Below are 142,674 nucleotides of genomic sequence, written 5' to 3' on the forward strand. Positions count from 1 at the left end.
CTCCGGCCAGGGACTATGGAAGCCCTCGAGTCCACTCGCTGGCGTGGGCTGAACACTCCGCCAGGGTCCCGCGGCTTAGCCCGGGGTGACAATGCACCGCGTCTGCCTACACACCGAGTCTGCCGGCATGTCACCACGAATCGTGTCCGCCTTGAGCACCACGTGGTTTTGCCAATGGTCGCTGGAAAGCCACGTGCACAGCGGCCCTGCCGCCCACTCGGTGGGCGGGACCCGCTGGCGCCGGTGAGTGGCTCAGTGTGGCGCTGCCGTCTCACCCGCAGCAGGAGGCACAGGGCGACGGGGCTGCCACCAGGGCACTTCTGGTTTTGGTTCAGCTCCTCTCCGGAGCTGGTGAGAAGAAACAGGAGCGAGAATGAGGCGTCCCCACTTGTGCCGGGGTGACCCTTTCTGCGAAAGCTGGGTGACCCCGGGCAAACGCCAGCACCATTCACTCCTCTGTGAACCAGGTGACCATGCCGTCGCCATCCCCGCAGTCAGTCCCGGGCTCAGTCACTCGGCCTGGGGCGATGGCTGTGTCCTCCGTCCTCAGGCCCGGGCGGCAGGCAAGGAGCAGGGACTGCACGAACCATGGGCGCAGAGCAAGGGGCGGAGACCTGGGTTTGAATTCGGACTCTTCCTAGATGGCCATCATCCCCCTGAGGCGCCATCTAGTTTTTACTTTTTAAAGATTTTTTTTTTTAAAACAAGAAGTGACAAAGAGGGAATGACAGATCTGCCTTTCACTGGTTTATCCCCAAACAGCTGGGGTTGGTCCAGGCTGGAGACAGGAGCCTGGCACTCCATCCAGGTCTCTGCCATGGACGCAGGAACCCAAGTCCTTGGGCCATCTGCCACCTCCCACGGTGCACGTCAGCAGGGAGCTGTACGCGAAGCGGCACAGCAGGACTCGAACGAGGGCTCCAACGTGGGATTCTGGCATCCCAGGCAGCACCGAACCCCGCTGGGCCACGCCATGCAGGTTCATGCTATATGTTAATGCGACTCTCTAAGTGAAAATCTTTGGTTCTTTCGTCATAGGAGCCACACTTCAAGTGCTCAGTGGCCATGTGTGGCCAGAGGCTCCCGTGCCGGCCCACACACGACAGCACACTTGCATCAGGGCAGGCATCCTAGGACAGCGTGGCGGCCCGGCCCAGGCAGCGGTCAGTGCGCGGCGCGCTCGTGCTACCCCTCCCAGGCTGCGCGAGCCCCTCCTCACTTGACCTAAGGTGCACTTGTCCTTGCAACCGGTGCAGCTGCTGGGACTATAGGCCAGCGACTGCCTCCCTCCCCGTGTGGGCAAGCAGCCGACTCCCTGGACCTCGCACTCTGCATGGGCGTGGCTCAAGCCCCCCCCCCCCCCCCCCCCCCAGCGCTGCAGCCAGGACTGCACGGGCCTGAAACACGGGGCCATCACAGACACACGAGCACGGCGGGCCGGGGAGAGCTGCACGCGGCCTCAGCATAGCCGGCTCCAGTTCCGCTGCTCGCCAACGGGGGAACCTTGTGTAGAGAAGACAGAGGTCTTGTGTGGTCTGATTCTTCACTGCACAGGGCGTAAATTTCCACGTCGCTGGAAGATCAAAAGGAATCGTGTGTGCAAAAGCATCCGCGAGCTGAGGCGCGGACTGAGGTCCCCCATGAGGGCGGCCCCGGGCGGTCAAGCGTTTGCCACCTCTTTCTCTGCACTGCCCCTGCCTAGGAGCCCTTCTCCAACCAGGCAAGGCTCGCTCCTCCTAGAGGCCACTGTTGGGCACAGAAACGGGGTCACCACACGGGTGACACAACCTGTTCCGCTGAGGCCCCGTGGCGCAGGCGCCCGGGCGGCGTCACATGGACAGCACGCGGGAAGCCCTGCCCTGGTGCTGCAGGATCTGCAGAGCCGGCTCTCCTGTGCGCCAGACACATGATGCCTCCTGGACTCACTGTCCAGCTGAACACCAGAGGCATGCAGTGGGGTCTCTGCGCTGGGCAGGGCCATCCTGGAGCCGCAGTCCGCTCACACCATGAGCAGCATCGTGGCAAAGAGCATTCGCCACGCGCCAGGCGCTGGAGGAGAACCTCCCGTGCCTACCTTTTCATCTTTGCCATCCCCCTAAGAGTTCTACCGTCCCCAAGGTGAAGCAAAGGCAACATGCCTGAAGTGACACACCCGATAAAGGACAGGGCAGTGACCCCAACCCAGACCTGAACCATCCCGGAGCTGGCTCTGCACGAGGCCTTTTGCTGCCGTCTTGTGATCCTCCTCTCCAAGCAAATCTGCGGCTGTGGAAAACATTCCTGCTCTAGGAGCCCGGGGTCAAGGTGGAGCCCGGGAAGGCGAGGAGCGGAGACGCCTCCCAGAGCTGCCGAGGTGAGGGGCCCACCCTTGCACAGGAGCCCAGGCGGGACCTGCATCCCAAGGACAGCCCTGACTTGTGCCCCACGTGGCCTCCTGCTACTAGCGGAGCAGGGCAGGGGGCGTGACTTGCCACCGGTGACTCCTCCAGCGGCTCAGTTTTAGGCTAGGGTGGTCGTCTCAGGCAGGATGGGTGCGAGGGAGCAGGAGAGAAAACAGGTACAGACAAGGTTGTGTGAGGAACGGAAACACGTGGGAGTGACCTTTTTCTGGCCAGTGAGGTACTCAGAAGTGCTCTATGACAGCCTGGTGTTTGAACGGTTCTGGGTTCAAGTCCCAGCTGTGCTGCTCACTGGCTACGCAGTGGTTCTGGTAGTGATGTCCACACCACAGGGTAACAGAGCCAGCAGTAGGGCCCGGGTTGCCCTGATCTTAGGAAAGCAGAATTACATAAAGGTACTAGTGTCCACGTCGTGGAAGCTCTTAATAACAGCAATTATTGTGAGACTAATTTTCTCAACAAAGATTTATCTATTTGAAAGGTGGAGAGAGAGAGAGAGAGAGAGAACGAGAGCGTGAGCGAGCAAGCAAGCCGGGAGCCAGGAGCTTCTTCCAGGTCTCCCATGTGGGTGCAGAGGCCCGAGCACTTGGGCCGTCCTCCACTGCTTTCCCAGGTGCATTACCAGGGAGCTGGATTGGAAGTGGAGCAGCCGGGACTTGAACTGGTACTCAAACAGGATGCTGGCGTCGCAGGCAGGGGTTTAACTTCCTGTGCCACAATGCTGCCTCCTATGAAACTATTTCTAAAATTTATTAATCCTCCCCCTCAAAGAAAACCAACAAAAAACTGCACAGCATTTGCAGGTCCCATGAGCTGCTGGCCCCCGTCCAGCCCGGCACGCGTTTTCGGCACCTGCTCCTCATCTACAGCCAGCGCCCTACGAACCTCAGCCAGGCAGCGCTTCAGGCTGATCGGCCCCAGCCTCCTGTAGCCTAGGGAGCGGGCACATCCCAGGACTCCAGGGACCCAGGTCACTCAGCGTGCAGACCCCCGAGGCGCCAGCCAATGTGCACGCGTGTGCATGTCCGAGTGAGGATACTGCACAGGTTTTGCCCTCGAAGGGGTTGTGGGATAATGAGGGGGAGCTAAGTCACCCTGTGACAATCCAACAATCCACGGGCTCTTCCTTGCCATCTCCCACCCCCACTCGTTCACACACAGCGGCCCTTGCTCTAGGCCCCGTGTGGAGCACACGGACTTCACCCTGAAACGGAGCGAAGGTGTTCGGCCTCAGGCCAGCCCCATGGGCCCTCTTGCCCACCCCTGCCCATTTTTATCAGAGCCTCCTGACGGCAGGGCTGTGAAGTCTCCCCTGGAGGGGACTGTGGGTCCCTGGACTGACCTTGTCCTGATGTGTTTGATCAGCTGCTTCTGGCCTACGCTGGGGGACCCGGGGCAAGAGGAGGCGGCAGGAGTGCTGTTTGATCAGAGAAGCTGGGGAGCTGCAGGGCCGCCAGCCGCTCTCAGCCCTGTGCTAATCTCTTCTCAGAGGACAAAGAAAGGAGGATGCTCTGGTAGACCGGCCCAGGGTAACCTGGGGACAGCCTCCCTGCCACACGCCGGCCTTCACAAGCAGGGGTGTGCCCCGCGTGGGCCAGACTCAGCCTCTGCGCGCCCAGCACAGAGCCCCCTACTCGGAAACCAAACTGGCAGGGGCAGTCCCTGTCCTCCAGCTGTTTAGGATGCAACGCGAGATAAAGCAAGGTGCAACACGCCCCGGCCGTCCAGGGTAGGACACGGGCTGGGAATCTCAGAATGCAGATTCCCAGATGGGGGGAGCTGGACGAGCTCGTCCTCGACCGCGGAGCTCACCGAAGCCAGGCCGAGCGCCGCCCCTCTGCCTAGAGGCGGGCGGAGGAGGACACGGCAGGGTGGTGACTCCGAGGGGAGCGAGGACCCACAGCTGCGGGGCAGGAAGCAGCTCCCCTCTTCCCCACAACACCTGAGTCTGAGATCCGAGTCGTCCTCTGCTTGCGCGAGCAGGCCATGTCCAGGGCACGCCCACACCGCGGCACAGGACACCCTCCTAGCGCCTGCGTGCAGACTTGCAGGCGTTAGTAACAACATTTGAGTCGATTCACCAAAACCAGGCTTTGAATTCACACCACAATTCTGTAAGTGCAATGATTTCCCCTTTACAGCTGGGAGCTGGGAAGGAGCGTGGAGCGGCGAGCACCTTGCCAAGGTCATGGTTATTCAGGGCACAGCTGGGGAGGGCCAGGCCAGACACCACCGCTGCCCACACCTACTCCCGGGAAAGAGGGCTTAGCAAATGAGACTCATGTGACAGGGGAGCGTTTCAGTCCCCAGGCCACGTGGTCACGGTCGGAAGGCACCCAACAGCCCCGAGACCAGGCCCTGCAGCCCGAGCACCTGACACCGCCAGGCCAGAGAGAAAACAGGTCTGTGCACAAAGTGTGATTTTCTTCAAGAATGCATTTTATTTATACACACGAGTACATGTTGAACATCGATAATGGTTTGCAATGCAATGTATACAGCGGCACGTGGGGGGTTGTCTATGCAGCCCCGGGAAGGGCTCCTGTCAGTAATGTGGTCCCCAGGGGGCACCCAGCTTCTGTCTCCCTCGCACGCCCAGCTGCAGGTGCCCCGAGTTTTGGAGTTTCCACTGTGCCTCTGGTCTAAGTCCTACCACCTCCAATGTTTCCATGGCAACAAAACAATTAATAACTCGTCCCCAAAACTCCCTCTAGCCCTAAATCTGTTTTACTTCCCCCTTCCTGGGACACTGGGCCAAGCAGGCCAGGGCTGGGGCTGCTCAGCTCCTCCTCTGGTTATGCCAACTGAAGCCCCCACCACTCCTGAAGCAGCCACTCAGGTCCCACCCAATTCTGCGGCCCCCACTCCCCAGAACACCGCTCAGTCCTTGGAGCTGCCTGCCCGGCTCCCGCTCCTCAGCACAGGAGACCTGTGAAGGCACAGCCCCAGCCCGTCCACTGTGCTGGCCGCCAGGCAGCAGCGCGGGCTCGGAGGACCTCCCAGGACGCCCTCACCGCTCCTGATTCTGCGGTCCACCTGAGCCTGCGGGCAGAGGACAGACTTCGTGTCCCCAGGCACCGCCCACCTCTCAGCCCCTCACCACCAGCGCTCGCCCGGGGGACGAGGCTGGGGCGCCTCCGGAGGCAGTGCAAAGCGGAACGCCCCACACAGCCCGCCCCACTGCGGTCCTCTGGTTCCTGGCCCGGCTCAGGGACCAGGTCAGTAAGGGCCTCACATTCCTGCGGGGCCCCTGTGCTTGAGCCACCTGTTCGCACGTCACCGTGAGGACAGCTCCTGCTGCGCAGCTGACTCACTGCTCCCACAGCAGGGCTCCAGCTACGACGCTGACCACCGTTCCCTCCTCACAGTGGATCCCGGGCTCTGGGAGCCACGAAGGCTGGAGGCCGACGGAACCAATCCACGGGTCCCAAAACGTCGGCAGACTTCTCCACAGCCCTGCAATGCCTCAGCTGGGCTGCACGGGCAGCGCCTCCGGAATGAGGCAATCAGAAGGTCTCTTGGGCAGAAGCGCAAGAAATGAATAAAACGGCCAAGCAGAGTGGAACAAGCGCAATGGAACCCATGCCTGGGCTTCTCCAGGGGGCGACTGTGAACTCAGCCGGCAGAGGCAGAGGCAGGGGCGCAGTGGGGCCAGTAGCTGATTCAGGCGGGCCCTCCCTGCACTCCGACCAGACCCGCACTGGGCCCCGCCCCGCACTGAGGGCCCCTGAGGTCTCAGCAAGTCCCGCCTCTCCACTGGCCCCGCCCCGCAAGCTGCCACTCCGGGGAGTCAGGGCCCGGCCCCGCCGTGGATCTCCAGCAGAGCCCTCCGTCCAGCAGCCCTTCAGCCAAGGTCACTGTCCCCTGCAGGCCCTCGGCAGCTGACTTTCTGCTTCCGTTCGTTTTCTGGCTGGAGTCTGAGCCACACTCGCGCCGTGCTGTGCGAGGAGCTGCAGCCTTGTGCGCTGGGCTTGGTGCCAAGGCCTGGACGCATGTGCTCCCCCTGCCTTTCAGCGGGCTTTACCTGCTGCCACTTGCCATGTGAGGGCTTCCGGTGGCTCCCAGGGCTAAGCCCTAAGGAGACGGGCAGCCCTAGTCGCAGCAGCAAGGTCTTTGCAGGGAGGCAAAGTCTTAAAGGCTTGAGCACCATCTTCTGGTCAGTCCCTGGCTTCTGAGGCCGACTCTCTTTAACACTTCACTTACTTCAGAATCGGGAGATTCTGAACTGATAGCCCAAGCGATTTGCCTATCAACACAGGGACAGGCCAGAGGCCAGCGGCTGCCTGGGGAGCGCTGGCTGAGCCCTCTGCGGAAGCTCTGTGGGGGCCAGCTGCCTGTGCACACGGTGGTCAGCGGGAAGGCTCTGCGGCCTGCCCTGGCACAGCGCAGCCCCGCCCACACTGAGCCCTGCCACGAGCCGGGCCTGTCTCTGCCAGTCTCAGGCTCCAGGGCTGGTGGCCAGATCAGAACACCCCTCCCGGGAGTCCAGCCACACTGTGTGGCAGGGAGGCCTGCCTGGTGTAAACACGCCTGCACATTGCAACCTTTGGCTTCGAGGAAAGAAGAAGGCTAGTGATTCTCTCTAAACGGGGAACCATCCATCCAATTGCACTTCGTAATGGCTTCCACGAACCATTAATTATCAGATTATATCTTAGGAACTAAAGATAAGAAAGCTTCATGAAATTCCGACTCCAAAGGCTCGGTGCCCTGTGGCAGCGGCGGCCCGCAGCCAGCACTAACCGCTCCTCACGGCAGGACGCACGGCCTGTGAGGACGCACGGCCTGCAAGGCAGGCGGAGGTGTCGGCCTCTGAGTGCAGGAAGAGGATGAGGCTGAGCATGCAGGGGAGACTGCGGGCGCCGCCTTCAGGAAGGGACACCACGATGGAAATACTGGAAAGGTGGGGACTGTCTCCGGCCCCAGATGGTCTCCATTACAGCCAGGCGGCAGGAACACCCCAAGGGCTCTGTCTGGAAGAGCTGTCCCTCCTGCCAGGGAAAGACCTCCCTGTACCACCACGCTGGGCACAGCTTCTGGGTGCAGGGGAAGCCCGACCCAGGTGGGGGGCAGGGGCACGTGAGCTCAAAGCCGGGGCCCAGGATGGGCTGGCTGGAGGCACTGGCAGCATTTCTAACTGCCATTCTGCCACCAAGCACTGCCGGCACACGGCACGCCCCACTGCTCGTGCCCTGGGTTTTGGAAGCTGTCCTTGGCAGGGGATCTGGCGGTGTCTCAGAGGCCAAAGGCACAGGCTGCCTGCTGTGGCAGATGGTGGTGTCAGACGTGTGGGCTCCACGGGAACAACGATGCTCCGCGTGCTTTCCAAGGGAGCCGCTCTGGTTGGCCGTAGGCTCAGGACAGCCGGGGACGCGGGGCAGATGGCAGCTACCGGGCTGTCTCTGGTGCACACGCAGGAGCCCCTCCCCTGGACGACAGCCACTCACTTGGCTTCTCCACAGATCAGGGTCACGGTGCCGTCCAGCAAGTCCTCCACAGTCACGGCCACGAGCTCAGAGCTGGTCTGAGGTGTCTGAGACTCCGGCAGCGTCACAAACACCTGCGACCCGGCCAGCTGGGCCTCCTCCAGCGTGATCACCTGCTCTGCCGAAGCCGCGGGCTCTGCGGTCTGGATCACCTGAAAGGGAAGGCCGGGAGGCTGCTCTGGCAGTGGCCGTGGCTAGCGCCCCAGAATGTACACGGTCCCATCCCAGGCTGTAATGATGATATTTATGTCTTCACCTGAGGAGAGCAATTACACATGCCTAATGGGAAGAGGCAAGCCCAACACACCAGCGATGCAAAAGAGAAGGCAGGCACACCATTTAAATAACTGCGCACGAAATTGCTGTAATTTTGCTCAGTACGCCGTCGCAGGGCGCCGGGACGCTATGATTACACGCCAGTGAACACAGGCTCCGTTTCTCGCCCTGGGTTTCCCTGTCTCGAGGATTCACTGCAGCCCCAAGTGCCGTGTGAGAGGAATGCTACTGAGGGTGGCTGGTCTCATGCTCGAAGCACGGACACGAGTGGCTACCAGAGGCCTTGGCTTGCCAAGGGTGGCGCCTCCGGGCCTCTGCTCGGCCGAGGCTGTCCGTGGAAGCCAGCAGACGGAGGGCCTGAGAAGGCAGAGAATGTGGACAAACTCTAGCCTCTGACCTGTGCACCCCAGAACAACGAGATGCGGTGAGGTTTACGAGGCAGGTGCCCCCGGAGGGCACGGTGAGGACAACTGCGCTGCTCCTCTGTGAACCGGAGCGGAGGGAGCAAGGGTGATGTCCAACTGATAATTCACCAGGAGGGGAGTTCGCGGACTGTTTTTTTGTTTTTATTTTTAAAGGAACGAAGCCTCCTCCCTTCCTTTTTCTCAGAGGGCATCTTACAAAAAAACAAAGCGGAATGGTGCTGGCTGATGAGCAGCCTGCAGCGCTGCCCCCCTGGCCACATCTCTGCCCCTCCAAGGGCCTGTGAGGACAGGGCTGAAAGCGACTGACCCAGGGCACTGGACAGTGGGACGGCCAGACTCAGACCTCCCTCAGTTTCCGGTTCCTCTCTAACCCACTGCAACCCACAGAACCCAGCCCGCTTCCTTTCCGCCCTGTCTTTGGAGTTGGGAAGAGTAAACGAGGACCTGGGGGCAGAGAGAGGCTGGATTACACGGGCTGCGGAGGCAGGTTTTTCATCAAGAAGAGGTGGGTTATTTTTGCCCAGGTAGAGGGGGCAGCCCAGGGGTGACAATGTGTGCTGTGTCCAGCGCAGGGGAGCTGCCCAAGGGTCTGTGCTGCAGGTGGTCCCTGACCAGCACAGGCTTGACCGCCCTTCCCCACGACTTCCTGCGACCCTCCCCACGACCACCCCCGACTGTCCCCTGCCGTGTTCCTCAGGAGGTGGGAAGGCTGTGGACGGTGAGAAAAAACCTCTACAAGTTCTCCCTGGTGGGGCAATCTCTCAAGGGACCCTGAAAGAGCCCCAGAGTCAGCCTGGGGGCTGACAGCGCTCCCGCCAGAGAAGCCCCGGGGCCCACGCCAGCTTTCTGTGCAGTTGAGGGCCTTACTCACCTGTACCACCTGGGAGGCAGCTGCCTGGGTTTCGGCGCCCATCACCTTTGGGTGCTCAGACTCCAAGTGACCGTCGCGCTGGGCCTGGGAGGTGAAGAGCTCCCCGCACAGCTCACAGGGGAAGGTGCTCTCCGACTGCTTGAAGTGCTCGGTGGTGACGTGGTGCTGCAGCGCCCCGGGGAAGCGGAAAGTCGCCGAGCAGTACAAGCACCTGAATGGCTGGGACCCTGCAGGGGGAGACGGAAGGGCAGGTCGCGGATGGGATCCTTGGAGAAACAGGAACGGGGAGAGGCGAGACGAAGGCGCAGAGACTGAGGCTACGCAGCAGACCCCGGCTTTGCGGCTCTGAAGCTTGGAATCCTGGAAGGGCCGACGCAGGGGAGCGGCCCCGGCACGGCGTTTCGTTAGCACTGGTCAGGCCGCACCCTCCGAGGCCCGGCACGGCTCCCACTGCCGACGGCGATGCCGACGGTGCTCTGCTTCACCACACCTGACAAGCACACTCCAGCGTCTCTGCAACAGGTGCCTCGCGAGTGCTCTGGGCAAGGTGGCACCTGGCGCAACTCTCAACGGCCGCGCATGCCTGAACGCCGGAGCGGCAGACTGCGACCTGCAGGACAGGCGTCCACGGCCTGGGGCAGGCCTTTACCTCAGGGGACACGATGCTTTCGGAGGGAGGAGGTAAGCGATGAAGGCTCAGTTCATTGCCAAAGCAGGAATCCAAAGCCGATTCGTTCGACCTCTCATTCAAGAGACTAAAACCAGCGGCCTTCAGCCCTCACCAAATCTGCTCCCCGCGCTCCACCACCGGCAGTCAGAACTGCACCCACTCTGAGGAGCTGGTTTCTTTCCATAATCAATTTATTTCTTACGTTTTCCTTTAAAAAATTATTTTTATTTATTTGAAAGGCAGAGTTACAGAGGCCTTCCATCTGCTGGTTCACTCCCCAATTGGCCACAACGGCTAGAGCTGCATCAATCCAAAGCCAACAGCCAGGAGCTTCTTCCGAGTCTCCCACACGGGTGCAGGGGCCTAAGCATCTGGGCCATCTTCCACTGCTTTCCCAGGCCATAGCAGAGAGCTGGATCGGAAGCGGAGCAACCGGGACTAGAACTGGAGCCCATATGGGATGCCGGCACTGCAGACAGTGGCTTAACCCGCTGCACCACAGCGCGGGCCCCACGTTTTCCTTTTTATGTGCACACACGAGTAAGTGACATGATAAAAATCTATGTCAAGGGGCTCGTGCTGTGGTGCACCAGGTTAAGCCACTGTCTGCAGGGCCAGCATTCCATATGGGTGCTGGTTCAAGTCCTGGCTGCTCCACTTCTGACCCAGATCGCTGCTAATGCTCCTGGTAAAGCCAGAGGAAGATGGCCCACGTGCTTGGATCCTTGCACCCTTGTGGGAGACCAAGATGAAGCTCGTGGCTCCTGGCTTTGGTCTGGCCCAGCCCCGGTGGTTGCAGCCATTTGGGGATTGAACCAGTGGATGGAAGACCTCTCTCTCTCTGCCTTTGCTTCTCCTTCTCTGTAATGCCACCTTCCAAATAAACAAATAAATAAATACATCTGGAAAAAGAAATCAATATTAAATTAGTCCAAAACATTTAGATAACCTACATGTGCTAAGTGATAAGAAAACATAATTTAATTGACAGCAGTTGTGTTTTCTTCACGGTTCATTAAAAATGTGCACCTGGCCCTGTAGATCCGATGAAATAGGCAATGACAATGACATTCACGGACGAGCTCGGGTTTTCCTGTTACCTTATGAGGTGGGTATTAAAACCGTCCCCATTTTCTAGATGAGAAAACGAAGCATAGAAGTCAGGGGAGTGCCGCAGCCCGGGCCGCACAGCTGTGGGTAGTGGTGGTGATGCGACTCCCGCCCAGGCAGTCTAGTTCAGGAATATGGGAAAGGGGAACCAACCTGAATGCTGGCACTTGACGTGAACCTGCAGCAAAGCTGGCGTGGGGAAGAGCTCCTTACACTGGTCACATTCGTGGAACTTCATATCTGGGAGGTGGAGAAAGAGAAAGAAGTGATGGCAAAGAACAGAGGACGGCTCCGAAGGCTGGGGGTACAGGGCTGTATCCCTAGGGGAGACGCGTGCAGACAGAGCCTGGGGACAGCACTGGGCCTGCCCCGGACTGCCTGGACGTGAAGAGGGTTGTGAGGGGGACACGAGAACACACACCGGGAGTGTTCGGCTAGTGCCTGGCATGTAGGACACACTGAGAGCTTGGGATTATCCCCAGACTCACCTGCCAGGTAGGGATGAATAACGCTATCCTGAAGAGGAGCAAGCAGGTTCGGAAAAGCGAGTCCCTTGCCAAGGCCGAGCACCTAGACCCAGCCGGGCCGGACCGCTGCCAAGCCGACCCCCTTCCCGCGTGCAGGGGCTAGAGGAGCTCCCATGCGCGAGGTTTCCAGGGCTGCCTCCGTCAGCCCCAGCCCAGCACACCGGACCGCGCGAGGGCAGGGCTTCCAGAGAGCCCAGGACGCTACGCTACCTGGCCCTGCGCACTCGGTCGGTGGCACCACACCTCACCTGCGTGCTCTGCTTTGATGTGCTTCTTGTGCTCGATGGTGTTGGGAAAGGCTTTGTCACAGGAGCTGCACTGCAGGGACGAGAACTTGGAAGACCGGTGGTTCTGAGCGGCAAACACGTCAGGGTGGTGGGTCCGATTGTGGTACCACAGACCAGATAATTGCTGCAAGAGATTTGGCAAATGTTAGGTCTTAGAAAAGTTCCAGCAACCTGGAGAGCTCCCCTGGTCCTTGTGAGAGAGAAACGTTCTGAGGTGAGCTCACGCAACTAGAGTCGCACTCTCTTACCCAACATACTGAGTGCCCACGCTTGTGAAAACAAGGCAACCACCCGATCTCAAGAGGCCACCGCAGCGGCCTGGTCCTTCATTAAGCCTCACACCTGGCAGCAAGTCCACAAGGCAAGTGTCAGGGTCCTGCCAGTAGGCGGAAGCTGGGGCACTGTCTGATTAAATGATTCCCCAAGGTCACACGATCAGCGAGCAGCTCCAGGGTTAAACCCTGGCCTTCCAGGGGACACCTGTGTTCTTCACCACTGGGCTGCAGCTCTGACCGGGAGTGCGGCAGGGCAACCTGCAGAAGGAGCACGAGAGGGAGGGCCTCCCTTCCCAGGCTCCCGTGCAGCCCTGGAACAGCCGGCCCACACCCGCCCGGGTCTGATCCAGCTCTGAACAGCCGCCGCGCAGCACGAGGCGTGGCCCAGAGTTAGCGGCCGTTTCTGCTGAGCTGGAGTGAGCAGCAGTCTTATCTGCAGGCAGGTCTCACAGGTGCCAGCAGCGACCGCTCCTCTCTCTCTGACCGTTTCTGGGAGACGTGCTTCCTTTTTAGCCCTCTGGGGGTACTTCAAGAAGTTAGTAGGAAACTAAATGAAAAGATAAGTTTATTTTTCTGCCAAAAAAAAAAAATTGAGGAGGCTGGTGTTGGGGCACAGCAGGTTAAGCTGCAGCTCTGGGTCGAGTCTTGGCTTTTAGCTTTGACCCAGCTCACTGCTAATGCATTTGGAAAAGCAGCAGCAGATGGCCCTAGTGCTTAGGGCCCCCTTGCTATCCACGTGGGAGAACTTGAAGGCATTCTAGGTTCCTGGCTTCAGCCTGGCCCAGGCCTGGCTGTTTTGGCCATTTGGAAGAGCTGTCTGTCACTCTGCCTTCCAAATAAATAGAACAAAATCTTTAAGAAGCTTATGAAAATGTGCATTATGAAAAACTATGCGTGAATTTCAAAATTTCTTTGCACCATAATAAACTTTTTTCCCCAAGGTTTTTTTTTTTTTTTTTTTTTGAAGTATCCTTGTATATGGTTTCCTGTTAATAAGATACCAAATTCCAAGGTAAAAATGTAGACCCCTTCTCAGGAGTTTAAGAAAAAAACCAACCAACCAACCAAACAGAAGTGGTGCTAAACCCAAGGTAATTTCAGGAATCATCCTCTCCTGTACCATGACACAGGGGCCAGCACGTTCTGTGGAATGTGAGATAAACAGCACTCAGTTGACGACAAGGCTGAAACTCAGACCAAGGGGCGTGGAACGCTGTGCTGCTGTGACAGCCCCCACCCTGGCCTCACCTGGCCTCGATCTCCTCTAGACCCTCATGGAACCGGGGGCAGGGGTTGGGGGAGAGCTGCCAGTGGCCCCGGCGGTCACCTGGTAGGCCTTGTTGCAAATGCCACAGCTGAAGGGCTTCCCCCCGACGTGGGTCACCATGTGCCGCTCCAGCATGGAGGGTGCACTGAAGATCTTGCCGCACGTGGGGCAGGGGTGGTACTCCTTGGAGTGCACCTCGTGGATGTGCTTCCGGTGGTCCTGCAGCGTGGGGAAGCTCATCCGGCATTTCTTGCAGTCATAGGGGTCTTCTATGTCTGGTTCCGCGAGGGACATCCATGCAGGGAAGAGGCAGAAGGAAAAAGAACACCACAGATGGCAGTCAGTGCCATGCGACTGCTTTGCCTGGCAACAGGCCTGAGACTGCTTAGATGGCGCCCGGGACCACTGGCTCCCAGGACGAGAAGTCGGTGCAGCACAGTTCGACTCCCCCACCTTCATCCCGGGAGCTGGGCTTCCTCTAAGCACGGATAGGTCACCCCTGTTGCAGTGGGCACTGTTTTTCACCCACCGCCCAGAGCATCACTGTGCCCTTGGTCTGCAGAGTCTGACCAGAGAAACCTCTCCTTGCTCAAGTTAGGCTCCACCATCGAATCGTTTGCACAGATACGGTTTAATGAGTGGTTTGTGACAGGCGTTGTCTAAGTGCTCTGTCACATTACCGCACTGAATCCTTCCAAGGACCCTCTGGCTAGGGTCCATTCTCATCCCTACTTCACAGATTAGGAACCCGGGGTTTGGAGAGGCAAGCGAGTACCTTGCCCAAGGGCACAACTCGGAAATGACTGAACTTGGCAACAGTCCTGGCTTCGCCCTGCAAGTCCCTGCTCTGTGCCACAGCTCACCGGGACCAGCAAGTCCTCAGGGAGCCCTCCCAGAGAGACCTGGCCCAGCGAAAGAACACATTTGCCACCCTCATGACAACCAACTTCAGCCTTTGTTTTGTTTTGTTAAGCAACAGAAACAGAAAGCTAGATGTCCTACTAATAAAACCCTCCATCTACAAGGGCTCAGCCTATGGAGCCAGTCTTGCATATGCGCAGAGTAATTCCGCAATCCTGACACGAACCTCTGGTGTCGTGAGCTAGCTGCCCTGTGGATGCGAGCTCCTGGAATCTGTTTACACTGCTGTTCTCTTTTCAAGGACTTATTTATCTATTTGAAAGGCAGAGGGACAGAGAGGGTGAGACACAGAGAGATCTTCCATTCACTGGTTCCATTCACTGCCCACAGCCGCCAGGGTTAGGCCAAGCCCAAGACTCCCTTCAGGTCCCTCCTATGGGTGGCAGGAACCCAAGGACTTGAGTCCGCGCCCCCCCAGGCAGCCGAGCAGGGAGCTGCATCAGAAGCGCAGGGTACCCAGGACGGGAACAGGCGCTGCTGCATGGGATGCCGACCCCAGCACACGGCGCGGGCCCCTACACTGCCTGTTAAGACTCTGATACAGGTTTCACAAGCAGCGATCTGTCCTGAGGAATGGTGGGGGACCGGGGGGGGGGGCTAGATGCCGGGTCTGCTGCTGCTGATAGATTCTGGGCACAGCCAAGTACTCTGGGCCCTTCTCCATTCTGAAAATGAGAAAATGAGTAGTGTCTTCCCCTCTCCTGACCCCACATAGTGGAAGCAGACGTCATTTACAGAGGCTGGAAGACATCAGAATGGCAGTGCTGGATCTCAGTCATCGCAAGTTTACTGTGCCTGGATTTTCTAGGTAGGCTTGCAACCTCCCTGGGGAATAGGGGCCGCACTTTATGTTCCCCCGCAGTGTCTAGCACCCAGCCACGTGCGGGGCACACAGAAGCTGCAGCCAAGTCCCCGCTGGCTGGCTGGTGACGGACTTGGACGGTTCACATAAGCACACGCTGTGAGACGCTGTATCTGCCAACAGCTAGAAAGTGGTGTGTGGGAAGCGGGGTGAGAGACGGGTGTGCGAAACACACAAACGGCACCCGACGGGGCTGCTCTTGTCATCAATAGGCCTGGTGTTTGGTGAGCATTTTCTGTCAGGCAGGGAACTCCATGTTCCACGTAAACTATCTCGTTTAATTCTTACAGCCATCCAAGGGGACAGCACTATTATTTGCTTCGGCTTACAGAAGGACTCTAAGAGGCTTATAAAGGAAAAGTTGTTTAAGGTCTCCAGGAAGTTAAGTAGCAGGGTCAAGATTCAAGCCCACGCCTGTGTGATTTCAGTCTGAGTTCCTAGCACCCTGCTGGGCTGTGCTGATTACACTCGGCTACAGAGAACGCCGCGTGGCCAGACACACAGCGCCCCCACAACGTCCTGAGCGTGAAATAGGAATCACAGAGCTTCTTTTTCCTCCCTGTGTGCTGTGTTTTGAATGAGAGTGTGTTCTTGTCTGTGTGAGTTCTAGCAGGAGGAGTGGAGGATAGGAGCAGGTCACACTATGAGCAAATTCACAAGGGAACACTGGGCAAGCGACCACCTGCGATGGTGGACGCGCCTTGCAGAGTGCCTGGGATTCTTCCGCACGGCAACGGGATGAGCCCAGGACGGAAGCGGGCGGGGGTGGGGAGGACACGGCAGTGTGGCGACTACCAGAGGCATTCCCGTGTCTGCAAGCCCCGCAGCTACAAAGGCAAGAAAGCCTTCACACGTGACTTGTCAGTCAAGGAGGCCCAAGAGGAAGACAAGGAGACCCGCTGCACAGAGCGCGATGCGTGGCGCACGGCGCTGAGGCAGAACAAGCCTCCTCAAAAACAGGATGAGGGACTCTGGGTTCTGCAGGGAAACACGGGAGGGGAAGGACTGAAAGGGACCCGGTGCTGGTGGTGACACCTCCGTCCCAGCTGCCGCTGAGCGCCCGCCAACGCACGATCTCGGGACATACTGTGGAAGGTGTGCAGGTGGATGGAGAGGCCATTGGCTTGCCGGAAGCCCTTGCCACAGTCCCTGCAGACATAGGGCTTGTCCCCGGTGTGCGTCCTCACGTGGCGGGACAGCTCAATGGACTGGGCGAACACGGCATCACAGTACTGGCAGGCGTACATCTTCCCTGCAAATACAAATGAGCGGTTAGAGCAGCATGCACCATTCCCGGCACTCCTACAGAAAAGCAGATTCTACGCCACGCCTCCTGGGAGGGGCCCTGAAACACCAGGTGGTCTGCAGCACACTGGATGAGCAGGCTGAGCTGTCGCACACTCCTCAGACACAGTTCTCACCACACAGGAGGACCCGTCTGGTTCTCAGGCCACTCCTCTCCCAGCCAAGAGATATCCTATGTTCAGAAACGCATGGGCTTGGATTCCCTTGACACACATACAGTGCAGCACCACAGCTGCACACACAGCTAAGGTGTGGATTCCGAGAAGAATGAAAGCTTCCTTCCAGCGACTGCCTGTGCAGTGTCACTCCATTTCTCACGCACGCGATGAGACTGTAACCCAGGCACCCAGTGAGTCTGGAGAAGAGCATCGCAAACAGCGCTGGGTCGAAGGGCGCCCCACTAAGGGTCCCCTTCTCCTGGAGCAGTCAGCCTCATTTTATTTTCGACCTACTAAGCACAGAGATAGGACTGTGTAGAAAAAAGGGGCTCTTGAGTGAAGAGCTGCAATTACTGAAAAGTCTGGGGCTCAGTCCGTGACCTTCCGGGTGGCATCATTTTCTGGGTGTGCTCATCTCACAGCCCCACTGGCCATCCACAACGACAGCTCCCACATTTCCCGACTCCAAACACACATATCCAATCCCTACTGCTTTACTGCTGTATGTGAGGGCTGGCAAGTCTCCCAGATTCATTATATCCCAAACATATTTCCTGATGCCGTATCCCCACCCTCCTATAAGCCTCCCCCCCTCCCCCCAGTTTCTCCCACCTCAGTAAACAGCAGCGTCATACACGTAGTTGCTTATGCCCCAAACTCCAAAGCCATCCTTAATTCCCACCTTCCCTGCGCATCTATTTCCGGAGTCCCGTCACTTCTACTTTCCCAGAGATCCTAAACTTCAATGTCTGGAAACTTCTCCTCACTGGACTTATGCAACAGCCTCTCATCTCCCTGCTGAGCCCATCCTCTTGCCCTAGCCTAACAGTTTACTGTCAGCCAGATTCAACCTGTGAGGAGGTAAATCACATCCCATCAGGACTGTGCTTAGGTTTTCCTATGGCTTCCCATGGAAGACAAAATACTGGCCCCCAAATGATCCCTGAAATCCATGACACACAGCCAAGGCCTTCATGGCGGGGACTGAGCTAGGCGCTCGTGAAGCAGCTGTAGCAGTGATGGGGCCTGCAGCCACGGCATGCAGGCAACCTCTAGAAGACAGAAAGGCAAGGAACCAATCTCTCTTCCGGCGTCCAGGAGGAACACAGCTTTGCTGACACTTTGATTTCAGCCTTGCAAGACCTCCAGAACAGCCAGAGACTGCACTTGCTACAGCAGCAGCAGTAACGGACACGCTTCACAGAAAAACCAAAGGTCCTCACACCTGGGCTTGCTGGGCCCTTCGGGGACCTGGCTCTGGTGATCTCTCTGGCCTAACTTCCACCACTCTGCCTCCCTGCCTCTGCTCTAGCTCCTCCTAGTTTTCCATGGCCTCTCAAGCAAGGCCAGCTCATTTCCTGCAAGGAGAGGGCTCTGCACTCATGATGTGCTTCTAGGTCTTCCCCTGGCTACCCCTCTCACCCCACTTGGGTTTCTGTTCCAAAGCCAGCCCTCTGAGGCCCCCAGAGAGTGCCAGCGCCTCCACCCTGCATCCCACTGGCTTACCCTGCTCTGTGTTCCCCCGCAGCAATGACTCCAGCTGAATTTATATCACACAGCTGTTTGTTTATGGCCAGTCTCATCCCCTGTGAGAGTATCTACATCAGCCCCATGCCTGCAACAGTGCTCAGGAAATGCACTCAGATGCAAGTATTTATCAAGGCCTACTATTACCAAATGTCATTCTAAGTTCACCCAACACAGCAGCAGGGAAAAAGAAAACTAATAGGCCTCCCTTCACAAAGCTTGCCTTTTAGTAGGGGAAGACTGGACCTGAAATAAATGGATACTATGTCACATGATAAGTACTATGGCAAAAATTTAATGCAAGGAAAGGGGCTGGGTGCCGAGATTCCCCTAGGGGTCGAGGAAGGCACGGACGGCGTGAATGCGGACTTGGAGGCAAGGAAGGAAGCACGCACGCAGGCGGCTGCAGGGAGCTGTCCCAGAGAGGGACTGGCAGGAGCAGAGGTCCTGGAGCCAGTGCCTGGCAGGTCTGAGGCCTCGCAAGGAGGTGCAAACGGGCAGCAGAGTGTGGGAACAGCGGTCAGCCCAAGAGAAGCGAGGAGGGAATCGAGGGACAATCAGGGAGGGCCTGGCAGGCAGCTGTAGGGGTTGTGACTTCCACACGGAGATGAGAAGCCAGGCAGGGTTCTGAGCAGAGGCAGCGGGTACTTTTTCAAGTCCTGAGCAAAGGAGACCGGTGAGAAGGCTGCTGTGTCCATCCCTGGACGACAGCACTGTCCCTTATGCTTCCACGCACCGCACCGCCCTTCCTCCAGCTGCACCAGAAATGCCCACTCCACTCTGCCCTGCTGCCCGGGCACCAATCCCATCACCACCTGCCCGTGACTGTCTCAGTACTCCCTGCCCGCTGAGACGCCAGCTGTGAGAGCAGATTCCAGCTGAGGGGCTCAGTACCTGGCATCACCTGATCCACAGCAGGAGCTCAATCAAGGTCTGTCCCATGCTCAAGTTCATCTCAAAGCTCCTAGAATTCCTGGCTGTATGTGAACCCTAGAACAGTAACACGGTAATACCAGGGGAGCCAGTCTTTGTTCAGAAACTCTCACAGTAAGCATTTCACACGCCTGTGCACACACGTGTTCCTAGTTGTCTGTGTGTCTGGAGGCTCAGTTCTGGTTTTGTTTTTAGCCCGATTCCAAATGGGTGCTCGGGCAGCTCAGGAGAGCCGCTCCAGGAGCAGCGAGGGGCTCGCCCACGCCTCACCTTCTGAGTGTTTCTTCTTGGTGTGGTAGGCCAGGGCAGAGGCTTGGGTGAAGGTCATGAGGCAGTGTTTGCACATGAACGGGCGGTCCCCGGTGTGAAGGCGCAGGTGGTTCTTCAGGGTAGAATTGGCGGCAAACTTGGCGCCACACTCCTCGCACGAGAAAGGTTTCTCATCAAAGTGCTCCGTCAGCTTGTGGTACTGCATGCCTGGGGTGAGGGGAGGGGGAGGGTTGGGCCAGGGACCAGAAAACACACAGGAATCCACGTCACGGGGCCAGCATGGGGACGCCCAATTCTGTCACAGGCCAGGCCGCAGAAGGAAGCAAACATGAACCTGGGGGCCAGGCCGTGCCAGCTCCTCCCTCACATAGCCACGCTGCTGGTCTGCCTACCACCCAGCCTCCCTCCTAGTGAGATCAGGCAGACAGCGATGCTGGGCTTATCGTCCCCCACCCTGCTGTCCCTCTTAAACAGGACCTAGCCACCCGGAAAGAGGGAAACAAACCTCGTAAATTTCACTACGCTTATCCAACATCTGGGACGTGGCAAATAGTTCTGATGTACAGCCCGTGGTTTCTGTGACTCGTTTATCATGAAGGGACAAGTACATGGAAATGTGCAGGCCAGGCACTGAACAGCTGGTTACAAGCATGACTAATAACAGCCACCAGTTACTGCGGGCTAATCCTACTCTGAGTGCTGTACTGGTGTTCTACTCTAACTCCTGAGAAAGGAAGTGGTGTCAGGGTAGCCGCTTAACAGGCAGGGCGACCGAAGCGCAGGGCTGCTCCCACGGCCATGCTGTCGTGCCGACACTGCCCTGCCGCCAGACGAGCTGGGCGCCTGTGTCTGTGGGGCCCCTCCGTGTTCCTCACTGCACACATTGGAGGCAAGGCCTGGAACCCAAGTACGACATCCAGAGGATGTCAGCCCCGACTGTACCTGACGCGTGGGCGAACTCCCTCCCACAGAGGTCACAGGTCACCGGGAGCCTTTTCTTCTTCTTCTTGGGGACCTCAGCCTCGCCGCTGGCACCATGGACCTCGAGCTGGTGCCGCTCCAGGTCCTTCTTGGACTCCCTGGTCTCGCTGCACTCCTTGCACTGCACCTGCTTGCTCCTGGCCGCCCGGCAGCGCTTCTCATGCACCTTCAGGCGGCAGTAGAAGTGGAAGCTTTTGTCGCAGGCCTTACACACGAAGCTCTTCTTGGCAGCGTCCGGGGAGGCAGAGGTGTCTTTCCCCGCAGGTTCTGGCGAGGAGCCAGCCTCTCCCTGACCGTTCTGTCCCCCAGACCGCCGGGCGTCTGCTGCTGGCTCCGCCGCCCCTGCATCTTCTTTGTTGCTGGCTTCCAGGTGAACTTTGTTGCTCACCTCCCACGCTCCCTTCTCTCCGTCTTCCTTAGTAAGGAAACCTACACAGGAGAGAGATGTTGTGGCTCTGGAAATCTGTTTCTATTTTCCTCTAGAACTTTGCTAATACACTCTTAGAGGACACTGGGGACTGCAGAGTGCATCACTGTCACCTGTACTTTTCCAGTAAACACAAACAGCATCATCTTTCACCTGTGTCTCCGGCGGCTGGGACTGGGAGCACGTGAAACACCAAGTGACTTAAGGCAGTGAGGAGCCCTTACGTGAACCACTGCCTCTTTCCTCATTAAAGAGACAAACAGCCCGGGACCTCACAGGCCCCCAGCCCCACTCTGTTCCTTACCCAGCGACGCTAACTCCTGCATGACGGGCTGCAGGCCTGGAGAAGATTTATGGACAGTGCACAGGAGGTGACATATTTCAGTGACGGAGACTGACTTGTCCGTGGCTCTGCTCAGCACCGTTTTCAGGGAGGCTTCAGGGCTGGCTGTCTCAGAGGAAACACTCAGAGTCTAGACGAACACCAAAGACAAAGTGCTGGGTTAATATCAGCAGATTTCTCCATGGTTTTCAACTTAGGAAAAAAAAAAAAAGCACTAATAGCAGGAAAGCAGGAAGGCACCACTAAATCTCTAAGGAGTTTATATTTCTTATGATAAATGTAGTAGAGAACCTGCTTTCACAAAAAACACCAGGGAAAGTAGCAAACCACAAATGGAGCACAGACCCAGACCAACGCGCGAGCACCTGCAGACACAAGCAGGGGAGCGTGGAGGTGTCCATGAAACACTTCTCAGAGACAGCGCTCCTCAGGGCTCTGCCGGAGCTCAATATGAAACCGGGGAAAATTATGGAACTGGGGTGCTTCCATTTTGAAGCTCAGGATAATTTGTTTTAAAAGATTTATTTATTTATTTGAAAGTCAGAATTACATAGAGAGAGGAGAGGCAGAGAGAGAAGTCTTCCATCTGCTGGTTCACTCCCCAATTGCGCACAACGGCCAGAGCTGCGATGATCCAAAGCCAGGAGCCAGGAGTTTTTCCGGGTCTCCCACACAGGTGCAGGGGCCCAAGGACTTGGGCCATCTTCTACTGCTTTCCCAGGCCACAGCAGAGAGCTGGATCGGATGTGGAGCAGCCAGGTCTCGAACCACCGCTTATATGGGATGCCGGTACTTCAGGCCAGGGTGTTAACCCACTGCACCACAGCACCGGCCCCAGGATAATTTTTCATAATAGACAATTGTCTTCATGTGTGGAAGTGATTCTGTACAATCACTAACTTCAAAATTTTAGATATGTAGAGGGACCTCTCCCCTTTTAAAAAATTTATTGACTGATTGATTAGAAAGGCAGAGTTAGAGAGAAGGAAAGATGATTAGAAAGGCAGAGTTAGAGAGAGGGAAAGAAAGAGAGTGAGAGTGAGAGTGAGAGTGAGAGAGAGACAGAGAAGTATCTTCCATTTGCTGGTTTACTCCCCAAATGGACAAGCAGCCAGAACTGGGCCAGGCTGAAGCTAGGAGCCAGAATTTCATCTGGGTATCCCACGTGGGTACAGACGCCCAAGTACTTGAGCCATCCTCTGCTGCTTTCCCAGGTGCATTAGCAGGGAGCTGGATCAGAAATAGAGCAGTCAGGCTATGAACCAGTGCCATATAGGATGCCAGTACCACAGGTGGTAGCTTAACCTGCTGTGCCATAGCACTGGCCCCAAATACGGACATTATTTTCTTTCATAATGAAACAGTGTTTCAAAGAAGGTTCAAATAGGGGCTTTAAAGAGAGCAAGAATATAATTTCAAAGCCATCCTCTTTCAGAAAGTTAGAGCTATCAGCAAATTCAGTACACTGAGAAAACAAAGCTAGTCCACCCACAGATGGCCAAATGGAATTTTCATTTTGGAAGATACTTTATTTCTGCTCTTTTCAAGTCTGTCTAAATAAACCCAATGTCCCCAAAGGCAGCCATGAAACTAATTAGTGAGGTTAAAACCCCTCAGCCGAGAAGCTCCATCTTCGACGTGTGTGGCATGGGGGAGTCTCGCAGATGACTCTTTCGTCTGATGTCCCGAAGAAACACAAGCCATCTTTGTCAGCTTCAAGAGTCAGACCAAGGTGTGGCTAGGCAAAGAGTCAGAAACCAGCCTTCGGCACTCCCATGCCTGCCTGGGCCAGAAGGGCACCACAGGCGAACTCGCAGTGTAATTCTGTGTTCCTTGGTTCTTCTTCTCTCCTTGAGATGCATGTGATCCTGGTCTGGACATCCCTGGATTCCCCTCCAGCCCCACCTGGCTTTTCTGGTGCTGGCCACATTGTGAGAAGCCTTACAGAAAATGAGTTGGCATTATTTGCTACCCCATATGGGAAAAAGCTTTGTTCTGTGTTTATCTTGGCTCTTTTTAGGAGCCAGAATAGAAGGTGTAATACGATCAATTTCATTTCCCCTTATCTGAGAGAAGACGCTGCTTACAACACGCTGGAGAACACTGTCCTTGTGTACCTTGAGTTTACCTAGGTTTAGACGAACGAAACGAGTCCAGATTTGAGGCACATGGCCCTGGATGAGTCCTGGCTTCAGGTGCAGGCACCGTGACACAGTGGGCTCAGCGGAAGCTTGAACCTACACAGGAGTGCCGGAGACAGCCCTGCCTCCTCCGCTCCCTGCTATGCGCCTGTGGCATAGGTGATGCCCCAAGTACTGGGTCCCTGCACCCGAAGGGAGAGCTCCCGGCTCCAGGTTTTGGCCTTGCCCAGGCCTGCCTCTCTCAGGCATTTGGGAATCAAACCAGCAGACGGAAGATTTCTGTGTCTCCCATTTCATCACCCTGCCTTTCAAATAAATAAATAAATCTTTCTGGGGGACAAAAAGTCCCAGCTTCATCTCTTACCTGCTGGAGCATGCTAGACATGTGAATTACCCTCCTGGAGCCCAGGCTCCCTCGGCTCTTAGATTTGGTAGGTCTAAAGGAGTCAGGCGGTTCTGACACCGGCTGAGCACGAGGCTGAGCACAGAGCCGGGGCTGTGCAAGCACGGTCCCCAAGCAAGCAGGAACGAAGGCAGCCCCAGACACCCACTTGGCCAGCACCCTGGACCGTGACCTGCTTGTCCCCCCTCACACCTCGTTCACAGCCTCCGCCAGGCGCTGCTGCTCCAGGGTGAGGGACTTGAGCTCCAGCCTTTGCTGGATGGCCTCTCTGATCAATCCGCTGTGCCTCACGACTGCTTCTAAGGCAGCACTTTCTGGAGCGGTCACTGCAAGAAAGGGGATTGAGGGATCGTTAAGAGCTCAGCTCCTTCCCTCAGCTCTTCATAAGGAGAACACACTTCACCTGCCTCCCATATAGCAAGGCAATCAGAATACAATAGCGAATGTAAGTTTAGAGTTTACAACGGCTTTTTTGTTCCTTTAAATTTACAAACTACGGTGAGCTGGAACAAAACTGCCAGTCCCTGAATCAGGGCCGAGATGTGGACAACGACCGCGGGGGAGCAGGCGGATGATAATCTCTGGTGGAGGCAACACCACGCAGAGGTCAGGTAACTCACCTGCCCGGAAGAAGGCGTCTGCACCAGGCTCCCTTCGTACTTGTTCCATGAGCAGGTTCAACGGGCAGGACTTGGTTTCCTGAGCCACCAGCAGCAACTGCCAAATGGCTGTCGCAGAGAGGGTCTGCTTTTCTAGAACTGCTGACGTCAGGGAGCTGAATCCCCCTGAACCACGGTCACGTTTCACAAGCTCCTCCATGACCTTCAAGATGCAGCACACACGCACATGAGAGACGCAGTCACACCCGGCCCGCTGCAGGGCTGCCAGCCTGGAGACTGGCCGGCAGTGCAGGTGTTCTGGTGGTGGGGGAGGGCAGTTTCCAACTTCTTTCACCTCCCTCAACCTGAGACCTCCCATGCAGGACGGAGGTCTCCATTCCTGCTTCTCAGTGCCTCTCCTCATCACCACAGGCAAGACAACCACCCTAGTTGCTACCCTACCTTAGAAACTGAGTTAATTTCTATGATTCCTTCTCTACTCAGTATTTCTCAACACAGCTGTGCATGTACATTTATGGGAACAGAAGCATAAGGGTGAAAAGTTTATGGAAGATGGAATTAGAAGATGTTTGTTTTGGTGCAAAGTTTGAAATCCATGCAGTTTCAGGAAACGAACTGTCTGAAGCCCCCGTGTGTACGGACACACACACACATACATTCTTGTTTATTTTTGTTGTTTCCCTCTCATTCCACTTTACATCCCCTCTCCCCAGCCCCGCTCACCTCTCTTTCTCCAGGGGCTAAACCCCTCACATGTGAGATCATCTTTAGTAACATCTGGTTGTCTGTGAAAATCTCAGAGAGGTTTTCCTGATACCGTCTCAACAGCTCTGTCCCATAATCATCAGGGCTCGACTGGCCTGTGAAGATGTGACCAAAACAACGCGTGATGCGACAAAGCCTCCTCAGTGTCTCCTACAGAAGACTCCGGGATGTTACCGACGAGAGAGGAAGAGAAACCTGCCCGCGAGCTGTCTCCTCTGCAGAGCTGAGCCCAACTCCCAGCTGAGGCCTCACACAGCTGGAGCCAGATGCCTCTGCTCTAACTTAATCATAAAACCACTAACACTCTGAAAGTTGGTGCCTGGTGGGAGAAGCTGGGAACTGCCCACAGCGGGGTAGTTAGAAGGCTGCGTTACTGAGATCAGATGGGCGGATTCAAGGAGTGTCACTCACACGGGTGCGGCCCGAGGGAAAGCACCCGTGTGGCACTCCAAAATACAGCAGGCAGAGACGGGGCGTGAGGCTGACCCAAGTTCTGCTCAACGTCCTTGGAGCCAGTCTGGTAGGGATTCCCATTTAAGAGGTCATGTTTATTTCAAAGTGAAGAAAAGCCAAGTTTCCCTTAGGTTTGTAGATATTTTTTTTTTTTTTTGACAGGCAGAGTGGACAGTGAGAGAGAGAGACAGAGAGAAAGGTCTTCCTTTGCCGTTGGTTCACCCTCCAATGGCCGCCGCGGCCAGCGCGCTGCGGCCGGCGCACCGCGCTGATCCGATGGCAGGAGCCAGGAGCCAGGTGCTTTTCCTGGTCTCCCATGGGGTGCAGGGCCCAAGCACCTGGGCCATCCTCCACTGCACTCCCTGGCCACAGCAGAGGGCTGGCCTGGAAGAGGGGCAACCGGGACAGAATCCGGCGCCCCGACCGGGACTAGAACCCGGTGTGCCGGCGCCGCTAGGCGGAGGATTAGCCTAGTGAGCCGCGGCGCCGGCCCGGTTTGTAGATATTTAAAAAATTTTTTCACCTCTTTGTCCCAGCAACTCTACTAGAAACCAAATCTTAAGAAATTATCTGAAGGCATAAACAAAACAAACCACATACAATGACAACTGGAATTGCATATGTCTGTGGTGATGACCAGGATACTAACAGCTAACGCTCATCTCAGTGCCCACTCTGTGCCAGGCACTGGGCCAAATGTTTCCCAAGAACTATCTCATAGCAGGCACATATAGGATGAGTGCGATAGGCACCAACTTATCCCCATTTCACAGAGAAAATGAGGTCCAGAAAGGTTAAGTCACTTGCTCAGGGTCACACAGCTATAAAATGAACCCATATTTTGCATACACATTCTTATGTGTGTCTGCATACACATCCTTATGATGGGAAGTAAACAACTGCCAGAAAAACAGAATTGTATTATTTAATGAGGGAAATCCTAAGAGTAAAAATATGGTAGAATTTCAATACTATAGAAATAATGCAATAGATCAAACATGTCAAAATGTTGATACTGACATACTTTAATAGGATTTAGGTCATTTGCTTCTTTACTTCTTGAGTTATTCCAATTTGAACGAGTGTAAGTTAGAAGAAAGTTCTTTCCCTTCCCGAATAGCCTTCTCCTGAAATCCACCTCGGTCCTAACTGTTCTAGGGTAGGACAGAATGGCTCAACCGGCAGTCTATCTAAGGGATGGGATGTGGGTTCCTTTCCCCCAGCTGAATGGACACAGACAGAAGTCAGTTCTGGGACTGCTGCAACCAGGCAGCTGTCAAGTGGGTATGGGGCAACCAAGCTTTTGAGTCTCTGCTGCTCACATCTGTCTACCCGGCTCCTCCAAACGCTCAGCCTGTGAGACTGCTCCTTTGCCTTTCACAGGTGATCCTGGAAGATCCTGGGGAAGCTGTATGTTAGTCAACAGAACCAGAGAAGCACCATGAGGGAGAAAAGTCATCCTCAATTTCAGCTCTTAATTTTGGCAATATTGAGAATTGCTGATTTTGATAGCTAGCTTCTGTTTTGCAATGACATTTCTGAATATTATCTTATCTCCCCCAGCACGGAGCCAAAAGGGTGCTGTGAGCCATAATTTTCTGCAGCAGTAGTTCCAGCCCAGAGAGTCAACAATTAACGAGTACCTGTGGCACTGGGCAGAGCAGCTAACCTCTGCAAATTCTCCAGCAGAAGGCCCAAGTTTGGGAACGTCATCCTCACGGCCTGGAGGAGTTTTACCACGCTCTCAGCAGTCAGGGTCTTCTCTTCAGACATTCTGTGCAACAAATTTTCTATCGTCTCCTTGGGTGTTCCGCCCTCACAGCAATTCAGAATCACCTGCAGTGGCAAGCAATCATCCAGACACCAGTGATGGCAATTGGAAATGTATCTGACACTCCACTGGAAACCCCAGCAAGCTGGCATTATGGGACACTCTGTCTCCACCATCCTCCCCCCATGGCCTATAGCATTATTTTTTTCCAGTCTCTTCCTTATTCCATTTCAACAACAATCGAAAAAATTCTCCAAATCGCACTACGGAAACCTTTCTCAATGGCAGATCAGTGCAGATGCTTTTTTACTTGCTTGCGTTTTGTGGAAATATTCTTACACGCAGCCTGCAGGACCCTGCAGGGAGCTTTACATCCAACCTGGTTCTTCAGAAGAAACAGAGACTGGCAATTAATTAATATACTTACAACGCTTTTCAGTCTCTGCTCAGTAAAGTTCAAGATACTGGTGTAGGGCCGGCGCCGTGGCTCAATAGGCTAATCCTCCGCCTTGCGGTGCCGGCACACGGGGTTCTAGTCCCGGTTGCCCCTCTTCCAGGCCAGCTCTCTGCTGTGGCCAGGGAGTGCAGTGGAGGATGGCCCAAGTGCTTGGGCCCTGCACCCGCATGGGAGACCAGCAAAAGCACCTGGCTCCTGCCATCAGATCAGCGTGGTGCGCCAGACGCAGCGCGCCGGCCGCGGCGGCCATTGGAGGGTGAACCAACGGCAAAAGGAAGACCTCTCTCTCTGTCTCTCTCTCACTGTCCACCTCTCACTGTCCACTCTGCCTGTCAAAAAATCTAAAACAAAACAAAACAAAACAAAAAAAAACAAAAAAGATACTGGTGTAGGTTATAATCACAGCAATTCTATTATTTTATTTCCTTTTACCGTATCAGAGTGGTAATTTGAATTCCCAGATAATCTGCGTACTGCATTAACAGACGGCCTTTCTGGATTATTTTCCTTGTGAGCTGTTTATTGCCCACTCCTTGCGTTCTCAATGGCCACATGCATCAGTCTTAATTCAACAATGCTACCCCCTGCTCTCCTCTGGTATGCAAGGGGATTTTCTCAGTCCAAAGGGCATAGGGCTCTAGCAAAAGGTAAAAAATAACACATACACACACACACACAAACCCACGAGATATTTCACAGATGTTTTCCTATTATAAGAGGACTATTTCTTATCAGACTACAATGGGCTATGTATGGCTTGGCTCTCTCTAACTCTCATGGATTCGATAAAGCAGGGGACTATTTTCATACTTATACTCCACAGATCCAAAGCAACTGAACTATGAGCTTGCCCTTGGGATGTGAGCTCTCAGGAGAACAAGTCAAGCCAATCAGTCATGGCAGCATGCTAGAGGCTGCCATTATCAAATTAACTCTCACTATAAGATAATGCATTTACCTCTTAAAACTAAATTGGTTTTCCATACATACGCGTGTGCACACACACAATATATCTAGTTGTTATATTCCTTGTCAGTACAGAAAATCATGCTCTTTAAGGTCTAAATATACAGTAGATTAACTAAATGAATCATAATTTAACAGCTTATATCTAAAAATTATACCAATTTCAGTGCGAAATCTTAGTTCCTAAGCCATAACCTGATATACATGAGGCAGCCAGTAAGCATTTATGGGCCTTACAGTCAGATCCAGTTGAAACCCTAGTTCTATTATTTATTGTTTGTGTGACCTTGGGCAAGTTATTTAATTCTTTGAGCCTTACTTTCCTCATTTGCAAAAGAAGTAGCAATACCAACTCTTGCACAGCTGTTATGGGGGTTCCGTAACACGAAGCTGCTGTGGCACAGGCTAGAGCAACGCCATGGACATGTGTGATCTTCAAGAGGTAACAGCAGCGTTGATACCACTGGGAGTCGAAACGCAGGGGTTAAGAAGCTGTGCTCTGATGAGAAGCCCAGGTCCCTGCTGAACTCGGGTGAGTTCCTTAACCTCCCTACGCTTCTGTCTCCTCATATTTCAGGTGAAAATAAAATCCATGACTTAATGTGCATGGGAAGCAGCAGAAGATGGACCAAGTACTTGGGTCCCTGCCACCCACAAGGGAGACCTGGATGGAGTTCCTGGCTCCTGGCTTCAAACTAGCCCTTCTCAGATTTGCAGCCATTTGGAGAGTGAATCAGTAGATGAAGATACTTCTCTCTCTCTCTCTGAAACTTTGCTTTCCAAATAAATAAATAAATTCTAAGAAAAAAAATAATAACAACAAAAGGTCCTCAATAGGGGCTGGCATTTGGCACGGAATGAAGTTACCTGAATTGAGTTCAAGGTGCCTGCTTTGGCCAGGCCTAGTCCCTGGCTTACGTAGGCACTTGGGGAGTGAAGCCGAAGATGGAAGATTTCTTTCAGGTAAAATTAAAAGAAATACGAATTTTTAAATGTCCTCAATATATTGCTTGGCACACAGTCAGCAATAAACAGAAACTATAGTAATTCCTATTTTTTTTATGTCTGTTTCCAGTCCTGACATAAAAACATTTCTATTTACTGTTTCTTACAAAAAGAAACCAAAGCATTTAAGGATAAGAGACAGGGCACCCATAAGCAGCATAATTTCATCATGGAATTAAGTTCTAGAAAGCCCAGTTATACTTTCAGATGATGTAAAGTACTCTGGCTATTCAATCAACATTCACCTCTACACTCCCATTTTATCAGTTTGCTTCAATTTTCACGAGAAGGAATAGCTTAATGAAGATCTGGTGGAACCCCAATCTTAAGAAGTGTTTTTGTGATTTATAACTAAATCAAGTTCTTCTCTTTCAGCTTTTTGTGTCAAGTAAACTGAAAGTGACAGAGAAAATGACAGTGTGGTCTCTCTCGCTCAGACAACAAGGCTAAGTTTGGGCTCTATCTATGAATGCCATTTCACCAAGATAATGAAACAGTTCAAAGGACACATTCAATCTAGCTAATAAGGAAAGGGTTTGAATGAGTAATTGAATGAACTCACTAAACAGGGAATCAGGTACCACGACAGCTATAAGCAACTTACATAAACTGAGTGCCTGAAAGGGCAATCTGAAGCAAAGGAGAAAAGAGGAGTGCAATCTCTTCTCTGTATCATTTTTCTCTAAGACATTCAAATAACATAGAGAGTTCAAAACATAATTTGAAAAACAGTTTTGAGATTAAATGTTTCCATTTACACACACACACACACGCAATAGAAGATCAGAGAAAAATAAAATCTGGGATCCAGTCCTATGAATCCAGCACTCAGCTATATTAGTGTTTTCTCAACTTCTTCGCTGCTAAATATTTAAGTCACCCCCCTCCCCAGTTTTAAGAATTGATGCCACAACAGTCCTCTATCCCTATTCTTCCCTTCCAGATATAAAAATATTTTTAGCACAAAGTTGAAATCAATAGCACCAACAACTACAGTTATCTAGTTGCACTGTGCAGTCCCGCCAGCAGTTTTATGAGGATTTCAGATGCTAGCTGGGGGGAGAGCAAATCGGTCCAACCTTCCTGAAGGGCAGTCTGGCAGCAGGCACCCAGCAGCGGGAAATGTTATCCTCTCTTTCCAAAATGCTACTTCTGGGAAATTATTCTAAGGAACTAAGTTGAGAAGCTTGCACACAAAGATATGTTTGCAATGATGTTTTGTGGAGTACCAAGTATAATGGCAAAGAAATTAAAAAACAAAAGCCCAACGATAAGGAATTAGTGAATTACGGTATACCCATTAGAATATGACACAGCTACAAAAATCCACATTGTACATATTGAAATAGAAACGTACTAACATACTAAATTCAAAACCCAGTTAGGAAGCCCTGTGTTCTGTATAAACTCGTCCCAAGATGACTCAAACAAGGAAGAGTGGGGACACTCGCTCCAAATGGTGGCAGTGATTATCTCTGAGTAGTGAAATTTGAATTTTTCTTATTTGCTTGTTTCCCAATTTTCTACATAGGGTCATTTCTGTAAAGAGGAAGCGTGTCATCATAATGACAAATGTGCCTCACACTTTAACTCTTGTGTGCCTGTTTATAACAAAACTTCCCCGAGTGTGAGCAGGAGAATCGCGTACTGGTCTGCCTGCATCCAGCGAAGTGTTAACCACTGCTGCAACGTGCACAGCTCTCGAGGCTGCTGCAAGGGACACGAAGGGTCTGGATTCCGAGGTATTGACTATATACCAGGCACAAAATACCAAGGTCAAAAGTGCTATGTGCGGCAGACCTGGTGTTCACTTGTTTATTTTTTGAAGTGCTGTATGAGTGAGGAAGGGGGAGGAGCTACTTGACAGTTACCCTTTTCTCAGTGCAGGGCAGGAATCCCTCCTTGGCTGTTTCCAGGAACTCCATAATGGGCCTCAGCTGTGTCACACACTGTATCAGGCCCTCTTTGTGTTCTAGTAATAGGACAGACAAGGTCTTTCCCTGCTCCGTGCTCCCTGGGGGAGAAAGAATTAGAGACACACAAGAGAAGCTAGTCAATTTGAAGAAAATGACAGCATGGTTTGTCAAGAGATCTAACAGAATAGTAAAGTGATTCTCAGCCTATTCTGAGCACCTGAATGCAGAATTGCTTTTAGAGAGGAAAACACTTTATTATTCTGTTTAAACTCTATGAAAGGAAAAATGTTTCATTTATCTGTCGAAGCACAAAGCTGGAGAGGCAGCCAGAGGTTAACTTTTGGTTGGCAAGGCCACTGCTTTGTACCTAACCCAAATGAGAGAAGCACCCGCCGTTAAGTGCTGTCAGTGAACCAGCTCACCCTGGACACTCAAGCCACGGATTTGGCTATGTGGCTTCTGAAAGGCAGAACACGGCTGGTATTCTCCAATGTTAAGGTAAGAGACTAGTTAACCAGGGGCTATAAATGGAGACTCAAATTTAGTTTGTAGATATTTAACATGCAGCTTCTAGAACTGGGCCCAGAATGCATATGGAAGCCACTTAGTGACTAAGCCACTGGAGGCAGGCACCTTTGGAAGGAATGAACATTACAGCACCCACCTGTGGGAAGCCCTGTTTCTGCATCTTTGGGTGTTCTGTGTAACAGAGCTGTCTTGACTGCAGGATTAGAATCCTGGCACAGCCTCAACAGGGCCACAACAGTCGAAGCATCCAGGCTCTCCTCTCTTACTTTATTCAGGATTCTCTGAAATGCTGAATGTCCTTCACCCCTAAGACATTCCACTAGGGTCTGTGGAACAAAGGAGAGAGACATTAGCCAGGAATAAGAACCCCACAGGCACTTTCTCCCCCACTCCTGCTGTCTCAGGCTCCCACTCTGTCCTCAGGGAGACCCTGACTCCCGGCATGGACCTTGCTCAGGGTCACCTCGGCCGGGGAGCCTTTCCCACACACAGGCTTCCCCTCTTTGTCGCTGCTCCTGATTCCGATTTGTCATGCGCTAGGACAGTAACTTGCCTATTGTTCCCTCCTCCTAGAGTTCTTCATGACAGGGCTTGTATATTCCAGAGCTCTGTATGCTCAGCCACTAGCACAGCCTGCCGCCTAATAGAAGTTTGGTGAATTTTTAACAAACTTCATGCATGTCTTTCCTAATTATACCTCTGTGGATCTTATGACATTTTGAGTATTTCTTGGACAAAGATATCTGAATTTCAAATTTGATAAGCTGTCATTTTATTATTTGAGAATGCAATTAAAATCTCACAATTTATGAAAAAAGCACACTTAAATCATTTATAATATGAATGACAATTTAGAAAGACATGGGTCTTACTACTTTCAGATAAATTCTGTAATAATTAAGGCTAACAACATGTGGGCTTGTAGCTGTCAGTTCTAAGCACATACAACTCACATATTAAGTACCCCATGTTAATCACTTCCAATCTGAAGGGGCTTCAGAATTTCTTAAGCAACAGTCTACACAGCAGGCCTTGCCTCTGGCCTGGACCGCTTGATCTTTCTGCGGCACGTGGCATTCCTATTGCCTCTAGCACCGTTCTGCTCTGCCCTCGTGGGCGTCCTGGGTAAGCCCGCTCACTCCTCTGCAGCCATCCTCGCTGGTTCTTCCAAACGCATAACCACAGGCAGCTCCTGTGATTCATCTGGATCCTTCATTGTTTCTCCCTTTGTACTTCTCTCTTAAAAATCTCTAACATGTACAGCTTTTTTTTTTTTTTAAAGATTTACTTATTTATTTGAAAGTCAGAATTACACAGAGAAAGGAGAGGCAGAGAGAGAAAGAGGTCTTCCATCTGCTGGTTCACTCCCCAATTGGCCGCAACAGCCGGAGCTGCGCCGATCCGAAGCCAGGAGCCAGGAGCTTCTTCTGGGTCCCCCACACAGGTGCAGGGCCCAAGGACTTGGGCCATCCTCCACTGTTTCCCAGGCCACAGCAGAGAGTTGGATCGGAAAAGGAGCAGCCGGATCTCAAACCGGCACCCATATGGTATGCCGGCGCTTCAGGCCAGGGCGTTAACCCACTGCGCCACAGCGCCAGCCCCACAGGCACAGCTGTAACTTTTACCTTCTGCAGGTGACCTTCAAAACAGGCTCCAACACCCACCCCCATTTCAATCTGCACAAACTGGTTCCTGCAGGCCATGCCTCGTGCTCCAGAGGTCTCAGGGCCACATGTAAAACCCAGCTCCCCGTCTGGATGCTTCTGCCTGGTACTACAATATCAACTAGCCTAGTGGCAAAAACATTCCAGTCAGCATTCCTCTCTTTGGTCTGACAGACTCTCTCTCACACAAATGGGAAGGAGGCCACCCCACCCGGAAGGGAGATGCTGATGGAGCTCCTGGTTCTTGGACTTGGCCTGGCCCAGCCCTGGCTGTCCAGGGCATTTGGGGAGTGAACCAGCAAATGAAGATGGATCTCTCTTTTTCTCTCTCTACTTTCTGGATAAACACATAAATAATAAAGTTTTTTATGTTTGTGGTCATCTCCAAAAGTTAGCTTAGATAAAATATAGTTTAATGGTCCACATTAAGATTTCATTGGGGTAACTTACATGAACCTAAGTTAACTCATTTTTCTCTATCAAAAAGAAAAAAAAAAAAAGAAACGAGGATATCATTAAAAAATGTATTTATTTGTTTGAAAGTCAGAGAGAGGGGAAAGACAGAAATCTTCATCTGCTGATCACTTCCCAGATGGCCACAACGGCCAGGACTGGGCCAGGCCAAAGCTAGAGGTCAGGAGCTTCATCCCAGTCTCCCACATGAGTGGCAGGAGCCCAGATACTTGGGTCATCATGTGCTGCTTTCCCAGGCCATCAGCAGGGATCTGAATCGGAAGTGGAACATCTGGGACTCGAACCTACGTCCACATGGGATGCAGGTGTCACGGGTGTTGGCTATACCTGCTATGCCACAAAGTCAGGGTCTCCCACATTTGGTAGCAGGGGCCCAAACTTTTGCACCACCTTCCACTGCTTTTCCCAGGCCATTAGCAGGGAGCTGGATCAGAAGTGGAGCAGCTGGGACACAAATCAAACCAGTGCCCATATGGGATGCCAGTATTGCAGGAGGTGGCTTACTCGCTGTGCCATAACACCAGCCCCACGAATATCATTTAAATGGTTAATCCCCTTTAGTCAAATTAATTCAATGTTCATGCTTTTATCAGCTGATCTATTGTCTCCTTAGAGCACCTTTTTGTTGCTCATGTGGTGCGGCCCTGAGATAGCAGACTCCAAAATGGCTCTGGGGGACTTCCACCTCCGTATTCATCCATGCCTACGGGCTGACTGGCAAGACTGCACGAGTAATGGGATACTATTTTTTTTTTAAAGATTTATTTGAAAGAGTTACAGAGAGAGAGAAGGACAGTCAAGGGGAGAAAGAGAGATCTTCTATCCATTGGTTCATTCCCCAAATGATCACAATGGCAGGGGCTGGGTCAGGCTGCAGCCAGGAGCCTGGAACCCTATTCTGGTCTCTCACATGGGTGACAGGGGCTCAAAGACTTGGGCCATCTTCTGCTGCTTTCCCAGGTGCATCAGCAGGGAGCGAGATCAGAAGTGGAGCAGCCGGGACTTGAACCAGTGCCATATGGGATGCCAGTGTCACGGGTGGTACCTTAGCCTGCTGTATCGCTATGCCAACCCCAGGATGCCACTTGTGAGGTCAGGCCATCATGACTTCCATCTTGCACATCTCCATGCACGTGCTTCTCTGCCCATGCTCTTGGAGAAGCCAAGCGGCCATACTGTGAGCTGACTGAGGTAGAGGCCCACATGGCAGGGGACTGTGTGTTCAGCCAACAGCCTTGAGAATGGAAAAGGAAGAGATACTCCCCAGCTGAGCCTTGGCAGGCAAGCTGCCATCCTGGAAGGCAGCCCTACAGGGGCTGAGTCAGAGCACTCAGCCAGGCTTCACCCGTATCCCGACCCTCAGGAACTGTGAGGTACGAAACGCGCTGTTTTCGGAGTAATTGATGAATTACAGTTACAGATCGTAAGGCGGACCCACCCCGTGTAACAGCCCTAGTACACACGCTTCCTCCTCTGTTTCCCCCTCACTTCCTGCGTCTGCTTGTGCACCTGAACAGGTCCAGCACATGGCTTTCTCAGCCTGCCCTAGGCTGCTTTCTTTTTACTTGAAGTTCTCTGAGTAATCCAAGCCCAGCTCTCTCCTTATCCAATTTGTCTGGCGTTATTATTCGAGCTAGTGGGGAAGAGCCGCCTTCATCAATGGTGGCATCTGATGTGCTTCTTATTATCCCTTCTGCAGAACTACTCAGCAGTGAAATTAAAACATTTGTTAACTTCACTGCACAGCAGTGATGCGAGGGTGACCATCTGGGAAGAGAAGCAGGAGTGGGCCGATGAAAGGGCCAGGAGGGAGCAGTCAGCTGCTGGCACAGTTCTGCTCTCCAGTCTTTGTTCCAGAACCTTCTGGGCACCCACACCAGACCCAGCATTACCGTTATTACTCCACTGGCCGCCCATGCTGACTGGGGCTCCACGATGGAGTAAGCCCTTTTCAGAAAGAGTATCTCTGCCTAAACAGAAGGGCGTCACACACTGTGACAGGCTGAATCATGTTAACGAACTCCAGGAGCGGAACCAAAATGGAGTCTGCCAAAGTGGCTCAGTTCTTTCCCCACACATTTGGAACTCCTCTGACTCTCTGGACTTACAGGGACTTTCATAAATTCAAGTTAATGTATGGTCACACAAATAAAATACTCATGTATAAATACAGGGGTAAATCTGGGAGGAACCACTTGGTGTCCCCTCAACTCGAGGCTTCTGGGTGATGTACCTGCTTCCCCCAAACGTGCGCTTCCTGCCCTGGCAGCTGCGTGAGTTCCAGTCTCTGCCTGCTGACCCAGGCTCCCAGAATGCGGAGGGTCAGGCAATGGCGAGAAGCACCTGAGCACGGTCACTCAGCACCGTCCGACACTGCAGTGGTGTCACTCCACTTCAGACACACAGAGAGCTTGAGTCACTTGCCGAAGGTTTCAAGGACAGTGTAGAGCAGTCTGGATGAAACTGCACACTCCCTAGACCTGAACCCCCTTTCACTCAGTCCTAGCTCCCAGATGTGGAGTGGAATCAAATCCTTTTAGACTGCATTCTTTTGGACTTATAGATTCAGCATTGACTTTGAACACTGGGAAATATCTAGATAATCTGTACCACTGCTCAATGATTAGTTATGGAGACTGGGACACAGTAGGTATCCAATGAATGTTTAATTGAATGGAATCCCTTGGCCATAAAACCATTAGCTCTTCTATCTATGGCTGCATATCTCCAGACTTAATAACTGACAGAGAGGAGGTTGAGAAAAACCACAACTTATTTTCACCTCTCATAGACTTGCATAACCAATCCCATTAGCTCACTCTTAAGAGGGTTACCCAACTCTGCCAGTGAATACAGTCCTCAAAAGAGAGGCCTATAACACTGGACAAACCTCCCAAGCAGTGAAATGGTTGAAAACACCAGATTTACCTAGAAGACACTTGTTTGCTTTTGAAATAAAGTTGAAGGAGAAAAAAATATCACTAGGTCTTCAGCCCTGGGAGTTTTTCTAGAACTTTAGGTAAAAAGTGAGTTAAACAGCACAGAAACCAATAGTAGGAAAAGTTACCCCCTTATTCTAGTCCAAGATCCACTTTGCTTTATATGCAATTCATTACAAGCAAGGATACGGTTAGGAGGAAAGAAGGACGACAATGCAAAGTCCCAGCACAAAGACGGAAGGAGATCTGAGCTTGGCTTCACATCAGCTTCACTCGGCTTAGTCAGAGCCTCCCAGTTCACTCCTCGCTTTTTCTAATGGGCAGGGGATGTTATGCCAAGATGGACAAGGCAGAGGCATTTCCCATGAGCCCTTTCCTTCATCAGTTCTGGCTTTGCTTTCACATGATCCACACAGCTCAGCCTCTTCTCGTGCTGCTGCAGTCACTGCTCAGGGAGTGGCTTTGCCACCTTTCATCACTTATCTCAGGACATAAAGTAATCACGACACTGGTTCACATCTCCCTAAACTCAATCCAGGCCACCAGCCCCTGCCCATCTACTGTTCAGAAAAGAAACTGGCTATTTGACCCACCTCAGCCACAGCCCCCGTCACTCCGAGCCTTCACAAGCTCCAAAATGCTGTATCCCTTGGGAGGCTCCTTTACTGACTCTCAAGTTACGTTCTCATGACGACCCTGACAACCGCCACCAACTGCTGCCAACCACCAACAAATCATTCAAAGCCATTTGGGAGCTAAAACTGTATAATTAGAAAAACAAACAAAAATCTTCAAACAACCTTTAAAATTGTACTGACTCAAAATTAGGCTGCTCCCAGTGCACAGTCCTTACTACTGTCGTCACCGAGGTCTCCTACGACTGCTGCACACGCATCCCCACAAAGAATCGCAGGACTTCCTTGCCATCAAGACACCGTAAGGACAGGGATTGAGTCTTACATTTACTTTCCTGGTACAGAGCAATTGCTCAGTAAACATCAGCAGGGTCAAGGGGAAGCAACACTTGTGAAAACATGAGTATTCCATGGCCTCCCACAACACCAGGAAGTACCAGAAGATGCACACTAAGAGCTCTGTTAAGCTGTTAACCTCTCCAGCACTGCTTCTCAAAGAGTGGTCTGCAGATGACACCACAACCAGCAACCCAGGGAAATTTGTTAAAGATTTGTTAGATTCCCGGGCAGGCGCTGTGGTGTAGCGGGTAAAGCTGCTGCCTGCAGTGCTGGCATCCCACATGGGTACCGGTTTGTGTCCCGGCTGCTCCACTTCCGATCCAGCTCTCTGCTATGGCCTGGAAAAGCAGTACAAGATGGCCCAGGTCCTTGGGCCCCTGCACCCACATGGGAGACCTGGAAGAAGCTCCCGGCTTCGGATCGGCGCAGCTCTGGGTGTTGTGGCCATCTGGGGAGTGAACCAGCGGATGGAAGTCCTCTCTCTGCTTCTGCCTCTCTAGCTCTGCCTTTCAAATAAATCAATAAATCTCAAATTTTTAGATTCCCAAACTCCACCACAAGGTAAAGACTGGGTTCTGGAAATCAGGCCATGGAGACTCACATTTTAACAAGCACACCAGGCAATACTGAACATCACTGCACCACTGTGCTACAGACTCACAGCTTCACCTCATACCAGACAATGTCCCTGCAGCACAGAGAGCTGCTTCCGAGTGCGTGGTGGCGCCTATTTGAAGTACGCCTTACAAATTAAGCTTGAAGTAGCAGCAGATCATCTCCTGTGTCAGAAAAGATGACCATGGAATAAGATATTAAAAGGCATTGGGGAAAATGGGCATTTTGAGGTCTATTAGGTCCAAAAGTACAGAGCTACTAAATCAACAACAGTTGCTACTTAGCTGCTACTGTGTGCCTGGAATTTTACTGTGAGTGTTGTATAAATAATCTTTTTTTTTTTTTTTAAGATTTATTTATTTAAAAGACAGAATGACAGAGAAAGAGGGAGAGATGTAGAGATCTTCCATTTGCTGGTTCACTCCCAAAATGGCCGCAATGGCTGGTGCTGGTTCAGATTGAAGCCAGGAGCCAGAACTCCATTTGGGTCTCCCACGTGAGTGGCAGGTGTCCGAACACCTGCATCATCTTCCTCTACTATCCCAGGCACGTTAGCAAGAGTCAGATTGGCAGCAGAGCGCTCTGGTATGGGATGCCAGCATTGCAAGCTGTGGCTTTACCTGCTGCGCCACCATGCTGACCCATTAAGTAATCTTGATTAATTTACTGTGATCCTCTATGCAGGATTTTTATAAATTAGGAAGTAAGGCCTATAAAGACTCAGTTGTTCAAGGTCACAATGCCAGTAATTGGTAGAGCCGGGTAAGAATGCTATGTCCTCACAATGGAACACTGCCCAGCAATAAGAAGGAATGAACACACAACAGCTTGGATGGATCTCAAAGTAACTATGCTGCATTAGAGAAGTCAATGAAGACATATTCCATGATCCCATCTATGTAACACCCCAGAAAACACAAACTAGTCTAGTCTACAGTGACAGAAAGATCAGTGGTTACTGGGAAGATGGCTAACTGAAAGGCGGCAGGAGGGGCATGACGAAGAAACTCTTCGCGGTGCTGCTTCATTGTGGAGATGGTTCCAGGGCATATATCACAACTTCTCAGGCTACGTACTTCACGGAGGCCCCGACTCCTGCATGGCAAGCAAGCTGCTATGAAGCTAAAAGTGCCAGAGAAGTGGAGTGCCTAAGTGCAAAGTGGCACCTCCCCAACTCCATACTTAATGTAATCTGATGTTCTTAAAGCATCTTTTCCCTTTTTTCTTTCTGGAGTTGAAAGATTTATTATGGACTCTAACAGAATCAATTTTAAACACAGCAGCCAAGTAGTCTGTAGAGCTCTTACTCTGACCTCTAAAACCGGAGAAGAAACAGCATAAGCCTATAATGATCACCAACAGAGAATCTCTGCTCTTTCAAAGTACTATTAATGTCATTGCCATCAAAAGATTAGAACAAGAACTGGGAAAAAAGAAAGAAATGTTGAATGAGTCCATCCATGTATAACAGACATTTCTTGAGCGCCTATTATATGTCAGGCACTTTTAGGTACTAGTGTTAGGAAAAAATTTCCAAGACACAGTTCAAGTAAGTATAGAGGTGATGTTAATAATTCGATCCTGCTAATCTAGGGAATAATGTTGCTTCTCTGTAGCCAAAGGAAAGCGAGAGGAAACCTTAAGAGAGAAAATGAGGAGATAAGGCTGTAACCTATCAAGGAAAACAACAATAATAACAAAGCAACAAAAATGATGAACAGTTAGGAGGACAAGCAAGTGCAAAATATAAAAAAAACTTAATGTCCTTCAGCATAACAGGTACAGTGTCTCAACTGAGTCACTAAAAACCGAAAGGTCAGCTAAGAAACACAGCCTGATAACCAGCGGGCAGTTCTGTCAGGCAATTCTGAAACCTTCTTGCCACATGTACCATCTCTGCCCTGCTGGGATGCAGTACAACTCAGAAGGGAACAGCTCTGAAGGCAGACGCTTAGGTCTGAATTCTGGCTCAGAGTCTCAGGAGCTCTGCCTGTGATATCTGCCAAGTTACATCACTGCTTTTTTTTTGTTTTTGTTTTTTTGTTTTTAATTTTAAATTTTATTTGAGAAGCAGGGAGACAGAGAGAACTCCCATCTGCTGGTTCACTTGCCTAAATGCCCACAACACCAAAGGCTAAGCCAGGGCCAAAGCTGGGAATGTAATCTAGGTCTCCCATATGGCTGTCAGGAACTCAACTACTTGAACCATCACCACTGCCTCCCAGGGTGCACTGTAACAGGAAGCTGGAGTCAGGAGCTGGGAATTAAACCCAGGGACTCCAACGTGGCACAAGAGTGTCTTAACCACTAGGATAAATGTCTGTTCCTGTGTCAACTCTTTGAGAAAGTTTTCTCATCCATAAAACAGAACTAAAAAATAGTGCCCACTTAATTATGAAAGAATGGTATCATCAAAGAAGAATTCCGGAACAAAACTAACTGCCAGCTGGGGTTTGCATGGTGAGCAAAACGGGTAGAATACCCCTTATCCAGAATGCTCAGGAACAGCATCATTTCAAATTTTGGACTTTGGAATATCTGTACAAGCTTTACTCCTTCAGTAACTCTGTCTGAAAATCCAAACCCAGGGGCTGGCACTGTGGCTCTGCCCGTGGCACCATGTGGGCGCTGGTTCGTGTCTCGGCTGCTCTCTTCCAATCCAGCTCTCGGCTGTGGCTTGGGAAAGCAGTGGAAGATGGCCTAAGTTCTCGGGCCCCTGCATCCGCTGGGAGGCCTGGAAGAAGATCCTGGCTCCTGGTGTCGGATTGGCTCAGCTCCAGCTGTTGTGGCCATTTGGGAAGTGAACCAGCAGATGGAAGACCTCTCTCTCCCTGTCTCTCTAATTCTGCCTCTCAAATAAAAAAAGAAATAAATCTTAAAAAAAAAAAAAAAAACAACCAAACCCAAACCCTCTGCAAGGCGCCCACAGGACACTCAGCAAGTTTCCGGCTTTAGAGCTTTCCAGACTGCGGGTCTCTGGATTAGAGATGTTCATGCCCTGCACTTCACTGGGCGAGTATTCTGCCTTGTACTTTGCAAGACTGCCCTTGAAGGAGGTCAGAAAATTTAAAGCTTACAACACCTGCAGCCCCACAGTAGTGTGCATTTCCTCCAATAGCAAACTAAAATAATATCCTGAGAACATGAAACCAGCAAACAAATAAAGCTCAGAGATGCCTACCTCCTTCTGCGGGCCTTTAATTTCTGAACATTCTTCTAGTCTTTTTAAAACATCCTGAGTAACCAAGACTGCGTCTGAGAAGACACTTTCATTTTCCAGAAGGAAATCCAGGTGGCAGCGCTGCCTCTCACATTCTGAGGTAGAACACAATAAAATAAGTCAGTCACTAATCCCGTGAAGCAGCTGAAAAGCTGAAGCTGTCTGAGGACGCTCAGGTCGCAGCTGTGTCCCAGCCCCTCTCCCAGCTCCCTCCTCTGTCCTCTCCTCAGCCTGGTAGCAGCACGGATCATCAGCAGAAATTTCAATCCTGCTTTTGCGTGCTGTAGTTCACCTCCAGCCTCTCAACCGTGGAAAACACAGGCACTTTTAAAAGAACGCCCCAGTAAGGCACTGTACTCCATCTTGGTTTCCTGCCTCAAAGAAGTATTGGGTAAATTTATCAATGAAACAAACAAAAGCTAATAAAGATCATGGAACCTCATAACTGACAGAAAACAAAGCAATAAGTAAGCGAGTGTTACCTGGCTCGGTGCTTGCCTCCTCTGCCTCACTAAAGGTCTGGACAACAGGGGACGGGCAACGACTTTCAGCGGTCGGAGAAGGCTCCACTGGAGCTCCTGCGCCACCCACCGTCTCCTGACCACTGGCAGGGTCCACCCCGGTGTCCTGTGGAGCTGCAGGGGCTGCTTCCTCTGCCTCAGCTTTCACAGGGCCCCCAGCCGTGGCAGACACCTCGGCGGGAGGAGGTTCTGTAGAGGAAAGAACTTCTACTTCAGACTTCTCCGATTCCTTCCTGGGCGGTTCGGAGGCTGGCGGAGACACATCCCTCACCACCTGGCCCTGGACAGAGCAGCTCACGAGGCTGGTCAGAAGGTTTTTACAACTCACGGCCACATCGAACATCTGGAGGCTGTCGGCTAAGGAGATGATTTTGGAGAAGTTGTGCTTGCCCACAGGCAGTCTGCCAGTATACATCATCTCCAACAAGAGGGCAAACTCCTCAGGGCTCACCACACTCGCATCAATGGAGATGGTGTCTGTGTTGTCCAGCAGGGTTTTGAACAGGAGGCTGGCTGCAGCCAGGACGAGCTTGTGGGCCCTGAAGTAAATGGTCCCGATGGAAATGGTGCAGTCACAGAACTGCTGCTCCTTGCACAGGGTGTAGAGCTGCTGCAGCAGCTGCCGGCTGTAGTTGGGGAGCTCCATGGCGTCAGCCCGGCCCCTAGGCCCTCTCTTCCTCTCTCCTGCCAGAGTTTGCGGTGAGGATCAGTCCTGGGGAAAGCCACAACACCGTGTTACAAGTTCACAGAGAACACCTTGAATGAAATGCTCAACAGACAAAAGCTAATTTCACTCCTTCATTCAACAAACGTTGCTCCACAGGGAGGGGCAGTGCGCCAGGTTTGCTGAAGTAACGGCTATTAGCAGGTGTCTACGTGGGAGGGGCTCGTTTGTGCTTTACACGTGTGATCTGCACGACTCAACAGCAAAGGTCCTGTTTCCTCCCCATTTTACAGATGTGACTAAAGTGCACAGGGACAGAACGAAGCGCATAAGAGAAAGCAGACAGTAAAACTGAGTGCCGGCCGGCGCTGCGGCTCACTAGGCTAATCCTCCACCTGCGGCACCAGCACCCGGGTTCTAGTCCCGGTTGGGGCGCCAGATTCTGTCCCTGTTGCTCCTCTTTCAGTCCAGCTCTCTGCTGTGGCCCGGGAGTGCAGTGGAGGATGGCCCAAGTGCTTGGGCCCTGCACCCCATGGGAGACCAGGAAAAGCACCTGGCTCCTGCCTTCGGATCAGCGCGGTGCGCCGGCCGCAGTGGCCATTAGAGGATGAACCAACGGTAAAGGAAGACTGTTCTCTCTGTCTCTCTCTCACTGTCCACTCTGCTTGTCAAAACAAAACAAAACAAAAACAAAAACAAAAAACCTGAGTGCCACACTTCAGTGACTTCAAAGCTGCAGCCACACTCCAGATGCCAATCCTGGCCCCTAGGAGCTCTCAGCCCAATGGAGGTGACAAACATGTAGGCACAAACTTATGATGACGTCCTCCGCTTCCTCGATCTGTCCACAGCATTGGCCGGATGTCACCATTCCCGCCCTGGAAAACACACTGTGCGCGGATTCGACTCCACTCACTAGCCACACCTTCTCAAGTTTCCCTTGGTGTCAACTTGGCCTCCAAACTCACTCATCCACCTTTCAGCTTCTCTCTCATCTGATTCTATCACTTAGAAATATCACGCAATGCTCACAGCTGTTGGGCTTCTGTCTGCTCCTCAGTCCTCCCCGCTGAACCCCAGATGATACTTCCATCTACCTACTCAACCCAAGAGGTTTCTGAAACCTAAGACGCCCAAAACTCTCCTACCATCTTCCTCAGTTCACAATTATGTCCTAGTTGTTCAGACTAAAAATCTAGAAGTCATCTGTAGTCCCAGAATTTTTTTTTAATTCTAATAGCCTATATCCAATCCTTTTTATTTTCTACTGGCTCTACCTTCAAAAAAAATGTAAAAAAAATTCAATCACTAATCACTACCCACTGCTGGCTAGTCTCCTCACCAGTCTCCTGCTCCGTACCTTGCCCTAACTTCCATCCTGCAGTCATGGCCAAATCTGTCACGCTGCACAAAAGACAGTCTTAGGGGAAAATTCAAGGTTCTCATAACGATCTACCAACTCCTTCATGCTCTGGCTGTCTTCAGCTTTCTATCCTCATCTACCACCTAGCCTGCTCCCAGGCATGCTTCAGTCTCCAAGTTGCTTCTTAAATGAGGGTAATTATAAAAGTTCATGGAAAAAGGAAGTTTATTTTGGCATAAAATTTTTTTTGAGATTGATATAGTTTTTACATATACATATTCCATGAACTTTAAAAAGTATTTACTTATTTGAGATGGGGGTGGGGAGGGAGAAAGAATGCAAGCTCCCATCCACTGGCTTATGCCCCAAAATGCCCACAACAGCCCTGGGCTAGGAGCCAGGAACTCAATTCAGGTCTCCCAATGAGTGGCAGAAGTCCAATTACCTGAGCCATTACCATGGCCTCCTAGGATTTGCATTAGTAGGAAGGAAGTCAGAAACCAGAGTCAAGTTTCTACCCCAGGCACTCTGAGAGGGGACCCAGGGGTCTTAGCTGGTATCTTAATTACTGGGCCAAATGCCCACACGCCTCCCTCCCCCAGTGTGCATGGTTTGCTCTCTCACTATCATTAGGTCTCTGCCCAAAAGCCAAACTATGGGGCAAAAACCCCGAAAGCACTGGTCACTGTGTAGGGACATAGGCTCACCAAAAGACTGAGACCTGGGGCCTGCATTGTGATGCAGAGGGCTAGGGCACCACTCAACACTGGCACCCCGAATTGGAGTGCTGGTTCCAGTCCCAGCTGCTCTGCTTCTGATCCAGCTCCCCACTAATGTGCATGGGAAGGTAGCAGAAAATGGCCCAAGTACTTGGACCTCTGCCTCCCATGTGGGAGACCTGGATGGGGCTCCTTGCTCTTGGCTTATGGGGAGTGAGCCATCAGATGGAGGATTGACTTACTTTCTTTCTCCCTTCTCTCCCCCCACCGCCCTGTCAGTCTGCCTTTCAAATAAAAAAAATTAAAAAGAATAAAAAAGGCGAGACCTAATCATCCTAATTGTGGACTACAGGATATTCTCCCCAACCCCTGGCTGCTACATTCCTACAGCCATCTGCAGCAGCTCCGTGCATGCAGTACAGCACGTCAGCTTTCAACAAAAAAGTTACAAGGCATACTAAAAGGCAGACAGTGTGGTTTGAAGAGGTGAGCATCAGAACCAGACTCTGACATAGCAGGAATGTTAGAATTATCAGACTGGATTTTTTTTTAGAGACTTATTTATTTGTTTGAAAGCCAGTTAGAGAGAGAGGAAGGAGAGGCAGAGAAACATCTTCTTCCATCTGCTGGTGCACTTTGCAAATGGCCACAGTGGCCAGGGCCGGGCCAGGCTGACGCCGCGAGACGGGAGTTCACCCAGGTTTCCCATGCGGGTGCAGGGACCCAAGTTTCTGGGTCCTCTTCCCCTGCTTTCACAGGTGCATTAACAGGGCGCTGGATCCAAAGTGCAGCAGTTTAACCTGCTACACCCCAAAACTAACCTCTAGACTAGGAATTTCTTAACAGTATGATTAATATACTAAGTAAGGGGTTTAATGGAAAAAGTGGAAAACCCCAAGAAGAGACGGATAATGCAAATGGAAATACGGAAATTCTAAGAATAAGAAATTCTAGCAGTCAAGAACATCATATCAGAAATGAAGCACCTGATATCACCCCATGCCCATCCATGATAAAGACTTTCTGCAAATTAGAAAATAGAGGGGAACTTGATAAAGAGTATCTATAGGAAACCTACAGTTGACACTTACTTAATGGCAAGAAACTAAAAGTTTTCCTGCTAAGATCAACAACACAGCAAAGATATTCCTTCACATAACTGCTTTTCAATATTGTCTGGGAAGTCCCAGCTAATGCAACAAGTACAGGAAATAAAAGGTATAAAAATTCAGAAGAAAGATATCTCTCTTTGTTTGCAGATGAGATGGTGGTCTACACAGGAAATCTAAGAGAATTGTCCAAAAACAAAACAAAACAAAATTTCCTCCTGGAATTAATAAGAAATTACAGTAAGGCTGCAGGATACAAAGTTAATATAAAAAAGTCAACTGCTTTCCAACAACCTAGAGGTGAACAAAAAAAAAAGTCTGAAATTTAAAAGCATCACCAAAGTAAAACTACTTAGGTAAAACCTAACAAAATATGCCCAAAAACTACATGAGGAAAACTACAAAACTCTGATGAAAGAACTCAAAGAACTAACTAAAACAGATACATTCCATGTTCTTGGATAGAAAGACACAGTTCTGTTAAGATGTCAGTTCCTCACAATTTGATGTACAGATTCAACACAATCCCAGCAATTTACTTTGTGGCTCTCAACAAACTGATTTTACAGTTCATATGGTAAGGCAAAAGACATACTAACCAACAGGATACCGCAGGACAAAGTTGGAGGACTGATGCAACCTGACTTACTGCAAGGCCTGGCGCTGTGGCATAGTGGGTTAAGCCTCTGCCTGCAACACCAGCCTCCCCAAAGGGCGCCGGGTCACTTCCCGGTTGCTCCTCTTCCACTCCAGCTCTCTGCTTATGGCCCAGGGAAAGCAGTGGTAGATGGCCAGAGTGCTTGGGGCCTTGCACTCATGTCGCAGACCTGGAAGAACATCCTGGCTCCTGGCTTCAGATCGGCCCAGCTCCAGCAGTTGCAGCCATTTGGGGAGTAGAGTAAACCAACAGACGGAAGACCTTTCTCTCTGTCTTTCCCTATCTCTAACTTTACCTCTCAGATAAATAAAATCTTAAAAAAAAAAAAAAAATCATACTACAGGGAGCAGAGACTGGGTCAGGCAGATGCCAGAAGCCAGGAACTCCATCCATGTCTTTTCACATGGGTGGCAGGGGCCCAAACACTTGGACCATCTTCGGCTGCCTTCCCAAATACACTAGCATATAGGTAGATCAAGAAGTGCAGCAGCCAGGACTTGAAACGGCACTCCTATTGATAAGAGATGTTGGTGTAACAGGCAGCAGCTTAAACCGCTGTACCACAATGCTGCCTTAAGTCAAATGATCTTTGACAAAGAAGCAAAAATGGTCTTTTTCCACAAATGGTATTGGAACAACTAGACATTCACATAGGAAAATACGAAACTAGACACAGACCTATTCCCTTCTCAAAAATTAACTCAAAATGTATCCGTGACCTAAATGTAAAATTATAAAACTGTAAACTCCTAGAATATAACACAGGGGAAAACCAAGCTGACTTTAGGTGTGGGGACAATTCTTTAGGTATAGCAGCAAAGGCATAATCCATGAAAGAAACAATTGATAAGCTGAACTTCATTATAATAAAATAAAAACTTCTGTAACAAGCAAAGTCAAGAAAATAAGAAGATAAGCCACAGATGGGGAAAAATATTTACAAAAGATTCATCTGATAAAAGACTGTTACCGAAATATACAGAGAACTCTTAAAAATCAACAAGAAAATGAACAACCTGATTTTAAGAATCTGTAAAAAATGTGAACAGAAGAAAGATTCTTCACCAAAGAAGACACACAGATGGCAGGTGAGCACACGAAAAGCTGTCCCACACTGTGTATCAACAGGAAACTGAAAGTCAAACCAGCGAAGATTCCACTGCACCCCTACTGGACTGGCCAGAACTGCAAACACAGCAACACCAAGTGACGACTACGCCGTGGGCACACAGACCATCAGTCGTGACACCGAAAGCTGCTGAGACGGCAAAGCAACACACCTACACTTAGGAAGGCAGCTTGGCAGCTTCCTACAAAACTGAACATACTTCTCCCACACAACGCGGCAATCTCACTGCGTGGTATTTACTCAAAGGAGCTGGAGACTTACTTTACACAAAAGCCTGCACGTGATGTTTACAGTAGCTTTCTTCATAGTTTCCAAAATTTGGAAGCAACTAAGAAGGAGGTAAACAGGTAAATGAACTGTGGTATAACCAGACAATGGAATATTAGTCAGCACTAAACAGAAATGTGCTGTGAAGCCAAGACAAGACACAGAAGAAGCATAAATGCGCGTTACTAAGTGAAAAGCCAGTCTGAAAAGACTACACATTGTGTGATTCCCACCACGTGATGTTCTGGAAAAGGCAGAACTACGCGGACAGTGAAAAGATCAGTGTTTGGGCTGCTCAGCGAGGGAGGAACGATGAAGTAAAAAAGAGATTTCCAGGGCATGAAATTATTCTGCATGAATATAATGGTACATACAGGCCACGAGACATTTGTCAAAACCCAGAGAATTCACAACACTAACAGGGAACCCTCATGTAAACTGTGGACTTTGGGTAATAACGATGTGTCAATATGTGGGTAATAAAGATGCTGACAGTGGTGGAGGCTGTACATGGCGTACAGAATGCGGACTAAACAGGAACCCTTTGTGCTTTCCATTCAGATTTTCTGTGTACCTAAAACTGCTCTAAAAAAAAAAAAAAAGAAAGTAAGCCATTACAATAAAAATTCCCTAAAATGCATATAAACTTTTCCATCCTGACAACCTCAAACTTCATCTATACCACTGTACCTGAACACTGTTGGTACTCATGAATTTATGTAGTTTTTTAAGCTTGCCCGAAGAGGAGCTTTGAGAACATCCTGCCCTCTGTTTAGTAGTTTGTTTTAATATCTGTATTATCAGACTGTGTGTGTGTATGTATATATACATATATATAGATAGATAGATAGATAGATTTAAACAGATGAAAAACATAGTCCTAATAGCTAAATGACTTGCCAGAACAGTAGGCAGACTCAGGAACAGTAGGCAGACTCAGGAACAGGTGCTGGCGCTGTGGCATTGCAGGTAAAGCTGCTTCCTGCAGTGCCGGCATCTCATATGGGCGCAGGTTCAAGTCCCAGCTGCTCTACTTCCCATCCAGCTCTCTGCTATGGCCTGGGAAGGCAGCAGAGGATGGTCCAAGTGCTTGGGCCCCTGAAATCGCATGGGAGACTCAGAAGAAGCTCCTGGCTCCTGGCTTCAGATCAGCGCAGCTCCAACTGTTGGGGCCATCTGGCTCACTCTCTGCCTCTAACTCTTCGTAACTCTTTCAAATTAATAAATAAATCTTAAAAAAAAAAAAAAAGTCAACCAGCAAAATGTTTGGGAAAAAAAAAGCAAGAACAGGACTGAAATTTCTATCTTTTTTTTTTTTTTTTTTTTTTTTTGACAGGCAGAGTGGACAGTGAGAGAGAGAGAGACAGAGAGAAAGGTCTTCCTTTGCCATTGGTTCACCCTCCAATGGCTGCCACGGCCGGCGCGCTGCGGCCGGCGTACCGCGCTGATCCGATGGCAGGAGCCAAGTACTTCTCCTGGTCTCCCGTGGGTGCAGGGCCCAAGTACTTGGGCCATCCTCCACTGCCTTCCCGGGCCACAGCAGAGAGCTGGCCTGGAAGAGGGGCAACTGGGAAAGAATCTGGCACCCCGACAGGGACTAGAATCCCGTGTGCCAGCGCCACTAGGTGGAGGATTAGCCTAGTGAGCCGCGGCGCCGGCCGAAATTTCTATCTCTTGGTACTTATGGAGAGAGAAAAAAATTTCCATAAAACTTAAAATAAGCAAAGGTAGTACCTATCTAAGTAAAGGAGTAACCAAAATTTTTAAAATAAGCTTATTTAAACATTTAATATTTTAACAAAAAATTAGAGCATGAATTTAGTTTGCAACTAATAGAAAGCATAAACTACTAGAAAGGCACTGATGTGAATAAGTAAGACCAATGTACCTCCTCCTCCATCCCCCTAAACCCCTGACAACCACTGATCACTTTACTCACAAATCCTATCAACATAGTGTGAATTTCCTTTCACAAGAATCAGGCCTTATGGATTATAGTAAACCAACAGACTTTCCTGGACATCTGTCTGAACATTCTTATTAATAAGAAACAAGAGACGGGATTATATTTTCATGGCACACTAAATTCTGCTTTATGGTCATTTTTCCAGGGAGGGTATCCACATCTTCCATCAGGTTAAAAAGTAAGACACACCAGGGAGCTGTTTTAAGCATTAACTACAGGTACTTGCAGTCAGAGCTATTTAACATTTTCAACAACTACATTAGGAGAGCTGTGGCGCAGTGGGTACAGCTGAAGCTTGCAGTGCCGGCATCCCACATGGGTGCCGGTTCAAGCTGCAGCTGTACCACTTTGGATCCAGCTCTCTGCTCTGGCCTAGGAAAGCAGCAGAAGATGGTTTAAGTCCTTGGGCCCTTGCACCCACATGGGAGACCCAGAAGAAGCTGCTGGCTCCTGGCTTTGGGTCAGCCCAACTCTGGCCAATGTGGCCATTTGGGAGTGAAGCAGTGGACGGAAGACCTCTCTCTCTCTGTAACTCTGCCTTTCAAGTAAATAGATAAATCTTTAAGGGGGGAAAAAAAAAGAGAAAATGGAATAACTTTATAGCAGAATGTATAGCTGGAAAGGGTTAAAAAATACTGAACCACTTTTGGCTTACCAATACGTAAGATATTAAAAACACAGATATAAACTTGAGCAACAGAAGGAAACAGGGTAGCAAAGGCTGAAAACATTCAAGGGCGGTCAAGGGCTACACGATGAATGTAAACTGGCAAGGCTGGAAGTTGAAATTTTATTGTGATTAATAGGAATACTAATTAAAGAGCAGACTTTTAGCAAAACGGCATGCTGAGCTGATGCAAACATTCTTTCCTCCCACCTCAAACACATAGAAATGCTGGATAAAGCATTAAAAAATGCTTTTAAAATACATAGCCAAGATTTTTTAAAAATGAAATCCCCAGGCACCTGAAATGAAAGAGACACCAATATCAAAGTTACAACAGTAAGTGGCAGCTGAGACCATGGTGGTCCACAGAGGCTTTAAATTCCTATACAGACTCTGAGCTTGAAGGAGGAAACAGTCATGCTCACAAGGAAACTGGAGACGTAGCTCCAAGCAGGTAGAAGGTGGGCAAGTTAGAACTGAGATCTTGCAAAAAGCCCAGGGCCTCACACACCTATTCCTCCACTGTGTGCAGTCTGACAAATCCCTGCTCCCTGGTGCAGGGAAACAGACACAGATGTTGCTAACTGTCTAGGGCTTGAAGAAGAAAAAACATTTCCACAAAAAAATCTAAAATGTAGGCCCACACCATACAGAGGTATTCATGCTAAAATTTTTCTTTTCTTTTTTTTTTTTTTTAAGATTTATTTATGGGGCTGGCACTGTGGGATAGCGGGTAAAGCCACCGCCTTCAATACCAGCGTCCCATACAGGTACTGGTTCAAGTCTGGACTGCTCCACTTCTGATCCAGCTCTCTGCTATGGCCTGGGAAAGCAGTAGAAGATGGCCCAAGTCCTTGGTTCCCAGCACCCACATATGAGACCTGGAAGAAGCTCCTGGTTTCTGGCTTCAGAATGGCCCAGCTCTGGCCGCTGCAGCCATTTGAGGATTGAACTAGCAGATGAAAGACTTCTCTCTCTCTCTCTCTCTGCAACTCCACCTTCCAAATAAATAAATAAATCCTAAACAAAACAAAACAAAACAAAAAAAAAAAAAAAAAAAGGAATTGTCCTCCTGCTGACACATCCTAGAAAAATTCTCCTAAAGGTCCATAAAAAAATATGGTCAGGAAGATCACTGGGCCGTTGTTTGTGCAGCAGGGAGATAAGAGGCAATTTAGATTCTTCACCAAAAGAATGAATAATCAATGTGTACGATGTATGCTATGGAACACAGGGTATCACCAGAGAGGAGGACAGCTTGCTATTCACTCAGGAACATGGAAAGATCTTAAAGACCCAGCACAAGTGAAAAAAATAAGAAATGAGATGAAGCCTAGAGCATAACATATCAAAAATAATACTATGTACTGGATAAGGCTACACATACTATCAAAGACAAATGTGTTATCAAATACATTAGACTGAGTGCCCGTAAAGGGGGCAAGGGACAGGAACAGGACGTAGGGATGAGAGGAAGATACGATGTGAGAGGTTCTAATCAGATAGACGAATGCTAAAGTCACAAGAGGTTCCCCAAGCCTTCTCCTTTATTTTTTTTTTAAACAGGCAGAGTGGACAGTGAGGAGAGAGAGAGAGAGAGAGAGAGAAAGGTCTTCCTTTTGCCACTGGTTCACCCTCCAATGGCCGGTGCGCTGCGACCGGCGCACCGCGCCTATCCAAAGGCAGGAGCCAGGAGCCAGGTGCTTCTCCTGGTCTCCCATGGGGTGCAGGGCCCAAGTACTTGGGCCATCCTCCACTGCACTCCCGGGCCACAGCAGAGAGCTGGCCTGGAAGAGGGGCAGCCGGGACAGAATCGGGTGCCCCGACTGGGACTAGAACCCGGTGTGCCGGCGCCGCAAGGCGGAGGATTAGCCTATTGAGCCCCGGCGCCGGCAAAGCCTTCTCCTTTAAAGGACATAAAAAGTCACATGATGAAGTAAGATTTGCAAATTCACCAAGAAAAGTCATTCCATGCAGAAAACAGGGGAAACAGCATCTCCAAGAACTGAGAATGGTAAAAACTATAGAATACTATAAAATACTACAAATTATTCATGTTTTATTTTAATAAACAGATAAAATGAAGGGAAGTCATAATAAAGGAAAAAACAGGAGGAGAAAAGAATAGACAGATGTGAAAAAGAACCAAAGGGCCAGCGCCGTGGCGCGGTAGGTTAATCCTCTGCCTACGGCGCTGGCATCCCACATGGGTGATGGTTTGGGTCCCAGCTGCCCCTCTTCCAATCCAGCTCTCTGCTATGGCCTGGGAAAGCAGTGGAAGATGGCCCAGGTGCTTGGGCCCCTGCACCCACATGGGAGACCAGGAGGAGGTACCCAGCTCCTGGCTTTGGATTGGTGCAGCTCTGGCTGTTGTGGCCATCTGGGGAGTAAACCAGCAGAAGGAAGATTTTTTTCTGTCTCTCCCTCTCACTGTCTGTAACTCTGCCTCTCAAATAAATATATAAATAAATATTAAAAAAAAAAAAAAAACCTTCCAGGACTAAAAAAACAAGTCAAGGAAATGCATCTACTGATGCATAAAATAGATTAAAAACACCTAATGAAAAAAATCAGTGATTAGGAGAAAGTCTGAGGAAACTGCTCAGAAGGTAGCAGAAGGTAGAACAGTTAGAAGCACGGAAAATCCGAGAGGCATGAGGACAGGGAAGACAGAATGAGTAGGTTAAACATGCACTGAACAGACAGACGTTCCAGACAGAGACAAGGGAGAACACATAGGAGAAGTAAATTGAAGACATAATGTCTGAGAACTTTCTAGAACTAAAAACAGACACAAGTCTTTAGAATGAAAACTTCAGAGCATCAACGGAAAAAAATGCAAGCAAACAAAGAGAAAAGATAACACAGGAAAATGACAACTAGACTGATACAAACTTTCCATTAATAACAATAGATGTCAGAAGAAAATAGTTTTCAAACATTATGGGAAATACTAATCAGCCACCTATCTATATGATAAGAAACTATCTTTTGAAACTGAGTTTCAAAAAGACTCAGTGTCACTCAATGACACCGGAAGAAGAAAACTGAACCAGAACAAATAGTGTGTAAGGAAAAACTTGGAAGCAGCAAGCAAAGAAACTGCTAAATACCAAACTCACTAAAATGGTTAAAATCAGAAAGACTGACAGCACCAGATGTTGATGAGAAGGCTGAGTATCAAACTCTGAAATATCCTTGGTAGAATGAAAAATGGTCTAACTCCTTGAATAACTGTTCAGTCATTTCTATAACAAAGAATGAACTACTAAATATGCAACAACATGGATGACTATCATAAATGTCATTCTCAAAGAAGGAAAATACACAAAAGAGGAAATACCATATGATCCAACTTAACAGGAAATACACAATAAACTAAGAAATACAGATAAAAATAATCTATTGTAATAAAAATCTGACAGCAACTGTGGAAGTGTTAGGGATGGTTTGGGAAGAGATTTGAAAGGAGTTGAGAGAATGGAAATGTTCAATTCCTTATTTTGGTGTGGCAGTTACAAGCTCTCCAAATAGAACACTTAAGATCACTGTACTGGGGCTGGTGCTGTGATATGCTAGGTTAAGCATCTGCCTGCAGTGTCAGCACCCCATATGGGTGCCAATTTGAGTCCCGGATGTTCCACTTCTGATCCAGCTCCCTGTTAATGGCCTGAGAAAGCAGTAGAAGATGGCCCAAATGCTTGGGCCCCTGCACACCCATGGGAGAGCTGGAAGAAGCTCCTGGCTCCTGGTTTCGGATCGGTCCACCTCCAGCCATTGCGGCCATTTAGGGAGCGAACTAGCAAATGGAAGACTGACCTCTCTGTCCCTCCCTCTGTCTGTAACTGCCTCTCAAGTAAAAAAATAAATCTTAAATAAAAAAAGATCGCTGTACTGCTAATTATATCTTAATAAAAATTACTTTATCTAGATGCCCAGACTGTTTAAAACTGATAGGGGAAGGGGAGGGTTAGAAACAAGGAATAATAATGGCCACCAGAGCTGCTACCACGTGTTGACTGCTTCCTATTGCCAGGTACTGTTCTAAGTGCTCGCATACATTCGTTTGTTTAATCCTTTCAAAAACCCTACAAAATTGGTGCTCTTATTTATCATCCTCATTTTCAGATAAGATCGTAACACAGAGAGGTTACATAACTTACCCAACTCACCCAGGATCACACAATTTGTGTGTCACAATGGGATTCAAAATCAGGCAGTCTGGCACTGTAGTCTATACTATTTATCAAACCTTGTAAGCCACTGCTTCTCTGGAACTAAAAATCAACAAAATGGAGGAGAGAAGCAGACTAGAGTCAGAGCAGTCTAAAAGTCAAGAGGATGACAAAAATAATTAGTTTTAGTCTTTTAAGTGATGTGTTTATTAACATGTAAGCGTATACGGGAAAATAAGATAAATAAATAAATACAAATAAGAGGTATAAAACTAAAAAATGAATAACCCGGTAGTAAGTGGGAAAAGGAAAAAAGGCAGGCAAGAAAAGTGCAGCAAATAGAAAGCAAGATAGCAGAGATAAACCCAAATGTACTAGTGCTCACAACAGAGACAGTTAACCCTGGTTAGAACCCAAATGTACTAGTGCTCACAACAGAGACAGTTAACCCTGGTTAGAACCCAAATGTACTAGTGCTCACAATAGAGACAGTTAACCCTTGTTAACAGGCAGACTCCCTGGGTTTTTCAAGACAGCTGCACATTACTCAGCAGTATGGGTGTGTTTACACTTGAGTGCCACACATGTATTAAGCACTGTGTTAGCACTACCACTGTCGCAAAGAGAGGCTATGAAATCAACTGCATTGAACAGTTTTGAAACAGCCATCTGACTGAAATGTGTGTGTGTGTGTGTGTGTGTGTAAATCAATAGTTAAACTATACAATCTTTATAGACCACAGTCAGGTACAAACTTCCATCATTAAATAAACATGCGGGATCCACTAGTGGTTTGGGAGCTGGTGAAATATACCACAGAGACTGTATCTTGCTGATCGTACAGCTGAAATGTAAAAGCCTCTAACATATCTTACTGTGCTTCTCCCTCTGCAAGGAAGCGAAATGGAGAAGATAAAATTCAGCACCAGATGTGATGCAGTCAGTGTGCTTTCCAGAGGCAAGAAACTATAGTAGGCTCTGCAGGTTGCACTAAGTCCTACAGCTTCACGTACAGACAGAGACAACCTAAATTATGTTATTAAGCACTTATGAAAATTGCTAGGCCTGGAAAATTGTCAAAGGTCCCATGGGAAGAATGTTTAAGCAACAAAAGAGAACCAGAACGATGGATATTCCTCAAAGGAACAATATTAAAGCCTCAAGAAAAGACTATACTGATACAGAATAAAGACACTTAGAAAGAAGAAACTTAATTGGCTGAACCAAGTGCTGCATAATGACCCAAAACACAAATGGGAATTCAACACAAAGTAGAAACTAGGCCAGCTTTCTAAAAGGAGCACAAAGAATATTTATTTAAATTTTTATTCTGTCCACTTCCAAAAAGAATTCCAAAAAGTTTGAGTGTTCTCTGAGTTACCAAAAATCGAAACCGGAGACGAAAGCTATGAAAAGCCCAAGTGAAAACTAAGTCATAGGTTGTAGGAAACATGGAATCCCTTTAGTGAACAGGAAAGAAGACAACACTCAAGATTCAGCCTCGATGTACATCGCCTAATTAAATAAGCAGATGTTCTGCGATCCACACTGCTGACAAGTCCCCAAGCAAGGCACTCAAGCAAGGCCTCTGCAGCCACTACTGGAGGTACGGGGCTCTTAGTGCTTTTCTCCAATTTACTGTCTCCAGCCAGCAACACACAGAGGTCAACCAGTAACCATTTATGAGTCAACTGCCCTTCATTTACTCAGCACATTCTAGGTGCTGTGTGAGAGCAAGTGAAACACAAAACAAGACCGGGAGCTGCTAATAAAACTGACTTCACACCAGAATGACCAAAAACAAACTCTTCAAGAGATGAGAAGAGGGAAAGGAAGAGGAGAGAAAAATCAGAATGACAGCAGTGAGTGGCAGGGAAAGGGAAAGAGCGGGAACTGCTAATTCCAAATTAGGGACAATTTCAACAGGCAAAGGCAAAAAGGTAAAGCGCCACGCACACAAGGAGAAGCACACACCTGGTTCCAGAAGAGGCATCCTTGGCATGTGTGCAGCAAACAGCACATTTGCATGGGCAGGTGGCACCGCACCTGGCATCTCAGAGGCACCAATGAGTAGCTGCCACCCCTCTCCTGGAAACTGGGCTGACTACAGCCCATTTCCTAAAGCACCCACGCAAGAGGAAGTGCGCAGTACAAGGCCAGATAATGAGCAGAGAAACTTCATGCCTGCTTTGTGAGGCAGGAGCTGCAGACACCCAGCAACAGCACTGTCAGTGACGGGGGCATGCCCCGAGAAGGAAAGAGATGAGCTCCAGGAAGAACAGGCATAGACAGACCGGCTACCAGTGAACGACGACGGAAGGTCCATGGAGCAAAAGCTGCGGATTTCTGAATTTCAATCTCCAAAGGACAAAAGCCATTCTTATTCTTGATCAAGGGTCCTCAATTCCAGGTCCCCCAATGACTCTGCTCTCTCCTTGGGTACATCTATCCCATGGTCTGAGACATCGTCGGTCTTCTGGCCTCACTTGATGCATACCTGTTTAAAGGTTGTTTTGTTTTGTTTTGTTTTGTTTTTTTAATTGTGGCTAGCGATAATCCCTGCCATCTGAACAAAATCTTTACTTCTACCTGACGCCTGGGCTCTGAGAACCAGAGAGCTAGAAGGGACCTTTGAGAGCCCTATTCATCGCTTTCACTGAACAGGAGTCATTACTTTATCAATCACGTACTCTCATTGCATGACCACATGACCTCAGTGCAATCCCCTTCCTTTTTAAGGGAGGAAACTGAGGTCCTGAGAGGCCGAGCTGCTCTGAGCTGCTCTCTGATCCTCGTCTGCTTTAACCCCATGGCTGTTTAGCATCTCACAAACAACCAGAGTCAGGTGAAATAACAGGCACTCTCAACATAATTAGAGCAAAGATCACACATTCAGAGACAAGAAATGGGGGATTTGCTGCACACAAAAAGATGATTTAAAATGTAAGGTATCTGAGGAATATCAGCCAAGTTAAAAGAGAACCCCTAGCAATTATTTCTGAGAACGCAAGGAGGATTGGAGAGGTTAGAAAAGGGTGACTGGAGCTTTTAGCAGGCCCAGATTTCTCAAGTTCAAAAGCAGCTGTCATTTGGTCTTCTCTTATGCTGAAGGTCTGACAGGCAGAACGGTACCGTGTAAAAGGGAAACAGACGTGTGTGTTTTACACTCCTGGGTTCCTGGCAGTGCCTTCCACATGTACTGTTGTGTCTGTTTCTAGGTTGCCATCATTTGTCACCATCACTTCATCCTAAATGCAAGGCTATTCTGGTCCAGGCCCAAGGTTTAGAGCAGTGTCTAAATGGCCTGCACACTTTCCTGAGGCGCATTCTGGCCGCTGCAAGTCCAGGCAGTCAGAAAAGCTCCGAAGATTCTAAGGGGCTCAGTCAGACATGAAATTCACCTGCAGGGATCTGGAAACTCTTATGCAGACACCAAGTAAGGGATTTTATATACATTATATATGTGTGTGTGTGTGCGCGCGTGCGTGTGTACCCGTATATGTATATATACATACGTACACACACAGTACACACATCCATACACACATAGTATAAAAATGTGTGGATATATTATTTGCTATTTATTTATAAATGTTATCCTCACTGAATTACACCCCTTATAGTAACATACCCTTCTTTCCTCACTTTATCATCTTTGTCATGAATCACACGTTGAATGATATTAATATTCCTTTCAAGAAAAAGTATGCATATGTACATATAATATTAACATATGAAGTGAAGTGGCAACATGTTAAAAACTGTTAAATGTCTGTGTACTCATTGAACTCTTCTTTATACTTTTCTGTATTATTTGTAAATATTTTAAAACAAAAAGGGGGGCCAGCACTGTGGTGTAATGAGTAAAGCCACTGCCTGAAGTGCCAACATCCTATATGGGCACCGGTTCAAATCCCAGCTGCTCCACTTCCAATCCAGCTGTCTGTTGTGGCCTGGGAAAGCAGAAGATGGCCTAAGTACTTGGGCCCCTGCACCCGCATGGGAGACCTGAAAAAAAAGCTCCTAGATCCTGGCTTCAGATTGGCCCAGCTCCAGCTATTGCAGCCATTTGGGGAGTGAGTCAATGGATGGAAGACCTCTCTCTCTCTCTCTCTCTGCAACCCCGCCTTTCAAATAAATAAATAAATCTTAAAAAAAAAAAAAAAAAAAAAAGGCAAAGGAGTCAGCATAGCAGGTAAAGCCACTGCCTGTGATGCAGGCATCCCATATGGCTGCAAGTTCGTATTCTGGCTGCTCCACTTCCAATCCAGCTCCCTGCTAACGGCCTGGGAAAAGCAGTGCTTGAGCCCTTGCTATCCAAGTGGGAGACCTGGATGAACCTGGTTCCTGGCTTTGGTCTGACCCTGTCCCAACCATTGCAGCCATTTGGGGAGTGAACCAGCAGACGGAAGAACAGAACTCTGCCTTTCAAATAAATAAATAAATAACCAGTTCTAGTCCTGGCTCCTCCTCTTCCGATCCAGCGCCCTGCTGTGGCCTGGGGAAGCAGCAGAAGATGATCCAGGTGCCTGGGCCCCTGCACCTGCGTGGAGACCTGGAATAAGTCCTGGCTCCTGGCTTCAGCTCAGCACAGCTCCAGCTGTTGCAGTCATTTGGGGAGTGAACCAACAGATGGAAGACCTTTCTCTCTGTCTCTCCCTCTCACTGTCTGTAATTCTACCTCTCAAATAAATAAATAAAATCTTAAAAAAAAAAAAAAGGAAAAATGCCTTTTCAAGTCCTTTGCCTATTTCTAAAAAAAAAAAAAAAAAAGGCAAAAATAAAATTTAAATGAAACAGATAAACTATCTTTTAACAAACTATTGCATGGACACAGGAGGGACCATCACTGTGGTGCAGGTCAAGCTGCAGCCTGTGAGGCTGCCATGCCATGAAGGTGCTGATTCCAGTCCTGGTACTCCACTTCCAATCCAGCTCCCTGCTAATGCACCTGGGAAGGCAGCAGAAGACGGTCCAAGTATTTGGGACTCTGCACCCATGTGTAAGATCTTCCTCTCTCTCTCTCTCTCTCTGTAACTCTGCCTTTCAAATAATAAATCTTTATAAAAAAAAATAATAAAATGGACACAAGAAAAAAACAGAAAATTTCAATATTCCTTTATATCTATATATCCATTGTTCTGTATATATGAAATTGAGTAGTTCTATATATACTAAAGACATTGAAAGAACTGAAACATCTTTTTATAAAGCAAAAAAATGCTAAGATAATACCCTCTTTGCACACTGGGATTTAGAACTCCATTTAGAACCCCATTTTACAGATAAGGGCTAAGGCCCAGAGATGGTAAATGCCTTGGTGAAGGCCACAGAGCTAATGAAAGGCAGAATCTGTGGTCAGCACAAGTCTCAGTTCCTAAGCCACGGCTTTTCCAAGTACGACACACAGGTCTCCCTGGCTGCGAAGACTTAATTACTCCCCTTCTGCAGGTAATTCTCCCGTCCAGGAGCTCAGCAGCTATGAAGAGGTGCAGCTGTCGCCTCTTGCTAACTGAATATAAGCACTCACAGTCTCACCCCGAGGGCACTGGCCAGGGAACCAGCCACATCCACTCCCCGCCCACTCAGGAGACGACATTTCTCAATTACCAGTCCATACCTACAGCAGAGTGGGCCCTAAGGATCTGCTCGCTTTCATATTCTGCCACATCATACGAAGATATTATTTACCAAATAGCCACTAATAGCTACTGATAAAAACTTACTATGTTCTAAGTGCTTTTTACATATTACTTCCTTTAATACTGACAACCTAGCAAGAGGGTTAAACCCAATTACTTCCCTGATAGTGGAGAGATCGAGTAAGATTCAAGGACACACAGCAGAGCAATAGAGGAACTAATATTTTCATCTGGTTCAACCTGAAAGCTCATGCTCTTTTATCTGCTGGAATAATTTCTCAAACTCTAATGTGCATAAGAATCACCTGGGGTGGGACTCGAGTTACTGCTTGTCCACGGCGTATTGCCTAGCTGTTAAGGTGTCCATATTCCACACTGGAGTACTTGGATCCAATGCCAGTCCCAGCTCCTGACTCAACCAACACAGGCAGTGGAGATGGCTCAAGCAATTGGGTTCCTGCCACCCACATAGAGAAACGGACTGAGTTTCCTCTCTTGGTTTTGGTTCTGGCTGATGCAGGCATTTGGGGAATGAACTAATGGACAGAAATTCTCTCAAAAACAAAAACCAAAAATAACCCCACAAACAATAATAAGCTCCAGGTGACAAAAATGCTGTTGGTCCAAGGAACCCTGTGAGTAGCCAAATACTGTGTGACATTGCATTTTTAAAAAAAATTTATTTAGGGGCTGGCGCCATGGCTCACTTGGTTGATCCTCCGCCTGCGGCGCTGGCAAACCATATGGGCGCCGGGTTCTGGTTCCAGCAGCTCCTCTTCCAGTCCAGCTCTCTGCTGTGGCCCGGGAGGGCAGTGGAGGATGACCCAAGTGCTTGGTCCCTCCACCCACATGGGAGACCAGGAGGAAGCACCTGGCTGCTGGCTTCGGATCATCGCAGCGCCGGCTGTTGTGGCCATTTGGGGAGTGAACCAACAGAAGGAAGACCTTTCTGTCTCTCTTTCTCTCTCACTGTCTATAACTCTAGCTGTCAAATAAATTTAAAAAAAATTTATTTATTTGAAAGGCTGACTTAAGAGGAGGACAAACAGATCGATCTTCCATCTGCTGGCTCACTCTCCAGATGGTGGCAATGGCCAGAGCTGGGCCAAGCTGAAGCCAGGAGCTTTATCCATGTCTCCCAGTGGGTAGCAGGGGCCCAAGCACTTGGGCCATCTTCCATTGCTTTTCCCAGGCCATTAGCAGGGAGCTGGAGCAGAAGTGAAGCGGCTAGTACAGGAACCAGTGCAGCTATGGGATGCCAGTGTTGCAGGCAACACCACAACACCAGACCAACACTGCATGTTCTTTTCTTTTCTTTTCTTTTTTTTTTTAAAGATTTTATTTATTTATTTGGGAGGTAGAGTTACAAAGAGGGAGAGACAGACAGAAAGGTCTTCCATCCATTGGTTCACTCCCCAAATGGCCACAAGGGCTGGAGCTGGGCTGCTCCAAAGCCAGGAGCTAGGAGCTTCTTCTGGGTCTCCCACGCAGGTGCAGGGACCCAAGGACTTGGGTCATCTTTTACTGCTTTCCCAGGCCATAGCAGAGAGCTGGATTGGAAGAGGAGCAGCCAGGACACCAACTGGTGCCCATATGGAATGCCGGCACTGCAGGTGGAGGCTTAGCCTACTTCGCCACAGTGCCAGTCCCCATTGCATATTCTTAAATCACATATAATTATCAAGCAAGTCTTAAGCAACCCCTCACTTCTAAAAGGTCCTCATTTTTAAATCCCTTCCTTTTGCACCTGCCCTTGGCTCCAGTAAGAAAAACTCCACAGTAACTCTTGAGACCACATCTATGAGACGTGGAGGAGTCTAATAACCAGGCCCTAGGCAAACAGCTCCATGGCCTCATAGTACCAATCCAAATGCCTTTGGAATACATTCCAAAAACCTGTTCTTCCAAGGTCAGACCAGCTTCCTTGGCTCCTGTCCAAGTTACTAGACCCAACAAGCCCCTATCCCGGGTCAAACTGCTTCTGATTAGAGTGAACTGGTCACCTGGACCTGGTTAAGGCTTAGAAAACTAGGATGGCAAAGCCAATCAATAAATGTATGCAGTGAAGAGATCTTGGCTCACGAAACTATGTATGACCTACTGTGACATTTTCTTTCTGGCCACTGTGCCATCTGTCTTCCCCTACAGAATCAGACAACTCTACTTCTATTCCACAGCCTCCTACCCAGATCCTCTGAAAGCCACACGACACAGCCCTACATGGCCAGTATTCTCCTTTGCGGTGTAAAGTCTACAATTAAAACTCTATTATTGTGTGCTGCCTTGACATCTGCCTTGAAATTGGGCAGCAAACAGCATAGCCAAAGTACTCCTTCCCCTCTTTGTTCCTGCGGGTGAGGCAGCCTGGTCAAACAATCTTCCTATCAAAAGAAGCAGGTGAGCCGGCGCCGCGGCTCACTAGGCTAATCCTCCGCCTAGCGGCGCCAGCACACCAGGTTCTAGTCCCGGTTGGGGCGCCGGATTCTGTCCCGGTTGCCCCTCTTCCAGGCCAGCTCTCTGCTGTGGCCAGAGAGTGCAGTGGAGGATGGCCCAGGTGCTTGGGCCCTGCACCCCATGGGAGACCAGGAGAAGTACCTGGCTCCTGCCATTGGATCAGCGCAGTGCGCCGGCCAAGGCGGCCATTGGAGAGTGAACCAACGGCAAAGGAAGACCTTTCTCTCTCTCTCTCTCTCTCCTCACTGTCCACTCTGCCTGTCAAAAAAAAAAAAAAAAAAAAAAAAAAAAAAGAAGCAGGTGCAATTCATGCCCACCCTGACAGCTCCCTGCCAGCCCCTAAAATTTTTCAAACAAGCCAATCAAATCCTCTGGCAGGAACCAGGGGCACTTCACCCTCTAGGTACTACCCCTGGCTGTTTAGTCTGCTCTTAAGGGCATCACCTCATGTGGCCCTGTGTGGTGGGTAGTACCTTCCTCCCCCAGGCAGTGGGCAGATGTGATGATAAACTGCTGTCCACCTCATCTATTACGAGTGTCATGTCTTCAGATATCCCCACACCAACACGGTGACTAGGAGGCAACACCTTCTGTGCCCAGTCCACTGCTCTCAGCTCTTTTTCATGTTCTTGAACCTCTCAGATGCCATTGGCAAGGTCATCCCTGCTCTACACAGTCGCAATGTCTGCATGGGTTAAGCACTTTCCATCGACTTTCTCATTTAACTCCCCCAACAACCCTGTGAGGTAGATACCATTATTACCCCTATTTTACAGGTGAGAAACGAATGGCCAGCAAGGTTATGCAATTTGCCAAAGACCACACGGCTGGCAAGTTGCAGCAGAGCCCAAAGGCTCCCTGCTCTTAACTAAGACCTTATCCTCACTGCCATCATTCCACAGCCCCCTCACCATCAGAGACGTCCTGCCGACGGCCGACAGAGCTGCACTCGAGGCTCCTTGTAGCTTCTGCTGCTGGGTTCTGCTAAAGACGGATGGAGGAGGTGGGCACCTCGAAGGAGCACTGCTGGAACAGGCCAGCTGGCTGGCTGGCTGCCAAGAGACTTCTTAGGACAGCTCCAACTTACTTGCCAGAAGGTCTAGCTTGGTTGCCAACCTTGCAGATACAGACACCCTCCTGTTAGTTTCACAGTTAATTAGGCCTGCGGAGGTAGGATTATACTCTATCTAAACTCTGAAGAATACAATTCAAAAATTAATTCATTAATTCAAAAGGTGAAATATGCCTATTCTTTGCAGTGTCTGTTCAATAATTCAAGTGGCAAGATCAAATATCATCAGAAAGCTTTCCAGAAATCATAGGAGAGAGCACGGAGAGTTGGCTGGATGGAAGCAACATTTAGTAGAAGCCTGGAGCATCGGTCTTTGCCATTAAATGCTTGGCCCCCTAACTGGCAGGGAGAGTCTAAGGGTTAGCACATACTGCCAAGTGACATCCTGTCTTGTACCTTCCCTTGCCAAGTTCCTGGACTGGGCTGTGGCTCCAGCCTCTAATTTAGGCACATTGCTGGACTCTGCTTTGTCTATGAGAAAACCTTTGGCAGGTATCTGATAGCACTGACCTATTTTTTTAGTCTCTCTCAGAATGCAAGGAGTACCTCCTGTTGACCTGACCACAGGTGTTCTCTTTTCGTGCTCTGGGCTTCTCTCTATAGCAGATCAGAATGACTTGTTCCTTTAAGAAGCCTAAGTCCAATGAAGCCCCTTCAAACTTATCCCCCTCCAGTCGCCTTCAGGGTCATCTCCCATGCGCAGGAGGTGGCAGACTTAGTCTTTATTCCCTCCTGTCTGTTCCCTCCCCTCCTTTCTCCCACCCACTTCTTTCACGTGTTACTCTGCCTTCCCTCAGCCCACTCACCACCTATTAAAACTTCTAAAAAATGTACGTACCAATGCCAAAAATATATGAAATGATTCCTTATGAGAATAAAAATCAGAATTAGAAAAGTTTTCAGTCATAATAGTGAACTGCAAAGCAGTGGTTTGGATCACAGACTGATTTGGCATTCAGGAACCTGAACGCTACTCAGCGACCCTGGGCAGGGCACTTTAATCACCGCGAGCCCTGGTCTTCAGAGGTTTGCTGTGACAGTGAAATGAGGGAAGACATCTGAACTGCTTCAGTGCAGTGACTGTCAACAGTAAACACTCAGTGTGCCATGAGGAGAAGAAATACTACCTGCATTAATACTGCAGAAGAGGAAGGAATGAGACAGGTGTGCACACAACACTCACGGCAGTAGAAGCTGGCAAGATCTTTCAGGGAAGTAATCTGCTCATCTGTAGCTATGAAAATGCCCTGGGAGAGAGACATGAGAATTTGGGAGTGGGGAGGGGTATGGTCGACTTGCACTGTTTGACCATTTTATCACAGTGACTGTTTTGTACCTGTTGTATAATTACTGATAGACAATGAGAAATCCAGGCTGGTGTTGTGGCACAGTGGGTTAAGTTGCCGCCTAGGGTGCTGCCATCCCTATGGGTGCCAGTTCATGTCCTGGCTGCTTGATGTCTGACCCAGATCCTGTTAAAGTGCCAAGGAAAGCAGTGGACGCTGCATTCATGTGGGAGACCTGGATGGAGTTCCAGGCTCCTGGCTTCAGCCTGGTCCAGCCCTGGACGCCGTGGCCATTTGGGGAGCAAACCATTGGATGAATAATCTCACTTTTTCCTGTCTCTCCCTCTTTTCTGTCACTCTGCCTTTCAAAGAAATTATCTTTAAAAAAAATGAGAAATCCATAATAGGGCAGAGAATTTTTTCTTTTAATGTTTATCTCTTTAAGAGCCATTTTTAAGGATCTATCAAGATGGAAATAGAGATGCAATGAAACACTTATGCATACTTAGGCTGGATTCGGGGCAACAGCACTAATGGTAAGCAAAACAAACTGGAAGCTGAAATCTGTGCCAGGTCTTTAAATAAACATGGTATACAGCCATGTTATAGAACATTACACAGCCATTAAAAATGGGTCTCTCTATATGCTATCTAAAGGATAATTAACCAAAGAATAAATTAATTGGACTTGATCAAATTTAAAAACTTTGTGTATTGAAGACACTATCATTAAAGGAGAAAAGACAATCACAAAATGGAGACAAATATTTTCATTATATATCTAATAAGAATGTACTATCTAGAATTATTTATAAGCCAGAAGCTAGTATTCAGAATTCATTATATATCTAATTTTCATTATCTATCTAATATATATCTAATATCATATATTTAATATAATTTTCATTATATATCTAATAAGAATGTACTATCTAGAATTACCTATAAGCCAGAAGCTATAATTCAACAATAAAAGAATAAGCCAATTTTAAAATGGACAAAGGAGCTAAATAGACATCTCCCAAAGAAGACTGACAAAAGAACCAAGAAGCTCATGAAAAGGTGTCCAATAGCATTTGTCATTAGGAAAATGCAAATCAGAATCATGAGGAGCAGACATCTGGCACAGCGCTAAGACACTGTCTGGGACACTGCTTCTGATTCCAGCTTCCTAGTAACATATCCTCTGGGAGACAGGTGAGGATGGCTTAAGTACTTGGGCACCTGCCTCCCATGGGACAGAGCAAACTGAGTTCCAGGCTCCTGGCTTCCGCCTGGCTGAGTCCATTGTGGGCATTTGGGGAATGAACCAGAGGATGGAAGACCTCTGTCTCTGTCTCTCAACCTTTCAAATAAATTTTTAAAAATCTTACTGAGCTATTACTTCATACCTACTGGGACAGGCATAATAAACAAAAACAGAAAATACAAGCACTGCTAAGGACGTCGAGAAAATGAAACTTTTTTTTTTTTTTTTTTTTGACAGGCAGAGTGGACAGTGAGAGAGACAGACAGAGAGAAAGGTCTTCCTTTGCCGTTGGTTCACCCTCCAATGGCTGCTGCGGCTGGCGTGCTGCGGCCGGTGCACCGCGCTGATCCGATGGCAGGAGCCAGGTGCTTCTCCTGGTCTCCCATGGGGTGCAGGGCCCAAGGACTTGGGCCATCCTCCACTGCACTCCCTGGCCACAGCAGAGAGCTGGCCTGGAAGAGGGGCAACCGGGACAGAATCCGGCGCCCCGACCGGGACTAGAACCTGGTGTGCTGGCGCCGCAAGGTGGAGGATTAGCCTAGTGAGCCGCGGCACCAGCAAGAAAGTGGAACTCTCACAGAACTGCTGGCAGGAATGCAGAGAGGTGCAGACACGGTGGCCAACAACCTGGCAGTTCCTCCAAGTTACCAGGGGCCGACAATCCCACTCCTGGGTATCAGGTGCAATGGAAGCACTTGTCCATGCAGAACTTGTACATTAATATTCAGTGGAGCATCAAGCATCAACAGCCAGAAAGTGAAAACAATTTAAACGTTCATCTGATGAATGCACAAAATGTTGTCTATCCATACAAAGAAATATTATTCAGCCACAAAAAGGAGTATTGTATTGACACATGCTCTAACATGAATAAAACTGAAAGGCAAAGACATACAGAGATTTTCCACCCACTAGTTCAGTCCCCAAACACCCTCAAGAGCTGGGGGTGGGCCAGGCCAAAGCCAGGAGGCTGAAACTCAATGTAGGTCTCTCACGTGGGTAGCAGAGATCCAAGTGCTGGAACCATCACTCGCTGCCTCCCAGGGTATCACTGGCAGGCAGCTAGAATCGAAGCAGAGCTGGACCTCAAACCCAGGGTACAGATGTCCCAGCAGCATCTTAACCACTAGGCCAGAACTCCATCCTCGTGAATGCATCTTGAAAACATTATGCTATGTATTAACAGATACAAAAGGCTACATAGTATTCCGTTTCCTTCATATGAAATGTACAGAACAGGCAAAGCCATAGAGACAGAAAGTAGATCAGTGGTTGCCACCGGCTGTGGGGTGAAGGAAATGAGCAGCTGCTAACAGGTAAGGGCTTTTTGAAGGAATCGAAGATATTTGGGAATTAGAAAGTGGTGATTGTACTTAGCCTTTCATTTATTTCTCAAAAATTAGTTTTTACTTGAAACGGAGGAAAAGAGGGAGAGCAGGCATAGCGTCCATCCTCTGGTTCACTCCCCAGATGCCTGCGACAGCCAGGGCTGGGCCAGGAGCCTGGAGCTCAACCTGGGCTTCCATGGTCTGCAGGGACCCTATCGCAATCTGGGCTTCCCTGGTTATGCAGGGACCCCACCTCCTAGGGTAGGCGTTAGCAGGAAGTTGGACTGGAAGCTGAGCTAGGACTCAATTCAGGCATTTTGATATGGGATGTCGTTATCCCAAGTGGTGTCTTAACTCCTGAGCCAAACGCTCCTCCCACCCCAATACTGACTTTTAAACTGTACACTTAAAAACATACCTAAATATAGCTTTTTAAAAATGGGCACTTGATGATTTTTTAATTTATTTATTTGACAGGCAGAGTTAGAGAGAGAGAGAGATCTTCTGTCTGCTGGTTTACTTTCCAAATGGCTGCAACAGCCAGAGCTGGGCTACTGAAGCCAGGAGCCCCTTCCAGGTCTCCCACAAAGGTGCAGGGGCCCAAGGACTTGACCATCTTCTGCTGCTTCTGGGACTTGAACTGGCGCCCATATGGGATGCTGGCATCACAGGGGAGGCTTAACCCATTGAGCCACAATGCAGGGCCCTAGAAGATTTTAATACTCATAATGTGAAGAAATGCTCTCCATATACTACAGGAAAACAACTAGCATGCAAATGAATTTATGTGTAATACCAACTTGGTTTAAAAATATGTGTGAACACATATACACAGTTATATAACAGATACAGAAAGCATACCAAAATGCTAACAGCAGTTATCCCTATGCAGTGTCATTATGGAGACTTATTTTCTTCCTCATAGGATTCAAATTTGCTTTTGTAAACATGCAATAACTAGGACATTTAACAAAAACCTAAGCAGGTCTGGTTTAAAAGCTAGTGCCATTTCCAACATACTATCACCCATTAAACATTTATTTAGCTCCTACTATGGACCAAGCACAGTAAGATAAGTCTAGGGTGGGGTTCAAATCCAAGTCCATGAACTGAGTAGGGGTAGAGGAATCCACATGCTATTTACTTAATTGTTTTTATCAGTGTAAAGCAACCATTTATTAACTGACAGACCTGTGGTTCAGAAGTCCAGGTGGGCACAGCCTGGGATTCTGGTCTCAAAGGCAAAGTCAAGCTGTTGGCAGGGCTGCATTCTTACTGGGGGTTCTGGGGAAGAGTCCACTTCCACATTTATTCAGGTTAAAGGCAGAATTTGGTCTCTTATGGCTGTAGTGCTGAAACCCTCCATCGCCTCCACCTTGAAGCCAGCAACAACATGCTGAACTCTGCTTCAAACCTCTTCACTGTTCTCTTCCCCTGCATCTGATGCAGCCAGGAGAAAGTTCTCACTTTCAAAGGCTCATGTGATTAGGCAATTCAAGATAATCTCCCTATTTTAAGGTTGATAACCTTTCTTTCACCTGCAAAGACTCCTCTACTATAACTCTAAGTAACATATTCACAGGTTCTGGGGACTAGGGCATAGACACTCTGCACAGAGTTGGGGGTTGGTATTCCGCCAACAACACTCACAAAGTTATATCCGTGTGTTTGGCTCCTCCCTCCTTCTTAAAACACCAAAGTTCTTTTCCAAAATAACCACAGACTTTTCAGGGGATTGCCTCCCTTTCCATTCTCAGTAAATGCCATTCGGGGGCTCACGATCAGGACTAGCACCCCATCAACCAGGCATCTGAAGGCGGTGGGCCACGGCGAAGCGCGTGTGGAGGAGGGAGCATGTGGTAAGCTAGGAGACTAGTTTTTTTCTTTTCTTTTTTTTTTTTTGGACAGGCAGAGCGGACAGTGAGAGAGAGAGACAGAGAGAAAGGTCTTCCTTTGCCGTTGGTTTACCCTCCAATGGCCACCGCAGCCAGCGCACTGCAGCCGGCGCACCGTGCTGATCCGATGGCAGGGGCCAGGTACTTCTCCTGGTCTCCCATGGGGTGCAGGGCCCAAGCACTTGGGCCATCCTCCACTGCACTCCCTGGCCACAGCAGAGAGCTGGCCTGGAAGAGGGGCAACCAGGACAGAATCCGGTGTGCCAGCGCCGCAAGGCGGAGGATTAGCCTAGTGAGTTGTGGCGCTGGCCAGAGGCTAGTTTTTAAATTACATTCAATGTTGTCTCACTGCACACTTCCTGGAGAAGAAAGTCCATGGCTATCTAGAGCACAGGACAGCCTAGGGGTTAAAGATTGAACTGGAACCAGACTAACTGGGCGGGAACTTTCAGTGTCCAGTTACAAACTGTATGCTATCAGACAAATTACCTAACCTATATGGGGCTCAGTTTCCTCATCTATAAAATAGGGTGCTAATGGCCGGCGCCGCGGCTCACTAGACTAATCCTCCGCCTGTGGCGCCGGCACACCGGGTTCTAGTCCCGGTCGGGGTGCCGGATTCTGTCCCGGTTGCCCCTCTTCCAGGCCAGCTCTCTGCTGTGGCCAGGGAGTGCAGTGGAGGATGGCCCAAGTCCTTGGGCCCTGCACCCCATGGGAGACCAGGAGAAGCACCTGGCTCCTGCCTTCAGATCAGCACGGTGCACCGGCCGCAGCACGCCAGCCGCAGCGGCCATTGGAGGGTGAACCAACGGCAAAGGAAGACCTTTCTCTCTGTCTGTCTCTCTCACTGTCCACTCTGCCTGTCAAAAAAAAAAAAAAAAAAAAAAGGTGCTAATGGTCCCTGTCTCACGTGGGCTGTTCAAAGACTGAACAGGTTAACACACCTACAGCATGGGACATAATAAGTGCTCAGTAAATTAATAAGCTGCTTCCATCCATCACCAACCCCACCGCCGCCTCGCAACCAGACTCTCAAGGAAGAAGAGACATGGAGAAGATGGTGGTAGCCAGCATTTGTCTTTTGAGGAACCTGTAAAAACCATTCTAGTCAACTCACTTCTTTTTCCAGATTCTCTCAATTTCTAATGAAACTCTTCCTTTGAAACATTCCATAAAATACAATGAGGCAAAACATCAAAATGTCCATCATGACAAACTGTTTATGCTCTCTTATCTTTGACTAATTCAGAGGAACAGTGATTTCTGAAGGCTATTACAACAGAAGGAGGCTTTGAGAGATTTAGGTACCGTCCCGAACTCTGCTGCCCTGAGCCACTAGCTCATCCACGATTACTCTTCAGACAAGGCTGCAAAGTCTCCTGAGCAAGACATCCATCTAATGAGCGACTGGGGATTGGGACTGCTTTATACTTAATGCCAACTTTCCTTCCTGCAGTCCAGAGTCTCAACAAGCAATCATCACTTCAATGCTTTCAAATCCAACCTCTTAGGTGATAAAAAAAGACCCATGGCTTTGTCATTGGTGCTGACAGGCATTTTGCTTTGACCTGAAAGCATGGTTGGGTTCTGGGTTTTCATCACCCTAATGACCAGAATTCACTTTTCTTTAGTGGAGAATAAGGCCAGACCACACATTAACGCAGCACCAAACTTCACAGATCCTCATTCACTGTAAGAATTAGAGGGCGCTGGCAACTGAACACTCTCCCAGGCCCTGCAACAGCACAGGCTGTGTGCTCCATGGTAACAGGCCGGAGCACAGGTTCCAGAGATAGGCAGCCCAGCTATGAGGCCCAGCCCCGGCCCCCTGACTACTCCACGATTCCAGGCAAGCTGCTTCACTCCCCAGGCCTTAGTTTCATATATATGTGAAACAGGAATAATATCAGGGCCTATCTCACAAGGTAGTTGCAAGAATTAATAAGCTGAGGCTGGCGCTATGGTGCAGCGGGTTAAAACCCTGGCCTGCAGCGCCAGCATTCCACATGGGCACCGGTTCCAGTCCCAGCTGCTCCTCCTCTGATCCAGCTCCCTGCTAATGCACCTGGGAAAGCAGCAGAGAATGGCTCAAGTGCCTGGGCCCCTGCACCCACATGGGAGACCCGGAGGAAGCTCCTGGCTCCTGGCTTCGGATCAGCCCAGCTCCGGCTGTCACAGCCATTTGGGGAGTGAACCAGTGAATGAAGACCTCTCTATCTGTCTCTACCTCTCTCTCTAACTCTGCCTTTCAAATAAATAAAAATAAATCTTTTTAAAAAAAGAATTAATGTGACTATATAAATGAGTCAATACGCATAAATAGTTCATTTAACACTGTAAATATTGATTAAATGTCAACTATTATTACCAGCAGTAACATCCTGCTTTTGAGAAAGAAAACACAATTACACCTGCCAGGGGCAGCCACTGTGGCTCTGCGGGTTAGTAGTATTTGAGATATAGGCATCCCATATCAGAGGGGTGGCTCAAGTTCCAGGGGCTCTGCTTCTGTTCCAGCTTCCTACTAATGTGCCTTGAAGGCAGTGCAAGATGGCACAAGTGTTTGGGCCTCTACCACCCCTCTGGAGACCAGAATGGAGTTCATGCTTCCTGGCTTTAGCCTGATACAAACCAGGCCATTGCAGCCATTTGGGAAGTGACCCAGTAGATGGAAAATCTCTCTGACACTTTGTCTCTCAAATTTTTTTTTTTTTTTTTTGAAAGTCAGAGTTACACAGAGAAGGAGAGGTGGAGAGAGAGGTCTTCCATCCTCTGGTTCACTCCCCAGTTGGCTACAATGGCCAGAGCTGCGCCGATCCGAAGCCAGGAGCCTCTTCTGGGTATCCCATGTGGGTGCAGGGGTCCAAGGACTTGGGCTACCTTCTCCTGCTTTCCCAGGCCACAGCAGAGAGCTGGATCGGAAGTGGAGCAGCCAGGATTTGAACCAGCGCCCATATAGGATGCTGGCATTGCAGGTGGCAGCTTTACCTGCTACGCCACAGCACTGACCCCAATAAACAATCTTAAAACAAGAAGAAAAGTATTACACCTATCAAATATCTGTTTTTATCACTCTGCTTCATCACTTTTAGTTATATACATTTTCTATGCAGGTCAAATATGATGCGCTTTTTATAAAAATAATTGAAAGAACCCATAGACAACTGCATTTCATACAGTTAGCTTCATACCACTAATCTAGGACAGGAGTTAGCTAGGAGAGGGAAAGTGGGGGAGTTAGGCCTTTCACGACAGTGCTGGTGTACAATCAAAGGGATTTCAAACACAAACTTGAGTTCACTGAAAATTCAGAACACTGGGGCTAGCACTGAAGTTAAGCATCTGTCTATGATGTCAGCATTCCCTATCAGAGTCTAGGTTCAAGCACCGATTACTCTGCTTTCAACCCCACTCCCTGCTAATTCACTTGGCAAGGCAGTGGAAGATGATCCAAGTACTTGGGTCCCTGCCACCAGGTAGCAGACCCAGATGGAGATCTATTTTCCTGGCTTCAACCTGGCCCCGCCCATGATGTGGTTGGAGGATCTGTCTTTCCCTCTGTCACTCTGCATTTCAAATAAATAAAGTAAATCTTTTTCAAAAAAATTAAGAAATAGTGTTTTTCTTTGAGATTTATTTGAGAAGCAGAGAGATGGACAGCGAGTCCCATTCACCAGTTCATCTCCTAATTGCCCCCTGGTGGAGACTGAAGCTAGGAAACAGGAACTCCATTCAGTTCTCCCACAAGTGTAATAGGAACCTAATTACTTCAGCCATTAGAGTTACCTCTCAAGATTTACATTAACAGGAAGCTGAAGTGAGGAGCTGGAGCCATGTATGAAACTCGGGCACTCGGGGCCGGTGTTGTGGTGTAGCATGTGGAGCCGCCGCCTGCAGTGCCAGCATCCCATATGGGTGCCAGTTTTAGTCCCAGCTGCTCTACTTCCGATCCAGCTCTCTGCTACGGCCTGGAAAGCAGTAGAAGATGGCCCAAGTCCTTGGGACCCTGCACCCGTGTGGGAGACCTGGAAGAGGCTCCTGGCTCCTGGCTTTGGGTCAGCTCAGCTCTGGCCCTGTAGACAGTTGGGGAGTGAACCAGAGGATGGAAGACCTCTCTCTGCCTCTCCTTCTCTCAGTGTAACTCTGACTTTCAAATAAATAAATAATCTTTAAAAGGAAGGGAGGGAGGGAGGGAGGGAGGGAGGGAGGGAGGGAGGGAGAGAAGGAAGGAAGGAAGGAAGGAAGGAAGGAAGGAAGGAAGGAAGGAAGGAAGGAAGGAAGGAAACGAAACTCAGGCACTAGGATGGGACACAGGCATCTTAACTGCTAGGCCAAACACTTGTCCCCAAAGAACTTCTGAAATCACCTGACCCAATCCTCGCATTTCACAGATGAGAAAACCAAGGCCTTGAGAAGTAAACTATTTTATGATCTTCTAGTTCATTATTGACAGAAAAGAGACTCTTCCTGTTACCTAGGCCTTTGATATGAGAACACAGTCATCCCTCAGACCAGGGGACTGGTTCCAGCAGCCAGCAGATATCAAAATCCAGGGATGCTCAAATCCCTCACAAAATGGCACAGTATTTACATATAACCCATGCACACCCTCTCGTATACTTTCAATCATCTTCAGACGACTTATAACACCTCATACAATGCAAATGCTATGTAAATAGTTGTATACTGCATTGCTCAGGGAATAATGACAACGGGACCAAGTCTGTAAGTGTTCAGTGCAGATGTGATTTGTTTGCAAGCGTTTTTGTCTGCAGTCGGTTGGCTCTGTAGATGCAGACTCACAGACTTTTCTGAGGAGGTCATGTTGTACAGGGGAAGGTTAAGGCAGTCACCTCCCCACAGCAGCCAGCATTCATCCAGCATTCATTATAGCCAAGGCACTATGCCAGCTACTTTACATGGGTGGCCTTAGATAATTCTTTGCAAAACCAGCAAGGCAGTTACTATTATAAACCCTGCTTTCAAGTGAGGAAGCGGAGGCCTAGAGAGATGAAATGACTTGCCCAAAGCACAAAGCCAGCGAGTGGCAGAGTCTGTAAATGAACCCACACTGTCTGACTCCACGGCCACAACGTTCACCTCTAAGTCACACGACCACGCTTGAGAATTTAAGAAACAGTGAAGCTCTTCATCCTACAGTCTATCTCCTACTTTGGGGACAACTCCTCTGTTCAGAGGGACAGTAAAAAAGTATTTTTAGGGCTGGCGCCGTGGCTCACTTGGTTAATCCTCCGCCTGCGGCGCTGGCATCCCATATGGGCGCCGGGTTCTAGTCCTGGTTGCTCCTGTTCCAGTCCAGCTCTCTGCTGTGTCCTGGGAGGGCAGTGGAGGATGGCCCAAGTGCTTGGGCCCTGCACCCGCGTGGGAGACCAGGAAGAAGCACCTGGCTCCTGGCTTCAGATCGGCGCAGCGCTGGTCGTGGCGGCCATTTGGGGAGTGAACCAATGGAAGGAAGACCTTTCTTTCTGTCTCTCTCTGTCTCTAACTCTACTTGTCAAATAAATTAAAAAAAAAAAAAAAGGTATTTTTAAACAAGAGTAGGTAGAATGGTGCTGTGGCACAGCATGTAAAGCCACCACCGCCTATGGTGTTGGCATCCCATATGGGCACCGGTTAGAGTTCTGATCCAGCTCTCTGTTATGGCCTGGAAAAGCAGTGGAAGATGGCCCTGGTCCTTGGGCCCCTGCATCCCCCCGTGGGAGACCCAGAAGAAGCTCCTGGCTCCTGATCGGCCCAGCTCCAGCCATCGTGACCATTTGGGGAGTGAATCAGCGGATGGAAGATCTCTTTCTCTCTCTGCCTCTGCCTCTCTGTAACCCTGCCTTCCAAATAAATAAATCTTTAAAAAGAAAACAAATAAAAAAAAACAAGAGCAGGTAACATCATTCTGTGCCATGTGTGTTTGTGCGGCACCATGCACCCAATCCTCAAGCCCCCAATGCCAACTTGTCCATGGCCACGCAGCCGGTACCAACACAAAAGAGGGACATGTGAGCCTGTGCATCCCCGCAGGGTCCCTAAGCTCAGTTCCCCATCCTGGCCAGAGGTCAGGGTGTGCTTGTCCACCCAGCAGATCTGCTCTTGAGCGCAGCCAAATGCCCTTCGCTGCGGCTTGGCAACACATACAGCAGAAAGTCAGCCTAATCCCTGCTCTCGCAGCGCGCACAGCACGGCTGGGAAGAAGAGCCCGCTGTCAGCTCCAATCCCCCGTTCCTCCGCCTTTGTAGTTAAGCAGCAGAGGCACCGAGCAGAGGCAGACCCCACTTCCTGCAGTTCTGTCCTATTACACCCGCCAGATCACTCGGCCTTCCGTAGCCCTCTGTGTACATCCGCGTGAACTCCCTTCTCCTCTCCTCCTAATGCTGTAAGCTTTCTCTTTTGTCTTTGAAGAAGTAGGAATTACTTTCATCTCTATCTTTCCCTCGTCCATCACCAGGGAGTATGACAAGAGGGTTATCTTAAGGAGCTAAGGAAAAAAAATGCAGAAGAGAATAACTTCTCTATGCCTTTAACTTTGGAAAAGAGCCTGTGGGATTCCACAGTATTTGCTCAAAAATGTTCAAAGGAAGACATGGAAAATTTTATCTTCAACATCTTGCTGCCCAGGAAAAACCCCCAGAACTCTAGGGGCCAATTATTCAGCTCTCTTGGACTTTGACCTTTGAAAGTCTCCCTCTGGTTTTAACCTGACTGGAACTGAGGGCAGCTGACAGCAGAGTGCCAGCTGAGTGAGCAGCTGTGTCTGCAGTGGTCGGATTTAATGACTGCCAGGCCTTCAGAGGAGCACTCAAAGTTTCAGGACAGGGCCAAACCTAAGGCTAAGTGAGCAGCTAGTGTCGCCGACTTTTAATTTAAATGTATTAGATCCTACTGGGCACTCAAAACGGTGGCAATCCTTTGAAAATCAGGGAATATCAGACTATCCTAATAAACCGGAGATAGGAAAGACAGAGAGCAGAGCACATCAGAGAAGCAGGCGAGCTTACTGACTGCAAACTGGAGAGAGGGCTTGGGGAGTAAACAGGAGAGACACGACTAACATACTTGACTCCTGCCTACCTCCGTGGCCAGCTGGAACTTAGAATCTGAAAATAACCTTACACGGAGCTAAAACGAACTGGCTTAAAAAAAAAAAAAAGATTTATTTATGTATCTGAGCAGCAGTGGCAGAAAGAGGTCTTCCATCTGCTGGTTCACTCCCCAAATGACCACAACAACTGGTGCTAGGCCAGGCCAAAGCCAGAAGCCAGGAGCCAAGAGCTTCATCTGTATTTCCCACGTGGGTGCAGAGGCCCAAGATTTGGGCCATCATCCACTGCCCTCCCAGGCACATGAGCAGGGAGTTGGATTGGAAGTAGAGCCGCCGGGACTTGAACCAGCACCCATATGGGATGCTGGCTTTGCAGGTGGCAACTTAACCCATTATGCCAGAATGCTGGCCTCATACAAGAAAGTTTTGAGTATGTGTGTACGCCTTTTCTGAGAAGTTCTGGAGAGAGTCTAAAAGAAATTACTTTTTTAAAAGCTAAGAATAAAAGCCTAACAAATAGTACAACAAACATTCAGAATCTATGTAAGTAAGCACATAAAACATTCCTGAAAAATCACGAAAGTAGCCAAAAGCAAATGAAAAGACAGACCATCATCTAGGACAGAAAAACTCCACATCATAAAGATATCAGCTCTCCTTAAACTCGGCCTCTCACATCAGAGTGCAGGTTTACGTCCCAGCTACTCTGGGTGAGACCTGACTTCCTGCTGACGTGCCTAGGAAGGCAGGTGACGGCACCTGCCACCCACAATGGAGACCCAGCTGGAGTTCCTGGCTCCTAGCTTTGGCCTGGCCTAGACCAGGCCATTGTGGCCATTTGAGGAGTGAACCAGCAGATGGAAAACACCTCTCTGCCTCTCTCTCTCTGTTGCTCTGCCTTTCAAATAAATGAATGAATAAATCTTTGAGAAAAAATAAATCAGACATGGAGAACACGAATGGGTTCCTTATAAACTGAGAGCAGGACAAACTTCCTGACTATGATTCATGACCCAAAGCAGCACAGGGTAACTCTGACAGGTAAAACTGTAAAACTTTCACATAGTCAAGCATATGACAGACTGGAAAAGCAGTTCTGAAACACACCACACACACAGGCAGACCTCCTTCCTCACACAATGAGAGCACACTGAAACTCTACTGAAATATCACATCTGACACACTGGTAAAACTCCAAATTTTGGGGCCTATGCTGTGGTGCAGCGGGTTAACGCCCTGGCCTGAAGCACCAGCATCCCACATGGGTACCAGTTCAAGACCTGGCGGCTCCACATCCAATCCAGCTCTCTGCTATGGCCTGGGAAAGCAGTAGAGGATGGCCCAAGTCTTTGGGCCCCTGAACCTGTGTGGGAGACCTGGAAGAAGCTCCTGGCTTCGGATCAGCACAGCTCTGGCCATTGCGGCCAACTGGGGAGTGAATCACTGGATGGAAGACCCCTCTCTCTCTGTGTAACTTTGACTTTCAAATAAATACATAAATAAATATTTTTTAAAAGGAAAGAGTTAGAGAGAGACAAAGAGAAAGGTCTTCCTTCCGTTGGTTCAGCCCCCAAATGGCTGCTACGGCCGGCATGCTGCGCCGATCCAAAGCCAGGAGCCAGGTGCTTCCTCCTGGTCTCCCATGTTGGTGCAGGGCCCAAGCACTTGGGCCATCCTCCACTGCCTTCCCGGGCCACAGCAGAGAGCTGGACTGGAAGAGGAGCAACCGGAACAGAATCCAGCGCCCTAACCGGGATTAGAACCCGGGGTACCAGCGCTGCAGGTGGAGGATTAGCCAAGTGAGCTGCGGTGCCGGCCAATAAATAAATCTTAAAAAAAAAATTTTTTTTTTTACAACATTCTTTGTTAGCAAGACTTAGGAGGAAGGAGTCAGACATGAAACAAGAAAGTTCCATGAATGTATCATTTTTATTTGGAATCATAAAAATGGCTTACATAGGAAAAAACCAAAATCAGATACTTGCAATTCTTAAACTGTGAAATAAGTGAGCCTAGCTGTCAAGCTTATTAAGTTGGTAGCTTAGCTAAAGAGAAAATGATGACATCAAGGACTTCAAAACAATTTTTCATGCTTTTACATCTCACACAGCACATATTCTAAGGACAAAAGGAAGCACAGAGAACTCTGAAAAGACATTCAGCAACTAAACAGCGCAGGTAACAGCATCGTTACTGGGTGTTCAGTGTGCCGAGGGACTCCTGGGAAGGCAGCAGCACCAAAGCCCTGGAATGTGGTGCCCTGGTCCAGGAAGTGGCGAAGTTCTGAGGCCCAGAGGCCCCAGCAGAAGGCTGAGAGGGGAGGAGAGGGTGCCAAGAGAGAGGCAGGCATGGTCGGAGTGGGAGGGTGGCACACACCAAGCCAAGGAACTGCAAGGAGGCCAGGGGCAGGCCAGCCAGCCAGCCAGGCAACTGTGCGAGGGACGGCCCGTGCAGACTTGGGCTTTATAAAGATCACTGGCCCCAGCACCCCAAGGAGCTCGCTGGAGGACTGTTTGAGTAATCCGGGATGAGAGATTAGAGTAGCTACCCACCAGCGAGGAGCAACCGAGGGACCTGCAGGCTACGTAAATGCGTGCTATTTCTGGGTGGGGTGTGAAAGAAAGGGAAGAACATAGGGTCACTCCCAGGTTTTTACCTTTGGCAACTCCAAGGTGCCATGCACTGGGACCAGGAACCCAGAAGTATCAGATGGAAGAAAGACGATGGCTCCCTGACGCTGAAGCCCCAACGCCATCTCCCGGGGCCAGCAGGTCGGAGAGCTAAAGGAGTTAAGCTGAGAAACGCAAAGCTAGCGGGTTACAGCACCCGTTGCGGTATTTTCTAAGTCAGAAATAGAATCACACACTGTTCGCTTTTGGTTTTACATTTAAAAAAAAAAAGTCTGTCCAAGCACCCTGTATTCAGAGCCTTCTTTACACTGGAAGGTCTTGGTTTTAAGTTCCCTGATCTTTCCCGGGCGCTTTCCTTCGCGAAGCATTCCGATTGTTTGATCTGGTGCCAGACCAGACTCCAGCACCCAAGGCAGAGGTCACTCATACAGATGTCTCCAGGGCTCAGAGAGATTAAGATCTCCAATGCTTAAATGTAAGCAACTAACTTTCGAACACTGTGGGGTCCAAACTCTGGCCTAGAGCAGTTTTCTATTGAGGTCTACCTTTACAAAAAAAAATCCCAAAATAAAGACATCTCATTCTTTCTCTTCCTTTGGGTACTAAGAAAGCCAGAAATCACATCTGCAGATTGTCTTTTTTTTTTTTTTTTTTAAGGTCCCAGTATTAGTCAAGAGCTGAGACAAGTTTATCTCAAAATAGATACAGGGGGCAGATACATAGGGGTTTCTGCTGGACACAGGCTGCTCCCGGGTGGGTAGCTACCCTAATCTCTCATGGGGATTACTCGAACAGCCCTCCAGCTGGCTGGTCAATGGCTTCCAGCTTTGTTCCCCTCTCATCTCCTTGGGGCGCTGGGGCCAGTGATCTTACAAAGCCCAAGTCTGCATGGTCGTCCCTCTCGTAGTCACCCGGCAGGCTGCAGGTCCTTAGCGTGGTGTGTGCCCCTGACAGGGAACACGTCCTGTCTTGATTTCGCTTCTTCCTCACATCATCCTTTCTCCTTCTCTTCTTTCCCTTTTCACCCAGCTTTCCTGAGGAACTGACTCCACCTGCAAGTGGATGCCTAGAAACAAAGTCCTACCTTCTACCACCTCCTCCTTGCCCCTGTCAGAAGGAGAAACCGGCCGGCACACCCACCCCACCCCACCCAACTCATCTCCAAGGCACTTCTGGCACTCCACCCGGTGGCTATCTTTATTATGCAAATACCCAGCTGGACCACTTTCCACAGGAAACAAAGCCTAAAGGCAGAGGAGAACTGGGAAGTCAGGGTCACAGAACAGTGGACAGTGACTGGTGGCACTGGTGGCGGGACCTGCATCACCTGCGATGCTTCCCTGTTGGCTCTGCACCTTCGGGGGGTCGAGGACCCCTCTGAGATCCGATTAAGGTTAACAGGGTCTCTCGCACATAAAAACACCATTCACACAAATCTGCCGCATCGTCAAAGGATTCGTGGGTCCTTGCATTCAAGCATTTACCCCAAGCTCAACAAGCTCTGATTGAGGCGGACAGCCTCTAATGGATTACTTTATGCAAGGAAATGAAACTCCTGGCAACGTGGTTCTGAGCATTTGGAGTTCAGGAGCAACACTGGGGCAATATAAGGGAAGCCGGCTTTCTTTCCCTTCTCTTTTCTCCCCGGAGGGACGCCAGTCTCAAAGCTGCGCACAGTCTGCAAATGAAACACCCAACCCTCTGCCAGACTTCAAGAAAGTGACAATCTCATCTCTGCATTTAAATGCCCTTAATATTTAATTCTTTCGTCTATGAGGTTAGTAGCCTGCCTTCTCCACATTATCAAGATGACGGCTTTAGAAGGCAGGCTACTGGACAGAAAACCACATATCCCAATTCCATTTTCTTGGGAAAATCAAAGAGCTAGCTCTGTTGAAGAGCTCAAAGAGGCTGAGGGGCCACTGCCCTCCCCCAGGGCGCCGGCATGGGCTGTACTCGGGCAGACTAATGTAAATACTCCATATGAGGCAACAGGGCACACCAATTTGTTTTTCAATCTATTTTATTTCAGCTCAAAGCATCCTTGCAGACAGACAGCCCAGGAAAGCAAGCCACACCTTGCTTATATGCAGTCTTCCTCAATCTCCAAAGGCAGCTGAGTGTTGCCAAAGTGTGGCTTGTTTTCCTGGGCTGCCTGTCTGTGAGGATGCTTTGAACTGAAATAAAATAGATTGAAAAACAAATTGGTATGCCCTGGCTCTCCCTGCAGCTTCATATTATCCTTCAAAGCTCGTGCTACCACCTACTCCTTGTTGGAACCCAACAGACCCAAATCACAGAGTAAGACTGCAATGCTTCAGATGTGAAGGACCCACCCAAACCTGAAATAGCAATTTAATTTGGGGCTTGTTGTTTAACATTGCATTAACATGCCACTCTGACCGGCTCCCTGCTCCATCTGCTGCGCTGGACTGTATCTTCGGATGACATGTGCAGAATGGTTACTGGTTACAGTTTAAAGCAAAATTTGACACTGCTGATCTTTCTGTATAGCACCCTCGATTTACTGCTGCCTCTTCACGTTCAGGAGCCCACACATCATCCTATTTTTACCTGTTCAAAAAGTCTGCTCCTATTGTCAAAGCATTCAACACTGCTTTAAAGTATGCGACGTTATTTTGCGAACCTTTAAAGGAAACCTGAAATCACTAGCCAACAAATTGTAAAATGACCACCAAGGAGACGCCTCACACTTTCTTTCCTGTTTGCTATGCGAAAGGCCAGCTGGTAGCAGAAGGGGCGGATCCAACAGCTGGTTTATTCTCCAAGATCCGACCAGCGGGCCAAAGCCAGGCAGTGCATCAGCAGAGAGCCAGAGTGGCAGTGGAGGTGCTGGGACAGGAACCAGTGCTCCAGCATGGAAACCAGCGCCCCAGGCAGCAGCCTGACCCCTGTGCCACGGCACCCACCCCACCCAGCACTTTCTTGGACTGCCCTAAGAAAACACCTCTACCTTTGGAGAAGCAAAGAAATAGTTTCAAGCTTAAAACACTAAAATACGGAAAAATGCTCTGTACACAGTTGAATAATTTGGTTTAAAAAATAAAGCCCATTTGGAAGAGTTCCTCTCTAAATAAAGGCACTAAGAAAAGAATAAGATTTCCTCTCCCCAATAATAGAAAAACCATCCCTCCTTCAAATTTTGTCTGTAATACACTTCTGGATTTTTCCTATTATTTAATACTGGAAGTAAATTTCTATTGGGGCTAGATTTGGAATTCAGCAACGTATTCAGCAACAAGAAACAAACACTGAACCTATTAATCAGCACGACTCTGAGGAGGGCCTGCTGTCCACGCTGTCCACACAGAGAGGATGAGCTCTGAAGATCAGAAGGACATACAGCCGCCCGGAAGGAAAGCCGGGACAGGGACTGGGCTCGGGACAATCAACCACAGCCCAGCCACTGCTTCTCCCCTCTCCCACTCCCCAGGACGCAGAGTTCTTCCCAGCTTCGCTCCCTTTCCCTTCCTCACTACACTTTTTGTCACTCATCAAGTTTCAGCCTCAACTCCCTTCTCAAGAGCCGTCTTCCCCGGGGATCCAGGTAAAAAGTGCCTCTCCCAACCAGTCTCTCTGCCAGCACTGTTCTACCAGCTGGGAATAACGTGTCATTTCGTTGCCGTCTGGACACAGGGTGCCTCAGGGCCATCCCGCTCACCCCGCACAGAGGGCCCCGCACAGCGGCAGCTAGTGCACAGCAGGCAGTCACATTCCGCTCAGTGGTGACTGGATTTGCTTCTGTACTGCCCACCTGGAAGCCTCAGGTAAGGTGTGGGCCTGCCCTTGAGGACCTGCCGAGCTGGCAGGAGACAGTCAGCAGATGGAAGGGTTCAGCGCCATGTGTCAGTGTGAGGGGCCGGTGCTATGTCGGAGCAGGTAAAGCCACCACCTGACACCAGCACCCGTATGGGCGCTGGTTCAAGTCTCAGCTGCTCCACTTCCCTTCCAGTTCCCTGCCAATGCGCCTGGGGAAGCAGTGGAAGATGGCCCAAGTGCTTGGGCCCCTGCACCCACGTGGGAGATCCAGAAGCAGCTCCTGGCTCCTGGCTTCAGCCTGGCCCAGCCCCGGCCATCACTGTCATTTGGGAAGTGAACCAGCAGATAGAAACTCTCTCTGTAATTCTGCCTTTCAAATAAACAAATAAATCTTTTTTTTTTTTTAAGATCTATTTATTTACTTGAAAGCCAGTGTTACACAAAAAGACAGGTCTTCCATCCGCTGGTTCACTCCCCAGATGGCCACAACAGCCAGAGCTGCGCCGATCTGAAGCCAGGAGCCAGGAGCTTCCTCTGGGTCTCCCACGTGGGTGCAGGGGCCCAAGCACTTGGGCCATCCCCTACTGCTTTCCCAGGCCACAGCAGAGAGCTGGATTGGAAGAGGAGCAACTGGGACTAGAACCAGCGCCTGTATGGGATGCCGGCGCTTCAGGCCAGGGCGTTAACCCGCTGTGCCACAGCGCTGGCCCCACAAAAAATCTTAAAAGCAAAAAACTCCTGAAAGACGAATAACTAGGTTTGGGACCAATGCCAGATTAGAAACATTTCTACAGCAGAAAGGAGGTGAAGGGCAAACGCGTGCTATTCGGCCAAGGAGTTTCGCGATTGAGCCTGCACCAGCATCCTAAGATCCGGATACAGCTGTAGGGGGAGAAAACCAGAACCAAGCCCGCAGCACGGCCGTCTGGCCCCGGCCCCGGGCACCTGCCGCACCCGCTCTCCGGCCCTGCACCCGGCTGCTTTTCTAAAGCGAAACGCCGTGTACCCGCGAAGCGCTACCAAAACCGCGGCAAAGCTACGGACGAGCAGACAGAAGCAGCCGGCCCGCGGCGGGCTCCGTGTGGACGGTGTGACTGCTACACAAGGCGGCAGAAACAGGCACCCCCCCAAACAGTCACCAAGACCAGAGGGCCGCGAGGGGCGGGCGGGACGGCCAGGCCCCCGCCGAGCCCATCGACTCCCCCGGGGCGGGGTGCGCAGGCTTCGCTCCGGGCGCTGTCACTGTCGCACTGTCGGCCGGGCGGCCACGCAGCACCCCCGGACCGCAAGCGCACAACAAGCGTGGCCGTGCTCCAACCAAACTTCACTGACGGACACTGCGATCTGACAAGTGACATCGGATACTCTTCCCCCCGCCCCCAACCGTTTCAAACGTGAAGACCGTTTTCAGTCCCGGCTTGCAGAAACCGAGACCCGGGGCGACAGGGGGCGGATGTGGCTGGGCCCGGGGGGAGGCCGAGGGTCGGGCCCAGCTGGCCTCCCTCGGGACCCGGCCCGGCCCAGCGCCCCGACCGGGTCCCCGCGGCCGATCCCCCCGCCCGAGCCTGCGCTCGCCGTGGGGGAAGCCCCGGGGGAGCCACGTCCCGGGGCGGACTGGGGGCGGACAGGACTTAGGAGGGCCCCGCGAAGTGCGCCACGCAGAGGGGTCTCCGCGAGCCTCTTATGTCGGACGCCTCTCGGGCCTCAGTTGCAAAAGGGGTCTCCACGTTGAGTCCCAGCCCGTTTCTATGGTTACCTGTTCAGCACCGATTCAAACTGCCGTTCTTTATTGATAGCGCCATAGAGGACACGAACACTCCTACCCAAAGGGAACAATAAAGCTTTCGCCATTCAACAGCCGCGCAGACTCCAGAGGGCGGCCATCTTGAGGCCGGCGCGGAGGGGGGGGGATGAGACCGAGGGGAAGGCCCGACAGTCCGTGCGCCAAGTCACGTGCCGGAGGCGGTCTCGCGAGAGGGCGGGGCCTGCTCTCCACCAATCCTAGGACTCGGGTGAGCCGGCTGTTTGCCTTGTCTCCAACCTCGTTTCTTGGCCACGCCCCCTCCCCGGCATATCTTGGGAATGTGCTAATATTGTTCCACCTCTTCTCGCAGGGGTATCTCTAGGGTTAGGGCATTATTTCAAAGAATAGCAGAGAAGTAGGCGTAAAAAAAGCTTTTTACTTTCTCCCAAACAACCCGTAACACGTGCAAGGCGGAGGTGGGACGGGATCCGCCGCCTCAGGCGCACTCTCATTGGTGGGGCGGTTTGGCGCCGCTCGGAGGTAATAGGCTGCCAGGCGGAGTATCGGCGAATCACGGTCCTGGAGGGCATTCTGGTCCCGCCCCCTCCGCCGCACTTGAGGCTGCCGCGTTGTGAGGGAAGGCGCTGGGTGTCCGTCGCCCCGCGTCCCCCACTGCGTGTCCTACGTCAGAGGCCCCTCCCCTACACAAGCGGGTGTAGACCGAGCCCGACAGGCCTGCGGCCTCCGGGTCGAGCTCCCGCTGTGGTCACGGCCGTTCCATCCGCGTGTCCGTGTTGGGCCTGGGTCCCTCGCTGTCGCGCGGACTCGCTCCCTCAGCGTCATTTTCATCCCAACGTGAGCCTGCGGCTCGAACTGGCAGTCCCCCGTTGCCGTCAGGGGTCCGACGCGCAGCTGTCGCTGTTGGCCGCGGACCGTCACTGCGTGGTCACTTGGTCAGGCCAGCCTTCCGCGGTGGTGCACGGTTGCCATGGTTACCCTCGCGCCGCCTCACGTCAGGGTCCTGACCCCTCGCCCCCACATTCTCTTTCAGCGGGAGCCCCCCGACCTAGGGTTGTCGGGTGGATCAGACGCCTGAAGCAGCGCTTGGCACACAGTAGGTGCTCCAGGGATACTGATGGCATTCACGGAGTTTTTTTAAAAGGCATTTTTGCCAATGTGCTGTGTGTCCCATGCGCTTGACTTGAGACTTAGGACCCTCAAAAAACTGGAAGTCAGTGTCCAGGCACAATCTGTCCCCCCAGTACCACTCATCAAGACTCTGTCTTCCAGGGAGAGAGGTTGAAACCCTGACTGGATCTCAGACCCGTCTCCCAGTGCCTGGTTGGAGTCCAGCTCTGTGCCGGTGTGCACCCGGGGAGGAGCAGTGGATGGCTGAGTGACAGGGCCTCCGCCACTCCTGGGGGCACCCAGGCTCATGGCTTCCCTCTGGGCCAACCCCAGCTGTTGTTGCAGACAGTTGGGGAGTGAACCAGCATATGGAAGATCTCTACCTATCTCTCTATTCCTTTGCTTTTCAAGTGGACAAGAAAAAAATTTAATTAAAAAACAATTTTAATGAAAATTTAAGATGTTCAAAAAGAGCAAGAAAAGTGGCTATCACCTAGACAAAAGTCCTGGGACCATAGTTACAAAAATTTGGACTTTTTAGTTCAAATTTATTTCTAAAGGAATGCATTAGATAGTAATACTGGAAGGATTGTTTTAGACATAAAGAATGCCTGCGTTGGGGTACAGCAGGTTAAGCTGCCACCTGCAATGCTTGCATCCCATATCGAAGGGCTGGTTTGAGTCTCAGCTGCTCTGCTTCCAATCCAGTTCCCTGCTAATGCACCTGGGAAAGCAGCTGAGGATGGCCTGAGTACTTGGACCCCTACCACCCACTGGGAGAACGCGATGGAGTTCTAGGCTCCTGGTTTCAGCTTGGCCCACACCTGGCTGTTGCAGCCATTTGGGGATTTAAACCAGTAGATGAAAGACATCTCTCTCTCTCTCTCTCTCTCTCTCTTTCTCTCTCTCTCTTTCTCTCCGCTTGTCTGTCGCTTTGCCTGTCAACTAAATAAATATTTTTAAAAACCGTTGCACGCAGAATCAATGGTTACTGCCTAGATCGTCTAAGGGCCCCACCTACCTGGAGAGCCTCCAGAGCTTTGGAGAAATAATTTGTGCTTCTCACTGCCACAAGGGCCCAAACTTTGACCTTGAAGGAGAAGGTACCGAAGTCTCCTTCAGCCTACAGGGCTAATTTCCAAGCCCCGCAGCAGATGCTTGAAACCGTGGGCAGTATCGAATCCTTGGGTTTTTTCCATTGGTACATACATAATACCTATGACCCAGTTGAGTTATCAGTTAGGTACAGTCAGAGCTAAGCAACAACAGCTAGTAATAAAATAGCACCTCGGGGCTAATGTAACGTAAGGGTCACTCGCACACGAGCACTGTGGTACTGCAGCCGTGCGTCTCATAAACCAGGACATCAAGTACGAGACGCAGGGGCCAGCAGCGCATGCTTCAGGAGTGGCCGGGCTAAGCGGTGATTCCTGTCCTCGGTGTGATGGGGAGGGCTGGCACGAGATTTCATCCCGCTACTCAGAATGGCGCACGGTCCAAAACCTCGGCACTGCCTCCTCCCTGGCCAAACGGGGACTACGGAACTGGATGACTTCTCAGGGTGTTTTCTGCCTTGACAGAGAACGCTGTGAGTCTACCGTCCCATGTAAGATGCCCAAGCTGGTGCCACTGGTGCTGAGACCGCCCGGGTGAAGGAAGCCATATTCCCTGCAAAACAGCCACCACCACCCACCCACCCCCCGTTGGGAAAGCAGCCACCGCTGACCTCCCTCTTCCTCCCCACCTAGATCACCTCCTGTAGTTCTCACCACCGCTGAACGAAGCGGGTGACACCTGTACGCTGGTTTATACAGGAGAAAACACTGCAGGAAGGTTAATCTTGGCTCGAAGAAACACAGCCGCTAACCAGTGCAGCTTGGGCTCAGACGTCACTAGGAGGCCTGAGTCCACAGCCTGCACTTTCGTCAACACACAGCGATCGCTGGGTTTTCACAAGATAAATGTGCTCATTATAAGGAATTCAAGGGATTACAGCAAGATACAAAGAAGCGAGTAAAAGCAGAATTGCTATAAATCCTGCCACTGCGCAGGAACCTATCATTATAGATGAGCGTTTTGCCATCTCTGGGCACATTTAGATAAATAGGTAGATGGGGAGATAATAATGGTAGTAATGACAGCTTCCATCCAGTGAGCCCTCTGCGCCGGACACTATTCTAAGCACTCTCCATGAATTAACACATTTAATTTACTCAAAGAGAGATGGAGAGACCTCATTTTATTAAAATGAGCTCATTTAGCACAGTCCGGGTGCGCATCAGCCTCCAGCCACCTGCTGATGCTTCCCCCCAAATCCGGTTTCTTCCTTGGTTTTGCTGTCTTCTCTCCGCCTTCCAATCAAGGCCTAAGCCCAGAGCTCTGGGGCTGCGAAAGCCGAGGCTTTAAATAGCACCGTCTGCACAGCTGCGCTGGGCCAATGTCCCTGCCCTTCCCCAAGGCGCTGGCGGTATTTGTGCAGGTGAAGTTTGCTGGGGCCACCACTCGTGCCTCCGACCTGCTGGAGCAGGTGTCTGGGCCTTGGTCTCCTGAGCTTTCTAAGCGCTGGGATTTCACTGCCCTTCCCTCCGGTCCAAATGGAGCTCTGTCTTCAGATCTTGCCCGGTGGACGCCAGAGAGTGTCCGATGAGGATGCCGGTGGAATTTGCTGGAAAAGCCAGCTGCCTGCTCTTCTAACCAGGATAGATAAGGAAGAGAGAGCCTGCCTTGACCAGTGGGACTGCCCAGCTGCTGGGAACCTGCAGCACTTCCGCGGGCTTGGCCTGCCCATGGCTTACGAGTCCATGCCTCAGTTGCCCCCAAGGAGAAAGACACTCTCACGGTTGGAAAGTCGGGTGGGGCTCCTGCTGTGGCATAGTGGGTTATGCTACTGCCTGTGATTCATTATGGGTGCTGGTTTGTCCAGCTGCTCCCCTTCCGATCCAGCACCCTGCTAATGGCCTGGGAAAGCAGTGGAAGATGGCCTAAGTGCTTGGGCCCCTGCACCTGCGTGGGAGATCCGGATGGAGCTCCTGGTTCCAGACTTTGCCCTGCTCAGCCCTGGCTGTTGTGGCCATTTGGGGAGTGAACCAGTGGATGGAAGATATATATATATATATATATATATACGCATATATATATATATATATATCCCACTCTATTTCCCCATAACTCTGCCTTTCAGTGAATAAATACATAAGTTTTCAGGAAAAAAAGAAAGATGGGCTCAACACCCCTGAAAGACAGTCACAGGCCCCTCGTATCCACCTGATGTGAAGCAGAAGCAGAGATCCCAGTGGGCCCGTTTCTCCTCTGGTGCTCTTCGGCTCGGAGAGGATGCCTGTCCACTGTCCTCTGCCCTTTTGCTCAAGTCCGACGCCTGGGAATTGTCCTCGACACGGCTCTCTCCAGCCCTCAGTCACCACAACTCGCTGGTTTTCCCTCTGATGTGTTCTGTCCACTTCCATGCCAGAGTCCGGATGTCCGTCCCCTGTGGTCGCGGTGACCTCCCCCTCCTCCTGAGGTCCCTTTCAGTAGCGCTTCCTCTGTCCGCAGACAGCAAGGCTGCGCGGTCTTTCATTGCCTCTAGAATCAACTTCACGGAGGGGCAGAGTCCACACGCAAAAATGCCCTCAGGAGAAACAGGAGTTCTGGCAAATATATGCACCTGTGTGACCACTACCATATCAAGATATAAAACATTTTATTGTGATTTCAATTTGTTAGTTGAAAAGCAGAGAGCCAGAGACAGAGATCTTTCCTCTGCTGGTCCACTCCCCAAATACTCACAATAGCCAGGTCTGGACCAGGCCAAGCCAAGAGCCAAGGACTCCATCTGGGAGGTGGCAGGGACCCAAGCACTAGGCCAGCATCTGCTGCGCCCCAGGATGCCCAAGAGCAGGAGGCTGGATCAGAAGTGGAACAGCTGGGACTGGAGCCACGCATTCTGATACTGGGTGTGGGTGTCCCAGCACTAACCTAAGCTACTGTGCCAAGTGTCCCCCCGGAATGATTTTTAAAGTAGCCTGTTTTTTAGAGCAGCTGTGGGTTCACAGCAATATTGAGTGAGAAACATGCAGATATATTCCCTATAACCCCGCCCACACACATGCACACCCCACCACCATCAGCTCCCCACACCAGAGTGGTACGCTTCTTAGAATCAGTGAACCTACAGTGACACAGCATTAGCACTGAGAGTTCATGGTTTTCTTTAGGGTTCACTCGAGGTGTTGTACATTCTCTGGGTTTTGTTAATTAAAACTTACAGGAAACCATTCTTTTTTTTTTTAAGATATTTCTGCAACGGCCAGGCTGACCTGATCCAAAGCCAGGAGCCAGGAGCCAGGAGCCAGGAGCTTCTTCCAGGTCTCCCACGTGGGTACAGGGGCCCAAGCACTTGGGCCATCTTCTGCTGCTTTCCCAGGCCATAGCAGAGAGCTGGATCAGAAGTGGAGCAGCTGGGACACGAACCAGTGCCCATTGGGATGCCGGCACTGCAGGCTGCAGCTTCACCCGCTATGCCACAGCGCCAGCCCCTAGCTGTGAATTTTTCATGAATGAGCTTTATTATGTTGGGAACCTTCCTTCTATATCTAAATTGTTTAGAGTCTTTATCAGGAAATGAGGTTGTCCCTTGTCTAAGACTTTTTCTGCATCAGTTGAGATGATCATGCATTTTCTGTCCTTCAACCTGTGAATACCGTAAACCACACTGATTGGTTTGCGTGTGTTTAGCCAGCCTTGCATGGCCAGGATAAATCCCAGCTGGTCCTGGGTTATAATCTGTTTTATGTGCTGCTGATATTTTATTGAGGATTTTCGCGTTAATGTTCATCAGAGAAACTGGCCTGTGGTTTCCTTTTCTATGATGCCTGTCTGGCTTAGGTATGAGGTGATCCTGGTTTCACAGCACGCTGGGAAATATTCCCTCAGCTCTATTTTTCAGAAGAGTTTAAGAGGTACTGGTATTAATTCTTCTTGGGATGTTTGGCAGGATTTAGATGGGAAGCTGGGTGGTCCCGCGGCTTCCTGTGCGGGCAGGTTTCGGATCACGTCCATCTCTTTATTTGTTATTGATCTGCTCAGACTTTCTCTTTCCTGACTCAGTCTTGGTAGATTGTATTTTTCCAGGGACTTACCCATTTTTTAGAGGTTATCCAATCTGTTCCCTAGAATAGTCCCTTATAATCCTTTCTGTTATTGAGGCATTTGTTGTAATTTCTTCATTCTCATTTTAAAATAGACTTGAATTATTTCTGTTTATCTTAGATTAGCTAGGGGTTTGACAGCTTTGTTTTTTTTTAATAGTGCTTAGCTTTGTTGATTTTTCTATGGTTTTTCTGTTCTCGATTTATTTCTGTTCTGATATTTATTATTTCTTTTCTTCTGCTAATTTTGTGTTTAGTTTGTTATTCTTTTTCTTTAGTTCTTTAGGTTTTCTTTAGTTCCTTGAGGTATAGTGTTAGGCTATTTATTTGGGATCTTTACTCTTTTAAAAAATATTTATTTTTCACTTTTCTAAGACAGAGAGAGAGAGAGCAAACTTCCACCTGCTCGTTCACTCCCCAAATGGCCGTAACAGCCAGGAGGGGCCAGCCTGAAGCCAGGAGCCGGGAACTCCACCCTGATTTTCCACATGGGTGGCGGGGGCCCAGGTGCTTGGACCATGCTCTGCTGCCTTTCCAGGCGCGGTAGCAGCAAGCTGGGTCAACCCGAGCAGCCAGGACACCAGCACTCCAGTGCAGGCTGGCGCCATAACGTGTGGCAGCGGAGCCCACTGCCCCCGGCCCTCCTTGTTCTTGATGCAGGCATTCACTGCTACAACTTTCCCTCCTAGAACTTGTTTCATTGCACCCTGTAGGTCTGGGTATGTTGTATTCTCGCTGTTGTTCGTCTCAAGGTATTTTCAACCTTCTTTTTCATTTCTTCCTTGACACATTTGTTGTTCAGGAGCGTGTTGTTTGATGCCACACGTTAGCGAATTTTCTAGATTCTTGTTACTGATGTCTTGGTTTATATCGCGGTGGTCTTAAATAGCATGAGATGTTTTTGATCTTCTTAAATGTGTTAGGACTTGTTTTGTGGCCTAACATATGGTCTACCCTGGAGAATATTCCACAGGTGCTGGAGAAAAATGGGTATCCTGCTATTTTTGGGAAATTCTGTCTGTGTCTGTTAGGTTCATTTGGTCAAAAGTGCAGTTCAAGTCCAACATTTCCTTATTGATTTTCCGTCTGGCTGATCTATCCATCGCTGACAGTGTGGTATGAAGTCTCCTACTGTTACTGCATTGCTATCTGTTTCTCCTTTCATGTCCATTAATATTTTTCATTTATGTATTTAGGTGCCCCAGTGTTGGGAGTATAGGTAGTTTCAGTTGCTACAGCCCATTGATGGATTGACCCCCTCCTCATTAAATAATGACCTTATTTATCTCTTGTGACAGTTTTGGACTCGAAATCTCTTTCATGAGACATAAATGTAGCCACCCTGCACTCTTTCGCTTGGTGTGGATGTGAAATATCTTTGTACAGCCTTTCGCCTTCAACCTCTGTGTGTCCTTACAGCTTAGCCAGGTCTCCTGGATGCAGAAGACGATGCATCTTGTGTGTTTGTTTTTAATCCACTCAGCCACTCCATGTATTTTCTTTGGAGAATTTAATCCACCTACATTCAAGGTTATTACTGATAGGTGAGGACTTACTCCTGCCATTGAACTTGTTTGGTTTTGTAGCTCTATTGGTCCTTTATCCCTTTGTTGGTGCACACCTTTGTGATCTGATAATTTCCTGTACGGTAAGCTTTCTTTTCTTTCCCTTTATCAAGTGTATATCTGATGTAGGTTTTTTTTTCTTTTTAGTCTCCTTGTGGCTACTACAAGGCTTACCTAAAACATATTATGCTTATAGTTTACCATTATAAGCTAACAACTTCCATCATATACAAAAACTCCAGAGTTTTATTTTATTTTATTTAAAGACTTATTTATTTATTATTTGAAAGGCAGAATTACCAAGAGGTAGAGGTAAAGAGAGAGGAAGAGAGATCCAACCGGTGATTCACTCCTCAAATGGCCGCCACAGCTGGAAATGGGCTGATTCGAAGCCAGGAGCCAGGAGCTTCTTCCAAGTCTCCCACGGAGGTGCAGAGGCCCCAGGACTTGGGCCATCTTCTACTGCTTTCCCAGGCCATAGTAGAGAGCTGGATCGGAAGTGGAGCAGCCGGGACTTGAACCAGCGCCCATATGGAAAGCCGGCGCTGCAGGTGGTAACTTTGTGCCACAGTGCCGGCCTCTATTTTATTTATTTATTTTTTAAAGAGTTTATTTATATATTTGAGGGATAGAGTTACAGACAGTGAGAGGGAGAGACAGAGACAAAGTTCTTCCTTCTGCTGGTTCACTCCCCAGATGGCCACAATGGCCGGAGCTGTGCTGATCCAAAGCCAGGAGCCAGGAGCTTCCTCCTGGTCTCCCACGTGGGTGCAGGGGCCCAAGGACTTGGGCCATCTTCTATTGCTTTCCCAGGCCACAGAAGAGAGCTGGATTGGAAGTGGAGCAGCCGGGACTAGAACCAGCGCCCAAATGGGATGTCGACACTGCAAGCAGAGGATTAACCTACTGTGCCATGGCGCGGCCCCCCTATTTTATTTTTTAAAGATTTAGTTATTTATGGAGCAGTGTTGTGGTGTAGCAGGTTAAACTGCTGCCTGCAACACCAGCCTCCCCTGTGGGCACCAGTTCAAGTCCCAGGTGTTCTACTTCTGACCCAGCTTCCTGCTACTGGTCTGGGTAAAGTGGCAGAAGATGGCCCAGGCGTGATATCCAGATGAAACTCCTGGCACCTGGCTTCAGCCTGGCTCAGCTCTGGCTGTCGTGGCCATCTGGGGAGTAAATCAGTGGATGGGAAATTCTCTCTCTCTCTCTCTCTCTCTGTCTGTCTCTTCCTTCCTATTTGTCACTCTGCCTGTCAAAAGATTTATTTATCTGAAAGGCAGAGTGATGCAGAGAGACCTCTTCCATTCACTGGTTTATTCCCCAAATGCCTGCAATAGCCAGAGCTGAACCAGGCAGGGCAGGAGCCAAGAACTTCATTTGGGTCTCCTACGTGGGCGGCAGGAGCCCAGGCACCCCAGCCATCATCCGGCAGCCGGCTGGGCAGCAGAGGTAGCACGTGATCCCAGGCACTCTAATACGGGATGTGGGTGTCCCGCTCTTCGGCTTCACCCATTGGGCCACAACCCACCCCCATTTATGTTTCAGGTGTTAACATTTAATGTTTACTTGGAATTCCTTAACACATTGTTTTGCAGTTTGAGTTGTTTCTGACTGTTTTGAATTTTAGCCCTCCTACCAGAGATGTGTCTGATTGATTTCGCACTAAATTACAGTCTTGGCGGATTGTGGGGTCGACTCTGTTTACCCGTGAGTGAGTCTCGCACATTCACGTGCAGGCTTTCTAGTGTCTGTGTCCCTTTATTTCTTCTCGAAGAATTCAGGTCTACTGGTAATGATTCTTTTAGCTCTTTCTTATTGTTGAGCTTCGAGAGTTCTTTGTATGTTTTGGATAACAGTCCTCTATCAAATATCTTTTGCAAATGTTTTCTCCCAGCCGTATCTTGTCTTCTCCTTCTTGATGTTGCCTTCTGTGGAGCAAACATTTTTCATTCTAATCAAGTCCAGCTTATCAATTATTTCTTTCATAGATTGTGTCTTTGATGTTGTATCTAAAAACGCATCATCATAACCAAAATCAGCTAAGTTTTTTTTTTCCTCCTATGTTATTTTCCAGGAGTTTCATAGTTTTGCATTTTACATTTGGGTCTTTGACCCATTTAAAAATTGTTTCCTTATTTATTTTTAAATTTTCTTTAAAAGGTAGAGAGAGTCAGAGACAGATTTTTCCATCCACTGGTTCATAACCCAAATGCCTGCAACAGCTGGGACTTGGCTAGGTCCGAGCCAGGAGCCTAGAGTTCTATCTGAGTTTCTCACGCGGGTGGCAGAGACTTGAGAGTACTTGAGTCATCACCTGCCGCCTCCCAGGAGGCACATTAGCAGGAAGCTGGACTGGAAGTCAAGTAGTTGGGACTAGAGTCACACACTGGGATATGCAATGTGGGTGTCTGAATTGTTATCCCAAACATTCACCCTTTTTGAACCATTTTGAGTTAATTTTTGTAAAAGGTTCAAGGTCTGTGTCCAGAGTTTTGTTGTTGTTGTTTTTGCTTGTTAATGTCCAGCACCATTTGTAAAGACTGGCTTGGCTCCACTGTGTTGGTTTTTTGCCAAAGTGACTCAATTTCTAGGGGTGTGTTTCTGGGTGCTTTTGTCCCTTCGATCTGTTTGTCTATTCTTTTGCCAGGACCACACTGTCTTGACTGTCGCAGCTTTATATTAAATCTTGAAGTCAAGCAGTGTCCTCCAGCCTTGGTCTCCTTCAATGTTGAGTTGACTGTTCTGGGTCTTTTACTTTTCCATATAAACTTTAGGATCAATTTGTCAATATCCACAAAACAGTTTGCTGGAATTAAAATAAATTTTTTTCTTTTTTTTTTTTTCTTTTTTGACAAGCAGAGTGGACAGCGAGAGAGAGAGACAGAGAGAAAGGTCTTCCTTTTGCCATTGGTTCACCCTCCAATGGCCGCCGTGGCCAGCGCGCTGCGGCCGGCGCACCTCGCTGATCCGATGGCAGGAGCCCGGTGCTTCTCCGGGTCTCCCATGGGGTGCAGGGCCCAAGCACTTGGGCCATCCTCCACTGCACTCCCTGGCCACAGCAGAGAGCTGGCCTGGAAGAGGAGCAACCGGGACAGAATCCGGCGCCCCGACCGGGACTAGAACCTGGTGTGCCGGCGCCGCAAGGCGGAGGATTAGCCTAGTGAGCCGCGGTGCCGGCCTAAAATAAATTTACTTATTCATTTATTTGAAAGGCAGAGTAATGGAGGGGGGAGACACACACACACACACACACACACACAGAGAAAGAGATCTTAAATTCCCTGCTCACTCTCCAAATGCCTGAAGCAGCCAGGGCTGGGCCAGGCTGCAGCCAGGAGCCAGGAGCCAGGAGCCAGGAACTCTGTGTGGGTCTGCAGGATTGGAAGCACAGGGATGGGACTCTAACCAACATTCCATATGGGATTAGAGTATCCCAAGTGGCAGCTTAACCTGTGGTGCCACAAGGCCCACCTGACTTGCTGGATTTTTGTTGGGATTGCATTGAGTCTACAGATCAGATTGGAAGAACTGACATCTCGCTAAGTTTCAATATAGAAGAACATGGAATACCTCTCCATTTATTTAGTTCTTTGATTTCTTTCATCAGAGTTTTCTAGTTTTCCTCAAAGAGATTTTGTGCAGATTTTGTTAGATTTATACCTATTTCACTTTTGGGCTGCTAATGTAAATGATCACTTATGTTATTGTTTTTATTTTTCATTTTAAGTTGAAATGGAGGCAGAGAAGGAGAGAGAGAGAGAGAGAGAGAGAGAGAGAGAGAGAGAGAGAGAGATCCATCTGCTAGTTAAGTCCCCAAATACAAGAGCCAGGGCGCTGGGCCAGTCCAAAGTCAGGAACTCAATTTGAGTAACCCACATGGGTGGCAGGAACCCAGGAACTTGAGCCATCGCCTGCTGCCACCCACTGTGTGCATTAGCAGGAAGCTGGATCAGAAGCAGAGGAGGGGCCAGCGCTGTGGTGCAGCGGGTTAACGCCCTGGACTGAGGCGTCGGCATCCCACGGGGGCTCTAGTTTGAGTCCAGGCTGCTCCACTTCCCGTCCAGCTCTGTGCTGTGGCCTGGGAAAGCAGTAGAAGATGGCCCAAGTCCTTGGGCCCCTGCACCCACGTGAGAGACCCGGAAGAAGCTCCTGGCTCCTGGCTTCGGATTGACACGGCTCCAGCTGTTGAGCCAACTGAGGGGGTGAACCAGTGGATGGAAGATGCACTCTTTCTCTCTGCCTCTCCTTCTCTCTCTGTGTAACTCTAACTTTCAAATAAATAAGTCTTACAAAGAAGAAGAAGCAGAAGCAGAGTAGCTTCTCTGTTCCGACCAGGACCAGGCACTCTGCTATGGAATGGGATGCGAGTGTCCCAGGTGGCCACTTAATCACTGCCCCAAATATCCACCCCAGTAATGTAGTTTTTTTTTAAGATTTTTTTATTTATTTGTTTGACAGGTAGAGTTATAGACAGTGTGAGAGAGAGACAGAGAGAAAGGTCTTCCATCTGATGGTTCACCCCCCAAATGGCCACTACGGCCGGTGCTGCACCAATCTGAAGCCAGGAGCCAGGTGCCTCCTCCTGGTCTCCCATGTGGGTGCAGGGCCCAAGCACCTGCGCCATCCTCCACTGCCTTCCCGGGCCACAGCAGAGAGCTGGCCTGGAAGAGGAGCAACTGGGACAGAATCCGGCGCCCCGGGACTAGAACCCGGTGTGCCAGCGCCACAGGCGGAGGATTAGCCTAGTGAGCCGTGGCGCCAGCCATTAATGTAGTTTTTTTTGTTTTGTTTTGTTTTGTTTTGTTTTGTTTTGTTTTGTTTTTTTTTGACAAGCAGAGTGGACAGTGAGAGAGACAGACAGAGAGAAAGGTCTTCCTTTTGCCGTTGGTTCACCCTCCAATGGCCACCACGGCTGGTGTGCTGCGGCCGGCCCACCGCACTGATCTGAAGGCAGGAGCCAGGTGCTTCTCCTGGTCTCCCATGGCGTGCAGGGCCCAAGCACTTGGGCCATCCTCCACTGCACTCCCTGGCCACAGCAGAGAGCTGGCCTGGAAGAGGGGCAACCGGGACAGAATCCGGCGCCCCGACTGGGACTAGAACCCGGTGTGCCGGCGCTGCAAGGCGGAGGATTAGCCTATTGAGCCGTGGCGCTGGCCTCATAATATAGTTTTAATTTCAAATTCTCCTTGTTCATTGTTGGTATATAATAAAGTAATTGATTTTTGTATATTAGCCTTGTATTCAGCAATCTTGCTACAATTGCCCTATGCAGTCCAGAAGTTTCTTTGTCTACTCTTTGAGATTTTCTGTGTAAACAATCACAAGATCTGAGAACTAAGACCATTTTACATCTTGCTTTGCACACTGTATACTGTTTATTTCCTCTTCTTGTCTGGTTGCACTAGCTAGGACTCCCAGTACGATATTGCAAACCAGGGGCGAGAGGGACATCTTTGCTCTTCCTGATCGCAGTGAAAAACTTCAAGTTTCTTGCAGGTAAGTATGATGCTAGTTGTAGCTCTTGGTGTAGACGTTGTTTATCAAATGAAGGAAGTTCTTTACTTTCTAGTTCACTGAGAGTATCTTTTACAATCATGAATTGCATCAGGTTTCTGTCAAATGATTTTTGTACCATTGGTATAATCACATGATCACTATGTCTCCTGACGTGATGGGCTTCGTTTCTTTCTTCTTCTTCTTCCTCCTCTTCTTCTTTTTTTTTTTTTTTTTTTTTTTTTTTTTTTTTTTTTTTGACAGGCAGAGTGGACAGTGAGAGAGAGACAGAGAGAAAGGTCTTCCTTTGCCATTGGTTCACCCCCCAATGGCCACTGCAGCCAGTGTGCTGCAGCCGGCACACTGCGCTGATCGGATGGCAGGAGCCAGGTGCTTCTCCTAGTCTCCCATGGGGTGCAGGGCCCAAGTACTAGGGCCATCCTCCACTGCCTTCCCGGGCCACAGCAGAGAGCTGGCCTGGAAGAGGGGCAACCGGGACAGGATCCGGTGCCCCGACTGGTACTAGAACCCGGTGTGCTGGCTCTGCTAGGTGGAGGATTAGCTTATTGAGCCGCGACGCCGGCCGTGATGGGTTTCACTAACTGGTCTTTCAGTGTCCAACAGCCTTGGCTGCTTGGAATAAGGCCCCCTTGTGTAGATTTTGCTCCTTGTCTTATTTTCATATTTTTCCACAGGGAATATGTTACTTGTGTCATCAGGGAGTAATAGATGCTAAACTAAATCTATTTTACGAACTTAAAAATAATGTTCGGTAGAATTCACCAGTGAACTCTTCTGGGCCCGTTGCTTCCACTTCGGGATGTTACTGGTTCCACGTCTTTGAGTCAGACCCAGGGACATGGCTTACTGCTGCCTGTGTGAGTCCTGGCAGATCGTGTCTTGCAAGCAATCACTCCCCTTCATCAGATGAGCCATCTGTGGGCATGGGGTTGTTTTATTAGCCTGCCTGTGACCATGGGGCTTCCTTCATTTCTGGTCTTGGCACCTTATGTCCTCTCTTTTCTTAGTTAGCCTGGACAGGTGTGTGTTCTCTTTACTCTCCTTTTCAAAGAGCCAGCTTTTGGTTTGTTGATTTTTTTCCTACTGATTTCATGTTTTCACTTTCATTGACTTCTGATCTAATTTTTAAAAAAACCTTTGTTCAATTTGCTTTTGATTTTATTTGCTCTTCTTCATTTTCCAGGTTCTTAAGGTAGAAGTTTAGATGATTGATTTTAGGTCATTTTTTCTTTTCTAATATATGCATTCAGTCCTATGCATTTCTCTCCAAGCGCTGCTTTTGTTGTATCCCATAGGGTCTGATAACTGGTGCTTTTATTTTAATTTAGATAAAGACACTTAAAAGGTTTTCTTGCGACTTCTTCTTTGAATCAGGAATTGTTTAGAAGTAGGTTGTTTAATAATATCCCAAGTACTTTGAGATGTTCTGGCTAACTTTTTATCATTGATTTCTAGGTTAACTCCACTGTAGTCTGAGAGCAGACATGGTGTGGTTTCTAGTCTTTGTGTGTATGTGTGTGTGTGTGGCTCCAGAGTGTGGTCTACCTTGGTGACTGTTCTACATGAACTTGAGAAAAACGTGTCACCTGCTGTCGCTGCGAGACGCCCATTGATTGATGGCATGGCAGTGTTCAGTGGGTCCCAGCTCGCTGTGTGTCTGCTGGACCTCTCTGTTCTCATGGTGGGTAGCCGTCTCTGCCTGTGATGGTGGATCCTTCTCGCAGTTCTACCAGTGTTTGCTTCACATCTTTTGAGGCTCTGCTATGAAGCAAACGCACATGTAGCAGTGTTCTATCTTACTGGAATGTTGACCACCTTATCATTATGTAGTATTTTATAACTTACAACTTTCCTTGCTTGAAGCCTGCTCTGTCTGAATTAATAAGGTTTAGACTTTCTTTTGAAGATTGTTAGCATCGTACATCTTTTTCTAGCCCTTATTTTACTTTGTGAATTAAATTTAATATTTTTTTAATTTGAGAGGCAGAGAGACAGAGAGATCCTCCATCACTGGTTCACTCCCTAAATGGCCACAATGACCAGGACTGGGCCAAGCTGAAGCCAGGAGCCAGGAACTCCATCCACGTCTCCCACTTGGACCATCTTCCACTGCTTTTCCCAGGCACGTTAGCAGGGAGCTGGGGCAGAAGTGGAGCAGCCAGGACACCAACTGACACTCCCAAGGACACAGGGCTGTGCCACAGTGCTGGCCTTCTAAACAGCTTCTTACAACCTTTGCTGCAAATAATGCCAGTCAGGCTTCCTGGCTACAAATTCTAGCTTCCGATTGTCTGGGAGAGCCTTGTGTGTCCTCCTCTGGGGGGCAGGTTTGCAGCGTTAGTGGGTTTTCCTCTCAACAGTTTAAGTGTTCCTTCCCACTCTCTTCATTCCACATGGTTTCTAAAGACCTTTCATGGAAAACTTGGAATTCTTTTTTTTTTTTAGAGGATTGATTGATTTTAAGGCAGAGTGATACAGAGACAGAGACAGAGAGAGATGGAGAGAGAGGTCTTCCGTCTGCTGGTTTACTCCCCACATGGCTGCAATGGCTGGGCCTGGGCCAGGCCAAAGTCAGGAGCCCAGGAGCTGGATCAGAAGTGGAGCAGCCAGGACTTGAACCGGCGATTATGCGGGATGCTGGCATCATCGCAGGCAGTGGCTTAACCCACTGTGCCACAACCTTGGCCCCTTTTGTTTGCTTCTCTGTGGGTGAGGTGTGAGTTTCATGTTTGACTTTTCTGATTTTTGTAAGTGACACGCTAAGGTGTAGGGTTTTTTTTGGGTGACAGGGAGGGAGATTTATCCTGTTTGATGTTCTCTGAGTTTCCGTGATCTGTGGTTTAGTGTCTGACATTGGTTTTGGGAAGTTCTCAGTCATCTTGCTTCAAATATTTCTTCTGTTCTTCTCCGATCATGTAAATACATGACAAGTAGTTACATCTCTTATAGTTGTCCTATAGTTCTAGAATATTCTGTTCTGTTTTCCTTGTTTGTTTGTTTGTTTTTTTCACCATTGCTTTTCAGTTTTGGAGGATTCTATTTTTTTTAAAAAAATATTTATTTATTTATTTATTTGAGAGGTAGAGTTACAGACAGAGAGAGGGGGAGAGAGAGAGGTCTTCCATCTGCTGGTTCACTCCCCAGATGGCCTCAACACCTGGAGCTGCACTAATCTGAAGCCAGGAGCCAGGAGCTTCTTCCAGGTCTCCCACATGGGTGCAGGGGCCCAAGGGCTTGGGCCATCCTCCACTGCTTTCCCAGGCCACAGCAGAGAGCTGGATCGGAAGTGGAGCAGCTGTGACTTGAACCAGTGCCCATATGGGATGCCGGCACTGCAGGCGGTGGCTTTACCTGCTACGCCACAGTGCCAGGCCTGGAGATTTCTACTGATATATCCTTAACCTCAGAGATTCTTTCCTTGGCTGTCCCATCTAATAAGTCAATCATAGACCTTCTTCATGCCTTTTACCATGTTTCTGATATCTTTTTTTTTATGATTATTATTTGAGAGACAGAGTTACAGACAGAGAAGAAGAGTCAGAGAGAGGTGTTCCGTCTGCTGGTTCACTCCACAAATGGCTGATCAGAAGCCAGGAGTCAGGAACTCGTCCAGGTCTCCCAAGTGCTTGGTCCATCTTCCATGCTTTCCCAGGTGGGTTAGCAGGGAGCTAGATTGGAAGTGGAGCAGCCAAGACTCGAACTGGTGCCCATATGGGATGCCAGTGCTGTAGGTGGTAGTTTAACCTACTATGCCGCAGTGCCATTCCAGGTTTTGTTTATATATATATATATATATATATATATATACACATATATATATATATCTAGCTTCTCTTTTTGGTTCTTTTTTAGAATTTCCATCTCTCTCTCTATGTTGTCTCTCTGGCCTGGCATGCTGTATACTTTATCCATTACAGCTGTTAGCAATCATGGTTGTCTTTAATTTCCTGTCTGATGATTCTAACACCCCTGTCCCAAGGGTTTGTTCCTGATGACTGCTCTGTCTTTCCAAAACATGGATTTTTTTTTTCTTTTAGTCTGCTTTGTCATTTTTTCTTGGCAGCCATACTGGTAAATGGGAACTTCGGCAAAGAGGCCTTTGGTGACGTGGTGGTAAGGGGCGGGGCGGGGAGAGGGCTGTGGTGTAGCAGGTAGAGCCTCCGCCTGCAGTGCCAGCATCTCATTTGGGTGCTGGTTCGAGTCCTGGCTGCTCCAGTTCTGATCCAGCTCTGCTATGGCCTGGGAAAGCAGTGGAGGATGGCCCAAGCCCTTGGGCCCCTGCACCCACGTGGGAGACCCGGAAGAAGCTTCTGGCTCCTGGCTTCATATCATCCAGCTCCAGGTGTCGAGGCCATCTGGGGAGTGAACCAGCAGATGGAAGACCTCTCTCTGCCTCTCTGTAACTCTGCCTTTCAAATAAATTAATTGATTAAGAAAAAAGATTAGGCCTTGTTCAGAAACACGGAATGCCCTGAGGTATTTAAATTGTCCCCACCATCCAAAACAAAGATTTTGTTTTTATCTTTGTTTTTCCCTCAGATAATCCTTCTGTGAACTTGGTTAGTGCTCCGGGAGGCAAAACTCAAAAAATGCGTGAGCCCCCCGGTTGACTACGATGGGAAGTAAAGCAATTCCACATATTTGTGCCCCTAATAACGGCCCTTCAAATACATGAAGCAAGAACTAGCAGAATGGAAGGCAGAAATACGCCGTCTATATTAGCAGCCGAGACATTACCATTCCACTCTCAATAATGGGTAGAACGACCAGGCAGAAGCGAAGTAAGGAAAATAAATAATAATGCAACTAAACCTGACAAAGTGTCTTTCCTGCCAGTGGAACAAAGTTAGAAATCAGTAACAGAAGTGAACTTGAAAATTCACAAACTTGTGGAAATTAAACACTGCCGTCTTGAACAACCAGGGGTTCAAAGAAGAAACCAAAGAGACATTGGAAAATACGGAGAGATGAACAAAAATGAAAATACAGCCTACGAAAACTTGAGGAACCTGGAAAAAGAGTGGCAAGAGGGCAATGTGCAGCAACCAATGCTCAGAATAAAAAAGCAAAGATCCCAAATCAACAACCTAAATTTATAACTTAAGGAACTAGAGATAGAACAAGCTACACCCAGAGCTACTGGAAGGAAATAAATAGTGAAACTTAGAGCAGAGGTAAGTGAAATGGAGAATAGAAAAACAGGAAAATTAAAAGTTGGTTCTTCGAAAAGATCAGCAAAACTGACAAAGATTTAGCTGGAGGAACTAAGGAGAAATAAGTGGATATTCAAACTGCTAAATCGGAAATGAAAGCTGGGACATTACTGTCAATTATAGAGAAATAAAAATAAGTATAAGAGTAGCATGAATAATTGTATATCCACAGGTAGGACGACGTAGAAATGGGTAAGTTCCTAGAAATACAATCCTGTGAAGACTAACGCAAAGAAATCGAAAATCGCAACAGCTCCGTGACTAACAAGGGGATCGAATCAATAACAAGACTCACACAAGAAAGACCCTGGACTTTCACAGGTGAATTCTACCACACATTAAAGGAGAAACGGGCCGGTGTTGTGGCGTAGTGGGTAAAGCCACCAGCTGCAGTGCAGGCATCCCATATGGGCGCCAGTTCTAGTCCAGGCTGCTCCACTTCCGATCTAGCGCTCTGCTATGGCCTGAGAAAGCAGTGGAAGATGGCCCAAGTCCTTGGGCCCCTGCACCCACGTGGGAGACCCGGATGAAGCTCCTGGCTCCTGGCTTCAGATTGATGCATCTCTAGCCGTTTTGGCCATTTGAGGAGTGAGCCAGCGGATGGAAGATCTCTTTCTCTCTTTGTGTCTCCCTCTCTCTGTCTGTAGCTCTACCTCTCAAATGAGTAAATAAAACCCTAAAAAAAAAAAAAAAAAAGACTCAGATAAAAACATAGAGGGAAAGCTTCACAATGTTGGATTTGGCGATGATTCTTAGATCTGACTCCAAAAGGCACAGGCAACAAAAGAAAAAACAGAAAGATTGGATTTCACAAAAATTTAAAAATTTTGCTCATGAAAAGACAATTTACAAAGTCAAAAGTGCACGAAATTGGAGAAAGTATTTGCAAATCATGGAACAGATAAGGCACTGCTATCCAGAATATAGAAAGAACCCTAAAACTCACCAAAAGACAAAAGGCTCTGAAATAAAAATGACTCGAACAGGCGTTTCTCTAAGGAAGATTTTCAAATGCACAAAAAGCACCTGAAAAGATGCTCAACATCGGATGCCCTTCAGATCTGTGGGATCGCTGTTATGAAAAGCCAGAAAGCAGTAAGTGGCGGTCAGATGTGTGGGTGGGAATCCAGGATGGTAAAGAAAAGCTAAGGGAGAATTGCGTGTTCCTAGCACAATAGGGAAAGTGGGGACGCAACCCAGTGACCCTCGATGGGAAAATAGGTAAACCAAAGGTGATCAACAGAGTGTTACTCAGCATTAAAAAGGAAGAATGTGTGCAATGGGTTGCAATACGGATGAGACTTGGGCCATTATGCTAAGCGAAGAAGCTCAAATTCTCACGCGGCGTGATTCCACTTGAGCCAAAGACTTGCAGCAGTCAGGATCCGAGACAGAAAGCAGAGCAGCGGCTGTCGCGGGCCAGGGCTGGGAAGAAGGGGAGTTACTGTTTGTGGACGTAGACTTGTGGTTTTACAAGACACAAAGAGTTATGGGTATGGTTGCACCACGCCACGAAGCATTCAGTAGCGCTGAAGAATACACTCACAGGTGCTGAAGGTGATACATCAGGTGTGCTGTGTACTTTACCACAGGAAAAAAATTGGAAAAAAAGAAGTGTGGCTTCTCTGTGACGAGGTCCCCTGGAGTTATTTTTTTTAAAAGATTTATTTTATTTATTTGAAAGAGCTACAGAGAGATGCAGAGAGAGAGAGAGAGAGAGAGAGAGAGAGAGAGAGGTCTTCCATCTGCTTTTTCACTCTCCAGATGGCTGCAACAGCTGGAGCTGAGCTGATCTGAAGCCAGGAGCCAGCTGCTTCTTCCGGGTCTCCCATGCGGATGCAGGGGCCCAAGGGCTTGGGCCATCCTCTACTGCTTTCCCAGGCCACAACTGAGAGGTGGATCAGAAGTGGAGCAGCCAGGACTTGAACTGGCGCCCATATGGGATGCTGGCACTGCATGCCAGGGCTTTAACCTGCTGCACCATAGCACTGGCCCCAAGGTAAATGTAGTCTTTATCTCAGCTAAATGTCAATTTGTCTGTTACAACCAAGAAAGAAAGGGAGAGCAATTGTTGGAGATAGCTAAGAACTGTACAATGAAGAACACCCCAGATGGGTTTAACTGGCAATTAGACTGGGAGAGCAGATTTTCAGTATATATGACTGAAATTGAATTCTGAAATGCACAGTGAATCAGAGCAAAAGGGGGAAGTCTGTATAAAAATGTGCAAGCGTTATGAGTCGGCAGTTCATGGAGAAGACGGGACTGCTGATACTGACATGCCTAACCTTGATGATAACCAGGGAAACGCAAAATAAAGTAAGAGCTGGATACTACTCCACCCAAAGGCAACCTATGCAGTAACATCAGGGAAAACGAGAGCCTCGCCCACTGCTGGGGCGGGGAAAACCAGTGCAGCCAGCTGCGAGGACCCCTGGAGGCCTCTGGTGACACGGGCCCAGGGCATTCCCGGCTTCAAACCGCGAGTCCCATTCTGTAAGCCTCAGAGAATTCTCGGTTCAGACACAAAGAAACTGTGTTCAAGGGTGCTTATTGCTACACTATTTGTGATACCAGAGATGGCAATAACTTGAATGGTCTTCAACAGGGAATTATATAAAATTCAATGCGTGTTTGTATAAAAACCATATAACAATATATAAAATACAATGCGTGTAAATGAAGATAGCATAGCAGTCAGAAGACAAGGAGGGATCTACATTGTGAGCATCAATAAATCTCAAAGAAACAGAATCAGATCCGTGGCCGTGTATCACCACGTACGTGAAATATGCACACGTCATACACACGTTGCTTATATGAATGTATAGACACACACTTAAATTCTAAATACATATACTAATGTAAATCAAATGGACAGAGAACTGGAAAACCATGCCTATTGGGCAGGAAGACTAGAAATGGAAGATGCACAGGAAAAAATTCAATGAAAGAATAAGATAATAGGGGCCAGTGCCATGGTGCAGCGGGTTCAACCCCCAGCCTGCAGTGCCGGCATCCTATTTGGGCATTGGTTCGAGTCCCGGCAGCTCCACTTCCGATCCAGCTCTCTGCTATGGCCTGGGAAAGCAGTAGAAAACGGTCCAAGCCCTTGGGCCCCTGCACCCGCGTGGGAGACCCAGCAGAAGTTCCTGGCTCTTGGCTTCAGATCAACTCAGCTCTAGCCATTGCAGTCATTTGGGGAGTAAATCACTGGAATGGATGACTCTCTCTGGCTCTACCTCTCTCTCTAACTCTTTCAAGTAAGTAAAATAAATCTTTTAAAAAAAGGATAAAATAATAAATAATGAACCTGGGACCAGATCAGAGTGCCTTAAGGGTAGATCCGGCCTCAGTTCCTCTTTCATGCCACAAACAGCTCAGCTTTACAAATAATTGGGTGCCCCACATACTTCTCAAGTAAATAGACGACTGTTGCCCTAACTGAATATCGGCGCGTCTGACGTGCTACAACCTGGGATTTGTGTAAAGGTTTATATGAATATTTTCCTCTTCGGGGCTGGCATCATTTGCCTCCAACTGTTTAATCTCATCAAGCTGCGCACTCACAATTTCAAGTTCTTTCTTTTGAGGCCATTATCATCGCTGGGTTTTTCTAGTTTTGTTTTTCATTTGGAATTGCATTTCTAAAACGGCTCTTTCTCTGCAGGTTTTGAGCTCTTGGATAAAGGAGGTACTTAAGATTTCAATAACAACAAAAACAGATTAACTAAAGGTTTGCCTTTCATGTTGAGCACATTCCTGCTCCACTCTTAGGTGCCGGACTACAAAGAGGATTTTGTTTCAGTCGATTGAAAATGCGCCTAAGTGCTGGCTGAAACTCATTCGTTCCCTTTTCAACTGTTTCCAAGTGTGGCGATCTCTTCCCTGGATCCCCGCATGGCCGCCTTCACGCCTCTGCCCCGTGTCATCTTTTGGCAGGCTTCTCACCACGTCTAATCGCGTCTCTGCGACTCGGAGGTCCCCGATTCCTGGTCCCTTCACCACACCTGCCTTTCCTTCTGGGCCTTCCTCCATCACACTGCGTGTTTGTCCATGGCCCATCGGCCCCCTGCCCCCACCCCCGGGGACGTGAGCACCCGGAGGACTGAGACCTCCACCTGGTTCCACTGTGCGAGCCCCACCTTGACAGCGGCACCTGCAGCCCAGAAGGCGCTCGCGAAAAATCTGCAAGCTGCGCAGGATTTGTTGAGAACCTGCAGATTCTATGAACGTCCATCAGAAATTCGTGGAAATTGGGGTGAAAAGATGAGTTGATTGTGGTGCACAAGATTTTGGAGTCCACGAAGCTTTTGTGGAATATGCATTTTATGAACTTTTTGAGGATCCTTCTATGCGTGAATTTCAAATTTTTTTACACCAAGTGAACTTATTTTTTAACTCCATTTCCATGAAATTTCGAAGGACGTTTGTATTTTTAAAAATATTTATTTATTTGAAATGCAGAGTAACACACACACACAAACAAGAGAGAGAGAGAGAGATCTTCCATCCACTGGTTCACTCCCCAAAGGGCTACAATGGCTGGCGCTGGGCCAAGCTGAAGCCAGGAGCCTAGAACTCCATCCAGGTCTCTCACATGGATGGCAGGGGCCCGAGTGCTTGGGTCATCCGCTGTATTCCCAGGCTGAGCAGCAGGGACTGGAACCTAAGATAAAGGGATGTCTGTCATAGACGGTGGCTTAACCCACTGCACGCGTCGCCAGCCCTGACCCTCGTGTTTTGTATCATAACCTGATAAGCGTTTCTCCTTCTTGCTGCTCATCTTTCCATCCTGACTGTATACTTATTCATTCAATATTTGAAGCAGTGCATTCTGGGAGAGTCCGTGGCGAATGAGACGGACCGTGGCCGGTACGATTTCCTCTCGCTCTCCTCACTATCCACGCCCCCACCTTTTTCATGTTGCATACGCGCACTGGACGCTGGCTCCATGCCAAACACGGTCTTCTTACGTCTAGTACTTTTTTTTTTTTTTTTTTTTGACAGGCAGAGTGGATAGTGAGAGAGAGAGACAGAGAGAAAGGTCTTCCTTTGCCATTGGTTCACCCTCCAATGGCCGCCACGGCTGGCGCACCGCGCTGATCCGATGGCAGGAGCCAGGTGCTTCTCCTGGTCTCCCATGGGGTGCAGGGCCCAAGCACCTGGGCCATCCTCCACTGCACTCCCTGGCCACAGCAGAGAGCTGGCCTGGAAGAGGGGCAACCGGGACAGAATCCGGCGCCCCGACCGGGATTAGAACCCGGTGTGCCGGTGCCGCAAGGCGGAGGATTAGCCTAGTGAGCCGCGGCGCCAGCCACGTCTAGTACTTTTCACACAACTCACAGCAGTCATATACAGTTGGTATATTATAGCGGCTCAAGATTTCTTTCCCAAATATGCAGCTTATTGGTAGTAAATAAAACAACGAGATTGTCTGGTGAGACTCAGCCAATGGTTTGTCATAGAGGCTTCCGGAGGGGTCCCCAAGGAGCGGCCACGTGGAGCAGGAGCCGAGGCCCTGCGGACTCTGTTCACCCCACCACCTGCTCCCCTCCAGCCCGACGGAGTCCCTTCTCACCCGGCAGCAGCGCTGTAAGACGTGTCTGAGCGTGACACCAAACACTCTTGCCTGAGACCAGCCTGTTCCACGGCACACGCAGCCCAGCCCGCCACGAGAAAGGACTTGGAGACACCTTAGTATTTTCAACATCATTTTAGAGACCAGAGCCTGGACGGTGGCGAGATCAAGAAACGCACAGGAGACAAAGAAGCGGCAGGTTCAGGATGTGTTTCTGAGCCCGCCTTCCAGCTCATCCACTGAGCTGTGCCCACCGCAGGGGGACCTGTGCCCATCCCTGCCTCTCTCTGCGGGGAGACGGATGTGGATTGTTGCCCTGACTCTGACCCTAACTCACAAGTGGCCTCGGGCTGGGTGTCTTTCCCTGTCTGCCTTGCAGTTTTCTTGTCTGCAAAACAAAGAGAAAATAGGAGTATTTTCCACATTGCAGACAATAGCCGCTTTCTTCCAAGGAAACCGCGTGCTACAGCACAGCTGCGAGTATGTCCTGTGGGTGCACGTGGGCTTCTCTCGCTGCGTCTGGATGTGGGGTAGTTTCAGGGCTGAGACCCCGTGGCTCCCCTACCCCCACCCCACTGGGGAGAAGGGCAGCCAGGCTTCAGAAGTGGGCGTTTTGAAGCCGTGTGCTGAAGTGTCTGCGCGCACCCGTGCCCTTTCTGTCCGTCTCAGCAGGGTACAAGTGGCGGCGGCGGCAGCGGTGGTGGTGGTGGTGGTGGCGGTGGTGATATAGACGATAAGGGCTGGCGCTGTGGTGCAGCAGATCAAGTTGCAGCCCGTGACACCGGCATCCCACAGGGGTGCTGGTTCAAGTCCCGGCTGCTCCACTTCCAATCCAGCTTTCTGCTATGGCCTGGGAAAGCAGTGGAAGTTGGCCCAAGTGCTTGGGCCCCTGCCACCCACATGGGAGACCTGGATGGAGTTTCTGACTCCCGGCATTCTCTTGGCCCAGCCCCAGCTGTTGTGGGGCTCTCTCTCTGTCACTCTTTCAAATAAATAAATATGCTTTTTAAAATTAATTTATTTATTTGAAAGGCAGAGTTATCGAGAGGGAGAGGCACAGAGAGAGAGAGAGGTCTTCCATCTGCTGGTTCACTCCCTAGATGGCCATAGCTGGAGCTGCGTCGATCCGAAGCCAGGAGCCAGGAGCTTCTTCCAGGTCTCCCACGTGGGTGCAGGACCCAAGGACTTGGGACATCTTCTGCTGCTTTCCCAGGCCATAGCAGAGAGCTGGAAGGGATGTGGAGCAGCCGGAACTTGAACCGGCGCCCATACGGGATGCCGACACTGCAGGCAGCGGCTTTGCCCGCTATGCCACAGCGCCGGCCACCCTGGTAATGGTTCTCCCACACGTGTGCCGAGCTGCACGCTCTCTGGCAAGGGTTAACACCACTGCTCTGTTCAGCAAGCAAGCCGAGGCGGTTACGTAGAAGCGATGGTCGGGCCGGCGCCGCGGCTCACTTGGCTAATCCTCTGCCTGCGGCGCCGGCACCCGGGGTTCTAGTCCCAGTTGGGGTGTTGGATTCTGTCCCGGTTGCTCCTCTTCCAGTCCAGCGACCTGGGAAGGCAGTGGAGGATGGCCCAAGTGCTTGGGCCCCTGCATCTGCGTGGGAGACCAGGAGGAAGCACCTGGCTCCTAGCTTTGGGCCGGTGAGCACGCCAGCCGTAGCGGCCATTTTGGGGGTGAACCAACGGAAGGAAGACCTTTCTCTCTCTCTCTCACTGTCTAACTCTGCCTGTCAAAAAAAAAAAAAAAAAAAAAGCAGACGGTCACCACAGCTGAAGCGTTCATAGGCAAGCTGATAAGGACCACGTCCCATTTCCAGAGTTTCTTTTCTTCTTTGACCTTGGGGAGGCCTCTACCACATTCCATCTGCTGGTGCATTCCACAGATGCCCGCACAGCCAGGGCTGGGCCAGGCTGAAGCCAGGAAGAGCCGGGAGCTCCGTCCCAGTCTCCCGCGTGGGCAGCAGGGACCAAGTCCTTGAGCCCTCGGCGGCTGCCTCCCCGGGGGCCCCTGAGCAGGAAGCCGGCCTGGAGGCAGAGGCAGGGCTGGATCCAGGCTCCCCCGCAGGGGGTGTGGGCGCCCCTGCCCCACCCAGCAGGTGCACCTCCTCACCAGGCCCGCCCAGGGCACGCTTCCCACAGCCCATTTCCCTAGCGCTGTCCGCTTCAGCCTCGCCTGAGCGCTCACGCCTTCTCCCCAGGCCAGTGTTTTTCTAAAGGGGGTCTGGGACCTCCCTGGGGTCCACGGGGAGTGCCGGTCACCTCTGCTCTGGTCAGCGTCTCTGGCATGGGTGGGGTGAGCATGTGTGTGGTGGGGGGGTGCAGGGTGGGAGATTCAGATGCTGAGATCCTGCTCTTGCTTCCCTTGAACCAGGCCAGTCTGGCAGCGGGGGCGGGGGCGGGGGTGCAGGGGAGGCGCTGAGAACAGGAAGGGAGGAGGGGAGAGAGCTGAGGGCACCCAGCCCTCTGCCACGCTCTGCACTCAACCCTTTAACCTCCGTGATCCCAGAGCGGGCAGTGCTGCCCCATTAATCAGAAGGCTCGGACAAGCTTGTCCCCAAATGAACGCGGTGGGGCTGGGGCTCGGACTGGGAAAGCAGAAGAGTCCCCTACCTTTCCCTCTAGGAGATGTCCCGTCTTCCCTTCTGTGCTAAGACCCACGGCCCACTGGGCTTTTCTGTCTGTGTTGGAGGAAATGGTCGGAGACACACGCGTTTCCCCTGGGATGTGTGTTATCCCATAAGCGTTGGTCACAACACCCTGGTTCTCATGGTGTGTCTCTGGGCTCCCGCCTAGAGCTCCCTTTCTCTGCCAGTGTCCCCCTTTGTCTGCGCTGGCCCCACACTCACTGCCCCAGTGTCCCCCTTTGTCTGCGCTGGCCCCACACTCACTGCCCCAGTGTCCCCCTTTGTCTGCGCTGGCCCCACACTCACTGCCCCAGTGTCCCCCTTTGTCTGCGCTGGCCCCACACTCACTGCCCCGGTGTCCCCCTTTGTCTGCGCTGGCCCCACACTCACTGCCCCGGTGTCCCCCTTTGTCTGCGCTGGCCCCACACTCACTGCCCCGGTGTCCCCCTTTGTCTGCGCTGGCCCCACACTCACTGCCCCAGTGTCCCCCTTTGTCTGCGCTGGCCCCACACTCACTGCCCCGGTGTCCCCCTTTGTCTGCGCTGGCCCCACACTCACTGCCCCAGTGTCCCCCTTTGTCTGCGCTGGCCCCACACTCACTGCCCCGGTGTCCCCCTTTGTCTGCGCTGGCCCCACACTCACTGCCCCAGTGTCCCCCTTTGTCTGCGCTGGCCCCACACTCACTGCCCCGGTGTCCCCCTTTGTCTGCGCTGGCCCCACACTCACTGCCCCGGTGTCTGGAGCTCCATGGCTCCCCTTGATGGGCAGAGGGTACATGCTTCCACCCGGCTCTTCTCCAAGCTTCTGCATGTTTGCCGGGCCTCAGGGCAGGGCTCCCTGGCCACACAGAGAAAGGCCGCTGTCCCCAGCACCATCTCCTCGGCTGCTCCGTTTTCGCCCAGCACTTGCCAGGACCAGACACCGCGCTGTGTGTTTTTCTGGATTTCTGGACGGACAAGCACCGGAGGTGAATGCCGCGAGCAAGGGCAGGGACTTGGCCTCCGTCTGTGTTCCTGCTGCTGCGACAGCGCTCGGCACGTGGTGGGGGCCTCAGGACGTCATTGTTTGAAGACGTGAAGGACTGAATGGCTGAGCGGGTGGGAGGCTTTTGGGCAGTGGGATTGGATCCGCCAGTGGAGTGATACCCCAGGTGTAGGAGGGCAGATGGGTGATGGTGGGATATGCAGGCTGCCTCTGGCAGCTAGGGTCCAGCACACTCCCGAGCTCCGGAGGACTGGTGTGGGCACTGTATGGCATGAGAGGGCAGGAGCTGATGGCCAAGGGGCTGAGGACAGGTAGGGGTCATAGATGGTCGCCACAGAGCGGACCTGGGTGAGTGGCTGGTGTGGCACTGTTGGCAGATGTGGCTGTAACCTGCTCGAAGTTGGGGCCTGCAAGAAGCGTGGTGGCCCTGCCAGGGTGGCTCCAGGAGACACTAACTAGAGGCTCATCTCCATCCACACCCATTTTCCCCTGCCCCGGTGGGGGGGAGGGCAGGGGGGGAACGCCTGCCAATCAAAGTGGGGGCAGGGCGTGCACCTGCTGCGCAGGGGGCTGCTGGGAAGAGAAGATGCCAGTGAGTCCGGGGACACAGCCATTCAGGCTTCCTGGCGTTCGCACATCAGAGGCTCCCTCAGGGCACCAGAAGAAATATCATCCAATAACTGGCAAATGCCCCCAGCCTCCCGCACACGCCGTGTTGCCAGTGACCTTCGTGGTAATGACCTTCAGGGGAAAACCCAAGCAAGCGCAGAGCTGGTTGGAGAAAACGCCCCCACCCAGGAGCTGCAGCTCCACCAACCTCAGAGGGCGCGGCCACTTGCCCCTCGGGGGGGCCGAGGTGACACAGCGTGGGGGGGTTGGCCGAAGATCCCCCTGGGCTGGCGACTCTCAGGATGCAGTAGGACACCTGGCTTTCATGCCGGGCTCGGCTCCCCAGTGCCACGGGAATTCGTACCCAGAGCAGAAAAGCCAGAGGCAGCCAGGCTGCACGGCAGTCTCTCCTACAGGCCGCTGGGGTGAGCACTGACTGTCTATGAGACCCGGACTTTTTTGGCCCTGTTGTTTCTTAACCAGGGGCAGCCATCCTGCAGCGGGGCGCTCGCTGCCCAGTGAAGGCTGGGGAGCGCGTGGTTCACCCAGATGTGACCTGTGTGGTCCCAGCATGGGACACTCTGTGCTTCCTCGGGGCTCCCGGCTTTGGCACACGTGGTTCCTTCTGCCGGAAAAGCCTTTCCTGCCTCCTCTTCCCTCGCCATCCCTCTCCGTCCTGAGGAGCTCAGATCGGCTGGCCCTTCCTGCGACAATGTCCCGCTGAGCCTCCCACCCGCCCACCTAGTGTCCCTCCAGGGGCGCCCAACCAGGGGTGCTGCCTGCGTTTGTCCTAATGACCTGGGGGGCCCACTCAGTGTCTGGCCCGAGGCAGCTTTGGGGAGGAGTGGGATAGGTTTACAATACGGTGTTGGTCAGAAAGACTTGGAAGGTGCAAATTCCGTCAACGACAGAGGCGGTGTGATTCCTTCGCACCAAGTGGCGTGGGGCAGATTGGGACGGGGAGACCAGGAGTCAGGCCCCTGCCGCCAGGGGAGGCCGGCTCTGTCTTCTTTTGGGCCAGATGTCATGAACTTCCGCCTGGAGACCTGGGACTGAGGCTCTGCCCAGCCACCCATTTGCTGGGGGCACTCGAGCAGGGACAGCTCCGTCTCTGGGCTCTGGCTTTCTAATACGTGCGTAGACTGTGGGTGCTTACGGGTGTCCGACGCTGTCCCAAACGCCTTACTTGTATTATCTCATTTAATCCTCGCAACAACGGCACAGCAAGGGTGGTGTTATTGTCTGCATATCCTTAACGGGGATACCGAGGCACAGAGCGGTTGAATAACTCCCTCAGAGTCACACAGCGCATCGCTAATGGTGCTGATTCAGTGTCCAGAGCCCTCCTGTCGCCCCCAAAGCTGAGCTGCTTGTCGGCGGGGTGATTTGGGGGCCTACTCCTGTTTGACCAGCACAGTTCCCGCGCTGAGGCTGCTTCTTCTGGTGCCGTCAGAGCCCAGGGCTCGCTGGCTGCTGCCATCAGAGGCCGGAGGAATTTCGCCTTTTTCTCTGCCTCTTGTGGCGACGAGGGAGGGGACCAGTGAGGGTGGAGCGAGCCTGCAGTTCCTTCAGCCGCTGGAGCTCTGGCTACGGTGCTTGCAAAGGGGAGATGGCCACTGTCGGGGGAAGGCTGGGCGCCGGGTTTCGGCAAACGGAACGCAGGGCGCTCAGGTACTCCGGATTCCCGATCAACAAGGGCCGGTTTTGGGTGCATGTGTGGCCCGTGCCACGGTTGGGACAGACGTATGCTCACGAACTATTCTCATTGGTCTGGGGTCTCCCATGCAGGGGGAGCTCCTGACACCGGGCCTGTGCCATCAGAGCCATCGGCAAACCCAGAGGGAGCGGCTGGAACTGTGCTGTGCACTCCCTGGGATCCGCTTGAGGGGCCTGGCCTGCAGTTAACATCTGCATTGGAGGGCGCTGCATGGTCTGGGGACCCGACAGGACGACCCAGGATCTCAGCAGAGGAGCCCTGAAAGTGTCTTTGAGAACCACAAGGCGCCCCGCGGAGCCAGGTTCACTGCAGCCGGTTCCTCGGCCAAGGGCGCCCCCTTGTGGCAGCACTGGGCTCGCCGGCTGGGCGGACGGCTCCGGTGGAGTTTGTCTAACTGTGCCACAGCTCCTGTGAAGTTGTCCTAATCCCTGCCTTGCACCCCTCCCCCCCTTTTGCATTTTATTTGAAAGGCAGGGTTGGAGGAGCGGGGAGAGCCTCTATCCACGGATTCATTCTCCAAATGCCTGCAACAGCCAGGGCCAGGCCAGACCAAAGCCAGGAGCCCAGCCCACGTGAGTGGCAGGGACCCAAGTACTTGGGCCATCACCTGCTGCCTCCCAGGGTGTGCATTACAGGAAGCCAGATGGGAAGCAGAGTAGCCAGGCCTCAAGCCAGGCACTGGGGCGGGGTGGGGGCGCCCTCACTGCTGCCCCGTGCCCACGCATCTTCAAGGACGTGTGCGAATGTGGTCTGAACACTGCAGCGACACGGGACATTGTCACACAGCCATCTGTATAACTCAATACATGAGTATTATCAACCGTGGAACAGCACCCGAGCGCGGCAGCTGTGACTACTAACACCTGGCGACTCCCCCCACCTCCCCGCGCCCCGCCTCTGCCCTTTGCTCCAGCCCCAGCCCACGCCCTCCAGGGTGGCTGCTCACTGGCTCCCTCGGGGCTGCCCTGGGGACTTCCACCAGCCAGGAAGCAGAGGGGCCCCCAAGGTGGTCTGGGTGCTGCATCCGCCTGCCTTTCCCAGGCTTACCTATTCAGGGAGGCTCATGGGCAGCGGCCTCTCTTCTCGAGGCGCTGGGTGCGGAGGGTGGGCGGTGCCGGCTCTGGCATTCCAGTTTGGATTCCTTTTGGATGCTGGCTGTGCACCCACCGCTCCTCTTTCGGAAGCAGAGAGGGAAAATGGGAAGTGGGACTGGCAGCCAGACAGAAGCCACCATGGACATCAGCCCTGTCGCCAGTGTGGCCCCACGGTGCCGTAGCAGGTGTCTGTTTCCTCGCAGGACAGGGCTAAGGACAGAACTCATCTCTGCGGCTGGGGTGGACAACAGCACTCCGTAAAGTGCATTCCATGTGCCCGGAGCTGCCTGTGACTTTTTTTTTTTTAAAGGTTGATTTATTTGAAAGTGAGAGTATATATATATAGAGAGAGACAGAGACAGAGAGAGGTCTTCTATCTGCTGGTTCACTCTCCAAATGGCCACATCAGCCAGGCTGAAGCCAGGAGCCTGGAACTTCATCTGGGTCTCCTGTGTGGGTGCAGGGGCTCAAGCACTTGGGCCGCCCTCTGCTGCTCTCCCAGGAGCATCCGCAGAGAGCTGGAGCAGCCGGGATTGGACCAGTGCCTGTACGGGACGCTGGCATCACACGAGGGAGCTTAGCCCACTCGCCAGCCCCAACTGCCCCATTGCTAGATACTTGGAAGCTCCTCCTCTGCCAGCCACAGCATCCACCCTTGGGTTCCTCTGTCCACCCACCCACCCACTCCCCCATCCATTCTTTCCTCCTCTTCTTCTTCCCTCCCTCCCTCCATCTAGCCACCCAGCCACCCAGCCGTGTATTTAAAAACCTCCACTAAACTTCTACCGTGGTTCAGTTCCCAGCTGTGCTGCTGGGGATACAGGGACAAATGCGACGCGAGTCTTATTCCAGGGCCGTGCAGGGGAATGGTGATGACAAAAGTCACTCCATTCCCTGACCCAGGGCGCCGGCCCCTCGCTCTCGGCCTGTCTCCCAGGTGCGCTGATGGGGCAGCATGAGGACCACGGAAGCTGAAAGGCATTCCTGGGGGTGGGGCAGAGGAGACAGCACTCAGCTCCAGGCGGGGAGAGTTGGGGACGACGACGGGCAGTCACGGAGGGCTTACAGAGGAGGTGTCGGAGAGGGACCTGATGGGTGGCTGGGGCCGTAGCAGAGGCTTGGAGGTGCAGAGCAGCTGGGAGTCTTCTCTCTGGGGACACTGCATGCTTTGGGGCGTTTGGCGAGGGAGGGAGGTGAGAGCGGATGATGCCGAGGCGATCATGGGGACTTTGGTGTGTGAGGTGTGGACGGAGACGAGGTACCCACCCCGCAGCCGCCGGCAGCAGGAAACCCTAAGGACGTTCTTGCCAAACCTCATCCTGGGAGAGGTGCAATGGCCGAGGCAGGTGGAAGGGCAGTGAGTGGCGCTGAGCTGAAGGAAGCCGAGGGCAGGGCCGCCCTGGCTGGCTCCGTGGGTGGCCTCCACCTGCAGGGACGGGGAATCCCGAGGGCGACCAGGATGGGGGTTTGATGCTCAGTGGGCCAGACAAAGAGCCACGTCCCCGGCACAGGGCTGGACACGTTATCCCGAACCCAGCGGTTCTGGACAGTTGCGGTGTCACCCGCATCTCACAGGTGAGGAGGCTGGGGCTCAGAGAGGTCGAGGCTCTGCCCAGGGTCACACAGCTCAAGAGCGCAGGCCAGGACTTGAACGCACACCCGCCTGGCTCCAAGTTGGCTGGGGAGGGGACATTGCAGAGGGATTGACAACGTTCCTGCCGTCGTCAGCTTGAGCTGGCTGGTGTCCACCTGCGGGTGTCAGGAAGCCCAGGAAGGCCCTGACCAAGCCTCCCAACGCGTCTGCTCTGGGCTCCCGAGAAGTCCTCCCGGGTTTCAGCCGGGCCACGCTGAAGCCAGGGCGGGCGCCCGGGGCCCTGGGGGCAGAGGTCCGCACAGGGATGGCTCCTCGTGCAGAGCCCACGTGGCACACGCAAGAGCCACGCCTGCCCGCAGGCTTGGTGAGAAGACATGTATGTATGTGTGTGTGTGGGGGGGTGGGAAGCTTGGGAGACTCGTGGCTGCTCAGAGGTGGGCCAGTGAGGGGTGGGCGTTTGGCATACAGCGGGGACACCTGTGTCCCCTGTTGCAGTGCCTGGTTCCGCGCCAGCCTCCCGGGTCCTCACTCTGGCTTCACCCAGGCCATTGTGGGTATCAGCAGTGAACTGGAAGCTAGGGGATCTCTCTCTCTCTCTCCCTCTCACATGAATAAATAAAAATTTAAAAGAAGCTTGGGCATCCCCTCCGTTTGTCCCCCAGGTACACACTCGTGCCGACACACTTCCCTAAGAACAAACCGCTGTTAATTTATTGGTGAAAAAAATCCATCGGAAAAGGAGCGATCTAACCAATCCTAGTAACAGACTGATTAATTTTAAAAAACTGTGGCAGGCGTTACCATGGCTACGGACTGCTACCACCTCCCGGGCATTGTGCTCTGGGCCTCTCTTCCCTCACCCGCAACTGGTCCTCACAGCGAGCCCCTGACACACGAGGGCACTGCAAAGGGCCTGGAGGGTGGTAATTTTAGGGGTGAGTGTTTGGCGCAGCATTAAGGCACCACGTGGTGGGTCAGGGCTCTGGTGTAGCCAGCTAAGCCGCTGCCTGTGACACTGGCATCCGTGTGGGCGCCAGTTCGTGTTCCAACTGCTCCACTTCTGATCCAGCTCTCTGCTATGGCCTGGGAAAGCAGAAGAAGATGGCCCAAGTCCTTGGGCCCCTGCACCCATGTGGGAGGCCTGGAAGAAGCTCCTGGCTCCTGGTTTTGGATTGGCATAGTTCCGGCCATTGCAGCCAATTGGGGAGTGAACCAGCAGATGGAAGACCTCCCTCTCTGTATTTCTGTAACTCTGTCTTTCAAAAAAATAAATAAATCTTAAAAAAATAGGTACCACTTGGGACACGTACCTCCCGCAGACATCAGAGTGCCTGGGCTTGAATCCCAGCCCCGCGTCCGGTCCCAGCTCCCTGCTGACGCGCCCTGGGAGGCAGCAGGTGCCAGCGCCGGTGGGCGATCTCCCACGTGGAAGGCCCCGCCTGAGTTCCAGGCTTCTGGCTTTGGCCTGGCCCAGTCCCGCCTCTTGTGGGCATTGGGCTCTGGAGTGAACCAGTGGGTGCAAGGTCTCTCTTCTGTCTTCCTCCCTCTGCCTTTGGACTAAAATGTTGCGACATTTATGTTTATTTGGATGCAAAGTTTTTGAAATCCATGCAAATGAGGAAATTAAAAAAAAAAACAAAATGCATATTGTGAAAAAGAACTGCATAGATTCCAAAACCATTTTGCACCAAAATCAGTTTATTTAAAAAGAAATCCCTTACGTTCATGCACTTTCTGAAGTATCCGGTGGGTTTTCCTCATTTCATGGAGGAAACCGGCACAGAGAGCCGTCAAGTAACCCTCACGAGGCCACACAGCCATCGAGTGTGGGTGTCCTCACTGTCCCTCCTCCTCCTCGGCCCCGTAACGGTGCAGCCCCGAGGGCAGCGGAGAGCACCGGGCGGGGGAGGGGGGGGACGGGGCTAGTGACCGCAGTCCGCCTGGACTTCCTGCTGGAGCTGAAGGCGGAGCGCCGATGCGGGCTCCGACGCCCCCACTCTGGCAGAGGACCTGTTGGCCCCCAGGCTGGGACGTGGCTACTCGGGCCATCCAAGCGGCCGCGACCCTGGCCCGGAGCTCTGGGCGCAGAAGCTTCCCTCGCTGCTCTGCGCAGAAACCACGAGAGGGCGCTGTCTCCTCACAGTTCTGGCCGAGCTCACGTCCACGGTCCGCACTTCCCGCTGGAGGCAGGGGACACCTTGGGGCGGGGGAGGGGGCGACTCTGGACACAGCCCGAACCTCTCAGGCCAGCTGGTCCGGTAGGATGGGATCCAGTGAAGGGATTGGCCAGGGCACTGCCTGGGAGTCAGCCCCGGGCTTCAGCCCACGAACTCATGGTGAGCTCGGGGCAAATATCTCCTCTTTTGAACCTCGGTTTCGGCATCTGTAAAGTGGGCACGGGGAGGCCTCCCTCCTGGGATTGGTGTGTGAATGCCAGAAGAGGCGCGTGCCATCGCTGTTGCTGGCACCTACGGACAGTGTGGAGGGTGGAGAACCGCGTTCGGGACAGTGTGGAGGGTGGAGAACCGCGTTCGGCTGGGGCTGCCTCCGACCTGCCGCTGGCTTGGGTGTAGGCACTCTCCTTACAGTCTCACCACGGCCATGACCATCACGTCCAGAGCTGTGGCGTGGCGTGGCCTGCCCGGGTCCCCCGGCCGCTAGCTGACTGCCCGTGAACCAGTGCACCCTGGGGAGTGAGGCCAGGGATGCCTGGAAGAGATTCTGCCCGTGGAGCTGGGAGGCAGAGCTGGCCCTGCCATTCGGGGGGCCCTGCCGTGTCCTTGCACATGCGAGTGTCAGGTGTGTGGGCACAGCTTGTGTCGCCGGCCACCCTTGGGCCCGCTGGGACGGCCGGAGGCAGGACGTGGGCTGGCAGAGGGCTGGGCGGAGGGGAGGGTCCTTCTCCCTCCCTGGTGTCTGTGTGGACGAAGGCTCGTGCCCCGTGCGTGGGTGTGGCTGGGACACGTGGGGCTTGTGCCTCGCAGTCTGTTTTTTCCCTTCCTGCCGCAGCATGAGGAGGGGGTGGGGATGGGGGCGCAGGCAGGGGACGCTGGGGCCCTGAGGGTGTGGGAGGGGGTGCCGGGAGGGGCCTTAGAGCTCCAGTTAGCCGGGCCTCTCAGCCGAGGCCAGGGAGTGGTCAGTCCTGTCCGAGGCCGCCCAGCCCGCCAGCACCGGGCTGGGAGCAGGGTCGCTTTTCTCTTGGTCGCACGTCAACATGTCTTGCCAAGAACGAGTCCCCCGCAGCCGCCTGGCTGCGGCCAGTTTAGGAAGTCAGAGGGGGACGGAGAGGCGGTGCTGACCTTGCCTGCGGAAGTCCTCGTGTGACGTCGGCCCCTGGGCACATACAGGCCATGGAAAGCAAACATCACACGCTCGAAGGCGGGCACACGGCTGGGCTCGGCATCAGCCCAGCCCCGGGGGCAGGATGCAGGGAGAGGGTGACCGGCAGGGCCCCCACCCACCACCCCGAGGGGCTGCCCGAGGGTCCTGGAAGAACTGAGGAGACACAGCACGCCCCGGGGTCTAGCGGGAAGGTGCAGGGGTACGGGGGTGGGGCGCGGGCGGCCACCTGTAGCTGTGCACCTGCCCCGCGCCAGGCCCACCTGGGCACAAGCTGAGCTTCACGTTCTGGAATCTGCCCAGTAGCTCAGAGGAAAGGAATTGTTCTTCCCATTTTGCCGATGAGGTCACTGAGGCTCAGAGAGGCTAAGCAGCTTCCCCAGAGTCACACAGCACAGGGACAGAGCCCAGGTCCGTGCAGTTCCGCTACCCACGTGTGTTTCACAGCCTGGCCGTGGGCCTTCCTGGAGCCCTGGGCGGCACGGACACACCCTGGCCTCACCCAGACCTGTCGCAGGAGGTGCCTGGGGGGCGTGGCTTCCAGGGAAGAGGCGGGAGGAGGCTGCTGGGGCCTGGGAGTTATTGCTCAATAACAGGCGCCAGCCAAATTTTTCCGTCAGGGGCTGGGTGGTAAACATTTTAGACTTTGCAGGCCTCTGTTGCAAGTGCTCCAGCGGGAGCGGGCCGCGGGCCGCGCACAGGGGCCGAGTGTGGCTGATAAAGCTTTATTTGCGAAGCAGCAGGCTGGGCCAGGGCAGCTTGCATGGCGTTGCTTAGTCTACAGCACGCCTGGCCCTCTTGCCGTCTTCCTAGCAGTCCCACGAGGGTCCCTGTTACAGATGGGGAGACTGAGGCCCGGGGGGGGGGTGTGTGCTGGCCGTGCAGGGTCACCCAGGGAGTGTAGGCTCCCAGCTGGGATTGGGACCAGACCTCCTGGCTCCCAGGCCAGGGGCACTGGGAAGCGTGAAACATCGTACAAATCCCCGGGCCCGGGCAATCAAAGCGGCCGCCACTCCCACCCGGAGCGCTTGTTACCACGCGCCGGGCGCTGGGTCATTGCCGCCCGTGTGCGGCAGCCCAGATGTGGGATGTCATTGTCTCTGTCACATGGGGCCGCCCTGAGCTCCCTGGGAGGTAGAGGCAGGCATCTGCAGAGTGTCAAAGCGGCTTATCTTGGTGCCCACGCACCTGACATGCTGCAGCTGGACGCGGCGAGGTGCGCGTGCTGACAAGACGGATCGGCTTCTCCGTTCTTGAGTGTGTAGCTCAGACTCTCTCTCTCTCTCTCTCTCTCTCTTCTCAAACAAACATCCAGCCGACATGTGGTCCGTCCGGTGACCTCCTCCTCCCAGGCGGGAGATCACGGAATGCGAGGCCTGGCAGCGCCCAGTCTGGCTGCCGCAAGACCAGGAAGCAGGCACGGGTGGCTGTGGGGGAGGGAAGAATGCCGGCCTTCCGGTCGGCCTGGATTCCTCGTCACCGGTGCCCCAGTGCCTTCGGGTGTCACCTCCCTCCTTTACGGAGTGGGTGTCGCTTTCCTAATTCCTGTGTTGGGTGCGAGAGCTGTGCTCGTCAGCGCGGGCGTTCCTTTGTTCTCTCGCAGGTCCTGCGCGTGGAGCGCGGCTCGGCTCGGTCACTTTGGTGTTAGGTGTGGACGATTGAAGACCCAGCCCTTCCCACGCCTGTTTATGGCTAAAGCACACATTACAGGTCCTTTGGCTCAGGGAAGTTTTGTCCTAGGATTTCTCTCGGGCTGGAAAGTTTGCTTTTAACATGGACTTCTGCAAGGGTGAAGCAACAGCTCCGTCACCAACCCGTTCACCAATGCAGTGGTGAAGCATGGATGCTTCATCCCTCCCTCCACCCCTCCCTCCACCCCCACATCAATTTATCCATCCATCCTCCATCCTCCATCCTCCATCCTCCATCCTCCATCCATCATCCATCAATCATCCATCATCCATCCTCCATCCATCATCCATCCATCATCCATCAATCATCCATCATCCATCCTCCATCCTCCATCATCCATCAATCATCCATCCATCCATCCTCCATCATCCATCCATCATCCATCCACCATCCATCCATCCATCATTGTATCCCTTCTTCCCTCCCTCCCTCCATCCATCCATCAATCATCCTTCCACCCATCAACCCATCGATCCATCCATCCATCCATCCATCATCCATCAATCATCCATCCATCCACCATCCATCCATCCATCCACACATCCCTCCCTCCCTTACTCCTTCCCTCCCTCCCCGTCTATCCATCGACTCGTCCATAAACTCATCCGCTCGAGTCCTACATGCAATTATCCACCCAAGTATTTGCCGGAGCTGCACTGCCCCTGGCCCGACATGGGGCCACTGAGCTGCCTCTCCCCATGGCCCACAGCAGCCTGGGATCCGGGGCAAAGGGGATGCGAAACCTGACGTGTCCACAGCAATAATTCTCAATGGCTGGAGTCCAGGGAATTCCTGGAATCCCTTCAGGGCGAACAGGGCCAGAGACTGGTCTGCACAGGCTGCACACACTTCCCCTGTGTGGACGTGGCCCCTCTTCTGCTTCTGCCCTGGCCTCTCTTTTTCCGAAAACACCTGAGGCTCCTGCTCTGGGCTGTGTGAACCAAAAAGAACCCTGCAGGCATGGGCACACGAGCTGATGGGGCCACACAACAAAGCATTATTTAGCCACCAAACAGATGGGCTGACTGGACCTTGGCCACGCTATGCTCAGCGGAAGACGCCAGGCACGAAAGGCCATTCTGCCTGATTCCAGGATGCGAAGTGTCCAGAACAGGCGAACCCACGGAGACAGAGGGTAGATGGGTGGTTGCCAGGGCCTGGGGGCGGGAGGGAGGGAAGCGATTGCTAAAGGGTGCGGAGTTCTTCAGGGAGTGCCGAAATATCCCGGAATGAGATAGTCGCGATGGTTGCACAACCTTGTGGTATAATAAAAACCGCTGGATTGTGCTCTGTAACGGGGCATTTGATGGGATGTGAACGATTAAAAAGCGATTTTAGAGAACACATGAAGAGTGGAAAGCGAATTCCAGGCTCCTCCCCCTCTTTCTGGTTTTCTGGTGGCAGAGTATGGGGGGAGGGTCAGTCCGGGGGTGGGGCCAGGGGTGGGGCCAGAGGCGGAGTTAGACTCCTTCTCCAGTGCTCCCCCCTCCAGCAGCTGGGGCTATGTGAGCCAATCCCCAGCTCTGTCTGTGCCAGCCGCCTTTAGTCCAGCGGTCCCTGAAGCAGGGTCCCCGCAAGGCGAGGCTGCCGTGACAGCTAGTGGCTTGGTGCGGGGCTCCGGGGGGTTGATGGATGTTGTCTTATTTCATTCTCCAGGACCCCTCTTATGTCTCTTGTTGATAACCCCAAGCCCTGTCCGCGTGAGCACCCTGCTCTTTCTTGGGGACCCCCAGTGAATGCAGGCTGGTGGGTGGCCATGCTACCCCATTTTGGAAACCGACGAGATGGTTAGCAGACAGGAAGGGGACTGAGGCTGGTCTCGGGCATCGAGCAGGTGAAGCGAAGGCTCAGGGACATGGGGTCCTGGACACTGACCGCGCGGCCCGCAGGCGAAAGCTGCCCCACCCGCTCTGTGTTCCGCTGCCCTGTTCTCCGTCAGTCCCTGCGTTCTGTTCTATTGCCTCCATGCATTTTTTTAAAAAAGATTTATTTATTTAAAAGGCAGAGAGAGAGAGAGAGAGAGAGAGAGAGAGATGTTCCATCTGCTGGTTCACTCCCCGAATGGCTGCAATGACCAGGGCTGGGTCAGGCTGGAGCCAGGAGCCGGGAGCCAGGAGCTCCATCTGGGTCGCCCACGTGGGTGGCAGGGGCCCAGGGACTTGGGCCATCATCTGCAGCTTTCCCAGGTGCATTACCAGGGAGCTGGATTGGAAGTGGAGCAGCCGGGGCTCAAACCAGCTCTCATATGCGATGCTGGTGTCCCAGGCGGCGGCTTAACCTGCTGAGGCATAGCACGGCCCCTCTTCTCTCCATCTAAGCCTGGTCTTCCGTTCCCTGCAGGTCGTGCTAGCTCCCAGTCTCCTTCCCACAACCCCCCTGTGCACCCTGAGAGACAGAGTCAGGTTCTGTTGCTGGCCATCATCACCAGCCTCTCTCATAAGCACCACGTGAGATTGGAGGCAGCCTCATTTTGTCCATTTTATAGATGGGGACAGTGAGGCTCACAGAGGTGAAGTGAGTGGCAAAGCCGAGATTTAAATGGAGGCCTGCTGGCCGCCAGAGTGCACGCTGTCCACCTGCGCTGAGAAAGAGGGGCTGAACCACTTTCCTGGCCGCTGCCTGCCGCCTGGCCCCGCGTGGGTATTTCCTTTCAACCTCTCTGTTAGGGAAGGGTTATTCCCATTCTAGAGATATGAAAACTGGGGCTCAGGGAAACAGCGTAGCTGGTTTACAGGCTGCAGAGCTGACGTTAAACCTGAGGCTCACCTGCTCCAAATCCCTGCCTGCTTGTGCTGAGGTGAGGACCGAGGCCTGGGTCGGGGCCAGAAGTTCTGGTCTCTGCTCTCGGTTCCATCAGTGCCTCCCTTCCAAGTCTCCAGGGGTAGAAACCTGACTCGAGCCATTAATACCCTTGGGCAGCTCCCGGGGGGACCCTGCCCCTGGCCCAGGTCTCCTATAAATCAGAGGCCCAGGAAGCCACATCACTGATAAATATTTATACTGCCTCCAACAAGAAACGTCTCCCTTGATCTATCTCGGTCGGGAGAGGCAGTACGTGGCGGAGGCCCTTGCTTTTGGCCAGTCCAGCAGAGCTGAAAGGTTCCAGCCACATGTCGGCGTCTGGGGCCACAGCACCGGGCCACAGTGGGGCGTTATGCCTGGGACCCAGTGGCTGGCGGGTGGGGATCCGGGAGGGCCCCTCAGTGGGCTCCGTGCAAGATTCTTTTCCGGAAGGGCCTGGGGCCCGGGGCGGCGGGAGGAGAGAGAGCCTAGATTCTGTTCTTCCAACAGCTCCCACACCCGCCTCCGCCCACATCCCAGGGCTGTTTCCCAAAGCAGCTGCCATGCAGGGTGCACAGTGCGGGGCCTGCTGGGACCCCTGCTCTGGCCCCAGCCCCAGCCCCAGGTCTGAACCCCGCCCCATGCATGGTTGCAACCAGCCCGCAGCTTGATCCCAACCTCAACCAGGCCAGGCCCACCTCAAAGGCACTGCAGCTATGGGGCCCAGTCGGACAACTCAGCGTCTACCCTGGCCTGAGTCCTGCTCCACACCCTGCCCAGCTCCCCTCCAGAGCCCCAAAGCCAAACATTGGTCCACTTGGGTCAAGGGCAGGGGGGTCACCAGGGGTCCAGAAAGCTTCCTTAGCACAGATTTGTCAGGTGCCACCTCCATGCCAGGCCGCCCCCTCGGTGCTGCGGGGAGGGTCTCCCGGCTGCAACACCGCCTCTCCCCCCTCCGCGCCTCCCCTGCAGGCAGGAGGCTGGCCGGGCTCGCACAGCCTCGGTCTCACTCCGTCTCTTGGGTGGTCTCCCTCCCTCCGAGCCTTGGATGCTCTCCCTAATGGACGAGCTGGCCTTTGGGGTTCCGGCAGCTGGCCACCTTCTGGACAGCAGCGGCCGGCGGACAGAGCTGCGTGTCTGAGACGGGCGGTGGGCTTCCTGGGTGGGATCTCAGAGCTGGAGAGAAGGCTCTGGCATCGGGGTGCACGCAGGTGCAGACGCCACTGTCACCCCGGCCCAGAGCCACGTGGCCAAGGAGGTCACGGGGCTCGGGCGCCACTGCAGCTCTCTCCCCCTCCAGCTCTTCCTGTCTTGGCCAGGCCTCGGTGTAAGCGCTTGAGCCCTGGGCCCTGGCCAGGTCCCGAGCCCTGCCATCTGCCTCCAGTGGCCCCCCTTGCCACGCCATGCTTCCCCCTCCCCCCCCACCCCTCCCCTCTCCCATTCCTCACTTTTGCTCCTGGCATCGTCTGCTCCTTCACGAGTGACTTTGTTCATGTCCTGTAGTCTGTTCTGCCTTCTCCCAGGTCTGGCCCCACCGTCCATTTTGGCTGGCCGGTCTGTCTGTCTCCGTCTCTTTCCTTTCTCCGTGTCTGCAACATGTGACCAGAAGAGAGCGGTGGGAATGGCGCGTGGGACCCATGGCGCTCCGGGAAGTAGCAGGAAGGTTGCCCGCAGTGTTCAAGACAGTCTTCTGACCTCCTCCCCACAGTGCCCCGTCCAGGGGGGCTCTAGTGACGGCTGGTGACCCCTGGCCCGTTGCCCCTTGAGATTCCTAACAAGTCCCGTGACCCCAGCGCAGCCACCCAGCCACCCCTGGGCAGGCAGGGCCTGGGGGCGGGAGGGAAGAGCCCGTTCCGTGCCCAGTGCTTCCCTTTGGCCCCTGCAGGATGCTCCGTTTTGTCCAAAATTTATACTCATGCATTTCTAATTGTCTTGTAAGAAATCGTTGACTGGCACGGTGATGGTACATGCCCGTGGGCCCCGTGTGCTAACCTGGGGCACGCATGCGCCATGCAGCGATCAAACAGGGATGAGACTGCCTGTCACCCCAAGCCTTGACCATTTCTTTGTGATGTAAACATTAAAAATCCTCTCTTTGAGTTCTTCTTTTTTTTTTTAAGATTTTACTTATTTATTTGAGAGGTAGAGTTATAGATAGAGGGAAAGACAGAGAGAGAGAGAGGTCTTCCATCCACTGGCCGCAATGGCCAGAGCTGGGCCGATCTGAGGCCAGGAGCCAGGAGCTTCTGGGTCTCCCACGTGGGTGCAGGGGCCCGAGAACTTAGGCCATCCTCCACTGCTCTCCCAGGCCATAGCAGAGAGCTGGATTAGAAGTGGAGCAGCTGGGACTCGAACTGGCGCCCATAGGGGATGCCAGTGCCGTAGGCGGGGACTTAGCCCACTATGCCACAGCGCCGGCCCCATCTTCGAGTTATCTTAAGATATACAGTAGGCTGTTGTGAGCCATAGTTACCCGCTGTGCTAGGGAACCCCAGATGTGTTGGTGTGCCTGTGTGGTAGCATCCTCTGTCCAGCCCCTCCCCGCCAGCCTCTGGCTAGTGCTGATCCACCCTCGACTTCTAGGAGGGCAAACGCCTTTGCTCCCAGCCGTGGGCGAGAACGTGCAGTGTTTGTCTCTTGGCGCCTGGCTTCCTTCACTTCACAGGGGGTCCCCCAGGTGCATCCACGGTGCAGCGAATGACACGGTTTCATTCTTTTTCTAGTGGAATAATATGCAGTGGAGTATACGTAATTTTTTAAAACACTAGTTATCTGAAAGGCAGGGACAGAAAGAGAGGGAAATAGAGAGACAGAGAAAGAGCTTCCATTACTGGTTCGCGCCCCAAATGCCTGCAAGAGCTGGGTCCGGGCCAGGTCAAAGCCAAGAGCTGGGAAGCTTCCCACCAGCTGTCCCCGCAGGAGCAACAGGGAAAAGGTGCCCAGGAACCCCACAGGCAGCTCTCTGGGGGATTTGGAGCAGAGGCTGCCGCTCTGCCGAGGCCGGAGGATCGTCCACTTCCCCAGGAAGGAGAGGAGGGCCGGTGAGGAAGGCTCCGAGCCAGCGTCTCCTGCCCAAGGCTGTGGCTCTCAGGAGCACACAGAGCCTGCTCAGGGCGCAGGCTTTGGGTCGAGGGCTGACTGCTGTGTGATCGCCCCTTCAGGAGGGTCTCCGTGTCCTCAGTGCAAAACAGGGAGGCTGCCCCTCAAAGTGCGTTGGATCCGGAAGCCCCATGCACATGGCAGGTGCTCGCTGCTCACAGCGCCGGCCGTCTGTGTGTGACGGCCAGGGCCCAGCACCAAGCAGAGGCTCTGCTCACTGCTGTCTCCCCGGCGGTCTTCCGTGCTGTGTGGTCCTCAGCCTGCATGGACAAACAGCCGAGTCTGAATCTTCTTTGTCCCATCCTGAAAACAAACAGCTGCCAGCTGATAAACCATTCCTTCAAGTAGGCTTGTGAACAATTGGGATGGAATCGCAGGCGATCCAAAGACAGCAAGCATCGGGGAGCATGTGGACAAAGGGCGATCCTTGCACGCTGCTGGGGGCGGGGGGTGCAAATTAGCATAGCTGCTATGGAAGACAGTACAGAATTCTTCAAAATTCGGGAATAGCTCCTGCTTCTGGGGACGTAGCCCAAGGACAGGGATGGAATGTCGGAGACGTCAGCTCCCGTGTTCACGGCGGGATGTGACCCGATAGCCAGGATGTAGAACTCCTTAATCAGTGTGGACGGATAATGAAACGTGGCGTAAAGGCACAGCTGAGCAGGATTCAGCCGGTACAGAGAGGTGATCTCGTCACTCGTTGTAATGGACCCGGGGGACATCACGCTAAGGGAAATAAGCCAGGCACAGACAGACAAATGTCACACGATGTCACCTCCACGTGGGTGTGGAACCCAAAGAAGTCAAGGTCACAGAAGCAGCAAGAAGGATGGCGGTCACCAGGTGGTTGACGGGTGCAGGTTGCCCTTCCCTGGGAGGCGTCAGCTCTGGAGCTCCACGGCCCCGTGCGTGAACTGTGGCTGGCGACGTGGTGCACACTTGCGCGTTGCTGAGAGCAGACTTTCAATGTGCTCACAAAAAGAGCGATGTCGATTAGCATGACCCGGTCACCCCGCCTCCCGTGCCTTTCAGCCTGCTGGGCTGTGCACCATTCGTCCGTTCAAAACAATCATTTTATTGTATTTATTTTTTTAAAGATTGTATTCATTTACTTGAAAGAGTTACAGAGAGGCAGAGAGAGAGAGAGAGAGAGAGAGACAGAGAGAAAGAGAGAGAGGTCTTCCATCTACTGGTTCACTCCCCAGTTGACCGCAACAGTCGGAACTGTGCCGATCCAAAGCCAGGAGCCAGGAGCTTCTTCTGGGTCTCCCACGTGGGTGCAGGGGCCCAAGGACTTGGGCCATCCTCTACTGCTTTCCCAGGCCACAGCAGAGAGCTGGATCAGAAGTGGAGCCGCTGGGACTCAAACCAGCGCCCGTATGGGATGTCGGCGCTGCTACGTCACAGGACTGTCCCCCAAAACAATCATTTTAAACATTTAAATCATTTAAACATTGGATGTGAAGAGGGAGGCCGCGAAGTTACTGCTTGTGCTACTATTTACTGACTCTGCTCTGTTATCGAGCACCCGTCACCCACCCGCAGCGGCCAGCCCCTTCCCGTGCATTCTCTGCCCTCACACAACAGGCTCACCGTCCACCCCACAGACCGGGAGGCTGAGGCTCTGGCAGGGGAGGTGGCTTCCCCAGGACCTGCACCCAGGCAGTCTGGCTCCGAAACACAGACGCTTAACGACCGCACACTCCCGTGCTTGCTGGAACCTCGCCTGCGCGAGTGGAACTGGTCTCACGGGAATTCTGCTACAGAGCAGTCACCATGCTGCCCGGTCCCCTGCATGCCCGGCTTCCCAGAGCGCCCTGGCACTGTGTGCCCCGGGGCCTTTGCAAACTCTGTCCCGCTTGCCTGGGATGCCCAGGCCCTCTGCTGTTGGTCAAGCCTTAACCAGCCTATTATTAGGTCACATTCCAGCAAAATACCCAAGACAACTCACTGTGCACAGCGACGAGGCTTACTGAGCTCCCAGTTCTGGAGGTTCAAGTCCAGGACTGGTGGCCCCGTGGGTCTGGCCTCTGGTGAGGGTGGTGGCACCACGGCTGGGTACGTTAGGAGCGGAGGGCACGTCTTGAACCTGGGCTGGGAGAGAGCGGGTGGGTCCGACTCTGATTTTGCAGCAACCCTTTTGTGCGAGGCCAGGAGGCCTCATGAGAACCACCTCGTGCCCTCAGTGACCGAAGGAGCTCCCCTGAGGCCCGCCACCTCCCAACAGCACTGCCCTGGGCCTTTGGGCAGCATTAAGCTTCCAGCTGGGATGCCACCTCTTCCAGAAAGCCTTCTCTGATTGATTGTGACCAACCGCTGCCCTAGCTTTGCTCCTGCATGGACCTCTGGCCCCTGAGCTGCTCATCAGCACCTCTGTTCGGTCAGTTTTCTCCTCTGCACTGGAGCCCCGAGAAGACAAAACCTCGTCTGAGATGTTTGCTGTTGCCTTCTTGGCTCCCTGCATAGCCGCTGACCCCAGTAAATTCTCATCTAATCCTTGAGCAGATAGTAAATAAAACACTTCAAAGCAGACAAGGCTGCTACGCTGCTTGAGTGCTTGCCCAGTGCCCAGTGTTGGACACGTGTCATCTTGGTCAATGCTGGCAGCAACCTGGGGAGATAGAACCTACCAGAACCTCTGCTTTAAAGGTGGGAGGCTGAGGCACAGAGAGGTAGACCCTGGGCTCGGGATCACACAGCTGCTGCTGATGAGGCTGAGCTGCAGACCCAGATCGCTGGATTCCAGCATCCCTACGCTGGCCTGCTTCTAGGATACCTAAAGGGAGGTAGAAATACTTGGAGGGGCTGGCGCTGCGGTATAGTGGGTAAAGCTGCCGCATGCAGTGCCGGCATCCCATAGGGGTGCTGGTTCAAGTCCCGGAGGCTCCACTTCTGATCCAGCTCCCTGCTCATGTGCCTGGGAAAGCAGTGGAATATGGTCCAGTGCTTGGGCTCCTGCACCCACGTGGGAGACCTGGAGGAAGCTCCTGGCTCCTGGCTTCAGATGGGCGCAGCTCCGGCCAGTGCAGCCATCTGGAGAGTGAACCAGCAGATGGAAGACCTCTCTTTCTCTCTCTGCCTCTGCCTCTCTCTCTGCCTCTCTGTAACTCTGCCTTTCAAATAAATAAATAAATTTTTTTTTTAAAAGAAATACTTGGAAAGAGGTAAGCTCATAGCATAATGATAAGAATACAATTCCAGGTGACAATTTAAACGCGCAAGCACATTCAGAAACAAGGCACTAAAGTAAATATCTTTGAAGTGCTCGAGAGCAGGCAAGAGAAGTGGGGAGCCCCCTCCAAGGTTAGCAGGTTCACACCCCCACCACGAAATGCTGCTCACGCACCTCTGCTGGAAATGGGGGTCTGGCAGAGGCCGGGGCCGTGCTCCCCTCGGCCCTCGCGGGATGCAGCCAGGCTGCTGGAAGATGGGCGGGCGGCAGCTGAGGTCCCACGGGCCGGGGCCCTGGGCCTCCCACGCCCAGCCGGGCTCGGAGGGTGCGCTCGCAGTGCCGGGCCGGCGTGCGTGTGACTGTTATCTGTCTGGTTTGAATTAGATGCTGGGCTCCGCACAGCCTTGGGCTCATTAGCGGTTTCATCAACCAGCCCGGCGCCTGCAGGATGGTAACATTTTATTGTGTCCTTGCTTTTGCTGGCTTTCTTATTTCAGTCTCATTCCCCCTCTTTTTTATTATTTCAAATTTCCGCCTCATGCCACAAAAATGCGAAGGCTGCCATGGTCCCCCTGGGACACACAGTCACTGTCACCTCTCAGGACCCAGGGCAGGGGTGGGGACAGCTGCGTGCCTCCCCGCCCCCAGTCAGCACACACATCTGGAGCCTCGGGGTGGCAGGAGCGTGACTGGGCACTTCCAGAGACTCTGCCTCCGCGCTCTTCCTGGACCCGGGTGTGAACTCTGATCTACATTTACTGTTTTGGTGAATAACTCAGCCTTTTCTGACCGAGGCTGTCCGAGGTATGTTGGTCTCTCCCCTTTGATGGCAGGCTGAAAGGTCAGGTGTGAGAGGGGGCTCATTCCAAAGTGGGCATGCAGCAAGCACTCAGGAAACGGTAGGTGTGATTATGGCTTGCTCAGGTCAAGGGCAGCCAGTGCCACTGGGAGAGCACCCGGCTCAGTGGCTGCCAGTGAAGACATTATCATCATCACCGTTATCACCATCGCCACCACCACCATCATCACCATTATCACCATCGCCACCACCACCACCATCACCATCATTGCTGTAATCATTATCTCCTTCAACATCAACATTGCCATCACCACCATCACCATTATCACTATTACCATCATCACCACCGACAGCCTTATTACCATTATCATCACTGTAATCACCATCATTATCACCACCACCACCACCACCACCACCATCATCATCACCACCATCATCACCATCACCATCCTCATCACCATCATCATCACTATCCTCATCAGCATCATCCCCACCACCGCCATCACCATCATCCCCACTGCCATCACCATCATTACCATCATCATCTCCAACATTATCACCACCACCACCATCATCATTACCATCATCATCACCAGCACCACCACCATCACCATCACCATCCTCATCACCATCATCATCACCATCATCATTAACATCTTCATCACCATCCTCATCACCATCATCCCCACCACCGCCATCACCATCATCACCATCATCCCCACCACCGCCATCACCATCATCCCATCATCACCATCCTCATCACCATCATCCCATCATCACCATCCCCATCACCATCATCCCCACCACCGCCATCCCCGTCTGCACCTCTCACTGCAGCTCCTGTTATTCAGCCCTGCTTGTTCCTCTGCAAGGGGTGGGAGTCGGCAGGCTGAGAAGAGAGGGAGGAAGGTTGTGAATGAGATGACCACAGAGACCCTGGGACGCAGAGATGGGCTGAGGGAGGTGGCGCGGGCTGGGGGGGGGGGCTGAGGAGAGGGAAGGAGGATGGAGGCCGCGGAGGGAGCAGGTTCTGGCGGTGTGGCTGACGTCTATGATGCCGGAGGGTTGCTTTCAGGTTCTGCAGCCCTCGCAGCAGTCTCCCTGGGGAGGCGTCGCTACCACCTTGTCCGGGTGTGGCCTCAGGCCTCGGTGGTGCTGGGAGTGGAAGGTGGAGACCTACAGGGCGGGGGCTCTGGAGAATTGCCCCCCGCCCTCTGCACACCCACACTGGTCCAGGCCAAGGGGTGTGTGCCTGCTGGGGGTCGCAGAAGATTCTGCCCAGACACTGGCTACCAATTCCTGGGCCCTGCGTGCTGGTGGTGCGGAGGTCTGTGGGTGGAGCTGGGCATCAGATTGGGGGAGGGGAAGGGGCCTCGCCGGCAGGGCCCCTGCCGGCAGGGCCCGTGCTGCCTGGAGCCATTGGTTTGTCCCGGCACCACACAGCCTTGGTCTTTCCCCTTCCTCCCCGCGACTCCTGCTCAGGCTCGCTTCTGGAGTCTGTCCTCTTCCAGGTCCAGCCAAGGGAGGACACCCCGAGGCCCCGTCTCCACTCCCTCCCTGGACGCTGTCATCCAGCCGAGGGTGTAGGCAGAGTCTGTCTCCACCGCTGTCTCCCACATGCCTGGCCCGGGGCCAGACCCTTCCCTCCGCTCGGGACTCCTTCTCATACCCAGCTCTGCACCTCCGCTGCCGCCTCTCGGAGCAGCCCGCCTCCCGAAACCGCTCCTCCTCCTCACTCGCCGGCTTCTGGGGCAAGTGCCCCCTGGCTGCTCAGGCCCCGGCCCCCGGAGCTGTTCTGCGGCGTCGCTTTCCCTCGCATCCTGCATCCGGCTCACCTGCCCATCGGGCCGGCGCCACTTCAGTCGCGGGTCCTGACTCCTGGGCACCTGCTGGCCACCAGGTCTCATCCCGTCAGCTGTGCCTCTGTCGCTGGCCTGGCCTCACACCAGCTCCCGGCTTCCCCATCACCTGCTGCCCTCAGGTCCAGCGACCTTGCGAAAGCAGGACAGCCGATCGGGCCGCCGTCCTGCTAGAGGCTTTCGACTGCTCCCTAGTGCGCAGCCGTCACCTTACCTGGAAGCCGCATCCCTGGGGTGTGCTCCTGACCCCTGCCTGCCTCCCCTAGGGTTCTCTCCAACTCTGACCCAGACCCACGAGCCTCCATGGAGACTGTTGGCCTTTCCAAGCCTCAGGGCCTTGGCACGTGCTGTTCGTCAAGCCTGGGTGACGCCGCCCCGCACGCTGGCAGACACACGCCCTCTCTGCCCAGATAACGCTTCGCAAGCCACGTGACCTGACAAGCCTTCCCTGAAGGCTGCTCTAAGGGACCCCCATTGCAGCTCCCCGGGGGACCTCCAGCCAGCCTGCTCCAACCGCGCACTGCTGTAGGGGCCCCACATTGAATCAGACCCTCACCTGCCTCCCTTCCAGGGTGCACCTGTCTCCCGCTTGCAGAGAAGCTGAGCTGGGGGGCCTTGGTGGTTTACCCCTGTCTCCCCAGTGCCAGCACCATGCCTAACACATAGTTGGTGCTCATAAAATAGTGGTTGGCTGGCCAAATTCATATGAACAGCCACGGAGGCTGGATTGAGAGGCTGTATTCATGGGAACCTCACGCAGTGTTTGTTGAATGAATTAAGGTGAAGTTGTTATAGATGCCCGCTTTGAATGTTGGTTTCTGGAGGGTGTACTCATAGCTTGCTCCTCTTAGAATATCTCACAAGGCTTTAGTAAGCTGTGTGACCTTGGACAAGGCACTTAACCTCTCTGGACTTGAGTTTGTCTCTCTGTAAAATGAGGCTGGCAATGGCATCCTTGTCAGAGAGGTGTTGTTGGGCGGCTTAAACGGGTTCATTTAGGGAGCAGTCTCAGAACATGGCCTGGCCCAGGCTCAGTTCTCATGAACATCGGCTGCTGGGATCAGCCTGGCTTCCCGCACAGTAGGCGCTTTGCGGCCTGGAAGGCAGGGGCCCGGGCAGCCGGGGGCTTGGGCCGAGCTGAGCCCAGAGAAGCCGGCTGGGACTGCACACGCCTCTTCCCATTGTGCGAGCTGGGGAGCCGGGCGATCCTGGGAACCGGATTGGAACGCGAAACCCTATCTCGCCGTGGCCTCGAGCTGAGGCTGCGGTCAGCCAAGCCTCAGAACTTTTCTTCAGAGCCTCCCGGCTCGGCCAGGGAGCTCTCAGCCTGTATTTGTGGCTTTCACTTTATTTTTTGTGGTCTTTGGCCTTTTTTATGTTCCGGATTATAAAAGTAATATATGCCCACTGCGGAAAGTTTACAATGAGCATAAAATTACAAAGGGCAGGACCAAAGCAGGTTACAAATCAGCAGGGATGGTTTGAATCCACTTGCGTAAAATGTTTTGATGTATTTAGAGAGAGAGACGGGGACAGACTGGAATAGAGAGCAAGAGGGACGCTTGGACGAGGCCCGACCGACACGCCCACCGCAGCTGCTCGGGCCGTGGCTGTGTGCCACGGGGTTTTATGCTTCCCTGGTCTGTCTTCCTTTCGGCTGCCTGCGTTTTTACAACAAACACATATTATCTTTTCAAAATTGCGTATTTTGAGGAATATCAGTAAGTGGGAATCAGAGAATTTAGCCCCAGACTTAAAATGCTCAGCCGCTTTTCCCTTCGTTGGAGAAATCACCATCGCGTGGGAATGTGGGGCCAAGCCCACTCCCTCTTCCCCCTCCCCCTCCCTCCCCCCTCCCTCCCCATCCTCCCTCCTCCCTCCTTCGGGTCCTCGTGGCTCTCGTGGGTGTCTCAGAGTGCTGTTCCTCCCGGGCCCTGGGTTCGACGCCAGTGCCTGAGCTGAAGGTGCGCTCTGTACCAGCGTCTCCACCAGCCAGACCGCCTGTCTGGTGTGCGGCCTCTCCCTGGGTCCCGAATCCATGGCCGGCAGGTGATAGGTGCCCAAGAAATAGCTGCTGAGTGATGAATGGATGGGCTGTAAAAAGGAAAATGTGTCCTACTTCCAACCCCACAGTGGGGTTCACGGGATCTTGCTGTATTTCCTTGTATACTTGTCCCTATGTTGTATATGAAGATAGTTGAAAACACATTTTATATGGCTTTTCCTTTTTAAAGATTTATTCATTTGAGAGAGAGACAAACAGAGTGAGAGAGAAAGAGGTCTTCCATCTGTTGGTTCACTTCCCAGATGGCCATGATGGTTGGGGCTGGGCCAAGCTGAAGCCAGGAGCCTGGAGCTCCACTGGGGCCTCCCACGTGGGTGCAGGGGCCCAGGCATTGGGGCCATGCTCTGCTGCTTTCCCAGGAACATTAGCAGGGAGCCGGATGGGAAGCAGAGCGGCTGGGACTCGAACCGGCCCTGACGTGGCATCTGGTGTGGCAGCTGTGCCCCCGCGCTGGTCCTTGCATTGCGTTTTCTTCTCCCGGCGCGACAGCAGAAGAAGGTCTTGGCAGGGAGAAGGGGTTTCTCCTGAATGAACAGGAGTGGCTGTGGGCTGGGGGAGATTCTGCCCCCTGCCCTCCGAGAGCCTGTCTGGCTTGTTAGAACTGGGTGCGGCTTGGGGCTGCTGGACACCCCTGTCCCACTACAAAGATGTCCCCAGCTGTAGCTGTCCACGGGGCCTCGGCAGAGGCTCTGCCGGCTGATTGGTCCACACAATTTCACTGAGCACGCTTCCTCCTGCTGGAGGCGGGTGGCTTCCCCTTCTCGGTGTCACAGAGAGGCCTGTGACAGCCTCAGACCATGGCCATGGCATTGCCCCCGGGTGAACCGCAACGCCCGATCTCACAGGAGGATAAAGGAAGGACCACGCTGACCTTGCTTGAACTTGGCTGTGTCCATTTCAGCCGGCCAGTCCAGCTCCTCTGGGCGTGCTCTCCTCCGCCACACTGCGGTCCCTCCCAGCTGCGAGCACGCCAGGGAGGACACCCCGACCTCTGCGGCCAGGGCGCTTTCTGGGGTGGAGGTGGCCCAGCAGCACCTGACCTGCCCGAGATTTCGGGCCCTCACTGGGGACAAGCTCGGCGAGCGGTGACCTCTAGATGGCAGAGAGCGGGATGAGGATGAGGGAGCAGGAGCGGGGAGCAGGTGCAGGGTAGGGGGTCCTGCACTTGGTACTTTCCGCCCCTGCCTTGCGCCAGGAAAACTGCTGCTGTCTGAGGCAGTGTGGACCCCTGTAGGAATTGCTTAAGGGTTGCAGGTGCAATTAGAGCTTCGTGGAAGTGGGGAGCGTTGCTATGGGGACAAATACATCCCATGCACAACCAAGTATTCGGCCAATGCAGATTTCCCGAACCCCTGACATAGGCCAGGTGCTCTTCACTCCACAGGTGCGGAGGTGACACAGGACAGAGCCAGCCTCTGTCCCCACACAACTTGTTCCTGAAAGGGGCAGAGTCACACAGTGAAAGCGGGTGAAGTGTCGCGACACCCACGTCCCACTTTAAAGTGCCCGGAGTTTTGGGGCCGGCACCGTGGCTCACTTGGTTGATCCTCCGCCTGCGGCGCCAGCATCCCATATCGGCACCGGGTTCTAGTCCCGGTTGCTCCTCTTCCAGTCCAGCTCTCTGCTGTGGCCTGGGAGTGCAGTGGAGGATGGCCCAAGTGCTTGGGCCCTGCACCCCATGGGAGACCAGGATAAGTACCTGGCTCCTGGCTTCAGATTGGTGCAGCATGCTGACTGTAGCAGCCATTTGGGGGGTGAGCCAACGGGAGGAAGGCCTTTCTCTCTGTCTCTCTCTCTCTCTCACTGTCTGTAACTCTACCTGTCAAATAATAAAAAAAAAAAGTGCTCGGGTTCCCGGGTTCAAGTCCTGGCTCTGGCTCCTGACCCCAGCTTCCTGCTGCTGCAGACCCTGGGAGGCAGCGATGATGCCACCCATGTGGGAGACCCGGATGCAGTTCCTGGCTCTTGGCTTCAGCTCCAGCCCAGCCCTGGCCACTGTCGGCATTTGAGGAGCAAACCAGCAGATGGGAGCTTCCTCTGTCTTTGTCTACCTGGCTCTGAAATAAAGTTTTTTTTTTTTTTTTAAATAGAGAAAAGGAGGAGTTGAGAACGAGCAGCAGCCGGGAGTTAGCTGGGAGCTCGTGGGCCCAGGGGACCTCTGTGCTGGAGCCCCCATTTCCATGGTGAGCCCACAAGGGATGGAACTCAAGACCTATAGCCACTCCCCTGCACATTTCCAAATTCCCAAAGCTCCGCTCCTGGGCGTCGCATTGTGTGGACCTTTGCTACCCACACAAGGTGTGCCATACTGCCCGGGCCCCAGGTCGATCCCGCGGCCACGCACCTGGAGGCATGGCGTTCCCTAGCGTCTCGGGGGGTGTCTCGGATTCTCTGAGTGTGATGAAATGTCTTCCATCGGAAGGCGACTTTTAAACGGCAGTGCTGTGAGTGCGACACGGCAGAGGACAGTGTAGTGAGGCCCGGCCTCAAGGTCAAGGTGAGAGCGGCAGCAAGGACTTGGGGAAACTGATATTGTCCACCCGTCCTCGGGGCCGCTGAGTGCTGGCCTTTCCCGTGGGTGGGGTGGACTGAGAGAAAAGTGGACAGGAGTTTGGTTAAAATAGACCTTGATTCAAATCCGGGTTCTGTTCTCACTAGTTTCAGAATTCCACCTCTCTGAGGCTCGGGTTTCTCATCTGTAAAATGGGATGACTAGTTCCAGTGGTACAGAATTATTGCCAGGGGCTGGTGCTGTGGTGCAGCTGGTTAAACCACCACCTGCAGTGCTGGCATCCCATATGGGCGCCGGTTCAAGTCCCGGTTGCTCCACTTCCCATCCAGCTCTCCGCTATGGCCTGGGAAAGCAATGGAAGATGGCCCAAGTCCTTGGGCCCCTGCACCCACGTGGGACACCTGGAGGAAGCTCCTGGCTTCGGATTGGTACAGCTCCAGCTGTTGTCGCCATCTGGGGAGTGAACCAGTGGATGGGAAGACCTCTCTCTCTTTCTCCCAGTCTCCCCTTCTCTCCCTCACACCCTGTAATGCTGCCTTTCAAATAAATAAATAAAAATAAATCTTTAAAACCAAAATGATTGGACAGAGCTGGGTGCCTCTTCCGAGGACCCCTGGGTCAAAGCAAGCCCCGCGGGTGCGCACGCTGGCAAGGGGAGGGCTGGTTAGGCTCGCACACATGGGGGTCCGGAAGATGAGGGGCTTCCCTCCTGTCCCCAAAGTACCCCATTCTCTTCGGCCCCAGGGCTTCAGAGAAGACAGCCTTCACCCCGAGTGTGCCAAGGAGAAGTAACCTACAGCAACAACAGCCCGGATCCCACGCTGTTCGTAGACAGCACCAGCAAGGGGAGCGTGGTGTTCAGAGCTAACAGCATTGGGTCCACCGGTGCCTCCTCCGTCCCCAGCACAGATGACGAGGACAGTGACTATCACCAGGAGTCATACAAGGAGTCCTACAAAGACCGGCGGCAGCGAGCACACATACAGACTGAGCAGAAGAGGAGGGACGCCAAATAAAAAAATGATCGTGGTGATTCGGTGAGACAGAGTGTACAAGCCACGTCGCCGCTGCCTGGAGGAGAAGAGCTGATTGGGGACCGGCAGCGGTGATGCTGAGTGCGGTTCCGAGGGCTGCAGGAGGCGTGGGGTGACACGGGACCGAAAACCTCGCCATTCGGGTTTCCTGTCCTTGCCGAAACGACGGTGTCTCACCCTCTCGTGGTGCGCAGGCCGGAAGCTGCCCGCATGCTTGCTGGGCTAAGGTAAGGCCCTGGCCGGGCTGCCCTCCTGCTGGAGGCTCCGTGGTGGAACTCATGTCCCTGCGACTTCTGGACCCTCGAGCTCCCCCTCAGTGTGGGGGTCACGGCTGCTGCCTCCACCTGTGAGGGCAGCCTTGTCCCCCCGACCCCAGGGTGGTCACATCCCCCGGACTACTCCCTGGGGGGCTTCTCCGGGTGTGGGAACTCAAACGCTAGACAGACCCCACCCAGAGTCACAGACCCGTGTCCAGGGCCTTAACTTTCACCACATCTGAAAAGTCCCTTTTGCGTGTAAATTAATGGCTGCAATGGCCAGAGCTGGGCGAGGCCGAAGCCAAGAGCCAGGAGCCAGGAGCTTCTTCTGGGTCTCCCACATGGATGCAGGCGCTCAAGGACTTGGGCCATCCTTTGCTGCTTTCCCAGGCCATAGCAGGGATCTAGATTGGAAGAGGAGCAGCCGGGACTCGAACCAGTGCCATATGGGATGGTGGCACTGCAGGCTGCGGATTTACCTTCCATGCCACAGTGTAGCCTCCCCAAGCAACGTCGTAACTATGCACCAAATGCCTGCCTCTCCATGAGCTCTTCCGAGTGCCCTCCTATATTCAATTTCAATTTTGCTTGCGCTTCAATAACTCTGTCTTTTAATTCTAGTTTCCCACCAACTGTTGGCAGCACCCCGGTTTGTAGGATGGGCCATTGACCTCCACACAGGCTGACGTGCGGCTGGCTGGCGCGGTGAGCCCGGGCCCCGGGCCCCAGGCCACCAAGCTGGACGCTGGCCAGCTGGCAAGGCCAAGTGCACTCCAGGGGTTTTGCCCCAACCCCACGCTTCCATTCACTCTGGGGACCAGCCTCTCACCCAGCGCCGCGGAGCAGCTGTGCCTTGCAGCCAAGGCCTGTCAAGACAGGGGCCCATTGGCCGGGGGCCAGCCAGCCGAGCCGCCTGAGCCTCTTCTCGCCTGCCCCCTTGGCTGGGAGCGAGCCCGGGGCTCCTGATGAAAGCTGAGACACTCCGGGCCCTGGCTCTGGGGAAGGCCGCTGCCCACGGGGCTGCATGCTGGGGAATAAATTAACACTTCCTTTCTGGAAGAAAGTCTGCTTTTTGCTGTGGGGGAGCAATGAAGCGTGGGAAGATGTTGTCTGTCTGTTCATGGGTGGGGTGGGGGGAGGTGAGGAGAGAGAGTGGGGGGCACAGGGACCCAGGCACAGGGACAGGCAGGGCAGCCCTGGGCAGCTGCCCTCTGCCGGGTGGGAGGAGGAGGTCCTGGCCTTGGGGGTCTGGCTCTCCGTGCTCCTGGAGACTCGGCTGGGCTGTGGGTGAGGACATGGGGCTGTGGTGGGGCGGAGGGGATTCCACTCCCAGTGAGGAGTGTCTGGGGGCCAGGGCCTTTGCCCAGCCTTGGGTCCGGCCTTGGCTCCTCTTCTGCTAACGAAGGAGTTGGTGGCAGTGGCCTCTCGTGGGGTGGGGGTGCTGGCTGTCCACCGCTGTCCGCGGCCTTGTCTGCAAGCGACACAAAGGTCCCCGAGGAGAGCAGGGGTGAGGATCCTGTTCGAGGAGAGGCTGTGGGTCAGGGTGCCTGGGCACAGGTGGGCATCACTTTTTTTTTTAATTTATTTGTTTGAAAGACATAGTAAGGAGAGAGGTAGAGATAGAGAGAGAAATAGAGAGAGAGAGAGAGAGAGAGAGAGGTCTTCCATCCGCTGGTTCACTCC

The 142,674-nt window shown here is 51.7% G+C and overlaps 1 protein-coding gene across 2 annotated transcripts; it reads right to left on the reverse strand.

The window, feature by feature from the left end:
* Positions 1 to 4,820: 4,820 nt before the first annotated feature.
* On the reverse strand, positions 4,821 to 85,787 carry ZBTB40 (zinc finger and BTB domain containing 40). 2 transcript variants are annotated; one of them, XM_002715990.5, is made up of 18 exons: positions 85,613 to 85,787; positions 42,714 to 43,464; positions 42,193 to 42,326; positions 32,482 to 32,671; positions 31,773 to 31,915; positions 27,346 to 27,538; positions 25,208 to 25,344; positions 24,485 to 24,686; positions 24,057 to 24,190; positions 21,282 to 21,450; positions 20,512 to 20,979; positions 19,570 to 19,776; positions 16,464 to 16,628; positions 13,654 to 13,868; positions 12,013 to 12,175; positions 11,391 to 11,477; positions 9,458 to 9,684; positions 4,821 to 8,037 (listed from the first exon to the last, which is right to left on the reverse strand). In XM_002715990.5, the coding sequence occupies exons 2-18, from the start codon at positions 43,396 to 43,398 to the stop codon at positions 7,843 to 7,845; spliced, it is 3,714 nt and encodes a 1,237-aa protein (XP_002716036.2). In that variant the 5' UTR covers positions 43,399 to 43,464; positions 85,613 to 85,787; the 3' UTR covers positions 4,821 to 7,842. The 2 variants fall into 2 exon arrangements, with proteins under 2 accessions (XP_002716036.2, XP_051712673.2); XM_051856713.2 differs by lacking the exons at positions 31,773 to 31,915; positions 32,482 to 32,671.
* Between the last annotated feature and the right edge of the window lie 56,887 nt (positions 85,788 to 142,674).

This window comes from Oryctolagus cuniculus, chromosome 7, assembly GCF_964237555.1.
Source record: "Oryctolagus cuniculus chromosome 7, mOryCun1.1, whole genome shotgun sequence".
Classification (NCBI taxonomy): Eukaryota; Metazoa; Chordata; class Mammalia; order Lagomorpha; family Leporidae; genus Oryctolagus; species Oryctolagus cuniculus.

Bases quoted from the DNA above. Each gene is read 5' to 3' on its own strand.
- ZBTB40 (XM_002715990.5), bottom strand. From the start codon at position 43,398: ATGGAGCTCCCCAACTACAGCCGGCAGCTGCTGCAGCAGCTCTACACC. The intron at 24,191-24,484 runs GTGAGTTACCTG...CCTTTCTTGCAG, and splicing joins AGACGCCTTCTTCCGGGCAG to TGACCGCTCCAGAAAGTGCT. The intron at 11,478-12,012 runs GTGAGGTGTGGT...TCCACCTCCCAG, and splicing joins CATCAAAGCAGAGCACGCAG to ATATGAAGTTCCACGAATGT.